At 36.7% G+C, this 144,179-nt stretch overlaps 8 protein-coding genes and 2 non-coding genes across 21 annotated transcripts in view; 5 read left to right on the top strand and 5 right to left on the bottom strand.

Moving 5' to 3' along the window:
- Positions 1-3,110, bottom strand: part of LOC127956456 (sister chromatid cohesion protein PDS5 homolog A) — a 22,891-nt gene extending 19,781 nt beyond the window's left edge. For 2 of the 3 annotated variants that reach the window (XM_052554407.1, XM_052554579.1), the window contains exons 1-2: positions 2,963-3,110; positions 2,132-2,275 (exon numbers count right to left, since the gene is read on the bottom strand). In XM_052554407.1, the coding sequence (XP_052410367.1) occupies positions 2,132-2,239 (108 nt within the window). In that variant the 5' untranslated portion in view covers positions 2,240-2,275; positions 2,963-3,110. The other variant, XM_052554494.1, reaches the window with a different exon arrangement.
- A 1,193-nt stretch (positions 3,111-4,303) lies between these two features.
- LOC127956257 (NEDD4-binding protein 2) lies at positions 4,304-17,528 on the top strand. The gene is made up of 15 exons (XM_052554124.1): positions 4,304-4,532; positions 6,244-6,964; positions 7,724-7,848; positions 8,270-8,358; positions 8,573-8,649; positions 8,735-8,887; positions 9,026-11,325; positions 11,871-11,956; positions 12,105-12,150; positions 13,294-13,451; positions 13,542-13,666; positions 14,727-15,039; positions 15,208-15,376; positions 15,481-15,604; positions 16,653-17,528. Exons 1-15 carry the CDS (start codon positions 4,394-4,396, stop codon positions 16,708-16,710), a joined length of 4,683 nt encoding a protein of 1,560 aa, XP_052410084.1. The 5' UTR covers positions 4,304-4,393; the 3' UTR covers positions 16,711-17,528.
- A 751-nt stretch (positions 17,529-18,279) lies between these two features.
- LOC127956346 (rho-related GTP-binding protein RhoH) lies at positions 18,280-21,037 on the top strand. 2 transcript variants are annotated; one of them, XM_052554288.1, is made up of 2 exons: positions 18,280-18,503; positions 19,817-21,037. In XM_052554288.1, exon 2 carries the CDS (start codon positions 20,042-20,044, stop codon positions 20,618-20,620), a length of 579 nt encoding a protein of 192 aa, XP_052410248.1. In that variant the 5' UTR covers positions 18,280-18,503; positions 19,817-20,041; the 3' UTR covers positions 20,621-21,037. The 2 variants fall into 2 exon arrangements, with proteins under 2 accessions (XP_052410248.1, XP_052410185.1); XM_052554225.1 differs by having other exon boundaries at positions 19,814-21,037.
- A 4,213-nt stretch (positions 21,038-25,250) lies between these two features.
- LOC127941309 (neuronal acetylcholine receptor subunit alpha-9-like) lies at positions 25,251-30,949 on the top strand. The gene is made up of 6 exons (XM_052536275.1): positions 25,251-25,296; positions 25,913-26,058; positions 27,572-27,726; positions 27,874-28,057; positions 28,983-29,334; positions 30,096-30,949. The coding sequence occupies exons 1-6, from the start codon at positions 25,251-25,253 to the stop codon at positions 30,947-30,949; spliced, it is 1,737 nt and encodes a 578-aa protein (XP_052392235.1).
- Positions 30,950-33,495: 2,546 nt separating this feature from the next.
- On the bottom strand, positions 33,496-33,568 carry trnar-ccg (transfer RNA arginine (anticodon CCG)). Its single transcript has one exon. It is a non-coding gene; the product is annotated as a tRNA-Arg (tRNA).
- A 172-nt stretch (positions 33,569-33,740) lies between these two features.
- On the bottom strand, positions 33,741-33,813 carry trnar-ccg (transfer RNA arginine (anticodon CCG)). The gene has a single exon. It is a non-coding gene; the product is annotated as a tRNA-Arg (tRNA).
- Positions 33,814-35,230: 1,417 nt separating this feature from the next.
- LOC127956148 (uncharacterized) lies at positions 35,231-45,284 on the top strand. 2 transcript variants are annotated; one of them, XM_052554001.1, is made up of 18 exons: positions 35,231-35,361; positions 36,336-36,514; positions 36,612-36,707; positions 36,917-37,060; positions 37,143-37,230; positions 37,307-37,803; positions 38,741-39,458; positions 39,838-40,012; positions 40,268-40,425; positions 41,562-41,747; positions 41,823-41,908; positions 41,990-42,052; positions 42,164-42,255; positions 42,333-42,412; positions 42,577-42,665; positions 42,750-42,892; positions 43,657-43,759; positions 43,854-45,284. In XM_052554001.1, exons 2-18 carry the CDS (start codon positions 36,348-36,350, stop codon positions 44,056-44,058), a joined length of 3,090 nt encoding a protein of 1,029 aa, XP_052409961.1. In that variant the 5' UTR covers positions 35,231-35,361; positions 36,336-36,347; the 3' UTR covers positions 44,059-45,284. The 2 variants fall into 2 exon arrangements, with proteins under 2 accessions (XP_052409961.1, XP_052409884.1); XM_052553924.1 differs by having other exon boundaries at positions 35,299-35,445.
- Positions 44,192-62,769, bottom strand: LOC127956057 (protein FAM184B-like). The gene is made up of 19 exons (XM_052553857.1): positions 62,411-62,769; positions 57,852-57,974; positions 57,119-57,751; positions 55,372-55,507; positions 54,622-54,773; positions 53,450-53,722; positions 51,988-52,083; positions 50,381-50,551; positions 50,163-50,269; positions 49,261-49,378; positions 49,009-49,191; positions 47,967-48,123; positions 47,635-47,765; positions 47,391-47,542; positions 46,889-46,999; positions 45,853-45,961; positions 45,662-45,766; positions 45,323-45,561; positions 44,192-44,629 (listed from the first exon to the last, which is right to left on the bottom strand). Exons 1-19 carry the CDS (start codon positions 62,546-62,548, stop codon positions 44,554-44,556), a joined length of 3,210 nt encoding a protein of 1,069 aa, XP_052409817.1. The 5' UTR covers positions 62,549-62,769; the 3' UTR covers positions 44,192-44,553.
- A 1,225-nt stretch (positions 62,770-63,994) lies between these two features.
- On the top strand, positions 63,995-91,652 carry LOC127955729 (condensin complex subunit 3-like). 5 transcript variants are annotated; one of them, XM_052553495.1, is made up of 24 exons: positions 64,121-64,460; positions 64,660-64,777; positions 65,673-65,888; positions 65,969-66,197; positions 66,332-66,477; positions 66,959-67,043; positions 67,413-67,608; positions 68,706-68,855; positions 69,000-69,140; positions 69,324-69,447; positions 69,731-69,820; positions 69,913-70,098; positions 70,636-70,671; positions 71,181-71,291; positions 71,486-71,605; positions 71,691-71,897; positions 73,464-73,645; positions 74,060-74,222; positions 74,329-74,499; positions 74,655-74,781; positions 76,618-76,659; positions 76,736-76,805; positions 76,909-77,064; positions 89,975-90,122. In XM_052553495.1, exons 1-23 carry the CDS (start codon positions 64,411-64,413, stop codon positions 77,033-77,035), a joined length of 3,087 nt encoding a protein of 1,028 aa, XP_052409455.1. In that variant the 5' UTR covers positions 64,121-64,410; the 3' UTR covers positions 77,036-77,064; positions 89,975-90,122. The 5 variants fall into 5 exon arrangements, with proteins under 5 accessions (XP_052409702.1, XP_052409620.1, XP_052409534.1 ...); XM_052553742.1 differs by lacking the exons at positions 64,121-64,460; positions 89,975-90,122 and adding an exon at positions 63,995-64,104 and having other exon boundaries at positions 76,909-77,231; XM_052553660.1 differs by lacking the exon at positions 70,636-70,671 and having other exon boundaries at positions 64,027-64,460; positions 89,975-91,652.
- On the bottom strand, positions 77,232-94,663 carry LOC127955258 (ligand-dependent nuclear receptor corepressor-like protein). 4 transcript variants are annotated; one of them, XM_052553449.1, is made up of 8 exons: positions 94,511-94,663; positions 92,611-92,676; positions 92,433-92,512; positions 91,621-91,750; positions 89,968-90,180; positions 89,607-89,679; positions 80,023-84,461; positions 77,232-78,917 (listed from the first exon to the last, which is right to left on the bottom strand). In XM_052553449.1, the coding sequence occupies exons 1-8, from the start codon at positions 94,605-94,607 to the stop codon at positions 78,904-78,906; spliced, it is 5,112 nt and encodes a 1,703-aa protein (XP_052409409.1). In that variant the 5' UTR covers positions 94,608-94,663; the 3' UTR covers positions 77,232-78,903. The 4 variants fall into 4 exon arrangements, with proteins under 4 accessions (XP_052409409.1, XP_052409415.1, XP_052409425.1 ...); XM_052553455.1 differs by having other exon boundaries at positions 89,607-89,676; XM_052553465.1 differs by lacking the exons at positions 77,232-78,917; positions 80,023-84,461 and adding an exon at positions 84,824-88,945.
- Between the last annotated feature and the right edge of the window lie 49,516 nt (positions 94,664-144,179).

Raw genomic sequence — 144,179 nt, 5'->3', positions numbered from 1 at the left:
TGTAATTTAATTTTAAAAAGCAAACTTTCTTATATTCTAGATATTCATTTGACACAAACTTTATACACATAAAAATGCAAGAGACTGGAAATGTAAGCACATGCAAAAAGCTTTGCATTACACTACATTCAAAAGTTCAATTTGGTGAACTCTGCCCAGCAAATTTGCATCACATGAAAGACTGATACCTTGCAGTGTAACCTCTTACATGAAAACAACAACGCAAACATCAATTACACATTGAAAAATAGAGAAATTAATTACTTATTGCCCCAAATCAAAAGTCTCAATTCACTAGATACAGCTTTACTCTCTCTTTCAATGCAAGACTAAGACATTTTTGCTAACACTTTATTTTAAGGTCCAATTATCACTATTAACTAGACTTTTGCCTCAATAAAATTACTTTGCAACTTATAAGGTAGTTGTTAGTAAGGTAGTTGTTAAGTTTAGGTATGGAGTAAGATTAAGGGATCCAAAATATAACCGTGCATGTGTTCTATTATACAGGCAATGTTCTAGTAATATGCATGCAATTAGTTAATAGTGAGACTTAGTTCCTAAACTAAAGTGTTACCAAATGTATTTGTCGCTATTTTATCATCCGTCAAATGAGAAAATCTCCAAGGTGCAGATCCGATCACAATAAGCTTATTAAAGGTGCTCACCCTCAGGTCATTAAGATGTAGATGAGTTTGTTTCTTCATCAGGTTTAGAGAAGTTTAACATTACATCATTTGTTCACCAATGGATCATCAGCAGTGAATGGGTGCCGCCAGAATGAGTACTAACAGCTGATAAAAACATCGCAATAATCCACAACACTACTCTAGTACCTCACTTAGTGTCTTTTGAAATCATAAGCTTGTAATAAATTAATCATTAAAGACTTTTTAAATAAATCCACATTAATGGACATAACTGTTTTGGCTTGTAAACGGTGCTTGATCCGTGCATATTTCTCTGCTGATTCAGACGAGATTATTTTTTTTTCACTGGAAAAAGCAGTTTAGCCATAAGCCAGGGTTTGGAATAAAAAAAAAACTCTTCCTGATTGATTTGTTTCTTACAAACACGCAGATTTTCACGTCAAAACATGTTACTTGATGAACTGGAGTTGTGTTGTGGATTGTGATCCTCTTGTTCTGCCGGCACCCATTCACTTCAGAGGAACCATTATGTAATGCTAAATTGCAACTCATCTTGGACGTAATTGGAAGTAATCAGTACCTTTACATTTTTTAATGGAACCAATGATTTATTTTCAAGTCTCCATGTTCAAGGCCTAACTCAAAGCATGAGCAATAGCAATATGAAGGTTGCAATTTGCAAAAATTATTATTGGACTATTAGTGGACTATTACTGGTCCACGTACACTCACCAACTCAGTGGATTTAGAACTAAACAAGACTCACCATCAACAGCAACCAAAAAAAACAAAAAAGTCATTTTAAATGTATTTTCTGATGTGAGTTTTATTTTGAAAGATGTGCACGACAGCTCAAAGACTACAGATGCAGTTTAAATCCAAAGAGCCTGAAAAAATGCACAATCCCGATTAATGTGAGTGTCACTATTCTATCGTTATTTTCTTAAATTGTTCTTTTTAACTTTATTCATCAAAATCTTGAAAAAAGTATCAAGTTCCAAAACAACATTAATCAGCACAACCGTTTCCAACACTGATAATAAATCAGCATATTAGACTGATTTCTGAATGATCACGAGACACTGAAGTATAGAGTAATGATGCTGAAAATTCAACTTTGCATCAAGAAAATAAATTACATTTTAAAGCATATTAAAATGGAAAACCATTATTTTAAATGGTAATTATATTTTACAGTATTACTGTTTTTTCAGTTTTGTTGATTAAATAAATGCAGGCTTGATGAGGAAAAGACACTTCTTTAAAAAGTAATAAAATCTTAATGATCACAAACTTTTGAAAGGCAGTCAGTGTATATATCCTAAAATACTCAGTGGCTTGAAAATATAGGTATCAAGACCAAACCAGTTGAGACATAAATGAGACTTAGATCAACAGTTTAAGCATGTGCTAGTGTTTTACAATACTCAATAGTTTTTTTTTAGCTCAATATATTAGTTAGTCTCCACTCTGGCTCTTACCTTAAGTCGTTTGACGACTTCATCGTTGCTGATTTTCTCTGTGATCTCCTTGACCCCCAGTGGGTAGGTGATGGGTCTCTGCTGCTGAGGCTGCTGCGGGAACTCCATCCTTCTTCAGACAGACAGACGGTCCTCTACTGGCCTCTATAGGCGACAACACTACAGTTCAACACGAGCCCAGCACACGCTTACAGAAACACTCAAATAAACACCGTATGCGCTTCAGTCTCAGGCTCTCTGACCGTGTAACTAACCCACATAAACCCGCAGAGTTACCCTGAAACCTCACACATGACATTTAGAGGAAAAATCTCGAATAAAATCACGAAGCTTACTAGCTTGAGTGCTAACGACACCCGCGCTTTTACTCTAAAACGTACTGCTTTATGTATTCAAAACTCTCCTGACATGGTTGTCCACATATTATGCATGTTCCGACATTATCGCACTACTTGGATAATATAAAAACATTTAAAAGTCGTTTTAATCGTTTCTGACGCTCTCTGAGGGGCTAACGGCTTAGCCGTTAGCTACCGTTACAGGCCTCAAACTATGAAGCCAAAACTCACATTTATCTAATAAAATCCCAACCAGACACTTCCTGCTGCACAAAAAGCACTGATTCAATATATCTCACTCCACCGCGCCCGTTATCCTAACTTTACACGGTAAGAAATCTGAATTGTTTACTTGTTTTCTCTGTATAAGTTCAGTCAGCGACGCAAACAGCTATCACTAACTTGATCATCCCTCAGAAACTGTGTGAATTAAACTCTGTCGAGCGAATCCAGTCGCCTCGCAACCGCGTATAAACCATTCCCCGGTCATTACCTCACAGACAAATCGTTGTTTTAACTCATGAGTCGGGTTCGGGTTCGGGTGTTTTTTTAGTTTTGGGCACAAAGCTCCGTCTCTTTCATTCAGGGCTGTGTGAACGTCCTCGCGTGGAAAGTGGAGGCGCAGCGCCCCCTCTGGCCCAGAGACGGTACTGCAGCGTTCCGACGGAGGGAGAAACGTGACCGTACAGTTTAGAAAAGCAACGGCGTTACATTTTTGTACCGTAAATATCAGAGATACACAATTGTTTTTTTAACTTGCTGTGAAACCTTTTGAAAATTAGTGAGGTCTGGGCTAGGGTTAGGAATTGTGCTATTATAACACCTACATATACTACTCATACAACTACTCATACAACTAAAAACATTAAAAGAGACAAATCTGTGGATGTTCGTGAAAGATGGTTTCTCTATTTGAGGGGGTGGAAGTTTTTCAATTAGACCATATTGCATCAAAATTTGTTAACATTTTGGGGTGGATAAATGTTTGTTTATTATTCATGCATTAATACTTATTACTGTTATAGATTTCATTAATAAGCATTGCTATATAGATGAAAACTTTGTCTAGTGCTCTTATGAACATTTTTAGCATGACTTTTTATTTAACTTGAAGAATATAATTAATATTCATGGCCAGTGTTTGCATATTTAATTTCATTCTGTAACCATTCTGTGTTCTAGTGTTAAATACTACTGTTTTTGATAGTGCTGTAAATGTTTCAGATGGATAATATCATGATTGTTTTCCCTTTTTTCCCTTTCCTATTGGCCTTTCCACTAAATATTGCTGTATTCATTCTCTGTAAAGAATAAGTAATTTTGTAATTTATACATAAATACAACTATAGCCTACTAAAAACTTGCAGTCTTATTATTGATGCTATTACCTATACAAATTCACAATGGGGAAATACACTCAATAAAAAAGAATACAATATTGCAACTGCCTTTTTTAATTCGCATGGTGCAAAAAAATTTCAGTATAACAAATAAATTAGTCAAAATTATTTCTAGTCATATGGCAACTCCGTACCATAGAGGGTTATATAAAATGTAAGTATACTTATATGTATGTACTTACTTAATTATTGTAAATGTTTTGTTTTTGTATTATATAATCGTTTATTCCTTATTCATCTACTGTACAATGACTTGATAATACTGTGCAAGTCATTTCAATAAAGCTAATTTGAACTCAATTAAAAAAAGTATATTATCTAGTTTATGTTTTGCTTGGATTGATGTATTTTTTTCATCAAACAAATATCCTCCAGTCCAGTGGATGGCGGTAGTGCACCAACATATTACGTTAGCAACCGCCAATAAACACCAGAAGTTGTTGTTTTTCTTTTGGTTTACTTACACTTTTACTTCCTGTGGTTTAACTTCTAAACAGTGGATTCGCGGTCGGTGTCACAGCAGAATGCCAAAGAAAAGGAAGAATGAGATTCCTCAGCTGGAATCTCAAAACCGTGACGAAATCGTCCAGAGCATGCAGGAGATGTTCTCACATCTGGACCCGGATGTCATTTACATGCTGCTTTCAGAGGCTGATTTTAAAGGTAGGACACTGGCTGTGATTTTAGCAAGTGTCTGACATTGCAAGACACAGTCCAATAAGACATTTATGATAAGCTGTTATTGTTTGGGGACATGCATAAGGTTTCTATAACTAACCCAAAGCCAGCTTTCCCACCTTTACCTAGCAGAAGGTTTATTCCTGGTAAGAGATCATCTTGGGTCTTCTAATGGTCTTCCTAAACCAGCTACATGTACCAAAAGCTATTATGCACCTACTTGATCCTATTATATTTTCTATATAAGTTACACTGGTAAAAATTATGTTTTGGTAAAGTAAATACTACAGAAAGCATTTGTAATTCTAAATGCAAAAAGTAAGTTCAGACTATAAATTCAATATTAGTAATCTATTTAAAGCTTAAATAGCATTTTTTATAAAATGAAGTAAAACCTCTGCATTTCTGATACTGGTGTTTTCATCATGCACTGTGCCATGAAAGATTAATAAGGTTGATTTTTTTTCTTTCCCCACACTGTTTTATCATTGCTTTTGTTGTTAGGTTTAGTAACTTGCAATTTTGTTACATCTGGAGTTCAAGTTCTACTCTAAAAATCAACCTGTCGTTGTGTATTTTTGTACCAAGTACTGAATGAAGTCTCTTTGTTGGGATGAGTGCTGCTTTACCAATTATGTAGATATTGTGTCTACATGATATCTGTTGTATTATTTACTTAAATGTGTATTTAGTAACATACACATTAAAAGCATGGTTTAATTAGGTGGTAAAATGAGAAAAAATTAAAGTATTGCCAAGTTAGCTTTGACTAAGTAAAAATTATGCCAATTTTAACTGGCCAAGCTAAAAAAAAATTTTTCTTTGTTTTATTTACTTAAGTTAATTAAGTAGATTTGACTTAATTCTGATTGTGAAATTAAATATAATTATTGTAATATTAGCTTATATTTTCTTTATGAGTGTTAAGTACAATAGTAAGTATATTGTACAGAGCAGTAGCAGTTAAAATAACTTAAAATGTGTTAGTGTAAAATTGCTAAGAAGTATTTTGTTTCAGTGTGTTAGAATTATATTGAGTATGAACGTACATTCTTAAAATGAAAAATTACCCACTAAAAGAGTGTTATAATGAAGTTTTTTTATGTTATTGAAATGCATGTCAATCTCACCACGCTACATTTATATAATCAGGAATACAGCACAAACAGTAATACTGTGAAATATCATTGCAATCTAAAATAGCTGTTTATCATTGCAATCTTATTTTCAGTTTAATTGAATCTTGATGTTATAGAAGCCATTATTTCAGTCTTCAGAAATCATCCTGATATGGTGCTCAATTAATAAAAATGACTTTTATTGGATAGTTTCTGCTGCATACTATTTTAAATAAATTGTTTCAGGATTATTTGATTAATTAAAAGCTTAAAAACAACATAATTGAAATATTTAGTACCATTATAATTGCCTTAACTAACAACTGAATGCATCCTTGCTGAAAGTATTCATTATTTTATTTATTAGTTTTAAATCTTACTCATCCCAAACTTCTGAAGTTGAATGAAAAATGGTTCATGTGTCACTAAAGAGCAATGGCTACTGAAAATTAAGTTTTGCCATCACAAAAAAAAAAATTTCTATTATTATTTAAATGGTAATAATATTTCACAATGTCCTTAAATAGTGCACACATTTTAATATATGTATATTTTTCTTTTTCATCTTTCTGTATTAGTGGACAATGCAATGGATTCTCTTTTGGAGCTTTCAGACGCTGCTGAGGACCGAGCCCCATCACAGAGCTTCGTCTTTTCAAACCAGCCTGCATTACATCCGGAGCTCAATCCTACTGAAACCCTCCTGACAGAAGAGTTCGATGCTCTCTTAGATCAGGAACTTCAAACGTTGACGGCACAGCAGACTCAACCCAGCTCGCATCCTCTGATGTTCCCACTCTCCTCATCCCAGCTTCCAGCTCCTCAGACTGCACCAGATCCCGGGCTCAGTGAGGCCTGCAGTGGTAGTTCACCAGTGAATGAATTAAGTTTTGGTGTGGATCATATCCCGGAGACCAAAGCCATATCTCTTGACTTCAGTCACCTGACACTGGAAGCCAGCTCTACTGAACCGAGACCCTCAGCCTTTCAGGTGTACTGTAGACCAGAACAAGAAGAAGCTCTCAGCACACCTGCCATGTTCTGGAACACTCATGCTGCCGAGTTTCATCCCCGTGCTGTGAGGCCGGCGTTCATTACACCTGTTATTCCTAACTCCACAGCATGGGGCTCTAATGCCCTCCCTGCTGCTCAATGGTTGGCTCATGCACCTATCAGACAAGCTCCTCCAGCTGTACCGAAATCATGGACTCTGCCCTCCAGGAACAGGCTCAGATTAGAAGGGCAGGTGTTGGTGTTACTCCGAGGGGCTCCTGGATCTGGCAAAACCACCCTTGCCAAGTATGTGGAAATCTGGGATGTGTGTTATTCTGTTGAAAAGAGATGGAATAGCATAGGAGATCCTTTCTTTTTTTGGTGTCTTAAGAAAATCTTAGATGGATTGTTCTTTGGTAACGCTTCATGGGTGGGACGTTTGCCATGTGGTGGTGTCAAATTTTCTTATTTTGATGATTTTGATAAAGCTTTTTTAATTATAAGTGACTCTGGAGCACAAAAGCAGTCTTGAGTCGCTGGGGGGATATTTGTAGCAATAGCCAACAACACTTTGTATGGGTCAAAATGATAGATTTTTCTTTTATGCCAAAAATCATTAGGATATTATGTAAAGATCATGTTCCATGAAGATATTTTGTAAATTTCCTACTGTAAATATATAAAAACTTAATTTTTTATTAGTAACATGCATCGCTAAGAACTTCATGTAGACAACTTTAAAGATGATTTTCTCAATATTTAGATTTTTTTGCACACTCAGATTCCAGGTTTTCATATCTCTGTCAAATAATATCCTGTCATAACGAACCAAACATTAATGGAAAGCCTATGTATTCAGCTTTCAGAAATACAAACCTACATTTTAAAAACAAATTACCCTTAGGACTGGTTTTGTGGTCCATGGTCAAATATGGTATTGTATTGTATTGCATTACAAAACCAAAGAAACCATGTTGAAGCTTTTTTTAGTGAAGTTTCAGAATTACTCTGACCACTCTGTAGGGTAACTTCGTAGATATATATTTGTCTATCTCTGTTGTCCAGTGCTATGTTGGCGCAGAACCCTGGAGGGGTTGTTTTAAGCACTGATGCTTATTTTACTCGAAATGGAGAGTACCATTATGAGCCCCATTTACTAGGAGATGCCCATGAGTGGAATCACCAGAGAGGTGAGTATTACAGGCCTGTTAAGCTCAAACCAAAGCAAAATGTCTGGTGTGTACAATTAATAGCAGTTATTGCACTTTGTGTTAAATTATTAAAAGCTGCAATGAGTGATTTCTAATAAACACTGTTGAAAGGGGAACAGACAGAGCATTGGAACACTCATGTAGCCAATCATCAATAAGGGGCGTGTCCACTCGTGATGGGGGAGGTGCCTGTGCTGCATAAATGTGTTTGGGGGCGGGGCTATCAAGATAGTCATGTGATCCTTTTGGTTAAGGGTTTGTTTTGGTGAAATATAGTACTACTAATACAAACAGACATTATTATTTAAGCTATTCGACTGATAGCACGTTAAATTACACACTTCATCTTTAGTCTTTATATAATCATTCTGCAATTTCTTTGTGGTGATCAACATTTCAGCAAAAGAGGCTTTTGAAAAAGGCCAGTCACCCATCATAATAGACAACACCAATATGCAATGTTGGGAGATGAAACCATATGTTTCTATGGTAAGCAAGTTATTAATGTTTCATATCAAACCGTGTCTATATTGTACGTGTTGTATTGTTATGAATACGTATGTCATACCACACAATTATACATTGCTATATATATTATTCATTGGTTTAACTTTAAAATATTCCACACTTGACTGTGTGCACACAAACAGATTCATAAAAAGGCCATTGTGCTGATTGTTGGTCTTCTTTTATTTTCTTCTAGGCACAAAAACACAGATATAGGGTGTTGTTTCGTGAGCCAGATACCTGGTGGAAAACTAAACCCAGAGAGCTGGAGAAGTATGTCAAACATAACCACAAACTAGAAATAACTATTCTTTGTTGCAGATTCATAAACTGTTTCTGTTTTGCCCTCTTTATGAAGGCGCACAAGGCATCAAGTATCAAAAGAAAAGATCCGACGCATATTAGAAAGGTACGACAGATTTGTCTCTGTCCAGAGCATCATGAATTCACAAAGACCGGAAAAGGTGCCAAGTGTTGTGGATTTGACCCAAACAGAGACTGAGCAACCCCAGTGAGTATATGCATTATAAACACTTTACAGTATTTGTGTTGTGCTTTAAACACAAGCAGCAGGACATGGTGGTCACAAACTGTAGAGGAGAATTTGAGTGTTAATACATTTTTTTTGTATTTCTCTTATTCCCTTCAGGCGATCTTTACCCCCTTGTCTCAGCCATCCTGATCTTGTTGGTGACTCTGGGTTGAGCAAACTAAACACAAACCTTTCCTCATCTTTCCCCGATGTGTCCTCTGTTAGCCAGACTTACAGTACAATATCTGCAGGTGAGGACGAAAGTGAAATAAGCTCCTACAGTTCCAAGGAAACCCTTCTGGAAGGGTCTGGAACACCTCTGTCAGATCTGCTTGATGCCGAAGCGTTAGACTTAGAGCTAGATGCCTGCCTTGTGGACACGGAAAAAGAATTGGGAAATTTGAGTTGCGGGACAACTGAAGAATTTGTAGCGTCAGCACATGAAACGTTTCGGGAGTTGCCCGTGGCATTTTCAGAGTCCATTGCTCAGCGTGTGAGAAGGGACAGAGGAAGAGACAGAAATGCCCTTGGAGCTAGTGCCGTGGACCAACCTGTGAACTTTGACCCCAGGATTGATTCCTCAGGGCAAGATAAGGAGGAGGGATGTGAAGTCGAGTCTCTTTCTGAAGAGAAAGGAGTAAGACCAGAGCTGTTGGATTTTGTAGGGGACTGGCCAATGGAGTCTCAAGGACAACGTCAAGGAAGACGTAAAAATTCAAGAAATAACACTGTTCTGGAATCCAGTGTTGTTGAACACAAAGATAACGCTTCTGCTGATGAAGACAAGCAGTCCGATACCGAGAAGCTGAAGATAGTTGAATTTCAAAAACTTGTTGATCTACTGCAAGGTGGAATGAACTCTGCAAGTAAACAGGCTACTCTGCATTCCCCTTCCTTTGGTGGAAAAGAGGGTACCTTGAACTTGGAGACTGTGGTTTGGCCTGAGCTCCCTGACTGTGTGCTGGAGAGAACGTTCTCAGAGTGCACTGACCCAAGCAAGGATTCTTCAAGTCCTTCGAAATCGAGAGCAGACCCAACTGAGCAGGCCCCCCCAGTGTGTGTTGAGAAGGGCACACAGGATGAGGTTCAGCAGGAGGACAGTGTGTTGTCAGAAGAGAAATGCAGATTGAGCCCAAATGTCCCAGAATCTCTGTGTTCAAAGGTTGTCGGAGATTCAGAAAGCAGTCTGGAGAGACGGAGAGGGATTAGTCGGAGAGTTGGGAAATCTTGTAAACTGGCACTTACCTTTACAAATCAAAGTCCTACATCGCCTAGCTCAGAATCTCCAGTTATTTTGCATGTTCCCACTGATCTCGCACTTACAGGAGAACCTCCTTCATTACCTGTGCTGTTATGTTCCTGTGCCTCGACCCAAACACAACCTCAGGACTTTGCCTTGCTTTGGAGAATTGACCAGCAGACGTGTTCAGAGTTAGACTCTGACTTCTCTAGTAGCGGTGTGTTTGTTTTGGAGGGAAACTCTTTGCGTTTCAACCCAAAAACAAATGAAGACCAGTCTGCCTTCCAACGGGGAGTGCCGTATCGTGTGGTCCATGAGAAGGGTTCTCAGGTGGAAGAGAACGACTTTAGAGAAACTAACTCTAAAAAGGAAAACCTGGAGATTCTGAGTCGCCATTTCAGAAGTGTCTCGATGGATATTCTGCAGGACCTTTATGAGAAGTGCCATCGAGATATTGAGTTTACAACTAACATGTTACTAGATTCTGGAGAGCGACTGTATAAAGTAGATGAGGAAGATGGCGAGGGCAATGACATGGGGTCTTTGGTTCCTGAGGAAGAGTCATGTGAACCATCTATAAACCCATTAGAAACCGTGATGGGCTCAGAAATTGACTCTAGCAACATTTCAGCAAATAGCATCAGTCCCAAGTTTCAGGAATCTATCTTTAGTGATGTTAGCCAAGCTGATGATGATTGGAGTCCAGGTCTGAGTTCACAAAGCAAAGCTGAAGGATCGGATGAAGCGAGCATGACCATGAAAAAATGTGAGCCCGAAACGTCCTTTGCGATCGAAGGCACTAAAGTACAACTGGAGGTTACAGCAGCAAATGAGGAACAGCCAGATAAAACAGGTCCTGGGCTGGAAGAGGCATTAGAGACGCAATGTGAGAATGTTGTCCAGTGCCCGGAGGGAGTATTGAAGGAAGGGAGCGAAGAGGAGGAAGAAGAAGAGCATGAGGAGACAAGAGCAGAGGTGAATGCCATAACTCATTTACTGCTGTGTCAGGTTGATGAAATGGAGCGAAAAGAGGAGGAGGAGGAGAGGAAGGAACGAGAAAGAGAGAGAAAGGGAAGAGAGCCAAATTCAATGGATATCCAAACCTTGGAGCTGAAACTTCCGACTGAACTTGCATTGCAGCTTTCTGAGCTTTTTGGACCCGTTGGGGTCAGTCCAGGTAATAAAACATTGAATCAATAAGTCAAATAAATGATTCAGTCATTCATTCCAGTGACATGAAGTGTCAATACAAAGCCAAAAACATTGTTTTTTTCAATATTCAATATGGACAAAACCATGGAGTTTTGTCCATGGTTTTTACATGACCTACCCTTGATGAAATTTCCCCAATTTTGCTTCCTTCTGCCAAATGACAGATGAATTTGCTACAAAATACTGTAAAATTTGATCAGACCCACAGTCTGTGGTTAGTTTCATTTTATAATTTTCCAGTAGGCATTGTTTTTTCCTATACTATTAGAGCAAAACTGCCATCAGGACCAATTGAGAACAACTGCACTAAACTATTGTGTTCCCATTAAAAGCCCATTAAAAAGTAATATTTCAGCTTGAAGGTAGTCTAATTACAGTATATGAATATCACTAATACAGTGATATGAAAAGCTCTTACTTTGAAATAAAATGAAAAAAACACTTTGATCCTCATTCACACTCATAAAATTGTTGTAAAATCTTTATTTAAAAAAATCCATATTGTTGCAGGTGCGTTTTCTTCAGATGACTGTGCCGTGCAGATAGACCTGAACTTGGCCAAACTGCTGCACCAGAAATGGAAGGAAACTATCCAAGTGTGATATTTTGATAATATGTTTTACAGTAACCTCCGAAAAGCTGCACATGTTTTTATTTCAATTTTTTCATTATTTGATTATATTGTGATTTATTTTGTTATCTGAATTGGTGTAAAACTTACCTGGGGTCTGTTGTCTTTGGCAGGAGAAGCAAAGACAAGCAGCTCTGTCCTATCAACTAATGCAAGAGAGTAAGAGCGCTTATTCTCTCAATACACACAAACACTGAGGAAATACTGATTTACAGCGGGTATTACATCCAAGTGAAAGATATAACACCAAAAAAATAAATAAAAATACAGTCACTGAGTTGGAAAAGGGATCAGCCCCTCGGGGTCAGTATTCTGTTGAAGCATCTTTTGCTTTAATTACAGCCTTCAGTCTGTTGGGATTTATCTCTACAATCTTTACACATCAGACTTTGCAGTTTTTGCCCACTCTTCTTTGCAGAACTGCTCTAGTTCAGTTCAATTTGATTGTGAGACGTTTTCAGGTCATTCCACAGATTTTCAGTGGGGTTTAAGTCTGGGCTCTGATGAGGCCATGCAAGGACATTCACCAGTGTTTGTCAGTTTTGCTGTGTTCTTTGGGTCATTGGCAACTTTCTGGCAGATTTCCCTCAGTATTTTGACTCATGCTCCAGTCCCCAGAACAGGACATCACCAGCTGCAGGAATCCTGTTATTTGGATGTTGAGTTGGATTGGATTTCAGACAGATATATCGATCGGTGTTGAGGCCAAATAATGCATCATTAATCTTCAAGGTGTGTTTTGCCAAAGCTCAGTCTGACTGCATGTAGTCTTACTTGAGGATTTTCCATTTTTCTTGCAACCCTCCAAAACAAGCCACATTTGTGGAGAATTAATGATTTTGTTGTAACATGCACACAATGACCTCTCTTTGTCAAATGCTCCAGTAAAAGCTCTTTTCATGCAGAGCTAATCAAAATAAGCACAGCTGATCGCAGTTGAAAGTCGAACGGCTTTGTGTGCCTTTGAGAAAGTAATTAGCTGCATCTGATTAATTTTTAGGAGGGGGCTGATTCTTTTTCCAATTCAGTGATTCTGTGTTTTTCTTTCTGACATGCTGGTGTTTGATCTTTCCCTTGGATTTTAAAAGCTGCACTGAGTACATACAGATGGATAATATATACATATTTTTATATATACAGTACATATAGTATAGTACATATAGTGCACAAGATTGCTTTTAACATTGTAATGAGAAACCAAAGTGTACCCAATTTGTGAAAACCACTCCATGCTATGAATAATTTTTCACTGTTTCTCATCTTGGCTGATTTATCTCTCTTTGTGTCTCCATTGTAATCAAGGTCCTGTCCACTGGGGTGAATCACAGAGCAGGCTGAGGGACCAATTAGGTTTGCATGAAGAAATCCCTTTTATGGATCACTGGAGTGCATCCCGTGCTCCTGTCTCACTGAGGGACATCATGATTGAAGAGCAGGTGAAGCAAGACAGCATGGAGAAGGTAACTGTCACACACGGGCACACACAATGCATAATCACTGCCAAGAAGTGTGAAAGTAAGCAGTGAGAATGAGCTGCATTTGGGTTTTAGTTCAGGTCAAGTCGGAGGGAACTGGATAAGAAAGATGGTGCAGACACACTGAAGGAGAACCAGCTGTTTTCAACGTTCCCCACCATAGACCGACTTTTCCTCAGGGATATCTTCAGAGATCACAAGTGAGAATATTATACATAGTGATATTAGCAATAGTTTTATATTTGTTCAGATCAGATTTCACCTGTAGGTCACTGGGCTTATCAGTGATGGCTCTGGACATTGAAAAGCCCATTGGAAAAACAAAACCCGATTCTTAAAGGGACAGTTCACCCAAAAATTCTGTCACCTTCAAGTTGTTTAAAACCTGTATGAGTTTCTTTCTTTTTCATTTTGTATAATGTTGGTTACCAAACAGTTGACGGCAGCCATTGACTTCCATGGTATTATTTTTCCATAAATATAAATGGTTCTTCAAAATATCTTCTTTAGTGCTCAACGGAAGAAAGATTATTCATACCAGTTTGGGACAGCATGACGGTGAGTAAATGATTACAGAAATGTAATTTTTGGGTGAACTGTCCCTTTAACCCTGTGCCTGTGATAACTGTGCTGCTAAAATTAAATGACTGCAGCATGAAATGGCATTCACAATGCATTTAAAGATCATAATGTCAAACTAAATATTCAGTTAAGAAATAATGCAGAATAAGGTTTTATTTATAGAAAGTAGACAATCTAATGTGTGGAGTTTTTGCGATAATGTTTTTTTTTTTTTTTTTTTTTTTCTCTCATGTGGCCTTGGTTTCTTGGTTCAGGCATTTTTAGTTTATTCTTTGTTTGGTCACACTTTATTTTAAGGTCCAGCTCACACTATTAACTCTTACTTGTGCCTCAATAAACTCTTAATTTGCTGCTTATATATAATAGTTAGTAAGGTAGTTATTAAATTTAGGTATGAATTAAGAGTTACTTAATCATAGTTTAGAGTTTTTAATGAGTTTTTAAAGCATCATATCTGGTGGCGAGCTATATGTCTGTCCACACTGAACAATTGCTGCACAACCATTAATCTAAAATATTGTCATGCATAATAAGACATTAATATATGCTTTATAATACTGATTGAAGGTCAGTATGCAAGTAATATGCATGCTGCAATTTTTTTTTTTTTTTTTAAATGTGTGCTGAGGAATTGTGCACAATAAGACGAGCTGAAAGGTTGTGCTTGTGTTTGTGTAGCTACTCTCTGGAGCACACCGAACAGTTTTTGCATGCTCTGTTGGATGAAGGGCCGGTCAGAAACGCAGTGGCTCCTGAACCTGTCCCTCAGCGTAACGCCACGCACAGAACTCAGAGCAAAGAGCGGGTGAGATGGAAGAAGAGAGATGGAGAGGAGGAAGCTGCACACTTCCAGGATTCGGAGGATCCAGAATATGAGGACTTCCGCACAGAGGCAACACTGCAGAGACAACAGCAGATCGAGTGTTTTAACAAGGCAGCTGAAGCCCATCATCAGGGACGCAAGGATGTGGCTAGTTTCTACACACAACAGGTTAAAGAGATGAAGATTATAATGTATGCTGGGGATTTCAAACATTCTCCTAAATGAGCTATTGTTATTGTTATTGTTTTTTAAAATGCATGAGGAGTGCAGTGCTTATCTTGGATTTATAGCTCTTATTTATAAAGATTCTATGCACAATTTTGTGTAAATGTTTAGGGTCGCATGCACGGGGAGAAGATGCGTGAAGCGAACCACCGAGCAGCCATGCAGATATTCCAGCGAGTGAATGCTTCACTCCTGCCTCAGAATATTCTAGATCTCCACGGACTGCATGTGGATGAGGCCCTCCATCATCTTAGTCAGGTTCTCGCCGACAAAAATTTAGGTATGTGATCCACTAACCGTTTTTGTAGTGTATGCATCACATGGATGTGTATGGGTTTTGATTTCAGATTCTGGTGTTCTCTTTAATGCATGTGTCTTTTGTAGAGTTCAGTCAGGGTTTGTGTCCGCCTCAGCTGTCAGTCATCACTGGACGAGGCAATCACAGCCAAGGAGGAGTGGCACGCATCCGGCCTGCTGTACTGGACTACCTCCAAAAGCACCACTACAGGTTTACTGACTGCTTCCAGCGCCCTCTTTCTGAATGCTGCATTGATACACTACATGCAACAGTCATGCCATCGCATGAAAATGAAATTAGACGCATTCTAGGTCTTGCCAAGTATTAAGAATATCTGGAAACGCTCTTAAGTCACACATAAAAATCTAAACGTGCTTGTGTATTTAGCTGGGTATGGCTTAGAAACAATTCTCACTATTATGTAGCTACTAACTGTGAATGTTACCTAAATAGCAGCTTATTGATAGTTAGTAAAGTAGTTGTTAAGTTTAGGATATCTAAAATATCCTCATGCAGAATAAGGCATTAATATGTGCTTTATAAACAGCCAATGTGCTAGTAATATGCATGCTATTAAGCAATGAGAATTGGTCTTTTATTTAAAATATTAACAAAAATGCACAATTGTCTCAGTGGGTCTGTTTTTCTAAATGAGGTTATTTCATCAGCATAAAGTGATCAGCAAGCCAAAGTTGATACACATAGTTTTGATTATTTCTAAGGTTCTTCATCTTTTAAGATTTAAAGTTGATTTAAAAATCCTTTTTTGAAATCTTAATTTATTTATATGCATTTTAAAACAATTAAAATTGTGCAAGGCAAGGCCAGTTTATTTATAAAGCACATTTCATACACAGTGGTAATTCAAAGTGCTTTACATAAAAAAAAGTAAGATAATCATGAAGAAAAATAATCTCAAAAATAAAACTTTGTTTTAAAAACTTAGTTTTTAAAAGCAATTTAAAAACTTTGAAAATTATTTAAAAAAATACTTATTTAAAATAAATGTAAAACATTTAAAAATATAAAATGATTTGACTTAAAATACAGTGAATACGTAAAATACAGTGCAATCAGTTCGGACATTGCACAGTGCTCATTCAGTAAATGCACAGCTAAACAGATGAGTTATAAGTGAATGCTAAGAAGCCAGCAGCGTTATAGGGACTTGGCATATTTTGATATTGTATTTTGCAGAACCAGTTGTCTTTAAATGTGCATTTTGTGATTTCTTCATTTCTGTGTGTCTTTCTCACAGTTACACCGAGCCTAAGACCGGATTGGTGCTGGTCACGTTTCACAAAGAGCTGCTTTAATGAAGCTTTTAGCCTTCAGTTTCTCTCTTTCCACTGCCTCAATGTTTTCTCTGAGGACTAAAAGTGCCAGTATTTACACTTCTTTTGTCTTTTTACTACATGCATATTTTCACGTCTTTCTGAAAGAGTGCATCAAAGTCACAAAAATCAAGGTATTTCATATTTACAGTGGTTTTTTTTAAAGCATTGAGCTGTATATACAGATTATACTTTCTTGAATGCTGTATGTTGATGCTCCCTTCCAAGGTCACTAGTCACAATAGATAGTGGCCCCACATTTTTCCTAATCAGACCATATAGAGGAAAAAAAGTGGATTGTTATTCAGGTACTTGTTTGATTTTGTACATTGTTTCAATCCATGCTTTCGGCTTGTAAATGCAATGCAATGTCAGTTTTACAAGATCTAGGATGTGGTTTTCAGAGATTTAGTGGCAAATGGGGACATCACTTTGCGTTGGTATATTATATAAAATATATTTAATAGTGTTTCTGGAAATATAAATGCTGATCCTCAGTCAGCTTTGCATTTTAGTTTGTTTGTGAGCAGCTTGGACTGATCCTAGATCAGAATGATAGATTTTATATAGTTTTAGCTCCGCTTTGTTTTTTATATTTCCAGTTTAAAATGTTGATGCCACAGTATTTTTAAAGACATCTTAACGCTGCTATGCAAATCACAATTCTTATGTGTCAGAATTTATTCTTGAAAAATGTTTTTGTGAAATTGTATATTTGGAACCTTGAAAGATTTTATATGTATAATTTTGTTATTGGGGGAAAAAAATGAAGGGGAACAATAAAGTCTTAAAATGTGCAAGCTTTGATTTTTTTTGGGCGGGTGAAATTATAATGGAGTTGAATCAGCACAGCTCTATAGGGCTTCATGTAGCATGTGCTTGGAGCTCAAAAACACAGCTGAACGTTTTCTACATCCTCGTTTCTCTTTCTCTGCATTTCCCCTTGAATCAGTAGAAACCGTTGGCGGGGGAAAATATAGCTCAGCTTGTTGAACGCTCAGAAGCTGACGTTTCTTTTAATGAGTAAAGGTCAGATTCCTCCATGATGAAAGCGGCAGCTGTGGATGTGAATGCAGTGCACTTCCTCTCCATCAGAGGGCGACGCGCTCAATGACTTTCTTTCTTTATTAAATGTTTGATGCTATAGCACATGCACTAAGGTTTGGATGCTTTGAATCATTCCTTCAGCTGATCTAAAAACAGCAAAGACAAAACTATCATGCTTTAATTACATGCACTTTCATAACTTAAGTCTGGTAGTTATTCTACTTCCCAATGCTGTTTTAGAGACCTTTCTAAAAGGTGTGTCTGATTTATGATCAAATCAGTTAAACTGGAAATAAGGATTCCTATCAAAGTGATTAAAATGCATTCACACAGCACTGTGGTCTCAGGGACCCCAAACAAAGAGCAAAGGGCTAAATCTTTCTTGTTTTGCTGCATTAGACTGTTTCATGCATAATGAGTTCTTGACTGCATACTGTAGATGTTGAGAACGTCACAGCGGAAGCTTTGAAGGAATTTGATTTTACAGAGAAAAGAGCCTAGCCTCGCACTTCACTTCCCTCTGCTAGAGGATGCAACGTATGCTCTGTCTGTGAAGGCATGTATTATCTCTCTGTGCTCAAAGGTGCTCGAGTTTCCTGAGTTTAACAGTTGAAGTTTGGAAAAAATCAGCAGCATTGGACTGAGCTCGGATCTCTTTCTGATGTTTCATTAAATTAAAAGAGCTAAACTCTATGCAGGTGAATCTCACGGTTGAAGAGTTCAAAGAGGTGAGTTGTTTTATTCTATATAAAACATCTTTTAATTATACTGCGCATCAGTTTTAAACTGTGAATCCGTTTTTTATATATATAATTTTACTTGCGTACATTAATCACCAATCCGAACTGATGTGTATAGTGTTCATTATCTATAAGGTTCTTAACCAGCTTAAATCTAAATTAATTATTTTGTAAATTGTAAATATACATTTTCACGTCTTTAAAAAAAATGTAAAATGAAACTTGTAATATTCTGGTTTCGGATTAATATAATGTGGTTAACAAGGACTTCAATAAATTGTTCGACATTTTGATGAACAAAAATCTGTATTTTAATAATACCTTGCAATGCTTCAGAGTCTGTGAACAGCGTGTGTGTTTGTGTGTGTGTGTGTGTGAAGGGAGTTTTCTCCATCGTCCTCAAAATTTAGATTAGGTTTTTTAATATTAATAGTATTTCTTTAATGAAACACACAAGACTTTATAAATCCTGATGTCAATAAGGATATACAGTAATTGTTTATAATCACACATTTTCTATGTTAGGAAAGAAATAGGGTATGAAATACTATAGGCCTGCTTATCAAGAATGTTCTGTCTGACAATGTTTCCAGTATTTTTTGTTTTTGTACCGAAAAGTGTTTTCTGACTGTATATCACTACCATTTGGTGTTTTGTGGTATTAACTGGAGCAGCTGTTTGAATCATCAGTGTACTTTCCTCTCATGACAGCCATGTTGCTATTTGGAGATCCATCTTTGAGGTTGTGTTTTGTCAAAAACGCTCTTTGCAGCATTGGCCAGTAGAGTTATAAAACACAGAAACAAGTGAGCTATCGCTTTGGTGTTAAACAGCATTTTTTACAATACTATAGCCAAAAATGTAATCGACTTTAGCTGATAACAGGGATGTTGTCAAACGGAAAAGCGATGTCTGAGGCCTGTGCTCTGTTGCATAGCAGGATATTGTGTTGATTTCACACCTTAGAATGGCGTTGTATTATTGCTTTGGTATTTTAAAGATGTTAATTAACACAAAAATCAGGATGAGAAAAATACGGAATTCTCATGTCATTCCAAACCTGTCTTTATTCTAATTAACACACGGAATGTTTTTAGAAAGAACAAATGACATCTGACTCCATAGACTATCACTGTATGGAGCAGAATAAAAATTATTGAGAAAAAAGTCAGGTTTGCAACGACATGAGAGTGAGTAAAAAAAAATGAATTAATGTCTTTTTTTTAAATATATGGCATATAAATCAGTGTTTTTGGATTGCATAATAGTAACTGTGTTTCTTTGTTCTTTTAATGAAGCAGGTAAAGATACAGCTGGGCGACTTCAGTCTTGAATATCATAATGAACTCCGTTCCTAAACCTTCCCTGGATTACAGAGCCGAGGAGTAACTCCACGAGACTTCAGAATGCTGTGTAGCTTGCAGTGTTTTATTCTTAGTGATTAGAAGGATGTCTTCATCGTCTGTTGGACACCACTGATATTTGTTTTCACACTCATTATTATTATCAATAACTACGACAGAAGGATGGAAGAGACCTCGGTGAAATGCGTCCTGGTCGGGGACTGTGCGGTGGGTAAAACAGCACTTCTTGTACGATTCACGTCTGAAACGTTTCCAGACAGCTACAGACCTACGATCTATGAAAACACTGGCGTCGATGTATTCATGGATGGAGTCCAGATCAGCTTGGGATTGTGGGATACAGCAGGCCATGAGACATTCCGACAAATCCGGCCCATGTCCTATCAGCAGGCGGATGTGGTTTTGCTCTGCTATTCTGTGGCAAATGCGAATTCGTTAAATAATTTGCGGCACAAGTGGATCGCTGAAGTGAGGGAACATCTCCCGAAGGTTCCTGTGCTGGTTGTTGCCACACAGACGGACCATCGTGAGATAGGCCCATATCGTGTCAACTGCACCGCGGCATCGGAGGGCAAACAGGTGGCACAGGAGATCCGTGCCAAGGGATACCTGGAATGCTCGGCTCTCAGCAATCGTGGCGTGCAACAGGTTTTTGAGTGTGCCGTTCGGACGGCTGTTAATCGTGCACGAAGACGGACACGGTGGAGACTGATGGACCTTAACCCCTGTAAAGTCTCCTGATGCTTTTAAGAGAGCGATGTCGCTTGCTTCTCATGCATCACTAAGACACAATTGTTTCTCACACACAACACCAACTATTTCTTAACTTCTTAACACTGATATCTTGATAATGTTTACTAAAAAGACTGATTGATTGATTTTGAGTCCTCTAGAAAGGCTCTGAAATCTGACTATACATTAGACACATTACAGATATTTATTCATTACAAAGATGTGTCCTTGTAAAATGTAAAAAGACATGTGCATCTTTTATTGCTACTGTAGATTGTGGCTCTTCAACTTCAGGTTCATATTTCATTCTTGTGAATTGAAACGGAGCCTATCAATCTGCCAAGGATTCACATTAGCTCATAATAATCAGATCACATTCTGTAATCTTAATTTTAGATGCCGATTAAATTGGTTACGAATTTCTGATTTGCTGTCATTGCTTTTTGTCTGTGTTTTGTTGTCTTATTCTTAAAAGATTGATAGTCTTCACGAGGTCACTTAAAAAAAGTAGTTGTTTAAATAAAAATTAAAAAAGAGTTTAGCTCTGTGTGCACAGCGAACCATCGGAAAATGTGTTTCAATACGTAAAAACAAAAAAATTTGTGTTACTTAAAATAAACATTTCATTTTCTTTTTTTAAAAAAAAGGGACTTTCAGACATATTAATGCTAAGAATAAATATAACAGTCCCTTTGAGAAAGACCTCCTTCATATAATAAAGTTATTTACTGTAATATTTACTGTGTTACTAAAGCCCAAAAGAAACATTAGATGAAACATATTATTATTCAAGATGTATATTGATGAGCTAAATTTATTACTACGATAACACTTTTACAATAAATTCTGTTCCAAAACAATTCTGTTCTTTCTTTCTTTTCTTTTTTTAACTGCTGAAATTTCCTGCGGACAGTGTGGGCCCTTCTGGAGGCCCCCTGGGGGTCCCCAGACCTCAATTTGAATACGCCTTGTTAAAAAATTTTTTGCTAGAGGTTATTCCATAATGTTCCATAGCAAAAACACAGTCTTTGACAAACAATCGATTTTTGAAGATACCTTATACACTGCAAAATCCTTAACATTAACTGCACAGAAAAAAATACAGAGAGAACCGAGCTGTTTCTTACCTCAAACGTTCTGTTTAAATACAAAAGCATGATCGTATATGTGCATAATCTCTTCTGTCGATATGCAATGAATGCATCTGCTATCTGAGATAGTCAGCAGGTGTACGAGCGGTTTCAGAGATGTAGATTTAGGAAAGTATAGATATTACAAAATGACAAACTACTTTGAAAATTCTATAAGCATCAGATAATATGTAACACGTGATACATAATGTCTTTATTTTGACAGTACATAGGTGCAGGATGTGAAGCGAGGATGTTATATAAAGCCATTCTGAAACACTTTATTCTGAGGTTGCAGGTTGGGTTGTCAGTGAACGTGTGATGATTATGTAGACAACAGAAAAAGAGTTCACCTTGCTTGAGCTATCAGGTTTGGACATAATATAAAAGTCATATGGCTTGATGCATAGAAGACATCAGAGGGAAATGCACAGAATAGAGTTATTTCTAATATCCCTAACATGCAGCCTCTGGCATTTTGAGCCTTTGTGCTAAACGTTTCTTTGCAGCTGAATGTATTTGTAAATTGTTCTCAAACGAACACTCAGGCGAGATGTAAAAACAAAGGAGATGTGCTCTACTACTCGCTTTATATGAAAGGAAGAGGAGAAGAAGACGTGGTTTATGGAGATGGGGTGATGTAGGCCGTGCTTTAGGAGAACTGAAGAGTTTCAGACCCCGAAACCACATCCCAACAGGAGAACATCTCACTGTGCTTCGTGGCTCCACAGAAAAGTGCTCTATCTGCGTTGTGAAATACTGTGAGAATCTTGTAATAAATGTTTTGCAAACTAAGGTATTCCTGCGCTATGCAAAAATATGTTGTACTGATTCTAGAAGTCATGAGAAGAATGAAAATGAACTACATTTATACATATAGTTTTAATCAAATAAAGGTTGAGAGTAGGTGATATAGTCAACAGGACTGTACTCAAACTGCAATATGTATAAACCACAAAAGAGGAAGTGAAAGAATGATTTTATTTACTCCTCTCTTTTAATACACTGAATGTGCAAGTGAAGCAAACATGCTTAATGATTTTTTTTGTTGTTGTTGAAAAACATTTCAGTGTTTTTTGTCCATGCAATAAAAAACAAAGGGGTCCAGTGTTACTTTGGACTTCAATAACTTAAACTGTACAGACAAAAGCTTCTTTAATAGTCTTTAACTTATTCTTTAATAGTCCGCTTTTGAAATGACATGGAAATGATGACAGGATTGTAATATTTGGGTGAACTCTACCTTTAAAGAACTAGGTTTTAAACTATAACGTGTGAACGAGAGACTGCCGAGAGATGCCTTAGTCCAAATTTGGCCAATTTACAGAGTGCTGTGGTCTGCACAACACACAAAATCAATACATGCATGCATATACACATTCGTCGTATGCGACCCTACCACATGTTCTCTTTTTTACAACAGGAAACACCTGCACTGTTCTCTTACCACACGAGCGCTCTGATACACATAGACACACAATCCTCCCTTAAAGCATCAAAGCCTTGCACAATCACCTCTTTATGACAGTTAAGCCAAAACTTAAGAGATTGTGCATCATCAGATAAGCCACATGTGCATTTAAGCACCTCAGGATGCTGAAATGAGCAAAAAACATTGGCAAAAATAAGCAGAGGTGTAAAAGAAACCATCACTTGAACCTCTAGGATTTTTCCACACTTTGTGTCATCTGCCCAACAGTGAGTCAGAGAGGAAGGATTGTGTGGGACAGGGAAGATACCTCTGAAAATGATACTGAAAGAATCACCTTGATTTCAGAAAATACAAAGAGAATACCCAACCTGAGTCATTTTGAGTCATTTGATTGTGTGGTTTTATCTCTAAAGATAGTTACCTGCTCTGCCGCAGTGTAACATGAACGGAAGAATGGAAGAAGAAATGGCAATTTTCTAAAACGGCTTCCTTTTGAAGATCTAGCCAATATAGTCATCCCTGAGAATGATTGTCTTGACTGGAGCATTATAGGTAATGTAGTTCTGCAGCGTAATATGTCAAAGTGCACTACAGGATATGAAACGCTCCTACGCTTGAGAAAGAAAGAGAAAGATATAGACAGACGCCTCGAGAAGAACCACTTCCTGTCTTATTCCTCTCATCTCTCGTCATTTCAGACCCTACAGTCCTTGTGTGTGTGTGTGTGTGTGTGTGTGTGAGCTTGTATTCCTGCGTAGGCGCTGGGAAATATGAGGGGGCTGTCTGACACAATCTAAAGAAATTCGTTAGAAACATCCATAGGTGCATAGAAATATACATTATATATACTGATTCTTTACACATGGGACAAAACATATCCCATGATTTGGCATGCTATTAAACATCTACGTGCCAAATTGACTTTCAAATAAATAAATAGAGATAGAGAAATTTTTAGGCATTTATGAAGTGTTCAAAATATGTTGATTCAGCTTTGTCACACAAATGCATTTTTAATAAGTAATATTGGTATCTTGCAACACCAGGACTGCTTTAAAGATTGCAAAATATGATTTTTCAGCACAACTGGAATGTTATTGTATCAATATGTAACAAATATGTTCATGAATTCATTCATTTAGTTTTGTCTTGTATTATTTTCTCTTGTCTTTGTATTTTGTCTTGTTTTTCAGTAAAATAACTAAATCTTTTAAAACAAGATTAATATGTTTGATAAGCAAAAGAGATATTCAGAGAATATATTGTGTTTTATATAGTCGCAGGTGGATTAACTAAAATAATTCCTTGGTACATAAACTAAATCTAATGTAAAATATATTTTAAAAAAAATAGTGCACTACTTTCAATGTAGTCTGATTAAATGTGTCACGTATTAGTTTATATAATTTTAATTCCTGTGCCGTATAGCCACTGAAAAAGCTCTCCAGTAAACTAATACAGGAACAATATTATTCATTCTCACTCTTTAATGAGTTTCATTTCAATGCCTGCAAAATGTATATGTGTTGGATTTTATACCTCATGTTAATTTCTCCGTCGTCTTGATATTCATTATGTTCTTGTGTCAGCGACAGACCTTTCTTTCTTTAAACTTCATTGTGTGTCACATTCAACCCACATGACCTGTCTGCACTTCAGATCGCTCTCTCTGTGACGGAGAGGACAAACACATTCAATCACACACAGTCACAACAAACAATCCATAACCAGCATGCAGAAGATGACACATAACAAGTCTCAGCTTTTGAAAGAACAGAAGAACCCCAATATTAAACACACACTTGAATATTTCCACAGTTTCAAGAAGTGTGTGTGTGTGTGTGTGTGTGTTATGTGATACCTCAGCTCTTGTTCCAGAGAAACAGTCAGAATGACATTCAGGCCTTCGGTGTTGTACCTGACACACTGCTCTCAACATTCACCTCGCTATGGGACTCCTAACAACTTCTCTTTCCTCCTCTGCAGCAAGTCTCTTATGACCATGGACCGCAAATGAGCAGCAACGGCACACAATAACTGGCAGATTTTATTAGATTTTTTGCCTTTCTTCTAAAAAATGAAGATCATATTTCTTGTGATTCACATTAGCATGTTGCTAAATGGTAAGTCCATGCTCCTTTTAATGTTGATGCTAAAAGAATTTACTTAATCTGAATTTTGCCTAGTTTTTCTGTAAAATAGATGAACAATTAATTTGTTTGATAAGCAAAATTGTGTCAGATAAGAGATTTTCTGATAATATATCTTGAACTAACTATACACATACATGCATATATATATATATATATATACATGCATATATATATATATATATATATATATATATATATATATTCTGGAAAAACTCTTTTCTCATAAACCACATGAAAAACTGATTAAGAAATACTTTTATAATCAGATTTTAATGTATTTTGTTTATACACACACACACACACACGCACACACACACACATATATACTTTTATAATCAGATTTTAATGTATTTTGTTTATTAACACACACACACACACACACACACATATATGTATAGTACCCATACATAGTATATATATATATATATATATATATATATATATATATATATATATATATATATATATATATATATATATATACTACATAAGGATTATTGTTTGTATTTCTACATATGCATTATTTTAAAGCTGTATCTCTATAATTTTATTTTAAACAACTACATAATTCTATTTTCCTCTGTAGTTGTTTTCTCTGCTCAGGGTCGTTTTGCCCAAAAACTGCTGAACGACCTGATGGAGAACTATTCTAACGCTTTACGGCCTGTGGAGGACACAGACAAAACCCTTAATGTGACTCTACAGATCACACTGTCACAGATCAAAGACATGGTGAGCACTAAACACGCACCTATTTAACCTCATGCTTTCACTGAATGAAAACAGCTACATGCATCAGAGCTACTGCAGAAACAGTGGGTTTGAGATCACTTCTGTTGGTTGGGCATACAGTATATCTCACCAGCAATACACCCACACACTGTCCGACTGGCCTTGATGTGGCATTGCACATATATGTTCTGATCATACTTCGGCGACTTAATGCTGAAACCACAAAGATTGCACAATTGCCCCGAACTTTTAATCTTTGAAAATGCATGCCTAGTTTAAATTCACACTCATTCAGGGTGCAGAGTGCTTAAATAGCAACAGTGAACTACTAATGAATGTATCGGAAGCATTTGCTAATGGTGCCTAGCCTTTTAAAAAGCATGTTCTCACTGGTGAAGCATGCATTGCATGTTTTTGCTTTAGCACAGATTTTACATTGGACATTTTCTGCTGTTTACATAAACAATGAATTAATCAAAATGAATACACAGCCACTTTGAAGAATGCATCAGTGGAGAAAAATGATTTCTGTACAAATAAATGCGGGTTATCCATTGCAGCTATTAACTCTAGGTGTCTAGGTTGTGTGGATCCTCTTCTCATTAACCCTCTGTATCCTGTAACACTGTAAACATTATATGTGTATGTATAGTGTGACTAATGTATAACACTATCTACAAAGTGTGCCACTGCTGATCATGTTTATCCTCCCTTCAAAGTGTTTATTCAGTGCATGTATGATGAAGTAACCTACTAATAAGATTTGTGTTACTCATAATAGTTTTTAGATATTTTCTACTTATTAAAATAAGCAGAATAAGAATGTGTGTGTGTGTGTGTCTGTGTGTGCATAGTGTAGCAATTTAAGTAAATCACTGGTTTAGCAAATTTTAACACAGTAACATCTGACTTTACACACAATGTCACAAGTTAGATTATTTGACTATTTGACTAAAACTAATGCAGAATCTTTTTTCATCTTATGCCATACCATTTATTTGCTTTACATTTTCAAACTCTTAAAATATGTGTTTATTTCCAGAAGATTTTCAGCATGGTTTCAGACACACATTCACTGTTATGCACTATTGTAATACTTAAGAAAACAATAACATTGTTTAAAAAACATTGTTTAACTGCGGTTACTGCACTCGTGTGGTTTTATGTCCAGTGTCTGTGGATGATGGTTATATAAGACATTGTTTATCTGCGTTCCAGAAAGATTTCCACCCTGATCAAACCCAATCAAATATTAATTTACTGAACCCGAGGAGTACTTTTAACCAATGAGATGTGATATGTAGAAGGCATTAAGTGCAGCCTAAGGGTTCAGACTTTCTTCGCTCTCATTCTTCATTGTTGTGAGAAAGTGTTTCATGTACAACGACAACAGAGCAAGACCCCGTGCGACTGAATACATGTTCTTAACAAACCATATTAGATTTTATAGTTTGGTATGATTTGGCTGGTGTGTGTCTGTAAATGACTGTTTGTGCTCGACTCTTTGTGCCAGGATGAAAGGAACCAGGTGCTGACCACATACCTCTGGGTGCGTCAGATCTGGCATGATGCTTATCTGAGCTGGGATAAAGACGAGTATGACGGACTTGAGGTCATCCGAATACCTGGCAACCTCGTTTGGAGACCAGACATCGTTCTGTATAACAAGTGAATACATATACATACAATACCGTGCATAAAACAGGAAAAAATAATGTGGAATTTAAACATTCTCATCTAGACAGCATGCTCAGATTCGATTGATAGACACAAAGAAGACTGAATTATTGCTCTCTATGTTCATTTTTTGCTCAGTGCGGATGAGGAGGACTCCTCGGGACCCCCAGACACGAATGTGGTGTTGAGGTATGATGGTGAGATCACTTGGGACTCCCCTGCCATCACCAAGAGTTCCTGTAGGGTGGACGTCTCTTATTTCCCCTTTGATAGTCAGGAGTGCAACCTGACCTTTGGCTCCTGGACCTACAATGGCAACCAGGTATATGCACTGGACAGGTGTACTGCAACTATATGCATTCTTGTTTTGCCTAAATAATAGCTTTTTATATCTGAATACACACTGTTATGTCACAATGTATCAATGTACAGTAACTCACAATCTGAAGGTATGAACAGGTGCATTTGTAACACATTTGAATTCAATTAGTCAACTGTTGTTCACCCAAAAACGAAACTTCTGTCATTATTAGAAAAAACAAAACATGGATGAATATCTTTCAGCTGTTGAACGCTATCTTTAGATATTTTGAAGGATGTTGGTTAAAAAAAAAAGTATGCATCTATTTCAGACACAGAATGAAAAATAAAATTGCAAATTTTCCCCTTAACAAGTCTGACTTTTTTTCTCACAACTGTCTTTTTTCTCAGAATTGTGAGACATGAACTCACTCATATATTTTCCCCTTCAGAATTGGATTCATAACTTGCAAGTTCATATCTCAAAATTCTGAGAAAAGAAGTCAAATTTGAGATATAAACTTGCACGTGCAAGATAAATATGTGTTTATATCACTAAATTCTGACATTTTCTCACAACTGAGAGTTTATATCACCCAATTCTGAGAAATAAAAGTCTGAATTGTGAGGAAAAATCACAATTAAATTATTTTTGTTCGGTGGCTTCCATAAGGGTGAATTACTAATGGCAGAAATGTAATTTGTGGGTGAACTACAGAAACCCAACATCAACAGATTATGAAGTGAAATCAGAATATATACAAACACAAAGCAAGGAAGAATATTAACAATTGTATAAAACAAGTCTTCATGCATGGGAACCTCATTTCAACTGCTCATAAAAAGCATACAAAGAAATTGAACCTTTAAAGAAGAAAAATATATTTGCATATAAAAGAGAGAGTTTTCCCGTACTTAAAGTCCCATCATGTCCACTGTAACCTCAGGTGGACATCGCTATGGGCATGGAGGGTGGAGACCTTTCAGACTTTGTGGAAAATGTGGAATGGGAGTGTCATGGCATGCCGGCCGTTAAGAACGTCATAATGTACGGCTGCTGCTCGGACCCATACCCTGACATAACATACACAGTCCTGCTCAAGCGGCGTTCTTCCTTCTACATCTTCAACCTCCTCCTGCCGTGTTTCCTCATCTCTTTCCTGGCTCCGCTGGGCTTCTACCTGCCAGCTGATTCTGGGGAGAAGGTCTCGCTGGGGGTGACGGTGCTGCTGGCTCTGACTGTGTTTCAGCTGATGGTGGCTGAGAGTATGCCGCCTTCAGAAAGCGTTCCTCTAATTGGTGAGTTTACAGTAGAGCAGAACAGTTCATTTTAATTGCTCTCTGGCTGTAGACACAAAAGTGATAACCATATGTCACTATAGTGGCTCTGTTGGCCCTCTAGTGGAAGTTGCAATAACTATCAACTCGACTGTGAAGTGAAACAAGAGTATTTAGTAAGTGCTACTAGGTAGCAACTAATAACATGTAATCTGGATTACGTAATCAGATTCAAAAAATTAAGTGCTTGTGATTAGATCATATTACATTGTAAAACACTCACAATGCAACTACAGTTACCTTGTATTACATATTACAATTGCATTACATTACAAACACATTAAACTGCTCAAATTCACGTTATTTCTAAATGTTGGTTAGACTTTTTGCATTGTTATGATTTGATTTATAAGCATTTCTTTAAAAAAAAAAAAACAATATTATCATATTTAAAACAATGTTATAAGCAAGTAAGGTCAAAAGTAATTTAAAAGTAATCGGATTATATCACAAAAGGAACAAAAAAATGTTTCATGTAATCTGCTCAGCACTATCAATATGATTTAATATGACTCTCTATTGGAAATTGATTATATGATTATATTTATATATATATTTATATAAATATATATAAATATAATCATGCAAAAAAAAAAAACATTTTATATTGTCATTGAAAAGTGGATATACAGACAGTACTTTTCGAGTGCATATGATTGTCAGGCCCAACCTCTGATCGTATAGCCTCTTTACTATTTATCCCTTCTTTGTCTTTCCTGTAGGAAAATACTACATTGCAACTATGACCATGATAACAGCCTCTACCTCTTTGACTATCTTTATCATGAATATACACTTCTGTGGAGCGGAAGCCAAACCTGTGCCCCATTGGGCCAAAGTCCTGATAATAGACTACATGTCAAAGATCTTCTTTGTGTATGAGGTAGGAGAGAACTGCACCACAGCTGAAAGCGACCAAGGCCCGTTGTTCCCTGAAGACCCACTGACTAGCTTGGAGAGAGACGGGTATTTAGACAAAGGATTTTATAGAGACTGTCACCATGATGAGAGCAACCAAAGGCAGTTTAACGGCTTCAGCCAAAGAGATCACCGGCGTGGGAATGGGTACCGTCAAAACAACAGTGCCCATCGGCATCATAGGCATGACCAGCAAAGGAGGACCCGCTCATCTTCAAATTCCCCTGTCCGACATCCAAAATACACACACTACATTGATCGAGATGGAAGCGAAAAGCTCCCGCTAACAAGCCAGGAGAAACTCAAAGATAGCGAAATCTCTATTCCGGAAAAACTTAATGGATACACCTATGATCCCGGGAATGGCTATCTCAGTGGAGTCGCCTATCAACACGATAATAGCTACGGCAAACCCTTTGGAGCAGATGGTTACAATAAGACCACCAGTGGCCCAGGATCTGTATGCGCCTGTGGCCAACATCAGAAAGTGGTGCGAAACATTGAGTACATAGCTAACTGTTTCAGAGAGCAGAGGGGACACCAGGCCAAAGGGGCCGAGTGGAAGAAGGTAGCCAAGGTGATGGACAGATTCTTCATGTGGGTGTTTTTCATCATGGTCTTCCTCATGAGTATCCTTGTCATGGCCAAGGCAACCTAGAGCCGTTTACACCTTAACTCTTTCCCCACCAGCGTTTTTTTTTTTTTTTTTTAGTTGTCAGCCACCCACATCAATTTTGATCATTTTTGCAAAAATGTCATGGCCCCCAGAATATTTTACTGTTTGAATATCTGAACATGCAAAATGTCACAAGAAAGAATAGAGCCTTTGCTTTGAACAATCAAAAAAAAGTTTAATTGTAGCTTCATGCATCCTTTTTTTTTCAGCACCTTTCATCAAAAAGCAACTTTTTTTTTTTTTTTACAAAAAGCTGATTATTAAAATTTTTTATTTCTTTATTTTTTATTTTTTGTCAGGAATTCAGATAGATGTTTAAAACATAGATGGAGCAGAAAGCTTCCATCAACACACAACCAAAGCTTCACAGCCGTGAAACACTTCCTAGATTAACATTTAATTCGGTAACGTTAGGCAGTTTTGATTTAAACGCCGTTTAATGATTGATGATCATGTTTTTTACATATGCAATCGTTGTTTCTGGTTCTTCTTCACCATGTTTTGATTCAGGGATTTTTTCAGAAGATGTGTAATAGCGCCTCCTACTGTATAACAGTGGAAACATGGCAAGCCAGAAAATTCCATCAATGGCGGGGAAAGAGTTAAAGAAGCATTCAATCGATTATATATTTGCTAACACTATATGTGTCAAAAGAACAGTTAGTTACTGATTCTTACATATTTTTTCAAACAGTAATTCCTATAATCCTGTATTTGTTGGCAAATTGGTTCATGTTCTACATTCAGCTTAATATGTGGTCTACAGTTACTGCACGACTCTCTCACTTTCTTCATTGTTTAATTTGTTCTTTCCACTGAAGAAGATTCCCTGGTTGTAACAGTTAAATAAATGGCATTAATATTTCAGGCGTAGACTTGTTCCCACATGTGTATGTGTAGAGTAACACAATCTTTGTCTGGTACGGACACACATTAATAATGCACAATTAACCCTGCACATGCACATGGACAGACATCCACACTAATGCACATTAAAAATGCATAAATAGACCAGTCTAGAATGTCGACCACACATAAATACAGTGCAAAACTTGAACAGTGCTAACATATTATCTCATCACAGAAATATATTTTCTTGTGTTAACTTTGATGTGCTGTGCTCGTTTCTCATTCTCTGCTTACAACTTTCTTTTACAAATGGTGCTACACCAATACAAAAATACAGAGTCTTAAAACAACTGATCATAAAAGGAGAATGAGAATGAAAAGAAAGTGAGTAAAACACTGTCACCTCAGACTGCCTACTAAAACCTGATTATATGGAGACATATCAATTAATTCACATGGGTAAGTACTAAACCAAGCCTTGTATGAAAACGAACAGCTAAAATCTTGATTGATGCAAAGACTTGAATAGGTGCTGGCCTAGACCAATGTCTTCTTATTACGCCGTAACATAAGGAAAATAGTTTTTCTGGGTCAAAGACATACCTGTTTCAACTGAGAGTATCTCAACAGCCATTTATGAGCACTTTATTTATTCTAATCACACACTGATCTAAACTCACAGTGTGTGTAGTCTCCAGACTAACAGCATCCCAGACACCAATATTTGAACAAATCCTAAATAATGAATCAATGTCTTGCCATCTGAGATTGCAGTGTGGAGATAAATGTTAGAATCATTACATTTCTGTAATATTACAGCACACTTTGAGTGTATATTACTGTTAATTGTTTGCTTGAAAAACATTTTAGAATACTAATTTATTGATCTAAAGACTATTTATATATTATCTATATTTATTTTAGCATTTTTCATGAACGAGGCATTGATTTGAAATAATCACCCTGGAATTTCTTGCACAGTCAGTGCAGCCCGGCAATGACAAACCATTTACAATTTTAGCAAGTTGTGATGTAAGTTTTATATAGTTTTTTTTTTTGCCAATATACTCTGAGCATGGTAGTAGTCAGCTATCGATACAAAAGCAGAAAAGTTGGTGTAGATAGGATTGGAATAAATGCACGTGCAGGTAAGTTCTTGATCATTTCAACTGGTGCTCTGAGAAAACCTGCAATAAATAAATAAATAGAAAAGTTCAAAAACAGGCGTACCCATTACAAAATATCTCATCTGGTATCAGGTATTACAATGTGTCAGTCCAGGTTCAATTTAAGTTGACTCAGTCAACAGCATTTGTGGCATATTATTGCCAAAAAAAAAAAAGATTTCCAATTGCTTCTATGACTATATATTTAATATGGCATTTCATGAGAAATCCAGTGACTTTGTCATATTTTCATTTCATTGTTATTTTATTGGAAGATAAATGAAATAAATAAATAAAATATGAAATACCTGTGCATTTCAATAACAGTTTATGCTTTGTATATATTCTCAGCCTGAGTACATGCACATTCAGGACAGATGTGCTTACTGACAGTATAACGCACACAAAACTGTCAGAGCTTATATGCAAACTATATCTCCACTTGCCATGGCTGTGCGCTGCTGCTTTGAAAAAGCATTCTGGAATTTCTTCTTAAAAGTAGCCCACCATGGATGACCCAGATGGGACTTGAACCCACAATCTCCAGCTTCGGAGGCTGACACCTTATCCATTAGGCCACTGGGCCACTTGTTTGTTGGGTTTTCGCAGCCTGAAAGGGCAGGCCAGAGGTGTTCTTTGACAGTGAGATGCACACAAAACTGCCAGAGCTACACAAAATTCAGTTTCAAGTTGCCATTGATAGAAGCATTCTGGAATTTCTATCACATGCAGCCATCTTAAAGGTAAACCACCAAAGACGACCCAGGTGGGACTTGAACCCACAATCCCCAGCTCCGGAGGCTGATGCCTTATCCATTAGGCCACTGGGCCACATGTAAGGAGAGATTAATGCAAGAAATATGGTAATTCCACCTTTCTGTACCTATGGCTATGCTGTTTTGAAAGAAGCATCCTGGAATTTTTTCCCAAAAGCAAAGCAAGTGGGACTTGAACCCACAACACCAAACACTGAAAAATGACATCTTACTCATAAGTCAAAATCCCAAGTATAGGAGGTTGACACCTTATCCATTAGGCCACTGTTCCACTTCAAAGAGTGCTTTGTGATTCTTCATGGCTGTGCTGCATTGACAGAATCATCCTGGGATTTCTTTCACAGCCAACTTAAAGATAACTCACCAAAGACAACACACAGTAGCCAACTCCAGAGGATAAAGCACTGTCTTTGCGCGTCCATGCACGGTCAGGCCAAATGTGTATTCTGACAGTCTGATGCACACAAAACTACCAGAGTTAAACAAACTTACATTTCCAATTGCAATGCCGCATTGATAGAAGCATACAGGAATTTCTTGCAAAGCCAAGTAACCAAAGGAAACGAGATGGGATCTGAAACCCTAACCCTAGCTCTGAAGACTAACATCTTATCCATTAGGCCACTCTAATAGTCTTAACATGAGAAAGCACATGCACCATCAGTGTGTGTGCACTTTGGATGGGTTAAACGCAGAGCACGAATTCAGCCATTCTTGGCTGTATGTCATGTCACTTTGTCTTCCAGTAGAATTCATCATGGCTATGCTAAAGTGATAGAATCATCCTGCATTTTCTTTCAAAGCCATCTTGAAGATAAATCACCAAATATGATCCAGGTGGGAATTTAACCCACAAACCCCAGCTCTGAGAGCTGATGCCTTATCCATTAGGCCAAATGTGAATACAACTTTGCGTTATCTTAGCCTGAGAGAGAGCACATGCGCCATCAGGTCTGAAGGATTCTTAATGGCTAAGCTGCATTAATAACACATTCCAAACATATTATCTGAAAAATCTGCATTGTGCCCATAAAGATTTTTTTTTATGTGCTTTTACATTTTCAGCTTATGAGCACATGTACTCTTTGGGAAAAAGTAAGTGTCAAGCATTATTGTTTGCCCAGTTTTTTATTTTTAATGTAGGCCTATCTCTACAGTATTTTTTTATTTTTATTGAAGGGGTATGGTTAGGGTTAGGTTGTGTAGTTATAATTACAATACAATAGGTCTGTCTTTGATGTTAAATTAATTTATTACATATTTTTGATATTTCATATTTCAAAAGGTTTTAAAACATTATGGGTTTTCCTCAAAAAATGCATGTTTGCTCTACTGTTACTGCAATGCCTTACTCTTTAAATAGGCGGAAACAACTGTTAAATCGATTTTTTTTTTCAAGGAATTACAGTTCCTACAGTTACTAAATTACGACAGAAATAAAAAGAGTAGATGTCACTACGACCCAACAGTGGAAGAGTTGCTGGTGTTCAGTAGGTGGCGGTAATGACCCAAAGTTGTGAGCGGCCGTTAAACACGAAGAAGAAGAATCTCCAATCAGCGAGCGACTCTTCTTAGTTTGAACGCGAAGCGGTTTGTTATAATGGTGATCCGTTCTGTTCATATTTGACATCATACAGTTATTAATGATCCCGAGAAGAGCTCTGCATGTCAATAACACGCTGTAGAGGTACAATCAGTTGGCATCATATTAACGCTTTTCATTTTTTAAAACATGCGCATCGTAGTGCAGATGTTTCCTGTAACGTTACAAAAGTTAGCGGTTAGCTTTAGCTTTTAGCGTTTTATCTCGATAATGAAGCTATCATTTCGACTTTTAAAATTTCACTAACATTTTTTTAAATTTAATTTACATTGCTATTTTCAGTAACCGAAAACAGTTTGTTCTCCAAATGTGTATATTTGAAACCGTTTGGTGTTTAGTTCAAGTTCATCGTTAGCTCGTGTTGATTTTTAGCGCCTGGGGTTAGGTTTAGGATGTTTGTTTTGGTATTAGCATACAAACTTTTTCAGGGGATCCTGAATTAATGATCACTTTCAGCTACACTCATCTAGAAGATTAATATTACGAATAAGCCTAAACCATCTAGGCATCTCAGTTAAATAATGCCACTTTATTTTTGTTTACATGAAGAGATTTTTAGATTATCTCCTCTTTTTTTTTTTTATTACATGGACAATGCATATTAATAAAAAATTCTGTCAATATGCCAGGTTTAATTTGTTAACATTAGTTTTACAGCCTTTGTTTAATAAACTTTTCATGTTTATATTAGTTTACAGTGCATTGATTATTCTGAACTGATCTTTAAGTATTAGTAAATATTGAAATTAATAGTATCTAAAGTATTGTTCGTTATTAGTACGTGCTAACTTAAAAATGAAACCTTGTTGTAAAGTGTAACTAACATTAGAAATGAACTGTTACTAATAAAACAAAGGAATTATACTTATTTCACAACATTGCATTTTGAAGTTCCTTTTTTTTCCACATTTGAAAACATGATCTTGCCTTTACGTTTATTTTATAATAATTGTTTAATTCTACTCTGTCTGTAGTAAAGCTCCAAGATGAATGCAAGAGGAAGAAATGGGCCGTTGTTTATCAAGACGTACAGTAAAAGAATGCGAAAGGTGGAGCCGTGGTTCTCTCCTGACCTGAAGAAAGCAGCTTTCTCGTTTTCAAGCACACTTTCATCAGATCAGTCCATAACAGAGACCACACAACCAAAGAAACGGTAAAACACACATGCATGCATTTAATCCTTAACTGTGGTTTAAAATTTCTATAGGGAAGCTGATATTATCAATGACAGTTCCTTTGTCTGTGAATAGGAGAATAAGAGAAAGAGCCTCCCGTCCTGCCAAGAGCAAAGGGATGACTGCTATCAAGGAGAACGAGGAAAACTATGCACCGTCCTCATTGTTCAGGTCTGGACTGTGGCAAAACATTTTGGCCGTGTATTAGTGGCTTATTCTGCATGAGCATATTTTAGATCCTTTAATCCATCCCATACCGAAATTTAACAACTACCTTACTAACTATAAATAAGCAGTAATTACAAATTTGAGTCTAAAGTCATAGATGACAGTTAGTTAAGTGTTTACCTTCACTGTACCGTATGGCTTTGTTTCTGCAGAAAGAAGACAAATGCAAAACCATCAGTAAGGACTACAGCTGTGAGGAAGACTCGAACGGCTAAAACAAATAAACCGATCATTCTCAGCAGCAGTGAAAATGAGGATGACTCCTGTATGAAAACGTCTGCTGGTGAATGTGCTGGGTGAGGCTTGTTATACATTTAGTTTAAAAAATCACTGCTACTTGATTTCGCATGAGTGAAATATTGTTTTGTATCTGTGTAGTGCTGAGAAAGTGTTCGGCGCTCAATGTTTGCCTAAGTTCGTCACACATCGCAGAAGACCACCGGCACCCATCCAAACCAAGCCGATCGTAAGTAACAGTCTGCTAGGGGGGTTCTTGGTTTCTATTGGATTGTCATTAAAACTGTTTTTTTCTTTCCCTCTAGTCTGTTGATGATTCCTTAGAAGACTTCCTTCCTCAATTCCCCCAAAACAAGCGGAAGACGCTTCACATGGGCTCCAATAATCACGCTGCTCTCAAGAACCGCGTGGCTCTGGCTGAGGTCTCGTTCAATGACAGCGATGACCAGCAGCTCCCAAGTAAACGTCCTCTGCTGTCGAGCACACCTTCTCTGGTCTGCAGACGGCTCCAAACCTTACCAGAGCCCTCCATCAGTGAGATCTCCTCCCTCAGCTTTGATGAACTTCACCAGCCTGCAGAAAACAACTACAGCCTTCATAATCTGAAGAATATGAAAGCGTGTGACCACACAAGTCACCAGCTCACAAACCCAGGCATCTCCTCCGGAGAGAGAGTGATGGAGCAGAGGGATGCCGTTGTGGAAGAGAGAGCTGGGGATGGAGAGAGGGATAAAAAAGGAAATCCTGGATGCGTTTCAAGACAGTCACATCTAGAATCTTTAGCAGATGAGTTAAAGAAGAGGTGAGTAATGCCTCTTTATTCACAAAGTGAAAACTCTTACACTTGTGATTTATGATTATTAATTTTTTATTATTATTAGAAGAGATTTTTTTTGGCCGCAAACGTTTACATGACCAGTCAAAAGTTTGGAAACCTGTGTGTAATGACATTTCCAGCTTGAATGGTTATAAACAGTGCCACAGACTTAAGGTTGGTCTTTTTTCAAAACAGACTCTTGGCAGGTTATTGTAGAAGTGAAAAAGTTATAATGATTATATAACAAAAAAGTTATGTTTACGAAAATATTTTAAAAAAATTATTTTATATAAAATTCATATTTTACAAAACATGTTTTACTCTAAAACTGCTAGAAAAACTTAATTCTGAACAAGTTATATTCCAGATTTGAGGTTGATATCTCAAAAAATGAGCTTTCAGTGAGTGTGTTTGGGCGCAGTACCAATGTTCTCCACTAGATGAGCATCCAACCCCATTACTGACCATTTAAGGGCGCCTTTATTTGCATAAATGGTTTAAGTGACCCGAAACATGTTTTTACATAATTTTCTCAATATTTATAAAGTAGACATCACATTCAGAAGTATTAAGGCTCAGTATGGCAGTATTTGATTTCAATTCAACCTCAAAAACACATGCTACGAGAACCCTGGTTAATGCATCCAAAAAGGATAATCTATTGTTTTTTTTATATATCCAAAACACTTTTAGACCCTTTTTAAAAAAAAAAAATAGAATGGATGTTATCTTTTGAACAATCTTCTTGAAAATGAATAAAGATTTTTCATGATTTTCCATGATTTCAGGTCAGAAGGTCAGAACGCACTCTCTGACTTTGATGAGATCTCTTCTTGCATATTAATAAATTACAGTTGGTCTTTAAAATATTTAAAAAGAATGAATATTTAAATAAGTTCCCGTTGTTTTGTTTGATATATAGGTGTCGCACTGTGGATGTAGCCGTAAATCTAAAAAAAATAGACGTCTCGGATCATCTGTTGGTGCAAAGCTGCGTCAGGGAACGAGAAGAGAAAATCTCCTCTGATTGTTTGCAGTCGTCTGTGGCAGCAAACAGCCAAACCTATATAACTGTATCATCCAGCTGCTCCTCTCTATCCAAACCATCACTCTACCTCTCCTCAAAGTCTCCGTCCACTTCCCCTTTTGCTGGAGCTGTTTGTTCAAAGCAGTCTCTTATTGGGCGTCTTAAGGCTGAATGTCTGTTATCTTCCCTCGCTGTCAGCGTTCCCCGTCTGGACTTGGATGCGTATCCTTCTGTCCACCAGAGGGCAGCAGAAGCGCCCTGCCACAGGGACAGTGCATCCTCTCCACCTCTCAAAGAGACGGGGAACGTCATCCCAACCAGCTCCCAGACTCCCAGAAACCCTGAAGGAGATGTTCAACACTCGTCTGCATCATCCCGACCCCCTCCGGTCTCTCCGTCTGCCTCTGCAGCTTATAGCAAAACACGTCCTCCTGCTGTGCCTAAAGAACGCACTGGGTCTGGTACTGGCACCGGCCGCAAAGTTTGTGTGAGTGGACTTAATGTCAGCCGCTGGTCAAAGAGGGGCGCTGGAGAATTCAATGAAAAGCGGAGGAAAAAGGACGGACGGATAAAGACGGTGTCAGGAGACTGGGGCAGCATGTCTTCTGCAGGGGTCAGTTGTCACTGTCATACACTCCTGTGCTCATTTTACTGTAGCTAATAGTCATTTACACTCTTTGACAAGTAGATGAAGTTTTTTTTTACATTTTATATATGGTTTTTACGTTTTATAATTTGTTTTTTTGAGTTGCACATTTCAGATATCTATTACGAAATGTATGCATGGGTCCATTCACATTTATTATTAGTTAAGCAGGTAATATATTATATATTTTTGTTTACTTTAGGCGATATCCGAACTAAAATTCTGAGGATTTATTTATTTATTTTTTGCTAAATGCCACTTAGTTGTTGTAACTGATTGAATTGGAGTTAAATGGAAGGATTGAATGTTTAATCCGCTTGCTTGTCTTCTCTGTGTGTTCATGCAGGACTCCGCATGTGGCTGGATGCAGGGCACCAGTGGGATCGGTCTGGCTGTGACGCCTCTCAGGATGGAGCAAATGAATCTGTCTTCCATTCTGACCAACTTTACTCCCGACACACTCACGACACACTCCTGGGGCCGACTAAAGGCAGCACTGTCCCTGCATAAGAAGAAGACTGGTATGTGTCTGCAGCAGACCGGATAAGCCAGTAGTCTACGATTCATACACCAAACTACTCTTAGTTTGCATATCTAAGAGCTAAAGCGGCATTTGACATGTTAAATGACAGCTGGCCAGCATTTAGTGCCACCTTTGTTTTGATAGCGCTCTCCTTTTGACAACTTAAAAGCATGTAAAATGGTCTTAAGTGCTTGTCACTTTTCCTAAAAGCTCTCGTTATGTATAAACACCTGAATGTGTGTGTGTCCGACAGCATTTGCCACCCCTCGCCGCTTGGCTCAGGCTCATCTGAAGTCCCCAGGTGCTGTATTTCCACCTGACCACAGTCTAGACCTGTTTGCTTCCCCTTTCTGTACACCGTCCAGATTCCCAGCTTCACGCTTGCTCCGCTCCACCATCAACACCCCCATGGTAAAGACAACACTCAACACTAATGAACAGGTTTTTTGCTAAAGGTCTAGTTTAACTCGAGGAGGTTTGGGATCAGTAAGATTTATAATGTTTTTCTCTCTCTCTTATGGTCATCAAATCAGGAAAAAAAAATACAGAAAAAACAGTAATATTGTGAAAATATTATTTCAATTTAAAATATAGTTTTTGTATTTTAATGCACTTTAAAAAATAATTTATTTCTGTCTTGTGTCACATGATCTTCAGAAATCATTCTGATTTATTATCAGTGTTGGAAACAGATGTGCTGCTTAATATACATACACATACAGACATACTTTTGGAACCTTTGATGCTTTTTTCTGGATTCTAATATAAATAAAAAATAAAAAAAGAACAGCATTTATTCAGAATAGAAATATTTAGTAACAATATAAGTCTGCACTGACTTTTTATTTATTTATTTTTATCAATTTAACACCTTTTTGCTGAATAAAAATATTTTCCCCAAACGTTTGAAAAGTAGTTTATATTGTTACAAAAGATTTCTATTTGATATAAATAGTGTTCTTTTTAAATTAATGTCTTCAATAAAATGTTATTGTAATATGTGACCCTGGAGCACAAAAGCAGTCTTGAATCTCTGGGGTGTATTTGTAGCAATAGCCAAAAATACATTTTAAGGGTCAAAATTATCGACCCATTCTTTTATGCAGAAAATCATTAGGATATTAAGTAAAGATCATGTTCCATGAAGATAGTTTATAAATGTTCTACTGTTTATATATCAGAACTTAATTTTTGATTAGTAATTTGCTTTTTTTAAGAACTTCATTTGGACAACTTTAAAGATGATTTTCTCAATATTTAGATTTTTTTTGTTTTTGCTCTCTCAGATTCCAGATTTTCAAATAGTTGTATCTCAGACAAATATTGTCCTCCCAACAAACCACACATCAATGAAAAGATGATTTATTCCGCTTTAAGTTGATGTATACATCTCAATCTAAAGGTCAAGGGTCACATGTGGTAATATCTAACAGAACTAGAGATAATTCTTATCTCTTTGTTCCAGATTTCATTACAGATCATCTCAATGATTTCTCTTTGTCTCTATTCTCCTTTTTTTTGACCGTCCTCCCTTGTCTGTGGTCTAGGCTTCGTATGATGAAGATATCAGTGATGCAGAAAAAGTGTATCAGGAATGCCATCAGAGCGGCCCACTTTCCTTCAGTGACTGCATCCCTCCGGCTCGCATGAAGCTCTGCAGCAAGATCGGAGAAGGGACGTTTGGAGAGGTCTTCTCCACCATCAACGATTCCAACAAGACCGTTGCTCTCAAAGTATGTGCACGTGATAACTGCTGTCGGACACATCCCAGACACTCGTAGTATTTACCTGTTTATCTTTATCTATAGATCATCCCAGTAGAAGGCAGTCAGCAGGTCAATGGTGAACAACAGAAAACCTTCGGCGAAATCCTCCATGAAATCATCATTTCCAAGTAGGATGTCTTGCATAGTTTTGGAAAATCTGAACGTAATGGTGTGTAGATATTCAAACGCATCTTTAAATGTTATTACAGAGAGCTGAGCTGTCTTAACATGAAGGAGATCAACAAGACAGACGGTTTCATTGGGCTAAACAAGTATGCCTTCTTTACTTCTCTGCTAGCTTGAATATAAAATGAGGAGATTTGTGTGGGGTAGAGTTATAAGTGATTTTTCTTTTGTGAGTGAACTATTCCTTTATCTTTTAGTCTTCATTGTGTTCGTGGATGTTATCCGGACGCTCTGCTCAAAGCCTGGGACAAGTTTGACCGTCAGAAGGGATCTGAGAACGACAGACCTGGTAAAAACTATGATATGCCTTTTAATTGTATTATGATATTTAATGTCTATAAATGTAGTACTCATTCTATGGCACAGATTTCTTTGATGACGAGCAGCTGTTTTTAATCCTGGAGTTTGAGTTTGGAGGGAGTGATCTAGAGAACATGAACGGAAAGGTACCTCGAGCGCACTTTTAATTTGTGAACCGTTTGGACTTTTTTTTTAGGTGAACTGTTCCTTTAGAAGTCACTGTAATATCTAAAGCTGTTTATTAGAAGTTTGGTTTTCTTACACTTTGAGCTCTAGCGTTTAAAGAGTTTATGTGTGTGTACCGTCGCAGCTGTCTTCCCTGGTCCAGGCCAAGAGCGTTCTTCATCAAGTCACTGCCGCTTTGGCTGTAGCCGAGCAAGCGCTGAGCTTTGAACACAGGTGAGGTGTTGTAAATGTACCTCGTGTGTAAACCCTCTGTCTGTCAGTGTAAGCTGATGTTAGCGTTGTGTGCTGGGGTTTCAGAGATCTTCACTGGGGAAACATCCTGGTGAAGGACGTCAAGCACAAGCACAATGAGTTCATCCTAAATGGAACGGTCCATTCCATCGAGACACGGGGGGTTCACGTCAACATCATCGACTACTCGCTCTCACGCCTGGAGATCGGTCAGTCTCGGCAAACTCCAACTCATTTTGCTGCAACTAGTTTGTTGTCCCATGTTCCCACGTTTAATAATTATATTAGAGATTATTTTCAGGTCCTTCCTTGACTTTCTCAGTTGAGATCTAACAACTCAAGTCCTGGTTTCACAGACAGGGCTTTGACTAAGCCAGGATTAGACCATCCTTTAAGTAGTTTTTCTTAAACATGCCTTAGAAAACAAACCACTGGTGTGCATCTTGAGCGAAAATAAAGCCACTGATGTAATTTAAGATCAATCAGTGCAAGTTTCTTTCAGATTGACACAGCTCAGACTTTTCAGCATTTTAGTCTGAGACCACGCTTAAGCCTCGTCTGTGAAACTACATTCACAGACATTACAGTACTGACAGTGTGTAGAATTAATTATAGCAAACTTTAATTTCTTGAATTACTTATAAAAGTTGTTGATTTGGATTTGTGAAGCTTCACTGTGTAAGGAAAAAAAAAACTACTTATCAATATTTGGTCCCAAACTAGCTAAGCTCACTCATTTTCATCCAGCTTTTCTATTCTTACAATGAACTGTGTGAACTTTTTTTTCCCCTTCATGTTTACAAATGTTAAAAATTGACAGTTGTCCTTTCAAAAGTTTATTTTAGGTTAAATTTGCAACCTTGTTTCCATTATTTGTTCAAATTAATGTTACTTTTACATCAATCACAGTGATACAAATGAATAGGATAATTTTGAGAATGTTTGAAACCTCTTGTCTGTGTCTCTCTCTCAGATGGACTGACGGTGTCATGTGATATCTCTAATGATGAGGAGCTGTTTATGGGTCAGGGAGATTATCAGTTTGAAATCTACCGTCTAATGAAGAAAGAAAACAAGTATGTCCTTCAGCCTCAGACAATGTTATTTAAAGTCTTTCATTCTAAACCATTGATTCTCATCTCTCTCTCTCTCTCTCTCTCTCTCTCTTAGTAACTGTTGGTCCACATATAATCCTCATTCCAACGTGTTGTGGCTACACTATCTAGCTGAGAAGCTGTTAAACATGAAATACAAGAACAAAGGCCAGACCAGCCAGCAGAAGACGCTGAAGAACGCCCTCACATCTTTCCAGTCGGAGATTCTTCGTTTTCCGTCGGCTACAGAAGCTCTTATGAACTGCAGGCTCTTTCAGTGAAAGATTTTTTTATTTAAATTTTTTTTATTAACACAAACGATAGACCTGTATTAGAATTACCAGTCCAGGGCAAGGAGCGATATTCTAAAGTTCTGTAAAAAAAAAAAAGAAATAAAAAAATAAAATCATGCCATTTAAAAAAAAATAATTGTAATTTATTGACATACGTTAATTATCTTGAGATAGTTACAGGTTCGGCATTGCATGGCAAAACCAGCTTTTCTTGCAATAATTTTTTTTTTTTTTTGAAGAAAAGTCTTAGTATTTCACACCACATGAAGTCACCTCCATGCTCAGCAACTCGTCATCCTTTCTTCATGGTTTAATGCATAATCTCATGACATTTTAAGACACTGGGTCTGTGTGCTGCCGCTCGTTCGACAGAATAAAACTGAGATGCATGCTATAGGAAAGCTTATTTGGTGTTAGCTTGTAGTTGAGTGTAATAATGCAGAAAAAGTAGACTTTGGTGAGCTTGTTTGGGGCCGGAGGACCTCAGAAAGAAAAGTATTTGGTGAACCACTCCTGTTTTTGAGGCTCTTGTCCATCAGAGCCTGTCTCAGCAGGAGTCCTGGAACAAAACACAACAGGAAATGTAGATATGGGAGAAAAAGAGTTAAGAAAAGAAAACACTGAATCAGGAAAAGGGGGGTTATTGTTCGCATAAAAAGTATTTGAATAAGTATTTCACACAAAATGTCTGGATTTTATTTTTTATATCAAGGTTAGAATGTATGCATGCACCTAATTTTTTATGTATTTTTTATCTTGAATATGCAAGGCTTCAGGTGTCAGCTGCCTCATATGTGTTATAGTGTGTGCCGTTACTGCACATTTTGACAAATATAGTTGGTCATCTGACTAATCTAGATTTTTTTCCCCAACCCCCTTTTGCAAATATTCAGTGCTGCTACTTGCATTAAACAAAAAGGTGTAGAGATAAAATAATAGGGACTCTAAATAAGATCTTTATTAGTCTTTGGAGTAGTTATGAAGAGTTATTTAAGTATTTTTTTTAAATACTATTATAGTGTTGTATTTGCATGTTTTCATTTTAATTTAAATCTTTTGTTTACATTTCAATTAAAATATGCATTTTTTTCATGCATTTTTCAGATAAATATAAATTGTATATTGAGTTTTTCTCAGAACAGAAACAGCACCACATACATAGTTTGGATAAAGCATCTGTTTAAAATAAAATATGCATTGATGCATTATTAATTCTCAGTATGGAGATATTCTCAATGCATTGCGTGATTACCTGATGATGTGTTGGCTGTAGTTGATCTGATCTTGTGAAGGTGGATGTTTGTGTCTGATGGAGGCTCTGTGTTCAGCATTAGGGGGCGTGGGTGTGTGTGTTCTTGTTAGGGTGGTGTCTCGCCCGCCCTGTTCCAGACTGGATAATCCACGCTCCATAACCGCTGAGCATTTGGCCTCGGGTGACCCCACGGCGTATGAGCAGAGGTTCAGGATGCTAGTTTCCTCAACCCTCTTTTTCTATATACAGAAGACGGATTCATTCTGAGCTTCAGTGAATATGATCCTGGATGAATGGAATTCTGACGTGATGTGGGATTCTGTAAAGTGTGTATGCTACCTTCATAGTAGGCGTGAGGGTCCCTGCTTGTGTCCTAGAGTCATAAGGCTTCAATATTTCATCACTGCACAGAGGAGGATGCTGGGACAGCTGGTGGAGGTCCTCCTGAAATAGAGAAATGTGATGAGCTGAGCATCCAGTGTCTGTTACGTGTCTCTGTGTGTGTGTGTGTGTGTGTGTGTGTGTCTTACCACTAGACTTCTGATGAGTTGGTCTCTCTCGCTCAGCTTGTCCTGTAGTTTAGCAATGTTGTGTAAGTCTTCTACTCTCCTCTTTCCCCTTTCTTCCCTTTCTCTCAACCTGCAAACATAAGAATCAAGCACACAAAGCAGACATACAAATATTAATTAAATGCAACTTTAATCAATTTAATGTATACCTAATATAACTAAAAAAAATTCAGTTTAATATTATATATATATATATATATATATATGAGTGTGTGTGTGTAAATGTTATATAAAGCAGTCTTAAGTCTCTGGGGTATAGTTGTAGCAATGATTGTATGAAAATACATTGTATGGTTCAAAATTATATTTAGCTTTTATGCCAAAAATTAGGATATTATGTTCCATGAAGATATTTAGCAAATTTCCTACTGTAAATATATCAAACCTTAATTTTTGATTAGTAACATGCATTGCTAAGAACTTCATTTGGACAACTTTAAAGAAGATTTATTAAATATTTAGATTTTTTGCACCCTCAGATTTTCAAATAGTATCTCGGTCAAATAAAGGGATAGCATTATCTTTACTTTATGCAATACTATGTCTTTATTCTTATATATATATATATATATATATATATATATATATATATATATATATATACATATATATATATATATATATATATATATATATATATTATAACTTTATTTACTTACTAATTGTTTTAACTTGATTCTTGAAATCTTATTTTAGATTTGAATGTTGCATTAAAATACTATCAAACTTCAGATTAAGACTTGTATAACATGATTTTCTAATATATACAATAATGAGTAAATTCTAGTACCGCTGGTTTCACATTAGCAATAAGGGAGTCTGTTTATATGATGCAATAAAATGCAAAGTGGTAGTAAAATACAGTTAAATAGAATGTTACGTACTGCATTTTTATAGCTACAGTTATTGTCAAATTAGCTATTATATGCATGCATTGTGTCGAGGAATGTGGAATTTGGTTTGCGTTGTGCATTATTGATGTGGGAGGAGTAGGTACTCTGTTTCCAAGGCAACTATGCGGGCCTGTAGTCGTGTTTGGGCTGATATTATGGTCTGGATCTCCATTGTGTGCTCTCTCTTCACACACTCATCTGGTTCCTCCGAGAAACTGCACATCAGATACAAATAAATCAGTCTCAGACATGTATATATAGCAGATATCAGATTTACTTCTAAATCTGCACATTAATGTGAAAGCCGTTTCTACCATTGAATACAAAATAAAAAGCTAATTGAGACTTTTAATCTCAGAATTTTGAATCTTTTAGTTGCATGTTTCATGTTCTGAATTTTATCAGAATTGCATGATATAAAATTTTCAACGTATTAGAAGATATGCTCGGTTGTGTTCCTTTAAGGGGCTGATTTTCTATAGCTGAAACTGATTTGAATGGGAATAAATAAGCAGTTCTTGACCAGAATAAGCAGCATAGTTTGCCAATGAGTGTGTGTGTGGTCATCTTGTTATTGACCTCCTGTCTGTGTGTGTGACCTCTGACCTCTTGTGTTTGTGCTCCTCTGTTTGTTCTCTCTGTGTTGCACTCATGCGATCTTTCAGATCTCCGTTCTCTCTCTTTAGCTCCTGGACCTCGCTGCTCTTCTCATCCAGCTGTCTCTCTAGAGACTGTAAGCGGTTCTGCTGCTTCAGATCCTGAGAAGGGGATGAGAGAGAGACATAGATGTGGGGTAATGAACCAATGTGTGTAATATGTGTGTGTGTCCCCGTGTGGCTTGTATGTGTACCTGCTGCAAAGCCATCATTTGTGTGTGTGTGTGTATTTCGTTCTGAAGGTCTTCGATCTGCTGAATGTGTCTCTGGGTGACCTGTCTCACCCACTCCGTGTGCTGCTGGGTCAGCTCTGCCTTCTGCTTGTCTGTACACACACACACACACACACACACACACACACACATTAGATCAGACATGCTTACAAAGGTTGACATCTTCAGTCCTGCTCTTGCTCTGCTTTAGTCAGTGGCACTAGATGATGCATTTGTGCAAAATAAGTAAGTATTATAGAAAACATGCAGCTTTGAAGCATGCACAAACATTCTGTGTGAGGCGTGATGGTTACCCAGCTGGAGTTTGTGCTGTGTGAGCAAGCGCTGTCTTTCTGACTGAAGTTCCTCATGGGCTTGTGCTTCGAGGATCTGAAGAGCACGCTGGTGATTTAACCTTTCCTCACGCAACACGCTTCTGTCCTCCTCGTCTTCATCTTCCTCTTTAACCACCTACAGCACAACACCAAATCACTAACACACAGAGTTCTTGTGTGTGCTCTGTCATCATCTGAACTGTTTCTGTCAACACAGTCAAAGTAAATGGGCTCCAACACATCATTTTTCTAAATAACTTCTTTTGTATCCCAAATGAATGAAGAAATACACAGGTTTGGAATGACTTGACAGAATGTTGTTTATCCCTTTAACGGCACAAAAGCAGTCTTAAGTCTCTGGGGTATATTTATAGCAATAGCCAAAAAACATTGTATGGGTCAAAATTATAGATTTTGTTTATTTATTTCAAAAATCATTAGGAAATTAAGATCATGTTCCATGAAGATAATTAGTAAATTTCCTATAATAAACATATAAAAACGTACTTTTTGATTAGTTATATGCATTCCTAAGAATTTCATTTAGACAACTCTAAAGGTGATTTTCTCAATATCTAGATTTTTTTTGCATCCTCAGATTCCAGATTTTCAAATAGTTGTATCTCAGACAAATATTGTACTCCTAACAAAAAAACTGACCCTTATGACTGGTTTTATGGTCCAGGGTCATATAACAGAAATGTGTTAAATGTATTTTCACATAGCATCAATATTTTTGTTAATATTTAGGTCAGGTAATTTTTTTAGAACATCTATCATTAATTATGAAACATTTATAATTTACACATTTGTACTTTTTTTTTTTTTTTCTAAAGATATTTTGCTTTTGCAAGGACTGGAACATTCTAGGAGCGTCTGTAATGTTCTGTGATATTCTAGTGCTTTCTGGAACATTTAAGTCATAACACAGAAAACAATTGTCATCCAGCAATTACCTTGTTGTTATAACTGTTGTTATTAGCTCAGTATCATATTGATGCACACGAGTAATAACACTCACCTGTAGCTGCTGCTTCATCAGTCTGTCTTTCTCCTCAATGATGGAGTGAAGCTGAGATCTGAGCGAGCTGTTCATATCTCTCGTCTTCTGGATCTCCTGCTTCATTCGCTCCATCTCTCCATCACCATAACGTCTCTCTCTCTCTCCTTCCATCTTCTCTGAGAGCGCTCTCCTCTCCTCCAACTACAAACACAGATGTGTATGTGATGGGTCTAAGGAGACTGTGTTTGTGTGTGTGTGTGTGTGTGTTACCTGTGTCTGCAGTTCTTCTACTCTGTGTTGCCACTGTTGGTTCGTCTTTCTGATCTCTTCCTCTCTTTCTCTCTTCAGTTCCACGATCTGATCAGAGAACTGCTTCTCAAACTGTAGCCTACACAAACACACACACACACACACACACACGCATTTTTTTAAATTAATAAAATTGCACTTTATACCCATTTTACACTTCAAAGTCAAAGTTAGCACATTATTGCATCTGACGTGTTTCCGCTTGAGTTCTGGTTTAATTGACCAACATGTGTTTAAAGACTGCGTAATATTATTATAACATTACTGTTTTGTTAAGTTGCACACTGTTAGGTAAAAGCATTGTGTGCTGTTGCAGAAATACACAAAAACTACATCCATCCGGTTTGGGCAAACTATATTCACTATATTCACTACCGTTCAAATGTTTGTGGCCAGTAAGATGTTTTTCTTTTTTTTGTCGAAGGAAATTAATCTTTTATTCAGCAAAAATGCATTTAATTGCTAAATACGTTTGGTAAATTGATAAATGCATTAGATAAGTTTTCATAAAAATATGAAGCAGCACAAACTTTTCAGCATTGATAATAATCAGAAATGTTTCTTGAGCCTCAAATCAGCATATTAAAATGATTTCTGAAGATCATGTGACACTGAATACTGGAGTAACGATGGTTTACAATCACAAAAATGATTTTTATGCATTTTATTAAAATCTAAAACAATGGTCAAACATTATTTGCATTTAAAAGAAGTTGATTTTTGACCTAATAAATGCACTTTTGGTGAGCATAAGATAAATTAAACATTAAAAAAAAATCCTAAAACTCATTAATGAATCACATATTTAAAATGCCTCCAAATGAAACATGCAATGTGAGCCAGCTTCTCTCTGTCCGGCGCACCTGATCCTCTCCTCGATTCGGTGATTGCACTGTTGTAGAAGGTCTCGCTCTTGCTGTAGAGCAGAAATCTCTGCCTGTAACACTTCCTTCTTTGCAGTGAACTCCTCCTGTGGGAGACATTAAAGAAGAAAGGAGGACAAGGATGAATGGAAGGACAGATCCATGGATTAAGGAATGCATGGTGTGCAGTAATGCGTAGGGACTGAAACAGGACTGACCTGTGTTTGCTGCATGCTGCTGCGTGTGTTTTCCAGTTCTTCTCTCACTCGAACACACTCCGAGCCGCATGTTGTCTGCCGCTTCACCTCCTGCTCTCTCTCTTTTGCTCTTTCCTTCTCCTCTTCTCGTTCTCTCTCCAGCGTCTGAATCATCTCCTTCAATTTGGACATCTGCAAGCCAAGAAGACTCAGATCAACAAAAACCTTCTACAGAATCTTAATTTAAAGCAACCAGAGGTTAAGGTTGTTTCTCATGGAGATACAATGGGTCTCAATCTATTCTTTAGTTCAGGAGTAAAGTAATTGCATATTACAAACGTAATCTTGTCAAAAGTGAAATTTTTTAGAGCAATAAACTTTTAGGAATAAATTGAGGGGAACACAATACGTCAAAATGCAAATGTCTAGGAAGCACACACTTCAAATTTCAAATACAATCCCCATTGTACGATTTAATTCATTTTACAGAAACTTGAATAGCTCTACTCTCAACCACTAGAATATGGAAATAACTGTTATTGTACCTCTTAATCAAATAGCAAAAAAAATAAAAAATAAATAAATGATGATGACGTTCTTCCTCAAGTGTTTTCGTCTTGTTCTCTGGTGCAAATATCTAGAGACTTCAATCAAGATCCATTTACTGGAGATGCAAAATGACACATGAGAAACTGTGTAAATCAAAATGAAGTGAGTTTATGAGAACAAATCATGCCAATCTTCATTTTCTTTCACAGGTGAATGTATCTTGATTTAAGCATGTTTAGACATTTGAATTAGAAATGCACACGATATTTAAAGCTAACATCTTTTTGTTACACTGGTTGAAAATCTCTTCAAGTCCTGATAGCAATCAATCAACAATTAAAGTGAGTTGTGAAAGTTATAATATTACACTGTGCATTTACGTCTAAATGCCATTATGTTTAATGCATGCACACAATTTATAATAACTTTGTATTTTGTTACTTTGTGACATCTACAACAAAGAAGCCTGGTGGCATGTTCAAAGATGTTGTTTATAAATAACTAACTAAATATTAATGCACTTAAAATAGGAAATTGAGTCACCTGTGTCCTGATATTTAAAGGAGGTTTTCAAAGGTTTGGTCATGAACTATTGGTTGTGCAACAAAATAGCGCTGCCAGATAATTACAGCAATGCTGAAGTGATTGAAATATGAGGACATGAACTGAGAGATCTGCATTGTGCAGTGTAAGTTCACTTATGCTTTCTATTCTAAATATAGCTTTAAATAAAACAATTGCTCATGAGGATATTTTAATCTCAGCAATTCAGCAGCACTGTCACACTGTGAATTAGATAACCTTCCTTTCAGCCCTGTTCATTTCCTAAAACACTTTGCAGGTGCTATGTAACCCATCTGCATTATTTTGCAAATCTGTAAAGAAACACTATCATACATCGCCTGAGTCTTTAACCACTTAGAAAGAGTTGTGTGTATATAGCTCAGGTTATTTGTGGTGACCTGATTCAGTAGTAGCTCAACAATCCTATGCAAACATATTCAAGATTGTTCAGGTTTTTAAGAGGAAAAGCAAAGGACAGGTGTGTTTTTCTTCTTCTCTTGTCTGGTATTCTTTACCTCTCTGTGGGACAGCTGTAGTTTGTTGTGTAGCTCTTCTCTCTCATTCTCTAAAGCCTTTCTCTCTTTTTCTGTGGTTTTCATCTGCTCCTCAATCTGTAGACAAACCAACATTATAATGTCAAGTCACCATTATTTGGACAGCGCTTTATACAATCCTGGATGTTTCAATGCAGCTTTACCATGTCAAACAGCAAATAACCTTCATTTTTCAGCTTTTAATGCAAGTGTATCTTAATATATATAAAAAAATTCAGATTATATTACTCATAATCCTGCATTTGCTATTGCTTAACTTGTTTTAAAGAGGGTCCACATCTTTGAGGCTGCTTTTTTTCCATTACCATTTTAGTATTTTATGCATTTGGCATAAAATTCCATCCATAAAAAAAAAAAAAAAAAAAAAAAAAAAACTTTCATTCATTTAGTATTTATATTGCATTTAAGTTATATATTGTTCTTGCATTTCCAGGCAGTTAACACCAAACATACTCTTTGAGCTACAGAACACTTTTGGGTTTTTTCATGTTTTTTATTCTGTATTCTCCTGTCAAAGTTCTCGTCATTGTCATGTGATTCCCTGTTCCTTCATGTGTTCCTTTAATTCAAGTGTCATGTTTTCATTGGTTCATTTTCTTGTCACATGGTCTTTTTTAGTTCTAAATTCTGATTGGTTCATTTTTCTCAGCTCTACTCTGTCATTGGCTGTTCTTGTCATGTGTCTCTCGTATAGTTTTAACAAAATTTGATACAAAAATTTCATTCTAAACCTTCTTTATTTGGTGGAATACGTAAGAAAACATTCCGAGCGTAATACTTCAAATATAGAACATGTCTTGTATGGATTTTATTGTGCTACTTTGTTCTTTTGGGAGCGTGAAACCCTCTGGTTCTCATTTGCTACTCATTCATTGCATGAAAAAGGCTGAACATTTTCATGGAAATGAGAAAAGTCATGCGGGAATGACATGAGGAAGAAGTTTTTATCTTTGGGTTTTTAGCTCACGTAGCTTTAAGAGTTTTTCTACAGCTGACGGCTAATCTCTGCATGTTCATAAAGTTGAGTCAAGTTTCTGAATGCAGAATATTCATCATATGTTAATGTTGCTCTGATTTCAAAATGACCCATTTTTGCAGCTTAGTTTCCATTATTGGTCCAAATGGACTGGGGTTGGAGCACTGCATTGTGAATAATGATGTATGTCTAAGCAGCTGTAACAGTAAAGCCATACTAGTATAGATGGGTCTTTGGAATCTCTTAAACTTAAAAAAACTTCCCAAATGAAGCAATATCAAGATCAAATTGAGAGAGAAATCAAATCAGACAGTCAGTGCCCATAACCAGCCCTAGTATTAACAGGAGCAAATGAGAAGTTATGAAATTATTAGCCAAAAAAAGTGCATCATATGTCAAGAGGACAAAAGTTTGCATGAGAAGAGCAGCTGTAACTTGTCGTGATACCTGCTGCGTCGTCTTCTTCTCTGCGTCCAGCATTGCCTGTGTACACCGCAGCTCACTGGCGTGTTTGCGTATCACTTCTTCCAGTGCTTTCCCAAGCTGTTCTTTCAGCCTGAGTTTCTCTTCTTCCATCTTCTGCTGCACCTGTTTCTTCTCTTCTTCCAGCTCCTGTCTGTCATTCTCTCTTTCGTTGTCCACTTCCTGTTGAAGGCGCCTGATCTCCTCAGTGTGAGCACGCTGCAGCTCCAGGCGCATAGAGGATAGAGCATCTGCATGCTAAAACACACACACACACACACACACACGACTCTTAATGATATAAAACTGTAATCCTTTAGTTCTGAAAGAATGACACAACGTCTTTTAAGCTTCTGATGTGTCAGCCGTGATGTTGTAAGGGCTTGGTTGACCATTAAAATAAATGTTATAGTGTGCTTTACTCATGTGTGTGTGTGTGTGTGTGTGTGAGAGAGAGAGAGTGTGCATGACTTTCATGTCAGAGATTTCACCATTCGGTTTATGTCAGATGCTGTAGAGAATAGAAGAGGTGTTTAAAAGCACGTCGTACAATTCTTGTACAATTTTTCCATTGGAGACAAATTTCGGGCACTGTAAAATATTTTTTTCATTCAGTTATCGGACAATATTAGTAATTCTTTTATCAGTATGTGGACGATGTTGAATATTTGTGCATGCTCCTATTTTTACTTTTTAGATTACCTTTGCTCTCAGCTAATACTCACATATCTTCTTGAATCTATAAAACACCAATAATTGAATAAAAAAAAAAAAAAATACAAAATAAACAAAAAATTACAAAAAAAAAAGTTTAGAGTTTTAAACATGCAATTCAACATATTTTGAATTAGTTTTAGATTTTATTTTTATGAAAACGAAAACTATACGTTTACTTTGTAAACGTGCCTTTGTCATTTTTATTAGTTTTAAGATTTCTATTTAACTTTTATTTTTCATTCAGCTTTTTTCAATTACCGAAAACAATATTTTATCATTTTAATTAACAATATTAGCACTGCTGACACACCCGACTCAGAAACTCAGAACTAACATAAAACCCTCAGTTTTGCGCTTGTAGTTATGACATTGCGGTGCAGTAACTCATAAACACAATCCTTCATCCGTGACGTGAATGCATGTTTGTGGGCGGGGCTTGCCTGTTTGAGCATGCGTGCGTGGTCATTGGATCGGCTGCTGTTCTGAAACTCCAGCTCTTTGTTTCTAATGTTGAGACGACTGAGTTGAGACCTCAGCTCTTCTACTTCAGCAGAGACCCTCACCTGAGACCAACTCTGACTCATTAACTCCTCTGCAGAAATGATGAAGATGATGATTAGATCAAAGGAAGCCAAATATTCAGTGAACAAGCTGGTGATCACAACTCTTACCTGGCAAAAGCAGTCATTTATTTTAACAGAAATGAAATAATAATTATCAAACGGACTATAAACGACAATGGATGATATTAAACTTATTTACCGCTGAAATTATGCAACTATTTTTTATTAAACGTTACATTAGTACAATTAATTATATAATAAAGAATGCATAAAAATATTACGCATTTAATCATGCCATGCAATCCCATGTTTAAATTCTGTAAAATGGGATTTTTCTTACATTCAGAGCATTTTAAGGTTTAAGTAACACAATTACACTTCAGCTTTGTTTCCTGAGATGCAGACAGATGTGGTGCAATGCAATGGAACAGAATGCTTAGATCTCGAGACACATTTTGCAAACTGTCTGACAGCAAAAACAGGGCACTTATGATGGGAGGCTGAAAAAAGAGGTGTGATGCAAAAGGCATAGATGTCCATCATAGATATAGACCAACAATTATAAAAACAGTACTGACGAAACATTGAAAATGCTTCTTGTGTGAGTGTGTGTGTGTGTGTGTGTACCTGACTTGCTCTGTATCTCATTTTCTTGCAGTAATAATCGCTCTTTGGCTACAGCTAACTCCTCGTCTGCCTTCTTCGCCACATCCTCAGCCTCGGCCACCTGGTGACGCCCGTCCTCCAACTGCTCCTCCAGCTCCTGGAGAGAGGAAAAACATCAATAAGCATAACTATTACAATTACTTATACTGCTGTCCCTTTCACACTGCACATTATGTGACAGATCGGCATACATAGGAATAAGTGATGCATGTAATGGCATAAGACTTCGATTCCTCCCCTTGAAATTTCCCTTGCATTGTATCTTGTTCTGTCAAAAACATGCATCCGATGACTTGCATTATATGAATCACCCAGGGTTTCAGCTAAAAATCTTCTGCACTGTTCTACTGAAGACAAAAAAAGTCACCTACATCTCGGATGGTCTGAGGGTGAGTACATTCACACCACATTTTAATTTAAGGGTGAACTGCCCCTTTAAGAAAATATTCCATCACAGCAGCTGCTCTGAGTTGCAGATCTGATTAATTTTCTGTGAAGTATGATGAGCTAAAGAAGGGAGGGTGTTACTCATCTTTAGGCACATTTAAAGCACATTATGTGAAAAGCTACATCGGAGACGGAGGAGTCAATGCTGCATGACTAGCAACTCTTACTGATCTAATCGCTTGGTTTTATCCTGATCTAAATACTAAGTGTAACGGCTTACTTTTGTTTCCCACTTAAAAAAGCCTATGTTATTTTTATTTTCGGCAAGTTCTGTGCAGACTTTGCTGTTGAAACCCTGATTACAGATCTGTGGGGTGTTATCACAGATGGTTTAGTGATTCGTGTGTGCCATCTGTTTCCACACAGCTGTGTGTCTGAGTGACGGGAATTGTGGGTGTTTTTCTGATCCTCTAATCGCTGTCTCAGTGAGATACAGAAGTGTCAGTCACAGCAGTGATTACTGCCCCCTGACACTGAGATGAACACCCCACTGAAAGATTAGGTACACTTCTGGTTTATATTTTATGTATATAAATGCATAAATAGAAAAATGTATATTCACCATATAAATCTCCATGAATTACAAATTCCAGTTTTTCATGATCATGGGAAAATATGATGATAAGGCGAGCTTGTGTTTGAAATTTAAAAAAGTAAAAAAAAAATGTATTCAGTTGATCTATTATTTCTATTTAATTAAACAAGAAAATGTCACTAACATAGTGAGAGCAGTTTACAGCCTAATAATAAACCTAATAACTCTCATTAACAGCTGCTCCACACCTGATCATATTTTCTGTATGTTACATGCCATAAGTGCTAAAAAACTATGTCCAGTATTGTACAGATATTTATTTAAAAGAATTTTGCTCTAAAAAAATCGGTCATAAATTGACACCTGACAAAAAACGAAATTGGTCAGAATTAATTAAAATTAAAATGTTTAATATATTATTAATAATATAAATCAGTAATGAAATATTTTATGAATGAAATATTGAAACTATAATAACCGGGCCATGACTGATACTGATGTTTCCTATAGAAAAAACAACATAAATAATTGTTAAATCTGTCTGTAGAGAAAATATCTGTATCCCCCGAACCACCAATATTATATCAATATTTATATATGTTTATTAAAGTAGAGAGGAATCATACACAATAGTGTCTCATGGAATAACTATTTAAGGATGTTATATTGTCAGGATTCACCTGGAATGAGCAGAAGTGTCAAAAAGTTCATTTTGGAGTTAATTACCTCTACTGTCTCCTGCAGTTCGCTGCAGCGTCTGTTGCTCTCATTCAGCCTCTGTTCCTGAACCTCCAAGTCAGTCTCCGCTTTTCTCAGCCTCTGCTGAAGTGTTGCATTCTGGGACTTGCGGTTTTCTTGCTCTCTCAGGTGCCACTGGTTGATGTGTTCATTGAGGCTCTTTTGTAGCGTCTTCTCAGCTGTCTTTTGCTCCTCCCTCTTCTCTTCCTCCATCTCCTTCATTCTCTTCTTCCACTCCTCCACATCTCTCTTGCATTCCTTCTCCGCTCTCTCCTTCTCCTCCCTGAAAGCCTGAAGCTCCTTTCTCACGGTTTTCAGCTTTTCTTCACACTCCTCCTCTAGTCTCTTTCTCTCCTCCATCTCTCTCTTCCTCTCCTCCTCCAGTCTGTGCATCTTCTCCTCTTCCTCTCGCTTCCTCTCTTCATCTCTGGCTCTGCGTAGCTCTTGGCACTCGTTCTCTAAGCGCTGGTTTTCTTCCAGTGTTTGTTGCAGTAGCTTGTGTTGCTTGTCTCTCTCCGTCTGCAGATTCTGGTAGTCTCTGCGCAGATCTGACGTCTCTTGGTTTAACACAGCTATGCGCTCCACATACTCTATTTCAGCCCTCTGTCCACGCTCCTCCACCTGAAACGGACACACATCCACACATCCTAAGAAGTGATTCTATCCATCTAATATGCTTTTAATGAACACATGTGTATGTGTGAGCACTTATGGGTTTTACTTCCTCTACAGTGGCCTGCAGCTCTAGAAGGCGTGTCCTCAGAATAGATGCTGACTCCTCCTCTTCCTCATCCTGATCTGCTTCCTCTTGCTCCTCATTCTTAGTGTTTAAGGAATATATCACCTATGCATAAAACAAAAACACACACACACACATTATTTATCTGCACTGTGGATTGAAGTAAAGGTGTGTATGTTAACACCACACTCTTAAAAATGAAGAATCTTTACTGGCATCTATGGATGCATGAAGAACCATAAACATACATGAACCTTTTTAATGTACAAAAAAACAAAACAGGTTCTATAGATATAGATTATTAAAAAAATGTTCTTTGGGAACCATAAATGGTTCTTCTATTGCATCACTGCAAAACCCCCTTTTGGAAGCTTTAATTAATTGTAATTTCACGCATATAGCATCTTGTTCTTAGTGATGAAATCTTTCACCTCTAGTACATGTGTGTGTGTGTGTTCTACAGATGTCTGTTTTAACCTTCTGTGAGTGTGTGTGATTTCTTGTGCACAGCTGTGTTTGGCACTTTCAGATCAGTGTCCAGTTTCAAGCATTAGAGGCACTAATCCCAAGCTTCTGTTGTTTGAATGTGTTCGATAAACTATTTATATGAACATGTAATATGTTTTAAACTCCTGGTCCCGTATAAGTGGATGAAAGTGGATGGATGGACACTTTGGATTTCTATATCACCTCCTAAAATAAAGGTTTAAGGTCTGTCCAACTTCAGAGGAACAACTTTGACATAATCTTTTGAAATGATATTTAAGAAATTGAAGTAAGAAACGTGTTCCCATGTCCTACCATAACCCTTTTATCCGTTATCTATCTAGATTTATTCTCCATTACAAAAAAAAGTTCCTAAGAAATAATTAATTGACAGCTAAGCATTAATTGAACCCTTTTGGAAATATATAATGTAATTGTTTAGAAAAGTCTTACAAATACAGTGTAATGATGACTGCATTTTAAGTGAAATCATTCAATCCGTTATTGAAAGAAAAAAAAATTATTACAGTTATCAAATTTCCACGGTATTGTTAAAATGTGCTGGAAATTAATAAAAAGTACTGATACACACACACACCGAAATCATTTCACCAAGCTTTTTCTCAAAACCAACAAGCAACAAATAAAATTAGCAGCATGATGTGCGTTTTGTTTGCAAAAAAAATATTACTTATAGATGACTTACAGCATAACGCTATCTAATTAATGTGTACTGCATCTTCAAATAAAGTTCTGACAAATTTTTTTTTATAAAATTATAAGACTTTCATTTCAAACATTAAATTATTCTAAGAAAGAAACGAATCGAAATGATAAATTATAGGCATTTTATCTTCTCCATGAATAATTCTGCATAAGCTACTTTATTATCCAAAGTGTTTGGGCTTATTTTCCATCTACTAGTTAAGATTTACAACAAAAGTTTGGTCTAATTTTTCCATCAGTCTGAATAAAAATTGCAGACAGGCTGAATGAAAATTTTATTCAATTTAACTTTGATGCTTATTTAATGATTATTGTTGTAAAAATACAAGAAATACATCAGAAAGATTCTGAAATGGTCTATTATTTAATTTTTTAGTAACAGGGTTTAAACAATTGCAAATGAACAGAAAATAAAACAGCTATATTATTTACGGTAGTTGTTCATACACAGTGTTCCTGTAAGCCGACCACCTTCTCTCTTTTTTTCTCTCTCTACTCTTTATAATGTTCAACCTTTTTTTATATTCCTGCCTCTCTGTCACCCTTTCATTCCTTAAACATTAACTCTCATGTTTTACAGTGCATCTAATAAAAGTGAACGCAATGTCATATATCTGTAAGACTGAAATGTCTGCTAGCTTTAAAACGAGCAATAACTTTCCTAGCAGATGAAGAGCAGATAAAAGGAACTGTTTTTGTTTTGTTTACATGAATTATTATTTTAAATGGGAAGTGCCGAAATCCCTGTCTCTCTCAATCTATGTGTCCTTGTTTTCATTTTCTGCAAATATGGCACCTTGCCTCACTACGATCCATACTAATGAAATCTAAGACACGCTGTCTTACTTTCCTTCTTCCTCTTTAACACTCTTTGTGTGTGTGTGTGTGTGAAGGCCTGTTCACACCATTAATGATAACTTTATTAGCATGCATTCCAACATATGCTAAGATTCAGTTTGCAGTTTAAATGCTCAAGCTATTGATTGTGATTTTTGAACTGATTAACTAGCAAAAGTATTTACTCCTCCACCAAGTCATTAATGACAGCCCTATATCGGTGAGCGATCATGGTTTAAATGATAATTACTGTGGTTTTGGGTTTTGACTAGTTAATTTCTCAGCGGTTAAGCAGTGAGTTACGATGTTGTACAGGAAACAAGCGCCGGATTGGAGCTTTTTTAACATTTTCATTTCACACCACCAATAACATTCCCATCATGCTCTTATATCAATACGAGACTGAAGTAGATCAAATCTCATATGCTCCTTCTTGGTAAAAAATAGTGTGGCTTGGTGTGTAGCATTACTAAGCGTCACAAAGCTAAGCTGAATGTAGGGAGGGTATGATTCACACATCTGTTCTTATAGACACACACACACACACACACACACACAGCTAAAGATAACTATTAGGAGTATGTTTACATGATGAAAGAGAGAGGGATTCCACACAGCTGTGACATTCAAGCTCACCCACACAGGTTTGAATTTAAGCCCTGACCTATTTTGTTTAGGAACAGTGTTGCTTTTCCATGTTCCTAACTGCAGAGGACCTTTTTTTTTTTTTTTTGACAAGAATGAAAACGAGGCTTTGAGGGACATGCGTACAGTCCGTTCAATAGCTTTCACCTGGATATCAAACTTAAGAAAAGAAAATAATAACTCCTTTCCAAAATCAACTCCAAGGGAAAAGGCTTACATCTCTCAGCCTTGTTTTCATTCTCAGTAAATATGCATCTTCCCTGACTAGGGGTCATACTAATAAAACCTGATACACACTCTCTCACTTCTGACGGTGTATACATTAGCCATTAATACCAAATAGATTTTATAGCATTTAACCTCTATGTATTAGTTGCACTTCATAACTGGCCAAGAGGATAATAATTTTTCACACAGAGACAGATGTGGTTATGGCTATTGATTTTATCATACATCCTCAAGGTGCAGTTTAACCAAAAACACATCATTCAAACTGAAACTCCCAGTATATAGGGTTTGTTTGATGTGTTTGATTCTATTATTATTGTTGGTGAGTAAATGTATATTTAATTTCACGTGCTGTGAAGAGTATGCAGGTTGTTAGTTGCTTGATATTTTAACAGTTTTTTTATTTATTTATCCAAAATGACAAATAGTATTGCAAATAAATATTGAAGTTCTCTATTTCAGGGACATTATGAGTTTTTAACCCTTATTTTAAGCCATTTTTCCTTTTGCAATTCAAGGGTTATCATTTGTTCATGTAGTGTCAGACATAATTATGGCTATTGATTTTATCATACAACATCAAGGTACAGTTTAATAAAAAAATGCATCATTCACGCTGAGACTCCAGAGGACGGCAATATAAGGCGACTTTTGTGCAAAAGTGTTTGTTTCTAGGAAGTTGCATTTTATTTATAAAATTATATCTCGGTGTATTTCCCGAATGCATCGTTAGCTATCTAGGTCCATAGTTGTAAGGTTACATTTTTATATTACAGTCCTAAAGATGAATAAATAAGAAATGATAAGTACTAAGGCCATCAGAAAAAAAATACTAAGGTACCATGAGAATACACCTCAGTACTGAAAGATTACAAGAATAATGTAATGTTAATAGCCTATTGATTATTTCCTTGGCACTATATTCAAACATACGACTATTGCAGTATGTCTACATTATATCCTAACAAACATAAATCAAGGGTGCTCTATTGCTAGTGGAACAAACACAAAACTGTATCAAATATGGCTTAAATAAACTGAAATGTATTGGAGGACTGTTTATTTATTTGTTTATTTTGCCACGCTGAACTAGTCTGCCACTTTAATAACCTGATAAGGTGACAAGCTTCTTCTGGTCTTAACAACTGGATGCTGCTTGCTCATGAAGTTCTCCACACCAATCTAAACCTGATGATAATAACCCACATCTCTGTTGCCAGTGATCACTCAGGGGTCAGATTATTTTAGATGAGCCCTTTAAAGCGTGGACTTCACTAGCATTCCCTCACCTAGCTATATAAACTCCACGAAAGTACATTTGCTACCACACATGATATCTACAGAAGTCGTGACTTGTCTTGGATCACCTGCATCCCCTGTATTGAAAAGACAGTGATGCGACACTGAGTCCATTAAAACCTTGTTGCATTCCATGAAAAAACACCAATGGCTCAGACAGCATATATACTGATACGTGTCAAAGATTTATATTATGCACTGTCTTCAACCCTGCCTTAAAGTAGCCTACATTTAAATGATGCAGCCTATATTTTGCGCAATAGCAAAAAGGGTAATTCGCGCGCGCACACACATATAGGCTGGTAAAATAACGCGCTTACCTTTGTCAGCTGAGCTATTTTCTTGCACATACTCGTGTGCATTTGATAATCATACAGTTCCTGCTCTACATTCACTTTGGGGATATCCGCGACAGCGGTCCCGTTACATGCACCGCTCTTCCCGCAGCTTGAAGCCATAGGAACCTCTTTGTTCAATCACAAGCTGGGCTGCGCAACACCCTGCTCGCCTCTGCGTGATCCTGAAGGTAACTTTAGAGTCCTTACGACAGCCTAGAACATCGTGCATGCTGCAGCGACCGGAGAACACCCTCCACAGCTCACGAGACAATGCCATCGGTGCCCCCGGACACCTGTCTCACCCGGGGTGTGACTACAGTCTTACATTACTGCAGTGTAATCATAACCCCTCCTACAGGAACACCCGCGCGCCCGGCAACACCATAAACATAAGCACGCGCGGCTTTGATATACAGGCTACTGTTAATATTCATACTCACTCGTGCCATTCTACATGCAGTTTTAAACCAAGAGTTATTAAATAATAAAAATATTGCTTTCAAAGGAGCTGAACTAGCTAAAATCTGGCCCACCTGTTTATAGTGAAAAATCAACCCACAGCCAGTGCTGGCTAGTAATCGATTACCTGTAATAATCTGGATTATGTAATCAAATTTAGAAAATGTGTAATACAAAAAATGTTCGCAATTATGAATGTAATCAATCAACTTAGTAAGTTTTTTGACCCTATTCACCTGCAGTGTCTCGCCTTAATTAAAGGATTTTTAACCATCTTTGGAAGGCTTTTATGTCTTTCAAACACTAATTCATGTTATTTTGTATTCCCAATTTTTTTTTTTTTTTTTTTCCCAGCTAAACCTCTTTCACCTAATATATTTACTTGAGATTAAAATTCTTTTTTTTTAAAAATTAAGTATCACATTTGTGGTTAATGGTCAAGTGACATGTAGGTAAATATATATATATTTTTTGTAAGCATTTTGTTTTGATTATTGTTTTTAAATGTTTAAGGCTATGATTTACTAAAAAAAAATATCTATGGTTTATTAATAGGTATTAAAAATATTTATTTTGATTTTTTTTTTTTTTTATGATTTAATTAGGCTAACTGTTAACTTATCACTAAACCCCCTGCAGTTCCTTTATGAAGCCCAGTTTGGAAAACATTGAAATATAATGTTTAATTCACGTTATAATGTTTATAACAAATGTTGGAAATTATTGTCTTCCTCTTCATACTTTCATATCAATATGGTTCATCATATTCAAATCAATGTGAAAAGTATTCTTAAAGTAGCAATCTGATTCTATTACCTAAAATGTGTGCAGAAATTGATTAATTTAATACCTACAATTTTTGTCATGTAATTTGGAATCAGTGTCTATTCTAGATATTCTGTTCTATTATTTCTCAGCGTTTAAAGGGGTTGGGATTACAGGATAAAGAGTTTTATTAAATCATTATAGAGATATTTCTATGTTAGTCTCTACTACTTAATAAAGTTAAAATAATTACAATTTTAACGCGGCTCTTACTAATAGACTCAGAACGCCCCCTGGAGGTATAGTATTGGATTACTACGAACGTAGCTTGCTATGATTGACAGCCCGAAGCGGAAGGAGGCGGTCCTACGATTCTCTCGCGAGAGGATAGTTTGAAAAAGTGGCGCTTCAACGTCTTTCCAGACAGAAGTTTCAAAAGCGATTTCTTGCAGGTACGACTAAGATTAAACCATTTTCCCGAAACGCGTTGATCAGAAATTAAGTATTATACAGAGAAACTAACAAGGATGAATGTTCTGGTAAACTTTAAGTAGTTGAAAACTATAATTATGAGTTAGTCCTTCGTGTTTTTGGATCAATGCTAATGCTAAGTGTCGATGCGAACAGTTCCTAAACATAAACAAACGCTCTCACAGAGGGAAAACTATATTTTATTCAGCTGTTTCACATGTTTACTTATTTTATTTAGTATGGGACGTCATCTAGTTGTGTAGTATGTGCTAACGTTAGGTCATTTAATGAATCACTCTTTATTTATATCATTAAAAGTGGTTCGAGGAAAGATCAGGTAACGATTCTGAGGTATCTCTGTTTGTCGAATTAACTTTAACCTGTCAAGTGTGCTATTAACAGCTAAAGACAAAATAACGTTACATGTTCAAGTAGGTGTCTTTCATTTGCTATCTTTCTGAAATGAATGGATGTGTTGGTTTTATATAATATAATGTATATATCATTCACACATGTGTTTTGTATGTGTGTTTCAGTAACATCAACATGTCTGGAGACAGTGATCTAGAGATTGAAGAGGCTTTCCGGAGAGCACAGAAAGCTCATAATAACAAGGCCAAACTTGTTGCCAGTTTGAAGAACAGATATAATAAGGTACAGCAGCAGATGTAACGTTACATTAAACAGTTCACATTATGATATACCACCTTTTTTGGGTTAGGGTTAGGAAATGTGTTTTTGGGAGATGCATTTAGTTTATAAATGACTTCTGTTTGTCATAATGATTGATTCTGTTGATTCATTAGTTTGTACAAAAAGCTCAACTGTTTTCAACTTCGATAATAATAATGTGAAGAAATGTTTTTCGAGCCCTAAATCTGCATATTGGTTTGATTTCTTATGGTTCATATGACACTAAAAACTATGCTTGAACGTTTGCATAACAAAAGCATATAGTAAAAGCAATCATTGTCATTTAGAAATATAGAAATCTCCCAACATAAACTCTTTGTATATTGCAAAAGCCAGGAAATATGGCGGCTGAAATCAACATTTTAAATGGAAAACATTTTTCACAATATTTTTTTACTATGTTTGGTGAAATAGATGCAGTTGAATGGAACAGGTGCATCTCAATAAATTAGAATGTCGTGGAAAAGTTAATTTCAGTCATTTAACTCAAATTGTGAAACTCGGGTATTAAATAAATTCAGTGCACACAGACTGAAGTAAATTCTTTTAATTGTGATGATTTAGGCTAGGCTCACATTGCACAAAAACCCACCAATTCACGGTCTCAACAAATTAGAATACTTCATAAAACCAATAATAAAAAAAATATTTTAGTGAATTGTTGGCCTTCTGCAAAGTATGTTAATTTACTGTACATGTACTCAATACTTGGTAGGGGCTCCTTTTGCTGAATTACTGAAAATAACTTTTCCACGACATTCTAATTCAAGACACACCTGTAGAAGCATATGATATTGTCTGATACATAAAAAAAAAAAGGAATAAGAGATCGATTTTAATTCTGTTCTCTGTGTAGTTGGAAGATAAGACTGAATTCCACGAAGAGTTCATCCGCTGCCTGAAGTATGCCATGATCATTTACACCCGAGAGCCGGCGGTGGAGAACGTCATTGAGTTTGTCACAAGGTTTGCTGCTAGTTTCGAAACTCCTGTTAATGAGAACGCTGAAGAGGAGGAGGAGGAGGGGGACGAAAATGAGTTTTTGAACGTCCTGCTCAACTTCCTGTTAGAGGTAATTCCACTCAAATGCTGCATAAGCATTACTTCTTTACATTAGATTTCTAATCTTTACTGTCTTTTCCTCTCTCTCAGTCTCATGGTGCAAACAGCCACGCGGTGAGGTTTCGTTCTTGTCAGCTGGTGAATAAGCTGCTGGGCAGTCTGAGTGAGAATGCTCAGATTGATGATGATCTGTGGGATAGGATCCACGAGGCCATGCTGATCCGAGTCACAGACAAATACCCTAATGTCAGGATTCAGGCAGCACTGGCCATGTCCAGACTCCAGGACCCCAGCAACTTGGACTGCCCCACTATTAAAGGTACTCAGAATGCTCAAACTTCATGCTAAAGCACATTGAGCTACAGTCCCTAGTTAACATGTTTATAACTGATCCTTGATTTTTCAAGAATATGAACTAAAACAAGGTAAAAGTGATTTATTCTGTGTTTTTAGCTTATATGCTGCTTTTGGAAAATGACTCAAACCCTGAAGTTAGACGCGCTGTGCTGTCTTGCATCGCTCCCTCGGCCACTACACTTTCTAAAATCTACAAACGCACCCGGGACGTCAAAGAGAAAGTCAGGAAACTTGCTTATCAGGTAAAATTGTTTAAATAGGTTTAGTCCAGATGTGTTTAAAGGTCCACTACCGTTTAAATGTTTGGGGTTAGTGTGATTTTTCTCTCATGCTCAGCAAGGTTGCATATATTTAAACACCAATAAATGCAACCTTGTGAAATGTATTACAACTTAAAAGATGATTTTTCTATTTTAATATATTTTAAAATATAATTTGCTCCTGTGATGACAAAACTGAAATTTCAATAGCCTCTAGTATTCAGAAATCATTCTTATATACTGATTTGGTGCTAATGGAACAGGAACATGATGAAAACAGTTGTGCTTCTTATTTTAATTTTTTTGTGGGAACTGCATAAAAGAAAAGTTGCTGTAAATTTATTGCATCCTTTCTGAATAGAAGTGTTAATTTCTTTCAAAAGAAAAGTTTACTTACCCCAGTCTTTTGAATGGTAGTGTATGCTATAAGTTCAAATATAATGTGTGTATGTTTGTGGCTCAGGTGCTGGCAGAGAAAGTGCATATTCGAGCACTGAGCATTGCTCAGAGAGTCAGTCTATTGCATGAAGGTCTCAGTGATTCTGCAGGTAAGGAAATTCAGCGTTTGTTGATCAAACAGTCAAAGAATCCATTTGTACTCGTATTACAGTTCACATCAATCTCATATCAACAGTGTTTTAGACATAAACAAGGTATTTACAAGATGGGTCATTTAAGACTTAAATGTGGGTTTTTACCAATAAGGGAAATGCCTAAATATTTCTTTCATTTTAAAATCTCTGAGATGAGAACTTTTTTTCCTCTTTAAAAGTGTCACCTGAATGCATCTTAGAAATGTCGTCTTGTGAAGTTTTGTAAGTTGCATATCTTGTAATTCTCTGCGCTCGTCATGAAATAGCCTTGTTGCTGTCAGGATAGTACAAGTCAATAAAACAAATCATACGTATTTCCTTTAGACTCAGTGAAGGAGGTCGTCAAGACCCATTTGCTGCCTGCTTGGCTTCGCATGCAGCAGGGAGATGTTTTGCAGTTGCTTCACAGATTGGATGTAGAGAATTGTGCAGAAACTGCGATGACTACTTTACAAGCCATCTTCTCCATGGCATCAAGCCCCGATGACCTCCTGCAGAACGGGGTCAGGCTGAATGAGAGGTCAGTTACTTGAATCTAAACACTGCAACAGGCATATGGCATAAATCAAACCATCTATACCCTTCATGTATTCATTTGGGATGTTGAGAAAGGATTCATGTAAAATCTAAAATAGAATGTGAAAATAGGAATAATTTGAGGTTTATTTGATCATTCTTTGCTTTTAGCTATTAATAGAAGCATTGCATTGAATGCCATCGTCTATCGCCACTGGCTGACAGATGTCATGATGTTGAGCCGGCATCGGCAAAATCAATGAAGATGAAATATTAGGGGTGTGCACGAGTAGTCTAATATATTATATCTGCAATAATTGAAATCGAAAAAATAAGACTATTTGAATTTCACTAAAATTTTACTTTGCTGGCAGTAAATCCAGAGCACGCAAACTTTGTCATGTGAAACTGAATTCTTAAAACAGAATATTTTTTCAACAGTTTTCAAATGGTATTTTAAGATGCCAGCAGCACAACAAAGCCCTAATAAATGTTTAACTCTGGGCAAAATCACTTTCACAAAGATCACTGTCAGTTTTCAGTCAGCCATCCAATCACAGTGGAGACTGGGCGGGGCAAATACCATACTGAGAGGTTAATATTGATATGACACAGCATAAGGAGACGACTTCACTCGATCATTTAGATGTATTTTATTTTATTTCAGCAAGAACATTTGAAACACCGCAAACACAATAACCATCGAACCGACTTAATATGTGCTTTACAACAATTTTTTGCATTTGCACATGTTGTTTAATGTTTTCAAATGAAAACAAAAAAACAGGATAGTCTTATTTAATTGTAAGTTTATTGTGAAAAGGCTATAGCCTGATAAGATTGTTCAGAAATGGTGACAAAATAATGTTTGATTAAAACGATAACGTCTTTCTAATTAAGCGTAATTTAAATAAACAAATATTCAGGTTATTTTTTAAATAAGATTCAATATTTTCAAAAAATGTCCATCCCTAAAAAAAAAAATCTAGTGGAAAATGACAATGTTATGTTTTTAATAATATAATTGTTTTCAATGTTTTGGCAGATGTCGTGACAATTTTTAGCTTTGGTCTTCTTAAAGGTGCATATCTCTCTGTGCAGGAAACTAATCCCCGTGGACTCCCTAACATGTGAAAATGTGTTGTACTGGAGAGCGTTGTGTGAGTTTGTCAAGAATAAAGGAAACGAAGGTGAGGAATTACTGGAGCAGTTACTCCCAGAGACGGCCATCTTTGCTGAGTACCTGTACAGGTGATTGCACTGTTTCTTTTAATCCTTTTAAATGAGCTTTACATGTCTACATGTCTGTTTTTTTTTTCCCCTGCTCGAATTCACCTTAACATGAAACCTTTGCAAATGATAGCCCAGTTATTTAAGGAAGCCTTTTTGTTTCAGTTATCTAAAGAGCATCACTCAGCTGTCTGAGGAGCAGAGAGCAGATATGACACAGCTTGAGATGGTGATGACCCAAGAGTTCATTGGACAGCAGCTGATTCTTCTTGTCGGGTGTCTGGACACCTCTGAAGAAGGCGGCAGGTTAGAATTATGCAAACGTTTAATCTCTTACTGATCAGTGTAGAACGAACATGATTTAGAGAACTAGTGTCTTAAGCTATTGAGGGTCTGGTTTCTCGATTACTAAAACACCCTTATTTTTAAACTGCACATTTATTTTACATTGAGAATGTGGCATGTTAAACTTCTCGTGAACCACTCTAGGAAGCGAATGGTTGCAGTGCTGCAGGAAGTTCTTCTGATGTCCAACACGCCCAGCTCTCTGATTGGTCTGCTAGTGGAGAAACTGATTGGAATTCTACGAGACGACGCACAGAAAATTCAGATGGTCAGTCTTTGTGAGACCATCATACTTTTGGAAAAACCTGCTTGATATTTAACCAATGTAGTCCTCTCAGATTAGAGTATGTACTTTTCTTTGACTGTGGGTCAGATATGTATCAAAAACAGCTTGCACCAAAAATTCAAGTGTTTTTTTTTTCCACACATGCTACAAGGTGGTTGCAATGGCTGAAAAAAATGATTTGTGGTCTTTGAGATCTGCTCCAATCTCTCTTCAGCAATTAGCCAACAGTTTCATTGTTTTGCTCGTCTCTGGTTATTTTAATCAGATCGCTGAAATAATATCTGACGTGAGAGAGCCCATTTTGCCCGTCTCTGAACCTGTGGATGAGAATGAGAAACGCAGAAAACAAGTCAAAGTGAGTGACTCTTCATACACCGCTGGTGATTAGTCGCATCGCCCTCTTGCATTAGACAGGCTTCAATAAAATCTTAAAATACTTTTCTCTAGCTGGCTGAGGTTCGAGTGCAGATAATGGAGGCGAAGCAGACTCTAGAAGAATGCATCAGCTGTCAGGACTTCAGTCGCGCAGCTGAGCTGAAAGAATCCATCTCTGAGCTCGAGGAGCTGAAGAACCAGCTCGTCCTGGAGGCGTCACAGTCTGCTGACAACATCAAGGAGCAGCGTGTGGAAAAGGTACAAATCACTTGCATACAAACACTCAAATACATAAAAAAAAAAACTGTTACCGTATTTTCCGGACTATAAGTCGCACCTGAGTATAAGTCGCATAAGTCCAAAAATACGTCATGACGAGAAAAAACATATATAAGTGGCACTGGACTATAAGTCGCATTTATTTAGAACCAAGCACCAAGAGAAAACATTACCATCTACAGCCACGAGAGGGCGCTCTATGCCTTCAGTGTAGACTACAGGAGCAGTGAGCAGCACAGAGCGCCCTCTCGTGGCTGTAGATGGTAATGTTTTCTCTTAGTTCATTTCTCTTGGTTCATGTCAAATTAATTTTGATAAGTCGCACCTGACTATAAGTCGCAGGACCAGCCAAACTATGAAAAAAAAGTGCAACTTATAGTCCGGAAAATACGGTACTTTATTTAGTCAGCACTGATGCTGATCAACAGTGAAAACTAAAAACTACATTGTTACGAAAGATTTTAAATGCACTGTTTCTTGGGCTTTCTAATAAATAAAAAAAATTGAATGTTTCAGTTTCCACAAAAATATGAAGCAGCACAACTGATAATGGTAAGAAATGTTTCTTAAGCAGCGAATCAGCATCTTAGAATGATTTCTGAAGATCATGTGACACTGAAGACTGGAGCAATGATGCTGAAAATACAGCTGTGCATCACTGGAATAAATCACATTTTACAATAATACTAAAATGGAAAATTTATTCTGAGTGGTAACATCAGCAACGGGAACCATGATTGGTTTATGTTGCATACGCAGCGAATGCGCTTGTTGCTTTATATTTATATGGCTGATTAGCATTCGCTTTAGCATTGCAGCGAACTTTGAGTTCCTCTGAAACCCTCCACCGTCCCCAGCTCCACCTGTATAGATCTGCTATGGGTTATTTGATATGCTATTTGTGCAGCAGCTTTGTCTTAAATAATCACCGCTTCATATCAGCTTATATTGGCAGTAGCAAGTTCCTGGACTCGCTTGCAGCAGCAAGCCAGACATGAAGTGCCGAATTTAAATATAATCCCACATAATGTAGTCTTCTGTCATGTGTTTGTTTCCCCCAGAGCGATCCAACCACCTTGCTGAAATGTCTGACAATGTGTGCCGAGCTGTTCAAGCAAATGAACATCAAGAGAGGAATCTGCCCTACAATGAATGCTCTGATTGAGTCACTGGTACAATGCACATTCATAAAAGCACTCACATCAGTACACATTTCCTGCTATTCTGCATTCTAGGTTCCTAAGTGTATAACACTTTTATCACAAGCCAATTTGGTTTCTGTATTCTCAACCCATAATCAGTGGAGTGCTTAATTAGAGCTGCAGTTATGGGAATACAACTTAAAAAAGTGATCTCTTTATTCTAGATACTGCCAGGTGTGTCTAACCCTAACCCTGCTGTTCGCAACATGGCTGTCACCTGTTTGGGAACCGCTGCCCTCCACAGTAAAGACCTTGCCAACACACACCTTGTGCTGCTCTTGCAGGTATTTATGATACACTTGCTATAAAGATGAATGAATTCACTTTGTCCTGGTGGCTCAGAGGTTTGTTTTTTATTTCTGTGTTTAGATCACACAGCTAGACGAGCCTAAAATCAGGATCAGTGCTCTCCGCGCTCTCATCGACCAGCTCCTGCTCAATGGCCTCAACATCCTGCAAGACAAGCCTGCTCCTGTCTCCCAAGACGACAGTAACGAGCAGCCTGAACATCAAGCTGAGGAGGAGAGTACCATTCAGAGCATCCTGAAGATGCTCTCAGACTTCCTTGATAGTGAGGTACTGCATGTCCATTATATTATTGGTTATACTATATTGGAGCGTTGTTATCACTAGTAAACCTGCTAGTTCCTGCCTATACCCTACAGCTATATAAATCATCTCTGTATGCCTATTGTAATAAATTTACTTAAAGGCATGAAAGAGAACGTTTACCTTTAGTTTAAATGGTTAGTTGCACCATTTCAAGTGAACCTGATATGAACGTTGCAGTCGGTTTCTTCCTTTATCTCTGTGATCAAAGCTGTATTTTCAGCATCTTTACTCCAGTCTTCAGTGTCACATTATCCTTCAGAAGTTATTCTAATTAGCTGATTTTATTGAAATATAAGTATTTTGTAACAGTTCACACTATTGTTCAAAATAGGGGTGTAAGGAAATATCGATACATGTGAGTATCGCAATATTTTGTTTGGTGATACTGTATCGATTCTCAAAAATGGAATATTGATATTTATAAAAAAACAACAATAATAATACAAGATTCATGGCAGTTGTTTCTTTTTGAGTTTATATCCAGACCGCTAGATGGCAGTCTTCATTTCTGAACTTAAACAGTGACAGGAAATACTAGCATTAAGGCACAACACTAGTTCGCTGGAGGATGAGAGAATTTTTCCAGATCCCGCCTCGGTGTACAAAGCTGAAGTGTGCCGTCTTTACTTGGGGCTTTTGTGCCAATGGCTGCAGCTTTCTCTCGTGATTTGCGTTTTGTGCAGATGGGGCGCTACTCGCGTCGCGCTCTCTGTAATTCCATGCGGAACATAAATACAAACTGAAAAACATTCTGAGAATGTTAAAACATCTGTATTTATTTAATTTTTTTTTTTTTTATAGGAATCCTGCAAGAACTTTATTTTTCATTTATATTAAGCAGATGTAATTTTTTGTTCAGATCAAAATGTTACATTGTCACAATTGTAAACTTAAACTGTGAACCTTTAAAAGCAGGGTCTTAAAATATATTTGGTCTTTTTATAAAATAAATGTATACATTAAAGAATCCTGCAAGCACTTGAACCCCCCCCCCCCCCATTTTACTCATACTGCACAAAAAATTGGTTCTATAATGTTGAATGTTACAGGGACTGATTATTGCAAATGCAGATGCCAGTGTGTTCTGGTTAGACAATTATTTAATTTATTAATTTTTTGCTACGGTTTACATATGGTGGTGTTTTCTTAATGTCAGCTTTATTTAAAAAAAAAAAAAACCCTATTCCTAAATTATGAAATATCCCAATATATCGCCTTACTTACAGTATCGCAGTGTATCGCAATATATTGTATCGCGATACGTATTGTATGGCTAAATTCTTGCCGATACTCAGCCCTAGTTCAAAAGCTTGGGGTCAGTGGTTTTTTTTTAATTATTATTTATTTATTTCTAATTTATTTAGCAATGATTTGTTGAATTGGTAATGTGATAGTATTTTGATTTTTGTTCATCAAAGAATCCTGGAAAAAATATCTCTGGTTCCAACAAAAAAAGTATTAAGCAAGGATACTTGTTTCCAATGTAGTGCAAATGCTGGACCAAATAAAACATTAATTTCCATTTCTTAGATCTGTGAGCTCCGCACAGAGACCGCAGAAGGTCTGGCAAAGTTGATGTACTGTGGGAGAATCCTGAGTCCAAAGCTGTTGTCCCGTCTGGTGCTGCTGTGGTACAACCCTGTGACCGAGGATGACCAAAGACTGCGCCACTGCCTGGGGGTGTTCTTACAGCTGTATGCCCGCGCCAGCAGGTGCACATCTCTACAAACTCATGCGGTTCCAGACTCATAAGTCTTTTATTCAACTTTGAAATAGTATTTAATTTCAGTCATGTTTTATGCACTAAGGCGGTTTCATTTTATTAACCTTTGGATTTAAAAGTAAGAAATAATTTTTTTTTCACTAAGAAATGTACACCATTTTGTCTGAGAAATAATAAGAGCACCTTTTCATTTGTCTTAAAATAATTTTGTTTAAAAAAAAAAGTGAGAATCCTATCATGAAATCAGAATCATAAATCGTATCACATTGTGACTTGAGTGAACCGTTACATCCCTAGTCTCTCTTAAATGAATTCGGTGTTTGTTCATTCTGCCATTAACATTAATGACTTGTAATTGCAAAGACGGATGTTTACAGTTGTCCCTGTAATTGTTGTACACTAGAACAAATCAAGAGTGTGTGGAGGAGAGTTTTCTTCCAACCATGAGAACTCTGTTCAATGCTCCTGTGACATCTCCATTGTCTGAGGTAGACACATCCAACGTGGCTGAACTGTTTGTTGAACTAACTCGACCCAGCACTCTTGTGAAGCCTGCAGCCGTACAGGTACACTTGAATACACATGCATGCTTAAAAAAAACTAAACGGGGATGGGTTTTGTTCAAAGCACTTTAAAGTGTCGATATTTTGTGAATGATTACATTTTTTGCAGGCTGTGTCTGTGCATGACTCTCTGGCAGTGCGTGTCTGTAATGAAATCTTGCGAGACATTTCTGCTCCCGAGGTGCGTCTCTTCTGTAAAACTCTCAGCTGGCTGGAGATTAACACTGAACCTGGACCAGCTAACAGTGAATTGCAACTCCTGTTAAAAGACATTTTACAGGTACTCTTTTGTGGTTGGAGAGTCACACTGGATGAACGCAAAGTACAGCAGATTAAGCAGAAAAAGAAAATAAATATTCTGTCAAATTACAACAGCATTAGTAAGCAGTTATGATCATCAAGTGACTCGCTCTTGTGTGTGCATGTGTGTTACAGGAAGTAAAAGATAAGCACTGTATAAGGATTATTGAGAAGCTTTGTAACCAGCTAAATGGAGATCGTTGTTCCAAATCAGCTGGTGCCCAGGACACAACTTTGCAGAACTTGGATGACAACAATGGAGGTACTAGCTAGTAATAAACTAACCTTAATTACCAGGCTGAGAAATGTATCGAGGGTTAAAGATCAAAAACTTGTTCCCTTGGTGAATAATATATGAAACATTCATTATATGAGTTTTGTTCCAAAAATTTAATTTTTTCAATTGAGTTTCAGCCAAAATCTGTATTGTTTCTGGTCGGTATTGAAAAGTACATTTTAAATTTTACACAAAATGTGATATTCGTTATTGGTTATTAGGCAACCTCCTCTACATCTGCAACTAAATATTAACTCTGGTGACTAAATGATGTATAATATTAGCCAATGTCTGATAAATGCTCAGATTTTACTCATCAGTGTGTGAGTTGGAGACTAAGTATAAGTTTAGCACAGATAGATTTTAACTCACCGAACAATCCCGACTGAGCGCTTCAGAGTTTTCTCTTCATCAGGCGATCTGTGCTGTTTTTCAGTTCATCTGAATGGATGTGCAATGCACCTGTATTTGACGTACCATAAACTCTAGTGTGAAGTGTGTGACTCACCGTCGCTTTCTCACACACACACACAGAGATAATTGATGCGCTACATGTAAACGATATTCTTGTATTTTCCTTTCAAAATAATGGCGTTCCTTTGTAATTCTTCAGCTTTTAAAAACTGCTGTTTCACCTTTTCTGGTCGTGGGCGGAGCTAATACGCAAACCGCAATCTCATTGGCTGGCGCTCACCTATTATCGTCTCGATTTTGAGTTCTTATCTGTTCGAGTGAATGCACACAACCTGATTAATATTCATTAAACCTTAGTGTGTTTTTTATAGTTCTTATTAGTAGAATGCGTAACATTATTATCGTATCGGTATTTTTGTTTAGTTTTTTTTATACAGAAACACTGAATTAACAAAAAAGCACCACCATCAGTCCAGTTAAAATGACTAATATGCATTCAAACATGGTTATCAAGTTTATTTCTAATTACTAAGGTTCTATCATTAAATTAATTACCGATGTTAAGAGTGTACTTTTCACATATTTAAAAAAACTATGCCAATTTACAAACATGTAAATAATAAGTCTGGCCAGTAAACAACAACAAAAAATGTACTAGCTAATGGCGATTCAATTGCAAAGGTGTCCGTAGAGGGTTGTTAGGTCATGTTTTCTCCCTTTTTTCCCAAACTGCGACAAACGCCTATCTCCCTCTTTTGCTGAATGCAATATATCCGCTCAACCAATCACAGTGCACCATTACACGCACTCTAGACAATAATGTCGGCGCTTTAAATACAGCCGGCATCCCAGTTTTCCTCACCTACTTTTTGATCAACAAACAAGGGCTCCATGATAAATTCCCTGTGATTGTCATGCGCATCTCGTCAGAAAAATTTCCACGTGATTTTAGATGAAAATTATTCAATGCTTTTAACACACAGATACATAGATTACTGACAAACTACACTATATTGCATTCATTAGATGAATCGCATTCGATAACGAACACTATATTGCGTAGCTTGTCAGTGTTAAGTGTTTTTTTATTAATGCCATTTATGTTTTCGTAATACAGCACATGTAGTGGCTAGTAGAAGTTTAGGAACCCCTTGCAGAATCTGTAAAAATGTGAGATCATACTAAATGCATGTTATTTGTTTTATTTAGTACTGTCCTGAGTAAGATATTTTACATCTTGTTTCCTTCTGAAGCATCAGTGAACGTTTGAACCTTTTTTAATAGTTGTGTTTGAGTCCGTCAATTGTCCTTAGTGTGAAAAGATGTATCTTATAAAATCATACTTCAATGAAAGTATTTGACATAAGTATCTGTTACATTAACAAACCTATCTGTGCATTCTTGCAGAGGTGAACAAAGATGAAACTAAAGCTAAACGTGCAAAAAGAGGTACAGTTATATTCATTGTAATAAAATACAACGAGGATTAATGATTGTTGTTAACTTCCACACTGTTGTGTTTCAGGCCAGAAAAAAGCTTCCACGGCAAAGAATGGCAAGAAAGCCAGTAAAGCAGAGTTGTCCTCTGAGGAAAGGTTGGCTTGTTCCACATCCTAACTAATGGATTTGTTTTTCATTTCAAATGTAAATGTTTCCTTTTGTGGGTTGCTTATCTTTTGCTTGCATCCTAATCTATAGTGATGAAGAGAATGTTCCTGAAGAGCCTTCATCAGTAAGACCAAGTCGCCGTGCAAAGATGGCTGCAATAGATAAAACAAAGCAGGATCTGACTGCACTAATGAACCAGGAGGCCAACGGTTCTTAAGAAGGTCCACTTTCGGAGCTAGTATGCATGTGAGCTTGTATGACAAACTGTTCCCTTATTTTTGCAATTTTAAGATTCTAGTATGACCAGTTGGCTTAGGTCAATAATAGCTAATATTTGAAAGTTAGAAAAAATACTATGTGCATTTTTCAGTCTAAATAAAAGTTTAAAGCTGTAACACAGTTACTCTTAAAAATGTCTGCAAGAGCTTTTATTGTTCTAATGATTGAGACAGCTTCTTTGAAGGCAAGTATAAAAACAGAAAATACAACGTGTACATAATTTGTATGTTTATGTACAACATATAGCACCAGATAACAAGGTTACAGTGGCCAAAACTTCAAAATGGCAAGACAATATACAGAAGGCCTCCTGATGATTCTCATAACAAGCTTCATCTCCAGCATTTGGTTGGCATAGGTTTAAAGATATAATGCACCATTTTTGTCTGTACTTTTGCCATTTTATGTTGGCAATGGGTATGTAGATGATGTAGCTGAAGTTTTTTTTAAGCAGTTTCAGAACAAATCCTCTAGCTGACAAGTACCCATACACAATGGTTTAAATCTAATAGAATAAAATAGGTGGGAAATGAACATACACTTTCTCAAAAAAAGATGCCTCTAAGGTGGTTCTTAACTTGAATTGCACAGACGCAAGCCAGTCTTGTTACAGAGAACCTAAATGAACTAAGATGACATGGACAGAGCCACAGATTGGTAACACGCACATCAGATGGGAACTAGAGCTAACATCACAGTATTTAAATAGATAACTAAACATGCATGCTGTAGAACCAGTTTTAATGTTTTGGTAGGGGCTTAAATGAATGACATGGTTTCAACAATGGGTTAATCAGTTTAGACCATGCCTTGCCAGTAGATTTCAGGAGGTAGGCGTCACATACTGCAATAGATCAGAAATTAAAGTTTGCACAACAAAAGTTTTTGTATTGAAGAAACAATATGTGAAACATTGGCCTCTTGATCATCTTAAAACATTTTAATAAAAAAAAAGAAAGAAAATAGAATCTTACATCTTTGTGAGTAAAACATTGCACCAAAAAAATACACTGTACATTACAACAATGGTTTAAGTCAGAAATGAGAAAATGTAACTGGTAGCTAGTCTGGGTTTGGTAGTGCAAAGAGAACATAAAGCTGGATGTAAATTAATGCTTAAATGATTTAGAAACAACTTGGCAAAGAGTAAATTCACAGGAGTTGTTTCAATAAATACAGGACTAGAGGATTTTTTTGTTTTGTTTTGGAGGACATTACACATTTTCAAATTTCAGAATGCTTTTCTAGTACTTTTTCAACTCTGGGCAGTTTCTGTATGGAACATTAACAGTACGTAAAACTTGATTTAAAACAAATTCCCAACTTAAAAAGAGTGACATGGTTTAAAAAAAAAAAACATTCACCAAAAATAAAATAATCCTATTTAAAGAGCTCTTACAACGCCAAAAATTATAAAATGTAAAGAAATGAACTTGTCTTTTCCAGAATTATATAAGTTGCCTTCAACTTGAACTCTTGAGACTCCAAAGTCACAGGTTAGGCAAATCAAACCATATACTGCTCTTGTGACCTTCGGTACTCCTTCATGTAACTACTAGAATTTCTCTTGCTCCGCACCAAAAGTAAAATTTAAGGGAGATTTTAAAGCTACATAAAACATAAAAACACAAAATTAAGTTTAAATAGTGCAAAAAGTGTCAAAGTTGTATTTTTTTTGTTTGTTTTTGCTACATGACGCTTGCCGAGGTCGTGTGTCAAAATGCTTGTGATACTCAGCCAGACCCCTTATGAAAGGCACCTTATGTTAGAGTTCAAGAAAATGCCTTGCCCAAAACTGGTTCCATGTTATTTCAATGACCCTGTAAAGCACAAATTGGAGACAAATTTGAGTTCCCAAAGAAAAGTACGGTCTAAAAAACATGGCATATTCTGTTTTTAAATCTCTATCGGATAAATAAAAAAACCTTTTGATATAATATCAAATTTAAAAAATTCTTTACGGAAGCCAGAAACATACTTTATGCCAGTTTGCAGATAGGAGTGCATGGTCAACACAACAATCAGGTTGAACATATTTGACGTGCACAGTTGCATCGGTCTGGAAGTAACAATCCTCAGTACTACTGTGTCAGAATGAGTTACATTCAAATATGTTGACGTTAAAGGAATGCACTTTTTTTTGGTGAAAATGGGCTCATTTTCCAATTCGCCTAGAGTTAAACGGTTGAGTTTGACTATTTTCAAATCCATTCAGGCGATCTCCGGGTCTGTTGGTAGCACTTAGCTTAGCATAGATCATTGAATCGGATTAGACCATTAGCATTTCGGTCAAAAATGACCAAAGAGTTTTTATATTTTTCCTATTTGAAACTTGACTCTTCTGTAGTTAATTTTTGTGTACTAAGTCCAACGGAAAATGAAAAGTTGTGATTTTCTAGACTGATATGGCTACGAACTATACTCAAGGGTGCAGCAGGCGCGGTGATATTACCGGCCTAGCAAAAAAAAAAACTTCTTATTTTCAGTCAGTCTTGGTACACAAAGATTAACTACAGAAGAGTCAAGTTTCAAATAGGAAAAATATAGAAACTCTTTGGGTCATTTTTGACCGAGATGCTAATGGTCTAATCAGATTCAATGATCTATGCTAAGCTAAGCTAAAAGTGCTACCACCAGACCCGGAGATCGCCTGAATGGATTCGAAAACGATAAACCTCACCTTTTTAACTCTAGGGGAGTTGGAAAATTAGCTTAATTTATAAAATAAAAAAAAAATAAAAAAAGTGGAGTGTTACTTTTAACCGGATTGGTGATTATGCATTTATGCATGTATATTTTGGAAAATTTCCCTTTAAACTTTCTCTGCTATCTTATAACAGAGCTGTTATTGCTAGAACATGTTTGCGTACTTGCATAGACTATGTTTCCGGCATAACAAAAAAATTATGCTAAAAGAAGACTTACCGAGCACAAAGTCACACCACCTCGCTCCCAGGACACCCCTGCTGCGCCTTGATTGTCTGATGATCTTTGTTGGAGGGGATGGACTTGTGCTGGCACTTTTCCGTTTGCCTCTTTTTCTACCTTTCTTGCTCAGGCTTTTTGGGGATTTGGGAAGCTGTACTGGAGAGTTACCTGTACTTGGAGGCGACACTCCCAATGTAACATCCTCATTCTCTTCTTGCTCATCATATAGCTTTACTGTGCAATTGTTACATTCCTCTGTCATTGACTTTGTGTTTGGGGAGTTGATCTTTTTCAGAAACACCCTGCACTCCTTTAGGGACTCTGGACTCCAAGCTTGGGAGCTGATTCTGTTCTGCTTTGAAATATTGGCAATCATTTTCTGAGGAGTTTTGACTAGAAGCTTTAATGCATTTTGAACCTTCATGACTGGTCTGGATGTCTTGTCTACCAAGTTGGGCATTTCTTTCAATAATTCTAGAGTCTTAGCACCTGAAGTCATTGTCCTCATCTGGTCACGAGAATATTTGTGCGCTCCTAATTTTATCCTAGGCCCGGTTTTAAACTTTAGCTTTGCTTTTAGCAGAGCTTTTCTGTAGACAACCCATGTGCTTCTAGACATAGGCATTTGCTGCCTATCTTCATGCCTTGGTTTAAATGATGAGGTGTTAAAAAGTTTTCTCTTGGCTTGTGACATTGTTGACTTTGACAGTATTTCTTGTGCTTGCTTGAGCATTGACGGACTCTTTGGGACAACTTTAGCAAATTTCTTGACATGTTTCCTGAGTCTCTCTGCTTGTGGACTTGGGCAAATATTCACTTTGCAATTGGGTCTGCTCATGTTGTAGTGAAAGACGTCCTTGGGATTTCTTGCAGTTGCTTTCTTTACAATCGCAAGGGATTGAGTTTCTGTGGACTGCATAAACCAAGTGCAGAGCTTCTCCATATTATAGTTTTTCTCAAAAAGCATTTTGATGGCAGAAGCAGACTTCTCAGCAGAACCATCAAGCTTCTCACAAGGTTTCGGTTTAAGATCAGTTTTAACCTCTCCTGACTTGTTAGCCTCCGGGACATCTGATACCCAAGTGCTGGACATTAGCCTGATCCTCCTAGCCAACTCTTCATTTAAAGTTTCAGGTGATGCAGAGGTGGGCCACCACCTGAAGTCCTCATTCAGTGAAAAAATAGAGTCCATCGAAACAGCAGAAAAACGGACAATGTCTTGTACGCGACTGACATACTTGGTCTTTATGGAAAGTGCATTTTTTGGGAGCTCCTCTTGTGCGTTCTTTGTATTCTGGCTGGCCTCACAGCTAACCTTATTCAGCAGTAGTTTTCGTGACCTGCGAACCAATGCACAGGATCTGGCAGTAGCTACAGAGTGGAGCAAATGAATGGAGGGTTTCCGCTCTCTAACCGAATGCCTCACTGGTATGACCTGCCCTCTGGTATTCTGGTTATGTTCTTTTGGTGCAGCCCCTGTATCCTTGCGAATTTTATTAGGAATGCCAATTGTCCCCTGATCTTTAGAAAGTTGAAATTCATCACAAAGTGTCTTTCTGAGAATTTGTATATCTTTTGTGTCCCTTTTTAAATGTATCTTTCTTTGCCTTGGCGACCCTGTGGTGACAGTGACCGAGATCCCAGAAATTTTGACTTTTGGAGGTCTTCCTGGTTTTCTTGAAACTGCTGTGTCACTCAGTCTTTGACATTTGATGTTGCTGCTAGAATAGATGCATTTCCTCTCTTCAATAGGCATGACAAAATGGAGATCTTTGGTAATTTGATCATTACTACTCATGTTTCCAAAACATGTTTTACTGTCCGTTCCACCATTTAATACTTCAGAAACATGCTGCTCTGTTGGGAAATTACTCAAATCTTCAGAAACGACTCTTTTTGCCCTTCTTGATCTTCCATACATTATAGTGATTTTTAGATTTTTGTTTTCATCATCCTTGCAAGTCATTTCTGTTGTTCTTTGACTCACTCCACTGGAACCACTTGTACCAGTGGAAGAACTTACATCAGTTGTTTTGGGTTTCGGAGGTCTGCCAATGGGGCGTTTCACAGATTTCTCAATATGTGGTCCTATTTTTTTGGGGCGCCCAGGACGCCTTTTTACTGGAGTTGTTTGATGTACACTTGGTAGTGTTTCTTGGATTCCACCTTCTTTGCTTGAACAACCGGGCAATAATGCATTGAGTGAAAGCACTTTCGGTGAAGTGCACTTGTTCCCACTGCGCTCAACTGTTCTCCGTGGAGGAGATTCAAAGACAGATTTGTGGAAATGTTTGTCTATGGCACTGCCTGCCCATGAGGATTCCATACATGGATCAAACATCTCTCCATGGGAATTTGAGCCAGAGGCAGCTGCTTTGAGAGTATATTTTACACCATCTTCACCGGTCACAGAGGAAACAAACATGAGCTTTATTGGACTTTCATATTTCATTCCAGACAGGCTTGCTTTAGCCTGCTGTGCACTCTCAATGGTAGTAAAGTTAGACATAGTTTCAGTAGGACTGTGTGGGTCAGTGTTTAGACTGTTGGTTCTATGGCGTTTAGATCTTTTTGATGGCAAGGTGGATGGCCTTTTTCTTGCACTCTCTTTATCGGGGTTCCTACCATTACTCTTGAGCTCACATGGTGACTCTTTTATGGATAGAATCTCATCTTTCGATGAAGTTGTGTTCTGTGGTAGATCACAATCTTCTTGTTCATCCTTAGTTTGAGAAGGCTGCTTGTCACATACATGACTTGGCCAGGAGATTTCTTCTGAAGAGCCAAGTGCTGTTAAGGTGCTTTCCTTAGGGGAATGCTTGAATAAACTTTCTGAAAAACAGGCTGCAAAATACATCTTTCGTGGCTCAGTAACATAGGAAGAGAAACGCTGAGGTGGTACTATATTTCGTCTGGCTCTACCAACTTGAAGAGTCTGATTTTTCTTTTTGCGGGTTTTCGCTTTTACCTTCTGGTCACTACCTGTTGTTTGTAATTGTGGCCTTTCATCTGGAGGCAGTGGTTCTTCAAGACGTACAGTATTTGGTTTAGTTTCTTGGCTCTCTTGATTTTTCAGTGTCTCATTTTGTGCATGTGTTTTCAGATTTTCTAAGGTATTTTTTACAGGTTCTGTGTACACAGTCTTGGATTTTCCGATTTTTCTTGGATTGAACTTTATGCATTCAGATTTTTCAACAAGAGAGTATGTTACCTGTGCAGGTTTAACCGTTTTTAAGGACCTCTCTCTCTCAAACCACCTATTCCTCTTGAAATATGATGGACTAAGACTGGCCAGATCTCTTTTGATTTGTAAGCTTCGTCTTCGTGATGATGGAAGGTCAGGGGACTTGCTCATGGCAACTAACGTTTCCAGTCTCTTACGGGAACGTGTCTGAGGGGATCGTTGCTCTGTGTTCTGTACATGCTGTTCTAAAAGCTCATTAAGGTTGTAATCTTTGTCGCTACTATTGTGTAGCACCGTTGTTATAATCTCTGTCAAATGTGTGTCATCTTGTGTCTTGGAGATTTGACTGGCATGGTTCGTGAGATTTTGTTCCTTCTCTGAAGGTTGGATACTCCTGAGCTTCTCAGTGACTCTATCCATTAGATCTCCTATAAAAGATCCACACTGGTGGTCATTCTCTGCTTGTGCATGCAACATTACACCCTTTTCAGGACATGCATCAGGAGATCCCATATGTAGAAGAGTGTTAGAGTACAAAGCTGTATCTTCATCCTCAGTTCTGTGAGGTAGGAGAGAAGGAGGGGTCATGTTCATGGACTTGCAGTCCTGAATGTGGAAGAGACTGGACTTCACCGCTATTTTACAGTCCAGGTCCATTGGCTTTGGTGATAGTGGTGGTGGGGAGGGGCTACGGCTTCCTTTACATCTACAATCACCCCGATGGGTGATAAGAGCTTCTCTTACGTGAGAAATGTAAGTATGATCACCATTGTGCTGATGCTGGTGTGAGGGTAGTTTTGAGTGAGTACAACAAACAGTGGGGTTGGAACCGATGTCTTGGCCAACACACGCCATAGATGTATTTTGGCAGGAATGGCCATGAATGTTCCTCAGACAGACGCATAGAGGAGAAAATGCACACGTTGGATGCCTACAAGCTGTTCTGCAACAAATGCCAACATTTACTGAGCAGTCACTTAATGAAAGCATTGGGGCCTCATTAAGTGTTTTTTTATCAGCATGGGAACAGAGGGATCCAGCCTTAAGTTCTCTTCTTTGAGCATCCAGCAGAGTTACAGAGGTGTTATAATCTTCTTGCACGTCCTTTAAAATATGATAGAGCAGCAGTCTGTGATGAGAACAAAGTGAAGACAGGACCTTCTCCAACACAGTGACCCTATAGACTGCTGGAGCATTAGAGCCATCTTCCTTCTCCGATCTCGACTGGTCTTCCATGCATGGCCCTAAGGAACTACATAAATAAATTGGGTTAAGTCATTACTCAATCACTGGCATAATCAGCTTTTCATGAATGTGAGCTGAGCTACGACACTCATTTATTTTTCACTCCGTTATAACCTGTAATACATTAAAGGATTTATAAAATCCTACTATAAAAGACATACTGAAGAATTATAAAGTTTGCACAGCTGTATTTAAATGAGCAATGCTCATTTGTTAAAGGCACTAAATGACATTGCATTGCAAAGGTGTTAGATCCTTACACAATGTATAAACTGAATTAAATGTGTAAACGCCACAGATAAAGCATTATTCCACCTCTGTCAGTTTATGCGTGGATTAGAAATGAGCAAAAAAGTACAAACAACTCAGTACATGGAACAATTTTTTTATTGGTAACTTGAAGGCAAAGGATGGCGATTGTAGTAACGCTTACACTCAGGAAAACTATACAGAATATTTTCATCAAACCTGAATCATTTTGTTTCCTGATTAATTTACGTGTTTCCTGACAAAACCGATTACAAACCAACAACATTGGCAGGCAATAAGTTATCTATTTTGAAATTAAAATACAACTACCCCAAAAGGGTAACACAGAGAATGTTTGAAAAAGTATATAAAAAAAATCACATTTTTAAATGCAGGGTAGTTAAAACAGACTGGAATTATATGCCTTCAGTATTCCATCTTATTACAATTAATTCAATTCTAGCTTTGATTAGCTTTTACCCTGAAATGTTAAAAAGAGACCACATCAAATATATTTCAGACACAAATGCATGCTTAAAAGACCAATTAACTTCTAGTTGACAAAAAACATCATAAAGATCAAATATATTAACCTGTCTAGGATTAAAAAGAAAAAAAGGTGGGCATGTAGTAGAGGAACATTACAGGACAAGAAACTCACTGAGGCATGCAAGTGCAGTATAGCATTTCACATAACAATGTGCAAGAGAACAGAAGTGCTTCAACAGAAAACTAACACATTTAAACTTCATATTCTGATTACATCGAAAGAAATAACTCACAACACAAATACAATTAGATGATCAAATTAGAGGGAATAATACAAAATCAATTTTAGTGCAACAAATATATGCATAAATAACTGATTGCAAAATGACTTATATCCTGCACCTGTTATGAATATGAAATTACACATACTTCGAAAGGCCTACACTGGTGATCCATTTAATGATCCATCTATAATATTAAGCCAAACTATTCTCAGTGAGAAGTGAAAAACAATAATCGTATGCGTCTCTGATCTATAACTACTCCTGAACAAACTGTCCCCATTAAATGGGAGAAAACAAACTAGCTTTGGATGAACCATATTTGGCTCCATAACAGAATCCCAAGGAGCCTTATTTTGATATAAAAGAACAGTTCTAACTTCTCGACAATGCTCTGTTTTTATATGACTGTTGTTACCCTGAGATTAATAATGTTTTTGGACTAAAATTATACAGGACACTAATATTAATAAGAACAGCAATGTGAAATAAGAGATCAACATTCACCAAAGGGAGCCTAAAAGTATCCCATATATGAAAATATGAGAGTGCAGCGCTGACAACACATGTATATGATTTCAATAATAATAATAATAATAATAATAAAAAATCTGCATGACCACCCTTTACATTAAAAGTGAAACTGTGACTGTGGCATAACTATCCCCGAGAGAAAAAAGCAAAACTTTAACAGTAATTATGGTAACAGTATATAAATCCACAATACCGATTTTAGTAGTATACAAATATTTTTTGATTTATGTAAAACTGCTAGAGTAACCGAGCAGTAGCTGTAAGAGCAGGCACGGTGCTGTTAATTTTAAGAGCTGTGAAGAACATTCAGGGTGGTTGGATAAATGTTTCTAAATTAAATTAAGAGTATCTCAGTTCTTTTAGGGGAGGGGAATTTAACATCTGAGGAACAATAAGAGGTAAACCATTTACAGAACATTTTTACAACACAAAGATAAAACACATTAACAATGCATTTGGAAATGTTCATATTTCCAAAGCTTCAATCACAAAATTCACAATGCTTCAGCTACACTTTGCAAAGCTCTACAAGTATACTTGTGAATCAGATATCTGAACGATGCTAAAAAGATGCCATTCAAAGTCAGTATATGGCATTTTCTCACCGCAAGTTTGAAATAATAACGTGTATCACAAGTATGTGTGCATCTTTTGTAAAGTGCAACTGAATCTTATATTCCAACCTCCCGAACTCTGCTTTAAAAAGTTTGATAAAGAAAGTGATTCAGTTGTATAATAGGTAATTAAAAGCTATAATAATCATTAACATGAAAGAAAAAAAACACCACAAAGCAAGAGCAGCAAAACTGTTGAAACCTGGACATAAAACAAAGCAATTCAGAGCAGCACTTGGATCAGGATTTGCAGTTCTGTCCCATAAGTGCATCATGAAATACGGACCAGGCGAAATTCTGATCCAAGTTCAGCAGAACCCAACTCTAAACTGCTTCGCTCAAGGAGTGTGTGAATGGAGTGGCAAAATGACCCTGAACGGTTTCGTTTCAGCAGGCAGTTTAATTTAGAGTAGAACTCAAATCTGCAACGTTGAGAATTTCAGTAGTTCTGATTGCTGAAAAAGCAATCTATTATTCAGTGTAAAACAGACATTCGCTGAGACTGCCGTCCAACACTTTTTTCCCCTCTGTGCATCATTCTGACATGCATTACGTTGCAACTTACCCCGTATGATTTGCAGAGTAGATTTGCAGGCAAAAAAAAGATACAAAGGGCAGGACATAAAATAAGAAAGCAATTAAATCAAAATAAAATCACTATCAGAGCAGAATGTGGGAAATCTCATCCACAGAAAGCCTGAGATGGTCCAAGCTTTCACTCCAATCATCTAACAACAGTCCTAATTAATATACTTCATAAAACTGATTACCTGCCAATAAGCATCAATAGCCCAAAATTTGCGGGAGTGGAAACTCGTACCCATATCTCCCCATTGCATATAAGGATGGACATCTCCCACCGATGAGTTAAGAGAGACGTTACAGTCATACCGTCACATAAAAATACTGCTGATAGACTTCAAATGAAACGACCAGTCGCTACAAAGACTAATTAGTGTGAAAGCTTCGTAGAACAATCATTAAGCTGAGGTTAGCTTATGTATGAACAAAACCTGAATATTATCTCTCTTCCTTTTAAGAGCAGTTAACTTAGAAATCAACAGTGCTTTACAATATTTTAAATATATATATATATATATATTCATATAGATATCCACAGTGAAACCCCTGAATAGATTTTTTGAAGGCATGTTTTGTAACTTGATAAAATGTACCATTTAAGCTGTGGCTGAGGATTCAAGTGTAACTTCCTAGTCTGAATGAGGTCCTGACTGCATGTTAAAAACAAAACCGGAAATAAAATCCTTGTTGGTTGAAGTTTAGGCGATGTTTTCGGTAAAACCATCATCTCTCTCTTTCTCTAGGAAATTGTGGAGGTTTTGGTTTTGAGTTAAGACTGGTTGTAGGCAGTAGATGAGGCGTTGGTTGTTGTCCCTGACTTTCCAGAGCCTGAGGTTGCCGCTTCAGCAAGGCGGAGCTTCTTTTTTGGTGGGGTCTTGAGCGTGCCGGTGCGCTCTTTGACTTTGTACTCAAGTGTGCTGTGTGGAATCCCATAGACGCTCTGAGCTTTCGACACGCTCATCTTCCCACTCATCACCATGGCTATGGCCTCCTCTAGGATATCGTGGTCATATTGGCGATAACGGCCCCGCTTTTTCCGTGGCTGCTTGTCTCCACAGTCAAGCATGCTTCCGGTGACGCTCCCGTTCTTCACGTTCAGACACAGTGGAGGCAGGTCGCCCTGGAGGAGACGTGACTCAAGGCCCGAGTGGCTTTCCATCAAGCCCTGTTTAGGGAGAATGGTCTTCAGCTTGTGGAAAGCAGCGGAGCCGTCGGAGGTTTTGTTGGCTTGATACACAGCATCCACCAGGCCGGCCAGATCCAGCTGGGCTTTGGGCTGAGCACTGAAGCGTACCTGAGGGATTCGGATGTGTACAGCTGGCCCAGCGGCAGGACTCTGAGGAGATGTGGCTGGCGAGATGCTGTTGTTCTGCTCCTGGAGCTGCGAGACCATCCTCTGCAAGGTTAACTGTTTAAGGTATGACGAGGCGGTCACGGTTGCTGGGAACTTCAGCTCGGTGTGCTCTGGTGATGCTAATGTAATTTTTCTTACTTCGGATTGCTCGAGTCGAGAGTCGTTGCTTGGGCTCACCGCCTCCGAGCCAAAACCGGGTGGCTCCCCTGCCCTCCGCTCTGGTGATAAGGCCTCTGTCTGGAGCTGTAAGGTTTTCTGAGGTATCCCGTATAGTATGGCTGCTTTGTGAATGTCCAGTGATCCGGACCGAATATCTTTCAAAGCTTTCGAGAGCAAACCTTCTGCAAACTCAGAGCTGCGATCCAAATAGTCCTCTCTGATTGGTCTCCTAAGGGGAGGTGGGTGGGAGGATGAGAAACGAATGGGGTGAGCGGACCAATGACAGGACGCACTCAGGGTCCACTCCTTTACTGCCTTGTCTTTTGGTAACATCACTCGCTTCTCAATTGTCTGTATAACACAAAGCCTTTGAGTTGTTTGGGGATAAACGCTTTTTGTTTTTGGCTTTAGGTTGCAAACGATACTTCTTGGAAGGACAGTCTCTCGTCAATTGTGTGGAGAAAGACAAGCGTCTATGGAAGTACTTCCAGTATCTTTGCAATGCGGATGCATTTTGTAAGACTCATGTGAAAGTAATACTGCATGAATCAACGAATAGATCAATAAACAGATGAATAAATACAGGCGGCACAAAGGAACAAGTAAAGCCCCTGACTGCTGGCAAATGTGACGTTACCTTCCAACAAGTTAGAAAAGAGTCAACCCTTTGGCAGTGCAACAAAACAACCACTGAATTATATATAAAACATCAAATGTATGAGAAGTAGAATTTGTTCACACAAAATTATCAGATAGGATAAAAAAAAACATTTTCTGATCGATATTACGGTTAAAATGTTAGCATTTTGATACCCAGCTTTTCTCTGGCTTCGTTAGGATGACGTTCAACAGTCAAGCACACAACTTGGTAAACAAGAACAAGTACTCACCCTGAAACCTTTCGTTGAGGAGTTTCATTTTCCGACGATGCGTTTTTCTTAGAGAGGTCAAGTGCTCCATCTACTATGAAACGCAATCCATAAAAAAACAAACAAAAAAAAAACAGCAATTAATATTTAGTCTGAGAGCAAATGCACAAGATCATTGCAAATAATGAAGTATTCGCTCACTCTGTAAATTCACCCTGTTTATTCAGAGTTGCGTACCTTTCAGAGACAAGCATAATTAATGAAAATCAATCGACTAGATTTTCTTGAAAAAAGTGACACTTTTGAGACTGAGCTACAAACTCCTGAATCTGACTGTGTGTTGGTCTCCTGAAGTGTAAAAGGATTTGTTTGTGGTGCTTACCTTTCAGGGCCTGAGAAGCTCGGCTGATGGTGAGGTCCAGAGGCCCGTCAGGATCTGGTTGATGAGGGAGAAGCTCAGAGCTGTCGCTCAGGCCATTCAGGCCCTCGTGAGCCTGGCTTTTACATGCATACTCGAAGGCGAATCTCCGAATCATCTTGCGCATCAACTCCTGCGCCACCAACGGTATACTGGAATCACAGCTCTGAGGGAATTCTGAGACATTGAAAAATACAGAACTAGTTAAAGATCTCATTGCATGCATTAGGTTCCTTATGTAAAAGCTATTTTTTTTACTTTTACTAATATTTGACTTTAAGGATCTTAAGAATCTGGAGCTGATAAACTGAGCTCCATGGATGCATTGTGTGTAAGACAACAACTGAAATGATTCTGAAAGCTTGCTCTCTAGATTTCTGTTTTATAAAAATACTAATATTTAAAATCACTTCTGTCCAATTGTCCATAAGTTCACGCCTGATTCTGCAAACTTTCTATCAAGTGACAGTTTACAATGTGGTACCGTAGACTAAGGGTGAGCGATCTGACTATTTTTGATGATATCCACAATCTATTTTTCAAAAGAAATGTAGAGATTGTGACCAAATGTGACCTATTTCTGTTTTATTTAGTTATTAACACGTTAGAGTAATAAAGAAACATGCACAGTATATTTTTAGTTTTAGGTGCGGGCTTAACTGGTCAAATACACAAAAAAAGGCAAGAAATTGAAAATCCTCCAATTACCACGACGCATAAATGGTCTACATGTGACAAAAAACATAAGTGTAATTTTTAACAATATTTTTATTTATTTAAATTAATTTTAATTGCTATACTACTACTATAAAATGTAATTACATACTCATTATGCATGGTAAATTATGTAAATTACAGCATTTAAATGGTAGAGTTCTCCTTGCTTTGTCACATAATGTCTCAGTGGCTGGGTAAAATAGTGAATATTTGTACAATCTATACATTCAGTAATGTGTCAAATAATGTTCTTTGACTTTTCTTCCAGTGGGGAAGCATCCAGAAACTACAATAGTTTACTATGCATTAAATTGAAATTAAATTAAATACAATTTATAGTTTAGCAAAATACCAATAAGAAAGAAATGCACCGGGACTCTTATTTTGAAATTTCTTAAGTATTGCGGGCTGATCCTTCAGATAAGAGCTAAAACATGCAGTCTTGCAACAATATAAAACACATTATATGAAGGCCATAAAGCAGACATTTTCATAATTCATCAACTCGAGCTCATAAGCAATCGCTTGGTATAAATGTGCACTATTCATTGATTGAGAATCACTTTGAAGCAGTTCTTTTTTAAATGAAATCACAGCCTTCTAAAGCTTAATAATCAATAGGATGTTTCGAGATTTATGTATTAACATCCCTAAAATATAACATCAAACCTAAAATGATCATTAAGACATTTGTTTTACCATGCATTTCATGCATTGAAGACTTTATGACATTCAATTTAAGAAAACTCTAATGCTTCGCAAATGCGAGGCTTAGTAAAAAATTCAATTTTTTAAAGAAATGCAAAGGTTGTAATGGATGGTAGCACTGGTAATGCATGTAACAGCTGTAATAAAAACTTCACTCCCTATGGATAATTAGAATAAAAATGTACTCCTCACCCTTCTTACGAAATAAAGCATTGAGGAATCGGTCTGCTTGGCACTGGAGTTTATCAGAGGTGGACGGGCCCTGAGGTGGGGGGGTTTCAGCAGGGGGTGGCGAGCCAGGAACAGCCACTGCAGGATGGTCCTATGTCACGAAAGATCACATACACCCCAAACAAGCACTGATTATAGTCTCACAGCATTGAGTTCTGCTCAATTATAATTATGCTGAATGCACTTACAATGTGTTTAACCATACATTACAAAGATTAAAACACAGACAACTATTTGTTATATACAAACAGAGCTCTACAGTGCAACCATTCAGTCGCATTTAATAAAACACACTGAAGATAAAATAAAAAAATTAAAAAAACACTGTGCAAACACAAAAATACAGCAGTTAGAATTATAAAAGATTTTTTAAATATGAAAAGAATTGGTAAAATCTTACTAAACATTATTTACTGGTGGATTAATTTTCTGTTTTAAAGCATCAATGTAATTATTTTAATATTTCTATACACAAACTAACATACATTTGACATAAAAATTACACATTTGATAAGGTTAGGGAAAAAAAATCCCTTGTAAATCAATTTAAGGAGGCAAATATCACCAGTAATGTACTTTTTTTTTCTTTTTAGAGCTGCTTTACAGCAGAATTGACTTCTGTTGGCATCATTGAATCATTCTTTTTCTGTTTGTCACTGCTTTGAAACGATATGTATTGTATAAAACACGAAGTTAAAAAGTTAATTTCTGTCTTACCAGCTAACACCCCATAATAAGCACATCTTTTCTGTGGTTTCTGAGGGTTGACTTACATTCAGTTTCTCTAGCTGCAGGTTGCAAAAGGAGCAGTTTGCATTCACGGACCAATCATCCACCGCCTCTGGTTCACACTCTGAGCGAGAATCATATGAATAACCATCAGGTAAGCTGAAGCATTGATACCATGAGAGAGAAAGACCGAGCACAGTCAGAACACAACATAAAACTCACCATCAAATATATTGAGATCTTGCAGCAGCCTTGGTCCATATATGCCCTCCAGAATACTTTCAAACCCTGCAAACAAATACAATATAGTCTTACCTGTGTGAAATCCTAAATGCATTCATATTTTGAATCTGTCACAACCCCTGCTGGCCAGGTTTTGTGAAATGATCGATGCTTTATTTGAACATATATAAATTTAAAACAGTTTCCCGTTTACAATACTGGCTAATAAAAACCAATTTAACATGCAATGTATTATTCTATCAAATAGACCAACAAGCAAAAGAAAATCATTAACTGCAAGACAAGGCCTAATTAACCAAATGTCAGGTGGTCCTAATGCTATGATATGTGTAAATATTATCATTTAGAAATACTTTCTTTATACAGAAGTGAGAAAAACTCATATTTCCAGCGCTACTGCCCTTCACTGCAGCTGAATTCACATTATGTCTTTACAAAAGCACAAACAAAAGTTCACCCAAGAATGTCACGTCCTGCAAATATGGTGCATTTTGGTATTGCATGAATTTCTGTATTCATGCTTAAAAACCTCAGAGGCCTTGACCTTCTCGACTGCATCCGGCCCTCAAAACCATACAACAAATCACGATCTATTAAACTGAGATTCAACGGATTAATTCCACTACTCTATTGAAATAAAAAACTATTTTAACAACCTAGTTGTGCCCACATTTTGCTCGTAATGTTAGAAACAGAATTGCCAATAGGCATTTCTAATCAAAACATTAACGTGCATTTTTCTTATCCATGCAAAGTAGCGTTTAAAACAACTAAGTATTAAATACATGTCAACAGTTTCACATAAACCCAGAGGTTATTTAGTCAACGGTTTATGCAGTAAACATTGTGTGTGATGTGTTTTTTAATTATCATTGAAATCTGGCTCATTTTCAAATCGTTTGTTGTAAATAAACATCTCAGAAAACATGGTATGTGGCTTATGGTTACGAAACTGGGCATCATTTTCATCCATGTCTTCTGTAGAGGACGCCAGGACAAAGGGTTAATCACTAATCAGGCGTTATGGAGAAACACAATAAAAATTATAGATATAATTCTATAAAATTTGATATTCTTATGAAAAAGTTGCAAAGTTTTTAATTTTACTCCCATTATTACACTTCTGTTTTCATTATGGTTTGTCCCAGAAACACACGGATATGCAAATAAGATGCAATGGTATTAAATAGGAATACCTATTTATGGACATTTCATATCTATTTATTATTCCTTTTTTAATAACTCAGTCCCGACGTCCACTGAATAAAATGTTTTTCTACATTTATGTTTTATCCTCCAACCCTTGTAATGACTAAAAAATAAAAGAATAAATTCAAGTAAACTTATTTTTTCGTCTGGTTCCCAAGAGGATATTTTAAAAGATTAAACCGGGGTTCTAGTTAACTAACTTTACCCGCTTTCCAAACATTAAAAAAATCTCTAATGACTTATCAAAACAGTAACGTTACTACTGTAGGACATCATCGCAAAAATGACTGACGTTAACGTTAAATAATTCACGCAGGAGCCTCAGAAAGCTGGACGCTCTTGTTATTATAATTCAATCACACGGTCGTTCGTACATCGGTATTCGGTGCAGAAAGGGTCAGTGAGTGCAAAGCTAACTCGGTTATCGAGGAATCAAGAAGTAGGGACAAAGAAAATGGATCCGGTAGAGCCCGCTCGGCCCTTGTCCGTTTTTTCTGTTAGCCACAAAAGCTTCGCGCGGACGACGGTTCTACACTAACGATATTTTTGAACTTGACACACGCTCGCTTAGCAACTCCGAAAGCTAACAGCGGCTGAGGGAGACTCGGGCGAGAAAAACCCGAGCGGACCGTGCGATAGGTCCGCTCACGGAGCGGTGGTTTAATCTTACCGACACAGTGGATGAGTTTGTGCCGCCATGAGTCGAGTTCCCTCCGGAATCCTTTTCTTTCGACCGTGCATTTGGAGCTCCGGCACTGGGTCGCCATTCTTTCCGTCCTCCTTCCCCCAGGCTCTGAGCGTGACGTCACCGCGCGTCATCCTTATCAGGGTTCCGATTGATTGACACGTGTCAGAACAAGCAAGGGGCGGGGCTTAGCGATGTAAACAGCCTTCTCTTAGTATGCGCATTTATTTAGTAGAATCGCTGGATGAGTACTCTTTTGAGTACAGTAGCTAGTTGTGTACTTGAATACCAGTGTTTAATTTAATTAAGGTTATTAAGCTGAAATGCCTGCACCTGTCAACTCAGGTTAAATAACATCGTATCACTAATAAATTAAATAATAGTTTCTTGTTTTCTTCCTATCAACCTCACTTGTGATAATCATCAATCACATATGCTTATTGTGAGCATAAACTATCAGATCTTATGTAAAAGCTTGGTTGGTTTAATCATCAACGACAAGCAGATAATAATGGCAATTCAGTGCTAAAATGGCAGCTTGTTCAATAATACTGCAGGAGTGGCACAGAAATGCAGCTTTACCAGACAGGAGAATCAATCAGATACTGCATTATGTCAACCAAAACGTAATTCAAAATGTACAATTTCCCATTAAACTATGGCGAATCATGAATTATAAATCTACATGTGTCCTTTTGTCTTTACATTTCAATATCAACATCAAACACAATGTGTGCCCCTCCCCCATTTTACTAAAGTGACACACACACACACACACACACACACTTCTAATGAATGTATATGAAGTCCAACTGTCCAGAAAGAGGAAGGCACTCAGAGAGAACAGATGGAGTTAATGCCAAGCTGAGCATCTGTCACACACGCACACGCACACACACACACACACGCACGCACACACACACACACACACACACACACACACACTGAGTGAGTGAGAGAGTGTGTGTGTGAGAGAGAATATATCTGTTTTACAATTTAGTATGTTGCTTTTAATTCAGATGCACATTAAAATGATTTCATATTCTCTTTCTCCATTTTAGATCAATATTACAGGTCACATATCAAAGTACTGATCAACCTGTTTAAATTTTATACAACGTGTCCATGTGTGTACAAGACATGCAGACATCAGTATAATCGGAGATCATTTTGATCTGATTTTTGATTTGAACTGGAAAAGCAATAAACATTCCAGGTCTCTAATAATTTCCGAGCTTTGCTGTTTGAGTAACAGCTTTGTTAGGATGACTACTTGCATGTATTCAGTCATAAACTAACAGTGCAGAATTTAATAATGTGCATTCATTTATTGCACACATGTATTTTGCTGATGACTACATCCATTTCTGCTTTTGAAGTCTCTCTGAGGAGGTCTAACATTAAATTAGCTTACTTTGAAGGATTCAGACATATGAAGTTATTTTATTCAGCTAGGTCTTGTTGCTATACACACACTGCTGACTCCCTGTAACTAAATATATATTCTTCAATTGCTCATGTGAGTCCCTGATGGAAAGAGCTCATGCATTGGTGGAAAGCGTGCCCCTCCTCCACAGCTAACACTGCTAAAGGTCTATATGTGTTTATGTGAGGGGGAGGTAAGGATAGCATTGTTCCACTGACGGGCACATTCATTGTCAGAAAGGATTGTGTCTGTGTAAAACTTGTCCAAAAATGGGATTGCGACAACCAACACACACAGCCCAACTCAATGAAAAAACATGCACATCTTACACAGAGGCAATAAAACTCCACCCCTGAACCTAACCACAGATTTATACGAATTAACCACCAAAATTAGTCACCAAAATGTACAATAGAAATATATTAGAATGGAAATCTCACATATTAGATGCTTTACTAAAAATGCCAAGGGATAAAGTGTGGAAGCTCATATTATACAGTTGACTATAATTATACAGACTAACTGCATGACTATACTTTACATTCGAGGTAAGAGGAGGGGAAAAGAGAGAGGACAAACGAGATTAAGTGAGTGTGTGTGTGAGAGAAAGAATACTGTATGGTTAGATATTTCCAAACTAAATTTAATTTTGAACAACGAGACTCTATCAGAGCTGGGATTTATACAACATGCATGAGCTGTTGGCTCTTTATTGTCCTTTAAAAGAAAAAGAAAAAAGCTCAGTAATGGCATCATGCAACGAAACAAAGAGAAGCAGAATTAAAAGACAGCTAATGCTTCACTTACTATTTTTGTGAAAATTCTGGATTTGGAAAGCAGTTTAGGTCAAAGAGGATTCTCCTGAACTCCGGGTTCATGGTTGTCCTCAGTTGCTTTAGGATTGAAGAGCTGATTTGTAGAGACATGCTGTGGTTGATTGATGCGTTTTTTTCTGTAGATGGCATTTTTGCATCCAGGCCTTGATGTCAAAAAGACACGTATCATCTTGGTAGCACTGGTAGGAGAAACCAGTCCAGAAGGATGAGGACAGATGATTTGGAAGTAACTCCTGCCAGCCGTTTCATCAACAGACAAAAAGGCATTCTCTGTGAAGAATCTGCTTTTGAAGCCAGATTGGTTTTTTATGGAAAAGGTTGTTTTGTTCGAAAAAAGCATGGAATTGATGGAACAACTTTTTGGAGTATTTTGGACATGAAAAGTAGGAGAGAAACGGGTCTGTAGTTTAGTTTTGAGTTTTTTTTTTAATGTGGAGGACAGGAGGAAGGCCTCAGTCTCCATAAGGCAGAGAAAAGAAGGAAAGCGTTCTGAATGTTGACGATTTCTAATAGTCTCCACATTATTAGTGAAAAAGTGGCAAGGTCGCAATGAAAGAGGTGATGGCAGGAGAAGTATGTTGTGAATAGTAGGCATGTGCGTCTGTAGAGATGCTGATCTTGTTGTGATAGAAAGTGACCTTGACAGCATAGAAAGAGGAGAGAAGATATGGTAACACTTTAGATTAGAGAACACTAATTCACTAATTAATTAAACTCCTGATTTGCTGCTTATTTAGAGTTAGTGGTAGTTGTTACGTTTAGGTTTGGGGTCGGATAAAGGGATCTAGAATAAAGTCATGCAGAATAAGGCTTTAATATGGGCTTTATAAATCCTCATACTGTATGCATGCTAATGAACAAAGAGTTAATAGCGAGAATAGATCCTTAGAATGCTCTTTTTGGTTTGTGGATGTCTTCTCAGCAGCCGTGAGTTTTGACACGAAATTGTCAGAATTGCTGAAATCTGAGGAGAACTGGATCAGAAGGAAGTCTTCAAACATTTGGTAAACATTTCTTTAAAAGTGGTATAGTCTATAAAATGAGGTCACTCTTAACAAGTACTAGAACCTAAACATATTCATCTTACACTGGTTTGCTTTTTTTCTTCCTGAGTCTTTCTGCAAGACGTAATGCTCAGATCTATTTTGTTGAGCACAAGATGCTCAGAAATTACTTTATAACCCTCTAAAAAGTGCATTCTCTACTAAAAAGGTTCATATATGCAATATGCAAGGGCGTCGTTTTGGTTTGAACATTGTGGGGTTTGAAGTGCAAACTGTTTTAGTGGAGTCCCAGGTGAGGTTTATTTATTTGTTTGCTTGCTTAAGTGTTTATTTTTGTAAAGCAGTCTGTTGTGCAATCATCCACACATGCAAAGTTGGTTAATAACGGCAATAAAGTAACAGCTTAGTTTACAATTACTTGTTTACATCGGATATATAATGTATTTTATATTATTTAGACACTTAGGATGTTTTAATTCAACATGCCATGGGAAGTCAATCTAACTTAACATTTAATATTGTTTGTCTCTTACTCATTTCACTTAATGATTTAATGCATGCCATCTCTTGGAACAGGCCAGGGTTTTAAATATGGAGACAAATCCTGGAATGTTTGCCTTTAAAAACCAATCTTGGATGACATGGGGGTGAGTAAATTATTAGGACGTTTTTATTCTGGAAGTGAACTAATCCTTTAAGTAATTTTATGCATTTAAAGATTTTAGTGTGTGATTTTGTTTGCCATTTAATGGGAAGCATTGGTTCATTGTACCTGAACACTGGCGAAACAGCAAGGGAGAGATAGCGAGGTTGCATCTTTTTATATTATATATTGATGATATGGATGAGCTTTTCATTGTGCGTGCATGTACTCAAATTTTTTTTTTTTTTTACTAAAATAGATAAATTAATGCAGCATTTACAACAAAAGGAATTTGCCCTGCTAAGATAAGGGTACCGGAGGATAAAAAAGAAATAGACATTGAGAGAAATACACTGCAGGAAAGCTTGAGATGGGAGCAAAGCAAAAGATGCTATGCTATAACCTTGAATGGCATCTTTCTGTCTCTTCATCTTTCTATGTCCGCTCGCTCTCTGATATCTTCAGAGATAAAAACTGATTCTCCCTCTGGATGGGTTCTTTTGATCTCCAGTGCCTTATCTCCTAGGTAACCACATCTACAGCAATTAAAAGGTCTCGTTAGAGTTGCCCCCGTGTGTGTTATTAATTTAAGATTACTGGGGTATGCAAATGAGCTAGATCCTCTAACCACTCCTTTTCTGCATTTAAGAAGAAAGGCTTTAAGTGATAGTAAACAGAAAATAAAGAGACAAGTGGGATTTGGACAGACAATTTAATAAGTCATATCAGAGCAACAACTTGAGAAATCTTTTGTCTGACTGGGTACACAAAACAAAGCAGAGATCCTACCTCTCGTATTTTAATACTCGCACCTTGATGCATCCATAAGTGTTATGACATTCTGAAGTAGTCTTATGCAAAGTCATACACACAGACCCTATAAGCTGGGTTTCGTGTGTAATCAATATTCATGTGGCTTGACACAGGTTACCCTGATTTGAATAGAACCATTATTTGTAGAGTATAAGTTGTGAGTGTGCATAAATACATGTATGATTGTGTGTGGGTGTCCCTGAGTTTATCAGCAGTAAAAGCCACCCTCTCCAACCAAGGAGATTTTTAACAAGCTACTATAAATCATTTCATGAAAATAAATTGCCATATACTTGGCATTTAAAAAAAACCGCACAGTTTTATGGAAGTGCATTTATAGAATCAGTAAATAGCAGTGTGAAATCAAGAGAAAAATAGATCTTTTTAGTAAAGCTCACATTCTTATTTCTGAAACAAATGTCAAACCATTGCAATACCAGGAATATTGAAGTGTATGTATAAGAGCTAATTCCAGAGGGATGGTGGCATTGAATGATGTGTTCATTGTGGCGGGTCACTGCTGCGCCATCTGCTGGCGAGCGCATGCATCTACAGGATTTCTAAAGGACAAAAGCTAGAACAATAAATGTATTGCAGCCGTGATGTGCTGTGCTTGCAGTGTTGGATGAAATGGTTGTTAAAGTTACTTAATCGCATTCAGAACACAGGTAGTTACTGTAAAACTGTTTTAAACAGACTCATAAGACAGATATACAGAGTGTTATTTCATAAAATATGAAATGTAAGTGGTTTTACAAGGGATTTTCTTTTATTTCAAGGATTTTTTTTTTCTGTTACTTGATGCTGCATAGGCCATAAAGACAGTTTTAGAACTCAGAATAATCTTGTGGATGTCCATGGATTAAAGTATAATCCAGTAGGGAATAAAAATATCTGTAATATTCACAATTATAAGCCCCTTTTTTTCAGCTTTCTCTGTCATCTGATCTCTAGCCCATTGGATCTTATTTTATCTTTTTTCAAAGCTTGTTTCAGAATCCCAAAGCAGAGTTTGAAATATATATAAGCCATATGTATGATTATTATCTGGGTGGCTAATGTTATCAGTATAAGGATGAAACAATTTACTTAACTTTTCACTATGTGTTTTTTTTCCACTTTTTTTTTCATTTTATAAATAAATAAAAAAATAGATTTAATACAAATTATAAATACATTTTTTTTAATTGAAATTGAATTGAATATATTTTATGTCAAATAACAAAACTAAATAGGATTTTAAAATACAGTAAATCTCAGATTAACCTTTTAACTGTCACCCCCATTTTTGAACATAGACGTGGAAGTACACTATTCACACTTAAATTGTTATAAATCATAAACGCTTTTGAATACAGACCAAAGGTTGGTCTCTTTTTAAAGAAGACAATCTGCAGATTATTGCAGAAGTGAAATCATTTAAAAAAATGAAAGCATAAAAAAGTTATAGAAGTTTAAATTTACTGTAAATACGTTTATTATTTTATTTTTATTATATTTTATATAAAATAAATATTTAATAAAATATGTTTTAATCCAAAATTGCTATAAAATTAAAGCCATATGTCTAAATAAGTTGTGTTCCAAATTTGAAGTTGATATGAAAAAAATGTAGGTTCATATGCAATTTTGTTTAGGCGTTATACCACAAAAAGCCACCGGGGGCCATTGAAACTGCATTGAATTTTTTGGATGCATTTGTTTGTCACAAATGTATCAATTTCTCTCTCAATATTATGTCTATGACAAAATAACCACCAAATATGGAATCTTGAGACTCAGACCTTTCCAACGATATGTATTTTGTCAAGATTATGAAAAGTGTTGATTCTAAAAGACCGTAATATATTTGGAATATGACCCCTCCCACTAAGGGGGAGGACCACGCTAAAAGATTTTAAAGTACGATTTCCATGGTAACGCAATGTTCGATTTCAAAATGGTTTTCATAAGATGAATTTGGAGTATATAAGCTTTCAAATGATATATAATTTATGATGATTACTAAAATATGTGATAGGGAAAAAGGAAGCGGAATAGATTGTTTGTAACAAAGGTCAGAACTCCAGTTATGATGTATATGTTTTGAGGTGCACTCTTTTTATAAATTAATCTTTTACTGTTCCTTCATAATTTCTTAACAACAAAACGTGGTCAAATATCTATTTAGGAGTCTTAGACCTTTCCAACGATATATAGTTTGTCATGATTAGATTAGGATATAATTGTAATATATTGAAGTAAATTTAGGCGTCCCGTATACGGGACGGTGACATTTATCAGGTTAAATAATAGACACAATTAATACAAATGCAATGAAAATAAATTTCTTCATTCAAACAAAGGCTTTGCCTGTGCTCTTTCCTAGCCTGGATTTTATTTTATTTTATTTTAAAAAGAAAGAAAGAAATATCAGCATGTTTACATTTTCCAGCAGAAAATAAACCTTGTACATAAAATGCATTTGAAGCAAAAACAGAATGGTCTGACTTAAGCTTTGTGAAATTATGCACAGCTGTAAACAAAGCAGTGCTGCGCTAATAAACAATGCATTATACAAGGCAAGATGAAACGCAACAATCAACAAAACTTTCCTGAAGACAATCAGTTCCCCTCAGAAATACATTCATATAAATCCCCACCAATGGATTTGCAATTTGTTTAACAACTGACTTAAATAGTTAATCATTAAATGCCCAGTTAACAGCTAAAAACCAACAAAAATGTATATCTCAAAGGTTTCAATGCACAATCTCAATCTCAGACAGTTTTGCCTTACTGGAGAGAGATGTATATGCTAAAGCACATATATACCTGACCTATGACAAGACATGCAATGCACCTTATTCAAGTTTAATAGCAAGTTTATTAGTGCTTGTTGAATTTAGTAAGATTTGGGGTTTCTGATAGCTGTTAATTTTATTTTTTTTAGCTAAAGGACTGTGTTGAATGTGTTTTTTTTTTATCATGCAATTTTATTAACTGTTCGGCTTTAAAATAAAAGACCTCTTGCAACATAATTAAATAATAAAAAATAAAAAAAGCAAAATGAATGAGACCCACATCAGCCCTCAACATTTAAAATACATATCTAATTATTGCTGATAATTGATAAATTGCAAAATGATTGATTACTGAAAATACACAACAGTATAACAACATGAAATATGGTGCAACGACAACAACATCATAAATAAAACCAGCTAAAAATGAAACAAGAACCAGTAACCATATACTGTGTCTGGTAAAATATCATTGGAGTAATATAAATGTGCATGTAGATTCAATGTCATTCACGTTTCTCTTCTTTCGAGAGATTAGGGATTTGCAGATATGCAAGTGCATAAAACACTTTTGATAATAAGATGCATGTCTGAATATAACACATTATTGCTTGTTATTGCATGAAGCATTAACTCTAGTTGAATGTTGAGCTACATGGTTGTTTTTACTCGGTTCCTGATTTATGTCAAATTAAAAGACACTTGCTAATAGGTTTTAGGCTCAGTCTCTGGAAGTGAATCCATTAACAGTTTAATTTTTCCAGTGCTAAGTGGTTTTTAAAGAATTGTCTCATTTCCACAAAGGGCTTTGATAGCTCTCACTATCCTCATTCCTACACGTTCTTGCAAAAAAATACAACAACAATAACAAGAAAGAGTTTCAAAATGGAAGACGTTTGCACTACATCATGTCTGTTGTTGGATTTTCTAATAGTAATAATTTGCTGTGGTTGTATTTGGCGACGTGGTGGGGTGGTTCGGTTCACCGCTGTAAATCATTCAACGGCTCTCCTGATGATAGATAAAATGTTTGGCAGTGGAGAAGAACTTTGTGGTGTGTTAAGGAACGTGCAAATATCGCTGGTGGAATAAACCATTTAATATCCTCCTTTCCATTTCCTGAAGAAAATCAATGTTTTCTCATTAGGACCCCCGCTTGCTGGCACCGCGCTTTCCAGATATTTCAGGAAAATGGGGGACAACAGTGAAATAAAACTCTTAAGACTGTCTAATAGTTTATCTCTTGATTTTTATGCTTAGATTTTTTATTCATTTATAACTGACTGCAGTTTAAGCCTTATAAAATGAGAGCAAACCGATGTTTTGGGTTAAAGGTGCCAGTGGAAGAGCGAGTGATCGAGAGAAAGAGAGAGAGAGAGAGAGAGAGAGAGAGAGAGAGAGAGACAGGCACCTTTGTGTTATGTTGTTTGAAAAACCAGTAGCATTGTGTGTGTTTTCATTATTTCTCTTCAGTAAAGGTTTTGTTTAAATGACAAATACACAAACATTCACACATATTTAAACACAGAAACCTGATTAAACAGCCGTCTGTCTTTAACTCTTATGTGTTGGATTGTCCTCCTTCTCTCTCTCTCTCTTTCTCACTCACTCAGCGCTGGATCTTGAATGGACCTTCAATGATTAATGCATGATTTGTGTCCTGTCCTGTCCTGTCTTGACCTAGTGAAAGTAACTGAGTTGTTTGAGGAAAAGCTTTCTGAATAAATTCTGCTCTTCATATTGGGCCGGACTCTGTAAACTAGGGGCCTCTGTTTACACACTAATTTACAAATTCCATAAAGTAAACAAGCCATACTGGTTTCAGGAACATGATCCAAGTCTGTTCACACACACACGCACACGCACACACACACACACATGCACACAAACACACGCATACACATATGCACACACTCACACACACACACGCACAAACACACACACACTCATGCACACACACGCACAAATACACACACACACACACACACACACACACACAGTAGCATGCCAAATATTTTGGTAAAGTTTTATTAGTTCAAGGACATTTTTTTCTGTTTTAGTGTTTCATTTGATATCAATAATCATCATAGTAAGCTGTTTTCAGAGACAGACATTGAATGCATGTTCAGATTAAAGACTAAAATATATTTAATTTATTTTTTTTTTGTTTTTTTTTTTTGGTTTTATTTTACTTTTTTTATGTATTTGAACATTTAGGGTGAACTATGCATATTGGATAGATTTGTGATAGATGTTTACACTCATGGGGATTTTTTGTGATCCCTTAAATGTAAATTCGACTACAGAGTGTTTGTCAGTGTGATAATAGACATCTAAATGCACAAAGTCTCTGCATTTCACCTGAACGGTGTTCTGGCTTTCAGTAAAATTTGATAGCGATTTAAAGTGTTGCTGCAGTGACATTTAAGAATATTTCCCCCCCCTATGAAATGTAAAATAATTGTTCATATACAATCCCACATTTGAGCTATAACACAGTCTCATTCATTAAAATATCTAATCATCTTATGAGACATGTTAGCTCTTTATAGCATAAAAGATTACGGACCGTAAACCATCAGAGCACCTTTAAACAGTTTTAAATCACACTTTGTCTAACATGTTAAAATAAAGAGGCCTGAAAAAGTCAATTTGAAAAAACCTTGGTATGACTGATATGAGCTCTGAATATCCATTAGATGGCGACAATGATCTAAACTCCTCAGTTCAGCCAAAGCAGTTCAGCTTCTCTTAAAAAATAGTCTCCTAACAAGATCTGTGTGCATGGCCCTGACCCTCACTTCTGATCAACTTCATTTAAGCTCATAAAGACAGGACACAGGAGACACATGTACACATCACTGTAAAGATCATTGTTTAAAAAAACAACAACTCTTTGAGCTAAAGATGAATGTGCATGTGCGTGTTATTTGCTTTGAGCTACAGATCCAACATTCAGAACCATTTGTGTATCTCATTAATCAAAATTAGACCTCTATAGCATCCAAGCACTGCAGGTGTGTATCAAAAACTCTCTCCACTTCTCTCTTCCTTTGTTTCTTCTTCAGTAATTGCTGAAACTAAGCAGACAAGCTGCAACGATTTTGTGCCTGTGGTTTTCAAAACCGCCTGTTTTTATTTCAGGAGTAAAGAAAGAGAGACAGAAAGAAACCAGGTCCGGTTCAAAACTCTTTAAGGAATAAAAATGGAAATGTTGATCACTAGTATTAGTTGGTTTCATAATTTAGATCTTCGTGAGTGAGACAGAGACAGAATAATTACTGAAGATGGAATTTGATGAAAGCTATATATGTTATCTATATAATATACATTATATTTGTAATGACGTATGTGTGTATTGTTTGTAGGGTGATCAATAAGAAACAATAATGCATGGGAATATACTGGAAAATATTATGTGAGATATTAAACAATACAATTCCATATGAGGATACTAGTTGTAATATTTTTCGGGATTTATGCAATGTATGTAAAAACGCTCAATTAATTTCCCTTTCATGACTTAATGCACAGGTTTACATCAAGCTGAACACATTCATAAGCTTCTATCTGACTCTATTGTTTGCATATAGTCACACATATCATATATGACGGTATATAAGAAAAAAGTGTTTTTGAAAACAAAGTTTTGGACGATTAGATGTCTTTTTTAAAGTAAGGCAGCATGGTAAGTAGATATATATTGTGATATCCATATATTTATCTATATTTTCCTCATAATTGTCTATATACGTGTTCTCAAATGAATGTATTTTATCACATACATTGTTATAAAAAAAAAAATATTGTATATTTTTCAATATACTGTATGAAAAACAGCAATTCCTAAAGTATTATTCAATATATTGTTATGCATTTGGCTAATCGCAGCATGCCAAAGTCATAATAAATAGCATTAATTTATTAATTTATTAAATAACATGCAAACTACGGAAGACCCTTTCCACCACTGAACAAAAAAATATGATTCTGCTGATTTTGTGCATGGCTTTAAATTATATTATGAATGGCTTCTGTACAAAAACAGTAAAGATGCAATGGAATTTTTTTTTTTTTTTTTTATACACGTTTTTGACTAAATGAACATCAGGTAGCATTATAATTTTCATGAATATTCTTGTATATGTCAGTGATTTTTGTCTGTTAAATGAATAAGTGCTAATGTAATAAATGTAAATATTCACCAGCAAATGGAAATACTTACTCAACTACCACATATTTCTGAAAGCTTTATGAATAATATATTTTTTGAGTGACAACATTTTGAATGGATTCATACAGTTTTAATTGATTCTCATAATTTGAACTCTAACAACTAATAATCCCCAAACCGTGTGTGTGTGTGTGTGTGTGTGAACAGAGAGAAATCAGATGCTTCCAATAAAGCTGCCAACTTCAATTATTTCAGTTATTTTCATCCTACTTATCACAAATCAGTGTCTATCAAATTCAATTGATTTATTTTGCCATCTGATATTATATATTTCACTTTCATTTTCCATAGATGTTTGCTCTATAAATACTCAGACCCCACCAGAGGGAATATTGAACTAATAAGCTGATTGGCTGAAAACAGGGGGCATGGACTTGAATGTTAAAGCGTGAATAATTAATGAGGGCTGATGGATAATGAAAAGAGTTTAAGAGTAATTAGTGCAATGAGAGAGAAACAAAGCTCAGCATTCCAGAATCTTAAGGAATAAAACTATGGACACCTGACAGGTCAGTGTGTGTGTGTGTGTGCGCGTGTGTGTGTGTGTGTGTATGTGTGAGGAAGAATGAGGACAGAGAGATAGGAGCCGATGGAGAGATTGGTGATGGTGAGATAAATGTATGTTGATTATTAGACTAAATACAGTCATTTAGTTTAGCATGTAATGATGTGTAGCCTTGTAAACATTCTCTGCTTTGCTTTCAACTTAGTTTTCCGGAAAACTCACAGCTTGACTTCCTATTATTTATATGTTCTCACACACACAAATACACAAACAGGCTTTGAAATACTGAGAACTTGAAAGATTGTGAGCTACACCACAAGCAAAAGTGTGTGTGTGTGTGTGTGTGTGCATTTATTCACCATCTGTAATTCCAGCAGAACACATCATATTCCTGCTAAATCACATTTAACATAATAACAAATGTATTTCAGTGCAATGTGACACCATTAAATAGATTATAATCCAGATCTCTTTAGTTTTAAGTTTACTAGTCCTCTAGTCGTCCCCGAAAACAGATTTATTGAGTAAATCCAAAACTGAAATTCAAGGAGATATATACAGTTTACTGAATTTGTTTCATGGATGTTATATTAAACACGTTTTATTGTATTTGAGAAATTGTTTGCCTGCTTTATACTGAAATGAATGGTGTTATAGATACAAAGGTACCGGAAGTGCTCTCATTTCAGGACAATTTACCATCTTATGTAATTTTTATAGATTTAGATCCAGGTCTGTGGTAAATATTACTTATACATACTTTAAAATGTTCATTCTGTATCATAAATTCCACACAGTCATAACTCAAATATGTATTTTAAAATGAGTATTTTCTTTTTAAATGTAAGTTCTAATAAGTAAACTCATTAAATTCCTTAGGGAATCCATTCTCATCAATTGCAAATTTTCTTCCAGGTTTTAAAAACGTGGAATTTCTTGATTGCATCTGTATTATAGCTGCACTTTTGTTTTTAATAGAAGAAAGAGAGACTGAGGTATTCCCTTGTCATCTGTCCAACTCTCTCAGACATTACTATAATTGTATGTGTATGTATAACTGTTACAAAGATGGATGAAGGTGGTCTTTATGATATATCGCTGATCTACATTGCTACTCTGATCTGTCTGAAACACTCACATATCCTAACATTATTTACTTCTTATAGTCACTCTCGTGTGACCTGTAACTTTAGGGGTTTTTTCTAAGTTGCGTTGTAAGCTTACAACAGCATAGTGGATCCAACCCAAACCCTGAGGATGTGTGTGTGTGTGTTTATGGGCTATTCATTCCTGATAAATGCCTCAGAGGGCTCATTCCTTTGAAAATAAAACACTGTTTCCATCTCTCCCTCCAAGATCACCTCATTCTTCCTTCCTCTTTTTCCCCCTTTCACACATACTCTCTCTTTCGAGCTTATTCTGAAATCATTGGGACTGGATATGGTAAATGTAATGGTTTTCTGTTATTAGGGCACGGGGACCTGCAATTCTGTTCCCAGACACACACACGTAAACATATACTCACACTCACATACTCTCAACTCTTTTGTCAAACAACTAATAAAAGAGCTTTAAAAACACTTTAACGCTGACATGTAATTTATGCACCAAAATTGATTATTTCACATTTACACTTAATCATTTAGCAGACGCTTTTATCCAAAGCTTTTATCCATTTTTATGAAAACAATAGAAGCAATCGGATGTGACAAGTACAAATAGCAAATAATAATAAATAAAAAAGAGAAAATACGAATAGAATAGAATTAATTGGACAGGTGCTGCTGAAAAAGATGTCTATTGACATCAAAACATCAAAAGACACTAGAACTTACCTATTCTATTCTATTCTATTCTTGTCATATCACACAAACTCACATCCACACCACTGAACGCTCCCCTAAAGTTAGTATTTAACTTCCCCTTTTAGTTATTTTTTGAGGAACCAAAGTATTCTTTTTAGCTTTTTTTTTTCAGACTATAAAATAACATGCTCAGAAGTTTTTCGAGACAACCTAAAAATAACTTATACAGAATGTTCCCTAATGGATATTTTTTTAGGGGAGCTTTCTGCAAAACTAGAAAAATCATTCTACTTCTGTAAAGACAACTTCCTTTGCTGAAATTAATATTTAAAAGTATACTGTGGGAACATTCTAGAAATATCGTTTTTGGTTCCCAGTGGCACTGGCTTTGCCCCAAATGGCAGACTCACTTGTGGACTTTCAGTGGCTGTTGTTTGTGTAAATCATGGTCAACACATTTGTAGGATGACCGATTTGGCCTTTTGGGTTTTAGATGGGTGTGCTCACGAGTGCCCTTTATTTGGGTCTTATTGTGAACATGCAAATATGCCTGCAGAGTTTGGATGGTAGTTGCATCTGAGTGAAAAAAGTCGCTAAAATGTAGCCAGTGAATGCATTGTGTGCCAAACCAATTCTAAAAGATTAGTTTAACTCACGTATACTGCTGTTGTGCTCGCTTTACGAAGAGCTATATGCATTGACAATGCATTGAGACATGAGTCTCTGTGTTTGCTAACTGGTGAAGTGGATGGTGCTGCTTGTCTCTGGTTATTGATTGTGATCGTTTGTGTTTGTGTAAGACCGTGTGTCCTTGAAATCAAGATGACGACAGTGATATGAAATAGCAGGTGTGAGGAACATCTGACACACATTTTCTGGGCTGAATGAGAACATTAGACATAGACTCCTCCAGCTTTCATTCAAACAGGTCATTATGAATACAACACACTAAACCTTTTGTAGAAGCAACAACAATCGAGTACAATTTTGTCCCTAAACCTCACTTGGTGTGTGAATGGCTGACTCATTTCATCCATATCACACCCTGTGTCTGCCTGGAAAGTGTGTATGTGGCTTTGTGTGTATGAGTGTATGTGTGCGGCAGCGGGAAAGGAAGACTGGGCAACAGGAACACACAAAAAATTCTAACACTTCCTGACACACCCTTCCCAACCGGTCAGTCATCTGAAGGAATAGAAATCCTTTCAGCACATCGTAAGTTGTGTGTATGTGTCTGTGTGTGTTGCAGTTGTGTTTGGGTGTGTATGTGAGAGAAAGAGCCGTCATCAAGGATAAGAATACATGTTTTATGATAATGGAAAGGCTATTGTGTGTCTCCGTGTTCCTTGTTAGGGGAAATAGAAAACAGAATATTTTCACATCATATCATTATATCACTACTTAAACCCTTGGCTTTTGTATTTGGTGCATGAAATATATTATAAAGCAGAGAGAAAATGAGTTTCCACCATCATAATACACTTATTTCCATGTGTATACTCCTGGTTATGTGTAGACATAGACAGACAGATAAACATATAGACAGACAGACAGATAAACATATAGATAGATAGATAGATAGACTGTTAGCAATTGATGTCATTTTTACAATAAATTTTACAACAATGCATTGTATTCATGTTTTTATTTTAAATCCAAATGCATGATGGGAAATACTGTAAATACACAGTAGAAGCATTATTTTACAGCTACCGCATGGCATTGTGGGATATGTATTTTTTTAGATCGCCGTCATGGAGATCAGTGTTTCAGTTTGGCTCTTGACCCTCACATTTTGCTGAGTTACTTCTTTTACAACAATTGCAGTTGTTTTCAGAAAACATTTCTGCATTGATAAAAGTAGATCAACTTGTCTGCATTAATAACAGGTGAATAACTGCATTAAAGTAGTTTAAATAACTTGACATATAATCACGGTAGCGCTGTTGAATAAACACAGTACTTTATTGTATTAAAAAAAACAATATATTACTTGTACATTATTACATTTTTGTTGGTGTGTGTGGATTGTTTTCAATCCCAAATCAGTGTTGAAATCTCTTCCGTTCATCTCCAGTCCCTATACACGTCACACATACACATATATATGTATACATGTATACATATACTCCTACATGCATCCCCTCTTTACAGATGACTCTCCATCTTTACCTTGCATTCAAGAAGACATTTCCTGGAAAAAATGAAACGACTCTGATGACTTCCTTGTCTCAAGCCCTCCATCTTTTCCTCTTTTATCATGTCAGTGTGTCTGTGTGATCTATTGTGTCTTCTCCTCTCGGACCGCTTTGTGCTGTTTATTTATTGATTGTGACTGTCTCTGGATGAATTGTACGGATTGGCCGGAGCACTGGTGATTTGATTCCGGCACGTGGATTTCGGGGTAGTGCATTGGCCCTAAATTCACACACAAAGCATTACTCATTTCCACTTTTGCTTAACACTATCAACTCTTGGTTCAGATAATCACATTTAGATCTATGACTGCAGGTCTAATGGTTCTTTTAAAACTAACATTTATAGATGTTTATAAACACACAATGGAAGAATGATCCCGGGGCAGTGTATTGTTTTTCACCTCGATTTGAATATGTTATATTGCAGGTGCTAAAACCTGATCAAATGTTTTTGAGTTTTCAGCTCCTTTGAGGCTCTTTTCTTACCTGAGCTCGTAAGCTGGAGGGTCATGACCTTCTAACACTTCCTGTCACAGGAGGATGTGACCGACAGCTTGTCAAAAATGCAGTCTTACGGATGTGAAGAGGTCAAGCATCTCCTTTTTGCTCCAGGTTTCTATTCATCACTCATTCAGGAACAGACTTGCTCTCCAAAATCAGAGCCCTCAAAATGTGAACAACTGCTATCAAATCAATTTAAAACAGCAATCATAACCTAAGCCCTGCCCTTCAATCCAGGCGAATATTTCTCACTACTTTCCCGATCTAAAGGTCAACATTAGCTTAAAGGATTACTGTGTGTGGCTTAAAATGTGTGTGAATACACACATACACACACATTTCTATTATGATGGGGACTAATGATATTTTCAATCCCTTAATGTCACCACAACACGTAATTCTCATACAAACTTTTTACACTATTTATTAAAGCTTGATTTAGTGGGTTAATTAAGCGGTTTCCCTTGAAGGCTCTGGTCTCTACAATGTAGGTGATTTCAGTTTTTACTATCTTTGTTAACATTTGGCCCACAATCTAGTCATTTACACAGCTTAAGGCTGTTCTGTTCCTGCACTTTATTCTGTGTGAAGATGTAATACTGAATAAAATCTGGACTGTATTGTGGCTGAATTCCAGTGTGACACTTCAGTAAACATTCATCAGGTCATCAAATGTGAAATAAGATGCAAGAAGCTAAATAGCTCAATAGCTGTTTTACTATAGAAATCTTCATTCACTAATACACCGTCTAATTTTGCATTTTTAAATTGAATTTAAAGGGGGGGTGAAATGCTGGTTTTCACTCAATATCCTGTTAATCTTGAGTACCTATAGAGTAGAACTGCATCCTTCATAACTCCAAAAAGTATTTAGTTTTATTATATTCATAAGAGAAAGATAGTCTGTACCGATTTTTCCCAGAAAAACACGAGTGGCTGGAGGCGCGACGTGTGGGCGGAGCTAAAGAATCACGAGCGCGAATAGGCTTTTGCGTTGAGAGCATGTGGAAGCTGTGACACCTTGAGGAAAAAACCAACTAAAACAAACCATGGCTAACAGTCAGATTCAGCCGTTTATTTATGATCCAGAATCAGATCCAGAGGCTGAAATTGAACAAGAGCAGCATCAGCAACAATGTCTCTATGTGGTATGTACTGAAACTGTATATATTTGCTTAGCGGTTTTGGAAAATGACTAAGTTCCACTTTGTCGTCTTTTTTTTTTTTTAAGCTGTACATGTGGAAAGTGCAGTTTGATGACAACATCGCATGTTGTTTACTTGATGTGCTTACGCGCCGATAGCTAAGTTAACAACACAGAGATATCTGAAGCAGTTTTACTCACCGCATGTGGTTCCAACACACGATCGTGACCCTTTTTCGTTGGGACTGCATTATCCTTAAGAAATAAACGATGAGCAAATCTGGCGTCAAACTGGGCCTTGTTTGTAAAACAAGCATCTTCGAAATGCAGGGAACAAACACAAACACTTGCACAACTCCGGTGATGCTCTGTAAAAATAAACTCCATCCACTGGTCCCTTAATGCTGTTTCTCTTTTGGTAATCTGTGCAGGGTTGTCTAGCCCTGGCAATCAAAAACACACTTCTTTTGTGACATTTGGCAACGCTCTCGCTCTGATCAGTGAAGTCTGTTGTGCTCTCAGTGCTCTGCTATACGGGAGCGCGCGCTCTTCCGGCAGAAGTGCCTCAGGACCCATAGAAGGAAATTCCGGAACAAAAATACTCCTTCAAACAAACAAACTTCATTTTTGAAACTTTGTCCATGTTTAGCATGGGAATCCAACTCTTTCCCAGTGTAAAAAACTCACCCCCACTTTAAGCTATAATTTACATGATTCACTTTACATTTACAGGACATTTTGAAACAGTGAAATAGTATCTTCTTGTCAAATTTAAAGCATGAGTTGTTTTATTACAATGTAAAATGTTTATTTATTTATTTCTCTATATATTTTTTAAAGTGCATGTTTCAGACAGACCGATAATCTAAATAGTTTTTTTTCAAAGACTTTTCAGAGCAACTTGCATCGTTAAGGAAGAAGGTGGCGACATATGACAATTTTTATGAGGGAGCAATTTAACCATTCATGATTATTAATTAAAGAAACAACTTTATGAGACAAAACCTCATTTAAAACACATTTTGAAAATGTTATCACATCTAACAACCACTTTAGAACCACCTTATCAGTGTAAATTTGATATATATATATCATTAAACTAGTTGGGAATTTGACTTTTCAATCAAAGCCCTAGTTTTCTAAGTTTGCTGGATCACTCTGATTATTTGATTCTTGCTATGTGGCAGTCTGTCCTGCCCTGATAACTTGTGTGAAAGTGTGTGGATTCAGATCAATCACTTCCTCTGCGTTTCCCACGGCCCTCGGTCCACAGGTGTTAAAGTCTTTTAGCTGCCCGAGAGTCCTTTCATTCATTGCTTTGAGAGATGGGCCAGTGCTGTTATTAAAACAATTGCTGTCATGCAGAGAGGGGGGAAAGTAATTACATATTTATTCATTAATCATACGCACATGCTCACATGCACACAACACACGCTGGGATCTCAGAAAACAACACACAGATTTGATTAAAAAAAATAGCCTTCCAAGCTAAATTGAGCAAAGAATTTCCTGATTTCTCAATCCAGATCTGTAATATGTATGTTGAGCCATTAGTGCATGTGCTGGGTTTCTATGACAGCATAATGTTGAAGGTGTGTGTGTGTGTGTGTGTGTGTGTCTGGCAGGTGGCCAGACACTCTCATCACCACGGCAACATCCCAGACAGCAGCCATTACCACAGCAACAGTGCCTTTGATCTTTAGGAGCCCTGTGAACACAACCTTTAACCTAATAGCAAAAACACACACATGCACACAGTGTGATTTGTGAAGTGCATAACTGTGGCACAGTGGCGCATATAATTATAAACAGTGTTGGAGTTTATATTTCAGATCTAATAAGCATGCCGTATCAGATTTCATCCCTTGAAAACAGAGTCTCACAAATCGAATACACACAAAAATACACTAGTGAGTCATGCTGTGGTATAAGATGATTAACACGAATACTTCTCTTCTCTTCTCTTCTCTATTGTTATGTTCTGCACTGTCTCAAGTTCCAATCCTGTATTCACAGTAACGTGTTCAATTAATGAAATGTTGATAATTCAAATCCAATAAATGCAGAATTAACCCATTGATTATGGATGGAATCTACAATGATCCAGGTAATCAAAGTAATGATCAATCTACAGGTTATTTAGTGCTTTTTTTATATATATAAAATTAAATCGAGTTTAAATGTCAGGAGTTCCTGTCGGGACGAAAGTAACAGTTATTACTTTTGTCCCGCTACAGTCACACAAATTATTTATTTTGTTCCAGTCCAAGCTATATTGTGAATTTCTGTGTCTTGCATCATTTCTTACAAATGTTTATGTCATATTATACCAAAAAAAACATGTCTGAGTGAGGGTCAGAAAGACAGACAGAGGTCTGGTTTTATCCAGATGTTTTTGAGAGGGTGTTTCTGGACATAGAGGAACATCTCTCTCTGGGCAGCTGCTACGTCACATTTATATTTAGTTTTTAGCCATATCTTAGCCTTTACACCTCCACCTGTGAATTTGCAGTGTTTCCAGATGTTTTAATGCACATTTTTAATTCATGTATAAAAACAACTGGATGGAAACATAAATAGGCCTACTGTTACATTATGTTTAGAGTTTTTTTATTATGCTAATGTGGTTAAATTTTCATATTGTGCATTCTGTAGAATTTTGTATTATTATATAAAAATACATTGAAATTTAAAATAAAAAATACAGTCAGGTTTTAAGACATCTGATGAAACTTAAACTTAAATTTAAAATGAAAATATGAAAATGTAATTTAATAATTTTTTTGAAAAGATAAAGGACAAAATATGTTTGCAGTTATTTATTAACAAGGTCACAATCAGGTATACTTAAGAAAAATAAGACTAACAGAAAAAAATCTAGCTTATATTGTTGTGTTACTTTTTTAATCCACTTGTGTGTTACTTTTGACCCAACCGATGGGGTCGAAATAACAATGTGCAACTTATGTTCAAAGTGAAATTATACTGAAGTCTTTCTACATTTCTACAAAACACCACCTGGTATTGTTAGACCACACTTCTGAGTTACTGACCACAGCAGAAATATATCCGTATACAACATTATCTTTTAAAATGAAGTTTTTCTGATAAATTGTTCTTTCGCCCCTGCTCTCCCCTATACTATAGTATAGATTCATCCATTTATTCATCACATGCTCATTCATTCACTCTAATGTGTTGAACATTGCACTGACGTTATGTTGTTAGAACAGGTTGGGGAGCTATTTTATCCTGGCTAAGGTTCCCTCTATTTCTCTCCTTTGTCCCGAAGCCAGTTCCTCTCCAACAATAATAAGAGCGAAGGTTAAGACACTTTGAAGCGACTCAGATTTCTCCTTCACCAGAAGAACTCACCACATGGATCCAGGGGGTAATGACTTTTTCCAGTGGAGTGATTAATGAAAGCAGAAGGAGATATACTCGATTAGTTGTAGGGCTTGTTTGTCTCTCCTGTGTTTTTTCTTTTTTAATTCAAAGAAGGCTTAATCACAGGTATCATACTGCTGAATACAAAGAGCCGCACACATTTACACAGACACATGGAAGGGAAAAGACGAATCCTTCTTGTTTTATTACAGTCAAACTCTTCCACAGGTCCATGTGGAAAATCTTTTGTAATGTGTTTCCCTAGAGAAACATCATCATTTCTGTGGGGGGGAAACAAAGCTGTGAACTCCAAGGATGGACTGTGAATCTCATCTCATTGTTCGGCAGATGTCCTCCTTGGGTAACATCACACTGGAAATGTGAAATAATGCATGATTTTTCAAAAGATTTGAAGTGTGGTGTACCTCGTGTTCACTACAGATGAACGGAATAAGATGATCATTTAGCCATCAGATGAAGTTAAGAGCAGACAAATGCTATCTTACACACACTGTAGGTTTGAAAATGTCAAAATAACTCACACCTGAAATGTAGCCAGGATCACAACCTCTTCAGTCTTCTCAATCAGATGCTATTCTCTCAATCAAGGGCTGTTTGTCATCATCTGATACATCGGACAGGGACACTCTGCGGACAATCTTGAGACAATAAAAGCGGTGAGGCAGGTTTAACGTGTCAGCTTTTAAACATGACGGATGGTGTGCCCATGCATACTGAGCCCAGTGATGTTTTTTATTCATCTAGACTGCGCCATCTACTCAGTCCTGCTAAGATTTTCACGTAGCATTTTACAATTAATTGACTGGTGACGCAGCAACCACACAGGGATTTTACAAGTAAATTAAAACTCTGTGTTCTTTAACAGAGACTCAGCGTTGAAGGTCGCAAGACTATAAAGTTTGAGCATGTATTGATGTGTCAGCTCAGCGGTAAAAATGAATAAATAAAGGTTGATCCTCTTAACTGACAAGTAGCAGAAGAGCTGGTGTTGTCAGAATATATTACGGAGTAGCTTCATCTGCGTTTAGCATTAATGTGATGTCACAAGAGACTCCGCTGACTCAGTTTGGTACAGTTGGAAGGGTGGAAAATGTAAAGTAGGCTCGTATTCAAACAGGTTCTGCAGTGGAAGCAAAGCAGGAACATTAATAGTTTGGTTATAGTGTGCGCTGCTAAATTTCTGTAATGAGATCATTGCCCATAATGACAGCTTGAATTAGCAGAGCTGTCTGTGAATAAGCTACACACACCCCTGTCTTTTCCCTCTCGATGTGTGAAATGTTGACTCAGTTACTGAAGGCTCCAGATATCAGCTGTAGTGTGCGTGTGTGTGTGTGTGTGTGTCACCTTTATTTATTTATATAGCGCTTTAAACAAAATACATTGCATCAAAGCAACTGAACAACATTCATTAGGAAAACAGTGTCTCAATAATGCAAAATGATAGTTAAAGTCAGTTCATCATTGAATTCAGTGATGTCATCTCTCTTCAGTTTAAATAGTGTCTGTGCATTTATTTGCAATCAAGTCAACGATATCACTGTAGATGAAGTGACCCCAACTAAGCAAGCCAGAGGCGACAGCGCCAAGGAACCAAAACTCCATCGGTGACAGAATGGAGAAAAAAACCTTGGGAGAAACCAGGCTCAGTTGGGGTCAGTTCTTCTCTGACCAGACGAAACCAGTAGTTCAATTCCAGGCTGCAGCAAAGTCAGATTGTGCAGAAGAATCATCTGTTTCCTGTGGTCTTTTCCTGGTGGTCCTCTGAGACAAGGTCTTTACAGGGGATCTGTATCTGGGGCTCTAGTTGTCCTGGTCTCCGCTGTCTTTCAGGGCAGTAGAGGTCCTTTCTAGGTGCTGATACACCATCTGGTCTGGATACGTACTGGATCCGGGTGACTGCAGTGACCCTCTGATCTGGACACAGACTGGATCTGGTGGCTACGGTGACCTCGGAACAAGAGAGAAACAGACTAATATTAGCGTAGATGCCATTCTTCTAATGATGTAGCAAGTACATCAGGTGTTATGGGAAGTGTTTCCGGTTCCGGTTTACCTAATTAATGCAGCCTAAAAATCCTTTAACGGATTTGGATATTAAAAGCATATTAGTATGTTATGTGTAAGCCAGGTTAAAGAGATGGGTCTTTAATCTAGATTTAAACTGCAAGAGTGTGTCTGCCTCCCGAACAATGTTAGGTAGGTTATTCCAGAGTTTAGGCGCCAAATAGGAAAAGGATCTGCCGTCCGCAGTTGATTTTGATATTCTAGGTATCATCAAATTGCCTGAGTTTTGAGAACGTAGTGGACGTAGAGGAGTATAATGTAAAAGGAGCTCATTCAAATATTGAGGTGCTAAACCATTCAGGGCTTTATAATAAGCAATATTTTAAAATCTATACAATGTTTGATAGGGAGCCAGTGCAGTGTTGTCAGGACCGGGCTAATATGGTCATACTTCCTGGTTCTAGTAAGAACTATTGCTGCTGCATTTTGGACTAGCTGTAGTCTGATAACTAAGAATGCAGAACAACCACCCAATAAATCATTACAATAATCTAACCTTGAGGTCATAAACGCATGGATTAACATTTCTGCATTTGACATTGAGAGCATAGGCTGTAATTTAGATATATTTTTGAGATGGAAAAATGCCGTTTTACAAATGCTAGAAACGTGGCTTTCTAAGGAAAGATTGCGATCAAATAGCACACCTAGGTTCCTAACTGATGACGAAGAATTGACAGAGCAACCATCAAGTCTTAGACAGTGTTCTAGGTTGTTACAAGCGGAGTTTTTAGGTCCTATAATTAACACCTCTGTTTTTTCAGAATATAGCATTAAGAAATGACTCGTTATCCAGTTTTTTATATCGACTATGCATTCCATTAGTTTTTCAAATTGGTGTGTTTCACCGGGCCGCAAAGAAATATAGAGCTGAGTATCATCAGCAAAACAGTGAAGCTAACACCATGTTTCCTGATGATATCTCCCAAGGGTAACATATAAAGCGTGAAGAGTAGCGGCCCTAGTACTGAGCCTTGAGGTACTCCATACTGCACTTGTGATCGATATGATACATCTTCATTCACTGCTACGAACTGATGGTGGTCATATGCTATGAACTGATGGTGGTGTGTGTGTTTGTGTGCTCTTGTTTTTGTGTCATATCAGGACACAACTCTCATGTATAATGACATGGGTATGACACAAATATTACACGGAGATGGTGACTTAACCCATGTCCCCATTTTTCAAAACGCTTATAAATCATACAGAATGTTTTTTTTTTTTTGAGAAAGTAAAAATGCACAAAGTTTCCTGTGAGGGTTAGGTGTAGGGTTGGTGTAGGGTCATAGAATATACAGTTAGTACAGAATAAATACCATTACACCTATGGGATGAACACACTTTTCACTTTTTTTGATTTAATTGTAAAACTTTTTTTTTTAATATGTGCTTCATAAAAAAAAGCATTTTTAGATTATTTGAGCTAAACTGGAAGTCGTTTTGCACATTCCATGCCTCTTTTGTATGTGCGTGTTTTCTGTATCCAATATATTTGTGATTCAAAAGCCTCAGGTCGACATGTCTTTGGAAAACTCACTCTTAGAGGCAACATTATTGTTTTTGACTTGTCTTTTACTGAAGGTGAGCCTGTTTGTGTAACTCTAGCACATCTGTCATATACTATCATTGTATTGCTCTGGGCTTTGCTTAAGAACTTGTCATTTTATTGGAAGCACAGTGTCCTTGATCAAACAGTTAGGGCAAAAATAAAGTCTTAATTAGAAGCATATTTCCAGATATAGTCCAAAGAAGCAATGCATTTTAATTGGCTGTCTGGCATTAATTTAGCTCATAATGTTACATGCCATTTGTACAAAAAAATAATATGATTACAGTTAAAAGCAAATAGAAATCGGTTTCCTTTTTCACAGTCAGTGGATGGCTCCAAATTCAAAGAGCTCAGATTTCTTCTGCCTGCATTTACAGTGTCTTTCCCCAACAGCATTGATAAGTGATAAATGAGATGGCTTTGGTGTCCTGCCCTCACTAAATAAAAATAATTTGATAAATCAAAAATCTTGCTTGATGCTAGACCAGGGCTGTTCCCAGATTAAACTTTAATCATCTGGAAAAAGAGGCCTATCAAAACCCAGTGATTAAATAATTGTAAAACACTTCACTCAACATGCTGTTTAATTTAAGAGTTGGTTCAAGTGGTAAAATGCACTGACTCTCTCTGTCTTTCTCTCACTGGATTGCTAACGTTGTGGTCTGCCACATTGTCTGGAGTCATTTGTGTTTGAGGTTTCGAAGCTGTGATGTGGTGTGTGTGACTGCATGTGTGTGTGATGTGATTATAGAACATACTCTTTAAAGCAAACTGCATCAAAACCAATGATAAACAGAATCTGTGTCGCCTTTTATGCATTATATCACTTCGGGATGCCAAAACCAGCATGTTTTTGTTAGCGTACATGTCTGTGTGTGTGCGTATCGGTCTGTCTGTGAGTATTTTTCTAGTTGAAAGCACTTAAGAACACTTCACTGCTGGCTCTTCAAAGATGGAATACTAAATATGATGTGTGTGTGTGTGTGTGTGTGTGTGTGTGTGAGTGTGTTTCTGTACGCTGAGATTTGTCATGGTTTCACAATCATCCATTTATTCATACATCATAGAGCACATGGCCTGTGATCGCAATGTGTGTTCCCTGACAGAATGTGTGTTCACATGTGCAGATTTACTAAGTGCTTTTGATGACTAAGGGAGTTTTGCTGTGTGTGTGTGTGTGTGTGTGTGTGTGTGTGTGTATAAGAAAGAAAGATGAAAACAAAAGGCGAACGACATTATCGGATTTCAGGAAAAAGCACCTGATTCCTATTCTCCACACATTCCTGCCAGAGTCTTTGGCAAATCCCTCTCTTCTCCTCCTTTGCTACCTCTCTCTCTCTCTCTCTCTCTCTCACTTTCTGGAGTGGCAGTAATTGATTCAGCTTTGTGATGAAGGGTTGAAAGACAAAGAGAGAGAGCCGCTCTACTTTTCCTTTGATTTTTAATTCCCCTTTTCTCTTCTCCTCTTTGATTATCGTTTTTATTCTTTGCCTGCTGATGTCTGAATTGATTTTCAAAGCAGATTAAAGGTTTCTTTGCATATGTTTCTATGTTTGGTTTATATGAGAGAATGTATGCATGGATTACATGTTATAAACTTTTAATATACAGTACTTAAATTTCAAACAATGATAAAAACCTAAATAACAGGACACAGAAACACAAAGGAGATGGTAAACAACAGCAAATAATGTGTAGTTGATCAAGACAAATGTATTTGCACTAGTATATAAACAAGTCCAGAATTGATACATAGTAAAAAGATGATGCTTTCACGCAGCAGTCAACTACTCTTGGGCTTCAGGCGCATTCAGGTCACTTTGGTTGGAGAAATTACCAAAGTACATTTTTTACCGAAAATGTTTTATTCAAGTGATGAATAAATAAATTAAAAATGCAAATCGAGTTTATGCAGTTGCTGTGAATTGATTGAATAGTCAGAATTTGTACATGCAACAACTAGTTTTTTTATTGTGAATAATTTTTTTTTTTTACTGTGCATACAACATTAATTGCATATCCAATGTTTTTTAACTGACATGCCCCCAATTCTAAAAACTCTGAGTTTCAGGATAGTTCAACCAAAAATGACAACTTGATGTTAATAATGATCAGTTTCTTGCACAGACTGATTGTTTCGCTTCATAAGACCTCAGTATATTGTCTTAATTTTGTGTTCCTTCGTATGCTTTTTTTATTCTTACATTTTTATTCTTTTATCCAAAGCGACTTTCAGTGCATTCAGGCTATGCATTTTTTTTTTTTTTTTTACCATGCAGTTCTTAAAAACTAGTAACCGCTGACTTGCATTTTATGAATCACCTACAACCACGGTTTCAGCTAGAAATCTACTTTTCTTTTTTACTGAAGAAGAATTTTTTTTATTGTCAGTTCAACATCTAATGTAAGTGTTTATTTGATTTAATTAACCAAATCCAATGTTATCCCAATGTTAAAACAACATCAAACTGACTTTCATTGTTATTCTCAACGTCAAACTGGCTTTATATTGACATCCGCCTGCTGGGTCCCTTTAAAGAAAGTTGTGAGTTTCCCCACTTGTAATTATGATTCTGTGGTGGCTTTCACGTTTATGAAACTCATAAATATGATCTTGAATTCTCTAAAGCCCCATTATTTCCCACCTCTGTTTCTGTCAATATATGCAGTGGATATATTAAGAATGTTATTATAGTCTGACATCTGTGAAATGCAATAATTGTTTGTTTTCTGATGCAGTCTTTACAGACTCTGTTGATATTTCCAGTCTCTCTCTCTCTCTCTCTCTCTGTGTGTGTGTGTATTGTAGACACTGATGGTTTGTGATATTTCTGTAGGGCAGATTCACCAGGCCACACGTCTGTCTGGTAATGTGTGAAAACCAGTGAGATGTTCACATTTACAAACCAAACGCACACACACTTAATGAGTGCTGATTATTGCTGTCATTAACAGCTGCTTGGAATCCTTACACTCAAAACAAACAGCCTAGGGGTGATTTTTTTTTCTTTCCAGTTTAAGTAATTACCGGTCACAAGAAAATACAGATTTGAATTGACAGAGGAGGTTTGAGGAGGTTTGCATGTGTAGTGTGATGCACACAGACGTGACATGTCTTGAGGTGAACCGAAATGTCATTTATATCAAAGGACGGTGTGACCAGCAGGAGACAGGGATGAAAAACTGGAGCTGTGTGTCAGGATGTGTTGAGGTTTATGTCTGTGTTTGTATGGTACATAAGTCGAGTTTCGTTGTCACTATTTTCATCACAGACTAAGTGTACAAAAAACTGAACCAGACTGAAACCAGAGCAAGACTGTGATGTTTCAAGGCACATGTATATTATTTATTTTGTAGATTCTGAAATGCATATTACTGATGTGTTGATATCTGAAAAGTTCATTTGTTTGCATATTAGCAAATTTACAGACTAACGGTTGTTTAAGAAATACTTTGACATCCATAGAGTTTTCAAGGTTCACTTTGAGGACCGTTGGAATTTCATGAAATTGATGTGTTGGTTTTTATTGTAATACTTTTGTAAGTAATATTTTTAAAATATAATGAAATAAAAAATGTATTCAGTGTAATATATTTAAAATCATCACAGTAACAAATGTTTCATAGAATTTCCTGACATTTATATGACTTTAAATATAATTGTTTTGTAAGTTACATTTTCGAAAAATGTTTAATAAATATTTAAACGTAAGACCATCTCAGTTAACCAATGTTTAATATAAAATATACACATATTTACCTGAGTTTTTGCACACATATCAGTAAATCTTTAAAACACACATTGCTGTTTAAAAATAAATAAATAAATAAATCAGTGGTGTTTTAACTATTTATTTCTTAATTCTTATACTTTTCATATTTCAGTTTGATGATAGTTGTTCATATATAGTTTTAAATTTTATAAGCTTTCGATTCAATTATATTTTTTAGAAATCCTACATACACATTTTCTTTGCGAATTTGCAAAAGAAGGAATTTATGTTCTGGATTAAAAAATGAAATGGAATTGATTGACCAATAAACTGCCAGTAATTGTTTTTGTTTTATTTAGTTTTTACAATTAAAATTGCACGGATGCCATTCAAGGTTGTTTGTGTCCAATTTAACATCTAGAAGCAAAGAGTAATAAAATGCAGACTCCTTGGTGCAGAAACAGTATAAAAAATGAGAGAACTAGATGATAGATAGATAAGTACCTCTGTAAGTTCTGAGTGGAGCCAGAGAATAACTTACAGGGTTATTTGTTAGCTTGACATAAACTGTCATAAAACTCAACACTGTGATTTCCAATGAAAGCTGACATCATCCATTACGTCAACTGTGTGAACAGTTTCTCTGATCCAGTGCTACAGATCTCACCAGGTCTTAGAGTGCTAAGATTATAAAATATGGAATGAATCAGGGCGTAAATAATGTATGCTAAGATCCTATAGTGAGCATGAACCTGTGGTAGTGCAACTTAGATTTATGGCCTGACTGTGTCTGATTGGCTTACAGGTGAAGGTCAAAGATCATCATCTGGTGCATGTTACACCGCATCGAGGTGAGAACCGCATCATTTCATGTCAAACTAATAATCTTGTCATTTGTCAGACACCTTTTTTTCTTCTCATGAAACGCTGCAATGCATCTTCATTGCAGATATCTCGCTGTGTTTATTTCTCCGATGCTCACAGACAGAGAAAAACGCTCATACATCTGTTCCAAAGGAAAGCAGCCAGGGTGCATGTGTGTGCATGTTTGACATTGGTTACTCTTCCATCGGCACTGTTTTGTCTTAACTTTGCTTGTCTTTCTCTCTGTTTTCACAGTGCTTTCTCTGGGTGTCACCTTGCTCCAGGGCTGTAGGGGGTAGCGATGGAGTGCTACCCCCAGATCAAAGGCTCCTGGCTGGGTCAGTGCTCTCGCTGTCCCCTCTCTAAACTCTGGAGGTGCTGGGACTCACAGCTGGTGCTGACTTCAGGCTACTGATGATGTCTGCCACAATCGGCACTGTCAACTACAATCAGGGACAGAGACGTAAACACAGACATGCACAGACTTTTTATATTACCTCTTATAGACATCATGGTCTGATTTTTACCATGCCCTACCTCTAAACCTAACTCTCAAAGAAAGCTGTGGAAATGATTAGATTTGACATGATTTGCCAGATGTATGAGCCTTGCAATTGTGAGGTCGATTTCAGAAGTATTTGCTTTATTTGTGGGGACGTTTTGGCATTTTTGTCAGTGAATAGAAAACAAGATGTAAATGTGTGGGAGGGATGATTTGGGAAGAGATCCTGTCAGAACGAATCTCCTGCACGGATCAAGTTTAGATAAAATGGTTAACTTGGTAAAACATGAATTAGCATATTTTCTGCAGGTCTCATAAAATGTCTCTACCTGGTATAAGACCAAGTTGGATGGATTATATGTTCTACTCATGGCATGGTAAATATTTTAGACAAATTCTGGACAGATGAGACCGCAAGCAACTTGAAGGCTACATTTGTCACATTTCAGTCTAAATTGTTTAAATCCAGCAGGGGCTTTTAATATTAACAGTTATCATGTGATAAATGCATCTGCTGGAATTCATGCAGGTGGATAGATGAAAAATGCAAACTAATATGAAGTGACACTATGCATATAAGCAAGATGTTTACATGTAATTTACTGCAACTGGGTGTCTTTTTAACATGCATTGCAGTAAATTGCATGGAAACATCTTGAATGTGTCCATGCAAAAAATTACAAAAGCTAAAAGTAAATGCTGAGTTTTGTGTGTGGATAAAATTTGCCACCACAGGTTTTGCATCGGGTTTAAGATGGTCAAGCAAAATCAGTGAATGTATGATTTTAAAGTGAATTCTGTGTGAGCTGTGCTTCATACACTATATTGAGACAGATAACATGTTATAAAATGGGATATTAATGAAAACAGTCTTTGGTGGACCTAAAAGCGGCAGGATTTTAAACTACAGTACAAGTCTTATCAAAAGTTAAACCCACTATAAAAGGCAATGGTTCTCCAAGGTGGAACTAACAGCTTTGAGCACTGAGAACACAGGGATTTTCTTTCCAAGCACAGAAAGCCTCAGTTGCCTGCCAGCATGGAACTTCTGGCTGAAAATGTTTCAGCAAACACGAAAATGAAGTCACAACTACAGCATGTCCTAAAAGAGATCTGGAGTGGATAATTGACTAATCTACATGTGTTGGGTCGTGACATTACAACTACACCTGAAAAAAAAAAAACAGGTCTTGTTTGAAGACAGGAAACAGTTAAGATGGTGCGCTGGAACTGATTTTCCTGAATGTTTTGAAAAAAGCCCAAACTTGTGAGTCACACACCAAAAATGAGTCACAGGTTTGTTCTTATAAGATCAGAGACAGCAAGGGGAAAAAAAGGTAAATGCATTAAAAGTATAACTAACCTAAGATATTTTGCATTTTAAAGGATTCCAAAATACATTTTTTTAATGCATAAGAATATTCCTTCTCATACCTTTTATTTTTGATGAAAAAAAAACAAGTTTGCAATCAAAGACACTATTTTGTATAAGCTAGCCAAACTAGGTCTAAGAAACTAAGAAACTACGAAAAATGTTGTCATAAAACGAGTTGAGAATTGTCATTTTAGACATATGACAATAATACAATATGCATTCGTAAAGCACATTTAAAAACAACCAAGGCCGTCCAAAGTGCTGTACAGAAAAGAAAAATAAAGAAAAATAAATTATATGAAATAATATGACCTTCAGCAGAATACAAACAAATCTCAAAACCAGGATTTCATCAGTGCATTTTCATTTTACTTAAATAAAAACAACATTATCGACAGTAAAACCTTTTAATGACCTCGCAATAACAATCATTTACATTTCCCATAAGTTAAAGAGGACTTATCCAGACCAATCGGTAATTTGCATGTCTGTACATATGAATTTCAAATCACTATTATACTGTTTCAAATATTACTTTATAACTTATATCATTACTATGGAGTAAGGTTTAGCTAGTTTTGAAGAGGTTTAGTTTTTTGTGCATGATCCCACTCACAGCTACTTGGCAAATAAATGCATGCTTAAAAAATAACACACACTATTGCTTTCAGTTGAAAAGAAGAGTGATAAGAGAGAACTTTAAATATAGAACAGATATGGAAAATTATTGCATGGGACAGCGGCCAATTATACATATTTTAAGGGTCATTATACACAAACATTTGACCGCAGAATGCTGTAAATGATCAAGAAGAGTCATGCATTTAGTACTTTTGAAACTACTCCTGAATGTAGGCTGAAGCTGTTTGTGAATGTCTGGGTGACAGATGCTTGTTTTATTGAATTCTTTCATGCTTGTTTATGGGAGTGGTGCATGCGTGTCAGTGCTCTTTTGCAAGTGAAAACTGGATGAGTCTCCATCCCACTCCCTCCTGTCAGATTAAACGCAGATGAGAGTGTGACGGTGTAAAATGTTGGAAGAAATCAAGTTTATCAGACTATTAGACCTTCTCAGTTGCTGTAGACTTCCAACAAAGTCTAACAGCGAGGGTTGCACAGTTTGCATTACCAAAAAGTAACTTTCAGGGAAATTGATTTATTTTGTTTCCTCTCTCTTTCTCTCTCTCTGTCTGTATCTCTCTCCATCTTTCTATTTCTAGGCCTTATTTCCACTTGGAATGAGGTATGACTTCATGATTCCACTGACATAACTTGGGCGATATGAGTACTAAATAATTTCCACATTTCTTAGAAATGGCATTATAGAGGTAATACACTCCATCAATCCATCTCCCACAAGCATGTGTGTGAGAGAGAGAAAGACAAATAGTGGGAATATAGGGAGAGTGTGTGTCATATTTAAGTATACAGTTACTAAAATAGAATAATATAATCCCTTCTTTTAATCAAATATATATAATAATTTGATTCCAAGAGCACACATACAAACACACTTCAGAGCGGGTTCATCTTAGAAAGAGCATAATGCTGCACAATGTAGTCTATATAAGTTTCAAGCATTTTTAAAAGCACACACACACACACACACAGTTTTGGCACATTATTTGGGATCAGGGTGGCCTGTGTGTGTATTTGGGAGCTCTGAGTTCGAGACGCCACTAAACTCAAACCACATGTTTGTGAGAGTGTGTGTGAGAGTGTGTGTGAGAGTGTGTGCGAGAGAGTGTGTGAGAGGCAGACAGAGGGAGGAAAAAACACCTTACGTGGCTGCTGGTGTTGCCAAATCGAATGCTCTCTCTGTTCGATCTCCTGCACTTTTGAAGCTGTCCACAGCTCATAAAGTAAGAAAAACTGCAATTCCCATAAGGCTCAGCGACAGCCAGGGCAAGATCTACAGGAGGCATATATCAACCTGAGCATCAAAAACACATATCCACACAACTACTGAGCTCATATTATTATTAATATGAGTTAATGACAAGTAAATAACAGCTGTGCTGAATAAGAAGAGGTTTAAAAAAAAAAAAATCTGTCATACAGTCATGTAAATAAATGTAATAAAAATTACAATCTATTATCATTTTGAAAATGCATACCAAATTCTGGCCATCACTGATGTTAGACGTGTGTTTGACAACAAACCAGAGATGTGAGGATTTGGGAGGAAAGATTTGAGATTCCTACTGCATTATTGTAAATTAAATCGGGAGAGCGGACCACAAATGTGTAGTCATTTTTCATTTAGCAGAATGCAAAAAAAAAAAAAAGAAAGAAAGAGTGAGAAGAGATTTGCTTTGGATATTCTTATGAATACTAGTTTCTGGAACCAAGGATCACAGTTTCAGCTAAAGATCATCTTTACAGTTCTCCTGAAGAAAAATCACCTACATGGATGCCCTGAGGGTGAATCAGTAAAAACACATTTTCATTTAATGGTGAACTGTCCCTTTAAGATTACTGTTGCTTCAAAAAAAAAAAACATTAGACAGGAGGCACAATGTGGAATAAGGGCTGTCCTGAAAACACGCCAATGTGGAATTTTCCCCCAAAAACAAGACCTTAAAGAATTCACATTTATAGTATATAATGTAAGACGCACACCTAGTGCGGAGCGGGCCGCATTGGTCTGGGAATACTGATGTCATTAGATGACATCACAGGTGTGGTTAGGATTTTAAGTTCGTTTTGGTTTTCTACTGAATTACAACCAATTACATATTTCCTTTTTCTTCAACAAACATTCACAGAGTGCAAGAAGTGTTAAATAAACACACACACACACACACACACATTTGACAGCCCAAATGCATGTATAGATGGAGACGAAATCTCCTCAATAAGACACTTGTAAATATTTGAGAAAAAGAGTTATGATGGAGGCCATTGTGTTTTAAGCAGCCAGTAAACTATATGAGTCTCATTGAAGGGCCCTGATGCTCTCTCACACACATTCACGGTTTGTGTGTGTGTGTGTGTGTGTAAGAGAGCAAAAGAGTGTGCAAGACATCATGAGACTAACCATCATCACAAATGACAAAGAATAACAAACTTCTAGCCTTCAGCACTTCAACACAAGCTCTTCTGATTTATGCTGCAGGAAGGTATTTTTAATGAACTGCTGAAAACTAGTTTCAAGTCAGTGTTGTTTTGAATTGCTATTATTGATGTAAATACTTATTTAAAATAACAAGATGAGGAAATACCGTGCCAGGAATAGGCCTACGTATTTACTCAAGATTACGTGAATGAATCAATTAAAAAAATTCACATGCATACACAGACACACACATCCAGCTCTCCAGTTGAGGTCACTGAGTGACGGTGAGGCTGTGCATGTCTGTGTATTTGTGTATCTGTCTAAGCTGTCTGCTTGGAATAAACTGCCGGTCATAAGTATACACACTCTCTCTCACCACCAAAATATTAGGAAGAGCTCATGCCGCCTCCAAAGCTGTTTTTGTAACTTCAGAATGCTAATAATGTGGTTGCTAATGATTAAACAGAGCCACTCTTGGGAGCAGTTTGTGCAATGTGAGTCTGAGAGATGTTTGTGCCTGTCAGCAGTGGCCATAAGTGATTAGGCATAACCTAAACACCATCTGAATTAAGCACCAATCAAATCTGTCCATAGCGTGTAATCATCAGAGCTATTACTGCACTCCAGAGAGCTCAAATCAACACAACAAATATATTCATTTACTAAAAGAGTCACATAGAAACTCAATGCAAGGCTGAAGAGGTGGGAAATGCAAGGTCACAGAGAGCATGTGAGGGCTAACATTTGCATTCCTTAAATGAAAAGTTCACTAAAAATACAAAATTTTGCTTTCATGTCATGCAACATCAGTATGGACTTACAAAAGATCTTAGTTTATAGTGACCAGAGGCTGTCAAATTCCAAAACTGACAAGAAAACACCAACAAAAGCTGTCCATATGAGTTGTGCGCTATATTTCTACCAAGTCTAATAAGTCTAAAATAAAACTATACCGCAGCAATATTAAATGTGTTAGACTGAAATATAAAAAGGCAGCTTGTTGTTCAAGAACTACAACTGGATTCATTTATCACCTGAGAACATGACACCGTCAACAGCATTAAGATTTCAATTAATTTAATAACTTTAGCATTTTTATTTTTAGCTTTAAAATACATTTCAGTGCATCTTTGGAACAGACCAAATTTGTGTAATTGATTTAGCGTCCTCTGAAGCTAGTTTGTAACCAGAGCTTGGAGTCTAGACACAATCTTTGGCCAAGAGAAGATTATAAATGAATAATGGCTGAAATATTTATCTGTTCGACATGAAGAATCCTTGTTTGGATTCAGAAGACTAGACTTGGAATGTAAAGTTTTATGGATGGTTATAAATATTTGTTTTCTTTTTTTAATAAATGAATAATTTTTTCCAGCAAAAATGCTGCTCTTTTCGACTTTTTATTCATCAAAGAATTAAAAAAATTGCAAGAGTCACTTCAAAGTTCCTGAACATGAAATAATGACAGAATTTTTATTTTGGAGTGAATTATTATATTATTAAACCTGTCTAAGTTGCATTAGGATACACACATATACGACTGTCATGAAAGTGAGAGACAGAGCTGGAGAAGAGAATGGAAGTCAAGTCGCCTTTATTTATATAATGTTTTGCACATCATTGAGGCATAGCTCACTTTACACATATCAAGCAAAACAGTTCTACATCATCTGTGGCCTACAGAGACAGAGAAAGAAAGAGTAAAAACAGAGCCATAGCGTTTGAACTTTAGGGGGGTGGACAGTTAAAATGTTTCAAAATCAAACATCTCTGAAACAAAAGCCACACAACAACAATCATTTCCAGACCTTCTTCTGATCAAATGCACGAACCCAAAGTACATGTGGGAGAGCCTCTAATTGACTCTTATGGCAAAGTCAATCTTGAACCACGCCATGCTGATGTCATGCTGGGGTTTTCGGAAAAGAACAATACAAAAGCCATCCAGAAGCCTCAGAGCGAAACCCTTGTACCGAAACTCAAAACTCCTGACACGTTTCAAAGCTTGAGGGTGTTTTACGAATGCACAAGTGTTAGAGGAGGGACTCACTGCATGCAACAAATCAACAGAGCAGTCCAACGGATTCAAACCAAACAGACCATGAGTTTTACAGTAGACGGAAAAGATTAAAACATCGTTTCAACATTTAAAACATTAGGCTGAAATTGCCGTTTCTCAATATTTAAGTGATTTTTATATCCTTGTGTTCTTGTACTACGTCCTCATCAGTCATCAAAGTTCAATTCCAAAACTCAAGAGCAAGTGCAGAGGACGCAAGATGTGTTCTTGATGCCGAGGATGCATCCAATGCAGACTTGAGAGAATTGAGCAGTTAGAAACGGGGGACGTGCTCTGAGTCCTCAAATCCTTTCAAGTTAATTAAATATAAAACATTAACTGGTAAAACCGGTCTCCAAGAGAAAGCAAGTTGCATTCGAAGAATTAAGAAAATGCCTTCGATGAGTTGCTTCATTGCCATTTAGAATGCACTGGAATTTTGCTGGAATAGTAGGTATTCTGATACTTTTAGACTTTTTTTTTTTTTTAATACTGCAAAGTTTTAACACTATGTTTGCCTTCTATACAATATTCGGATGAAGCATATTTCAATGCAGAAGTACGCTATTTCCAGTGAAGGTGCAAGTCTTGCAGTAAACAATAAAACTATTTGCACTACAAACTAATGTGTATAATTGCATCAATAATGAATAAAAGGTAATAAGTGCAACCTGTTATCTCACAATTCTGACTTTTTTCTGACACAATTACGAGTTTTGTAAAGTCCAATTCTGAGCTGGGGGAGAAAAGACTATTTGTTTTTAGTAAGCTACTGCTAAAATATTTGACAGGTGCTGAAAATTAGCACATGTGCTATAACACTTTACACAATGCATCTGGTTTGTCCAATGTTATTGCTATGTCCATATTAAATAATTAAATAAATTACAATAAAATACTCTGGAAGCCTTGCACATTCATGTGCATTAGCAGTGCACACTTTTGGGATGTATTTCCGAAAGCAGGGTTTATGTACAATGACATTAACCTTAAACCCAGAGTTGATTAAACAAAATATTACTTATGCTGGTTTATTGTTTCCAGAAAATTTGTCATGAACAGTTTGGGCACTTAAATGGTGACTGAGAAATACATTCCCAACAAAGCACCAATTTCAGGAGTCACCAGTGAAACAGATGGAAATAAAAAATGCACTATACTACATCTTATTACTTTGATTAAATGGCATGCTGATGCAAATTGACAGCAACTGTGCTTTTATCTTTCCCCATCTAAGAATGTAATGCTTTAATGTCTGTCAGGTTAAGCTTTTTTGCACACATGAGATGCATTGTTTTTTATTGTAGAAAAAAAAATCACATTGTTGAACCTGGGTACAGAATATAGAAAACAATAAAGCAATATGGCAAGCTTAAATGAAAATCAGCATGTATTCCCCTGCAGGATAATTATGTATTGTAGCCTGAATCCTTAGGCAACTCTTTGTTCAAGGTAAAAGTCACCATCGACTACATGATATTTCAATACATCACAAAAAATTAAAATGATGATTGTAATATTTCCACACGGAATAGAGACAGGAAACCTCTCAGATGTGCTTCTCTTGACAGATGTTTTAATGGTTTATTGGCTGACATTTGAGAGCGTTGATGTTGTTGTGATCTGCAGTTTATAACTGCAGGGGAAGATAAATTAAAAACTCAATTGGAGACTGACTCATCGTGCCAAAGCTTGATTGGAGTGACATTTCAAACGCATTTCGAGTCACAAGCTATCGAAGGAGGTTAGGAGAGAGGAGGAACTACACAGAGGAAATGAGAGAGTTAGATAACAACTAACCATTTTCAAGCCCCCAACGAATGTTTATCTATTGTCATTTTTAAACACAGTTGCAGGATGAATGATTAGATTCCTACAATGTGAGAAAATACTTAAAACTAATTTAGTGGAACTAATAGTAAAGTAACAAAACATAAAAACGTACCCCTGATCAAACTACCTTTATTATTATTATAATAATATAATTTTAGGATAAAAACTGTAACATGCCTTTACAACCAAGGTACTGATTCGTGATAAACAAGGAATATTACAGCTAATTTAAATTGTTAAGTTAAATTGTCAGTAGTGGACAGCATTTGTTGCATAATTGATTACCGCAAGGAAAATAAAGACATCTTCTTTTTTCTTTTCTAAAAAAACGCCATTGATATTTGAAAACACCAAAACAAACTTGCCCCCACCCAAAAGGATCACACCCCTTTCTTGATAGCCCCACCCCCTAAGTCATGAATATGCAATGCAACAGCCACCTCCCTCATTACTAGTGGACACGCCCCCTTCCTTGTAATTGGCTATAAGTGTGTATTGGCACTTAAAATCACTTACTGCACCTTTAAATCATTTATAAACTTGTTTTAGTGTTTTAAATTTACGTTGTCAGCGCAAAAGTATTAAAATCATTCAGCATACCCGAGTGGACAAGAAAGAGGAATGGAAACAAGAAGAGCAAGAAGGGATGAAGGGATGAATGAATATAGGGACAGACATATCGATTGGTTACACATGTAACCTGCATTGGAACTGATAAGAAGTAGAAACTATAATATGTAGCACATGTAACTGTTATGCGGCTCAGGTCAGTGTGAATCATAAGTCATGGTCTGCTACAGGAGTATTTATTACTCTTATGTGCTAATGATTGTAACTGTGAACAGTTTAACAGCAGAAGGCTACATTAAGCTCCGACTTACATTCTATGGTGTGTGTGTGTGTGTGTGTGTGTGTGTGCGCGTACATAGATATAGCAGGGCAGCTGGATTTAGTTTCTGAGTTTTAATGAGCTCACAGTGTGAAACTAGACTGCAAGCTTTATTAAGTATTTCTAATGAGGTCCACGCACTCCATAAACCCACATTTGCAAAAAAATAAATCTTTACAGTAACAGTAACACTAAAGCAAAAACCAGTGAATTTGATTAGGAAAACTCATACAATGTTTCTCATGACAAAAGGTGTAATTTATTGCTTAAATGGCATTAAAGTAATGTATCTTTGAATGTTTAAAGTCCTTTTTATGTTTTATTTTAGTATTAGCATACAATATGCCCAGAAATATGTGTGTGTGTGTTTGTGTGTGATCTTTGCTGTTTTTGTTATAATGTAGCCTACATCAGGATGTATTTACACTTTTTTGTTCATATTAGATTAGATTGTATTATTTTAGTGTTGTGTGTTGACTTGAAGCTTCGTTACAATGCGAGTTACAGTTTTTATTAAAAAGCAGAAATGTGCAAAAAAGCAAGAGCTGATTTGGTAATAAAGTATAACGGCATTTATTTAGTGCATAAATAACATTGCATTGCAGATGACAAGTAAAAATGCAAAAGAAAAATTTGCAAAATTGCAAGAATACACATCTAGCATCTACACATTGAGCCTCATTTCAATGTGAATTACAACTTTTTCTGAGGCATTGTAAGTGAAATGGAAAGAAGCACTTGCTGACATTGTTGTTATACGAGGACAATACTCTGAAATGGCATAGAAACACAAAGAATAAGAAAACTATAAACTGTTGCACAGGTTAATTTTGCTCTTCTGTGATTCAGGTTACTGTGTGGACTTTTGATTCAGCATGTGAGACTGGAATGATACTGGTATGTAATTTTTTGAAAATTACTTGGAAAAAAAGACTTTTTGTACAGTCACACACTCACTCAAGGTACTTGTAGCTCCTGGCAAATGAGACTGAAGCATCAAAGCAGTGTTTGCATCTAAAAAGAGAAAGGAAGTCTGTGTGTTTTCATTTGAATATGCTGTCCATCTCATCAGATATTTGAGGCTAAAACCTCCGGAATCTTTGTTTGCCATTTTCTCTTCCCACAGGAATGTTAAATAGATACACAGCTCACCGTCTGACCTCTCCAAAGGACAAAGACTGTTATCAGAGTGTGAGTGGTGAAGAAACAGGGGGTGACATTAAAAGATCTGTACACAAACGATGTGATCGCAAATACACATCAGCTGCAAATCAACAAAGAAGAGAAGGGAGAGCAAATAATAGAGCTAGAAAATGACAATATATGAGTGTATAAACAGGTACGGTATGACACAAATCCTCATTTAGTTTTAGTCATAGTCTTTTGATTTAAATGCCATTTATACGCCAGTCATATTTTAGTCATCTGAATTGCTTTAGTTTAACGGCTGTGACACATGACATGTCTTAATTAATAATTAATACTTATTTAAACTAGTAAAGTTATTCAGCCAAGTGATTTTTTCTCTTTATTTTTTTGTTTGATTAGCATTAATCACAAATACAGCAGCAACTAAATTGGGTCACTGTCCCTTTAAGACCGAATGCACAGCTCTAATATACTGTGAAAACTCACCAAAATTGACATTTTTGGAATTCATCACCACTCATTTATTTCTGATGTCGTATTTTGGAAGGTTGCACCAAGAATAGCAGTGATGCATGTAACTTTGGGATTATCTGGCTGGCAGTATTTTTTCATTTTAATAGTTGAAGAGAATTACAGTGCTTAGTTTTATTATTGTAATGGTTGTACGGTAACTTTTTTAATATTGTCATATATTAACCTCATCAGGATTCTTATTATTGGACCGGCCTTAACACTTTCCCTCTATTTCCTCAGTTTCCTGTATTTTAATGTACCATCTGCAATGATATATTGCAATACTTATCAGGGAATGTGAATACCATGCATTTATCCTGTCTGAACTGGATGCAAAGGAAAATTCATTGGATTGAATACCAATGTCTCAGTAAATTACATACATTAATTTGAGACGTAGACGTAGTTTTTTTTTTAAAGAGAGCATATAAAACATATAAGTTTCAGTCCAACCATGACAAGCCCTACTGTTGCCAGACTGCAGTTCTTATGAGGGTATTTTGTTGGACTCTTTGTGGTGTGTGTGTGTGTGTGTGTGTGTGTGAGACACCAAAAATGTTTGGTATATAAACCAGAGGTTTGACATAGAGGTTGATTTGATGTTGTCTGTGTGTGTGTGAATGTTGATCAATATTTTGATTTGATTTGAAAGTAAAAGGCTTATGTTTAACTTCTCTTCAACATACAAAGTGATTGTGTAGCTACCAGTCGAGTCACATAGATTAATTTCAGATTATATTTTCATATATTCCTCTTGGAGCTTGTACATTTTTAACCTCATTGACTTTGATAATGTGAACAAAACAATAAAATAATTCTTTAAAATATCTTATTTTGTGTTCAACAGAGTTAAGAAAGCCATAGGAGTTGATGGTGATTGGGAGTGGATGAACAAAGTGTGAATAGAGCGAGTTGTAACAATACGGTGCAGTTCAAAGGTTGGAAAATAACTTTTAATATCTGAACATCATACTCTACTAAATGGACTAAGGTTGCACAATACTAGACTTTCATGTCCTTTGTTTCTAGAAGAAAACAATGTGTTTTCTCCATGCAATGAGGGCTAGATGGAATCATAGTGTATGTGGCCATGGTTCACTATACATTTTGTTTTTTAGAAATCTGTCAACTCTGATATCCCAACATCTGGAGATTGGTTATGACTTTCTAGCGACAGCTAGTATTGACTCTTGCAGATTGCAAACTGTGGAAAAATCTGGGCAAAAGTTAGGTAGTGTGCAGAAAAAACCTGTCTATGGAATTGTTAATTCACCCTTCATTGGCAGGTGTGACAAAAAGTTACTTCTAGTTACTGCAAATATACTGAACACACATCATTTTAGCACTATTTTGACCTCAGTGCTGAGAGGTTTCCTAAGAGCTGTTCAAAGTTTGTTTTAAAGGAGAGCTCCCTGAGTCGTCGATATTTTGGTTAATATAATGGTTTTGAATGAGTTTATTTAATGGTTTTTATATAGTTTGGCTGCTCATTTGTGGTTGCTCTTTGGTTTGTGAATGGTTAGTGTTTGGTTGTGTAATGGTTTGAGCGTTTCCAGATCAGTTATCTCCCGCGAGAGGCTCATTCAGTGAAACCATCTGTTGCCTGACAACCCACTGTTGCCAGCAGTCACTGTGTGTGTGTGTGTGTGTGTGTGTGTGTGTGTGTGTGTGTGTGTGTGTGGAGAGTGGTTCAGTGGGCCAGCACAGTTTGAGTCTGGCATTAGGCCTCAGTGAGAGTGTGTGGAAGTGATAGAGAAATGCCACACTGGCAGATAACGCCCTCATATTAATCTCTCTCTCTCTCTACAGGTTGACTGTGTGTGTGTTTACATGTGTATTAATAGTTGGTGAACTGTGTGTTTATGTTTTGCTTAGTTGTATCACATGGTTTGAGTTCACACTAATATTTTATAGCATCTTCCTGCTGTTTTGACCACAGACTTTATAATAGGGAGGAGAGGGACCACCCACTTTTCAGTTCAAACAGCTAATTGTCTGTAACCGATGCTCATCTACATATGATTTTAGTTATTTGATGCATGATTCTTATAAATATATATTATTTTTGTCAGATTTTTTTTTGCTTTTATTGTTACTGAGATAACTGTTGAGTGACCTGACTTGCCTTAAATCTAGTAATAATAAACATTGTCATAATTTATTCAACCTTGTGTCATTCCAAAACCTGTACAACCTATGTGGACTATAAAAAAATATATTTTGAAGAATGTTTTCACTGTTTTTGTCCATGCAAAAAAAAAAAAAAAAAAAAAAAAGTGGTGGAATCCATTGATCTAGATAAAAAAAGAAAAGAAAAAAGAGCTGTTTTAAAAGAAGGATCACTCCGGAGCATTTGTCTTAGGATTACAGGTAATAATGTAGTAAATAATGATCAGTTTCTTGCACAGACTGGTTGTTTTGTTTCATATAACCACAAAATATCGTCAGGAGTCATGGCTATAAACACATTTTTTTTTCCATATATGGGCAGCCGCTGACATGCATTTTTGGGTGAACTATCCCTTTAAGATGAGTTTCGCTCATTCTGACTAAAATACATTGTAATATTTCAGAGGGGTCACTGCCATTATCGTAACTGTTATGGCTATGAATTGTAAGTCAGTTCACCATACCATTACCGCTCTCTCCCTTTCCCTCCTTCTGCCTTCCGCATAGGAAATGAATCTTTTGGCTACACAGCAGTCTTATTTTCAGAGCAAACACCAGGAGTGTTTGAAGTAGAAAATCAGCAGTGTGTGTGTGCTTGTGCGGTAAAAGTCAGCTTTGAAGTGTCTACTTCCTCCTGCTGAAAAACGTCAAGTTTAATCAATATTTACGCGCACACACACACACACACACACACAATGCAGTTTCTAGCCTTGTTAAACCGCTCTCAGGGACCAAAACTTATGTTTTATGACAGATCAAAAAAATCTTTTTCTCAACCATTGAGACGTCTGTTTTAGACATTTTAACATTTAATGCTCTGGAAAAATGGAAAAGGTATAACAACTGTAACAATCATGTTCAACTTGTTAAACATATCTCATTTTAATGGCTGCATATTGCGACATTTATACTATATGTCCTGTTATGAATATGGACATGTGGTATTATTATTATTGAGTGAATAAACTCTCATGACACAATGAATCTCTGTGTACTGTATATCTATCGCATGAAGATGTCTGGAAAACGTGTGTATGTGAATGAAAGGAAGGAGAGAGTGTCTGAGCTGGTTAATGAAGATGAATTTTGTCATTCACTGAATCGCTGGTCTCATTAACTCTGTCTGCTACCTTCTACAGAGAAGACAAGTGCTCTCCAACACACACACACACACAGTTTTATGGGCTATGCCTGGCATGCTAATCAATTTGAGCGTAATCGATTGGCATGCCATCTAGATTACATATTAAAGGATGTGCAGCCAAATCTGGATTGTTTAGACACTTGGATTGCAAATCGGAAATAATGTGTTAGTTATATCAGACGTCATAATGCTGAGTCTACTTAAAGTTCACGACTCTTCCTCTACAATGTATTTCTGTTTTAGTGATGCTGCGGGAAGTTTGTAAGTAGATTATGCTGCAGTGTTTACACATTTAATTCTGTGCACTAAACCAGAGATCTTAAATTCAAATTACACGAGGCCAGGTGGTGTTCTCCGTCAGGGGAAGTTGGGCATTTACAAGCAACACAAGGGGATTTATAACCATGAATTTGAACTATATGCGCTTATGTGGCACAGCTGCACAGTTACTGATGCATGGATTACACCTAGCATACTAATACAGGCTAATTATGCCTCAAATTTTATTATTACAATGCAATATTTTACTTGCAGATCAGCAGAAAGACTCTCATTAAGAGACCAGAAACATAACAAGCTTTGATGTAACGAAATTCCTTGAAATATAAAAGGAACAACAATGTAACGATACAATGATACATTCAAATCTTCACAGTTCTTTGATGTGGGTTAATAGTCTCATGACCATTTAAATAAACAAACAAACTCTCTCTAACAAACTATAAGTGTTTTACTTTGTGTGTTTTTATATATATTTGTTTGTTTATTTGTGTGTTTGCTTAATTAGCAGACCAAGTGAGATAATTATTTTTATATTTGTGAATTTCAATTACGATTGTGATTTGAACTGCGACATTTCATATGAAATGACATTGCTGCGTCCAGGCACAAAGAACAAAGACTTATTATATAACTTATTATATGGATATACTTACTTTTAAGGGTGTTCACACTTAGGTTCACTCTTTATAAGAAGCAACTAACCCAGGTTACAAGCTACGAACATTTACAAATGCAAACATTTATGTCTTCGCTTTCAAAAACTTCAAAGCTCGCTGAAAAGCTTCTGTCCACAAAATAATTGAAAGTGGTTGAATGGAACTAAAGTGATCCTAGGACACATTGCTTTCCCTAGGATAAACAATTCATGTTTAAATATTTGATTTGATAATTGTGATTTGATAAGATACATTGTTATTTCAGTTTTATTTTGATTAATTATGCAGCACCATTTGTTTAATTATTAGCTTTTCATAAATCCCCCTTAACAATTCCTTCATGATCCATCATTCGGGAAACCCTTTACATGATAATTATAAATAACTGAAACATTAGCTTAATAAAATGAGGTAACTTGTTGTTATTACACTAAAGGGAAAGTTCTTTCAAAAATAAAAATTCTGTCATCATTTACTCATCCTCAAGTTTTTCCAAACCTGTATGAGTTTCTTTCTTCTGTGTGACACAAAAGATGATATTTGAGCAATGTTTGTAGCTACAGTTTTGGTTACCATTGACTTCCATTGTATGGAAGTAAAAGAAAACACACACACACACACACACACTCACACACTGAGATATTTTTCAACATACCTTTCTTTATTTCAACACCCAAAGGATAGTAATTTATTGACACTTGAGGGGCTCAATCTCAAGGGTCAAATATGAGATCTTTAAATATTTGCTGTTGTTGTCACATAACCTGCCAAATATGCAACTTTAGTGACTAATAACCATAGGCAATCTAGTAAAGTTCAGATACGTGTGTTCATGCATTTGCACAATACTTTAAGTATTCAAACGTTAAGCATGCACTGAAGCAGGTGTGTCTTTCATTAGAGTCATACAGTATTGTGTACTGTCTTCAACATTCACTGGACACTGTCCAGCTAGCTGTTGAGAAGATCAAGTGCAACACGCATACCACAACTAAACACACTCACATTCATGCCCCCATCTACATAGACAAGCTTGATGCAGTCTTGTACAAGCATGCACACACACACACACACACACACATACACACACGTTTGTTTCTGTGTAAAGTGTGTTCATCCCATAGGTGTAATGGTTTTTATTCTGTACAAACTGTATATTCTATGTCCCTTCACCAACCCTACACCTAACCCTAACCCTCACAGGAAACTTTGTGCATTTTTACTTTCTCAAAAAAACTCATTCTGTATGATTTATAAGCGTTTTGAAAAATGGGGACATGGGTTATGTCCTCATAAGTCACCCTCTCCTTGTAATACCTGTGTCATACCCATGTCATTATACAGAGTTGTGTCCTGATATGATACAAAAACAAGAGTGCACACACACACACACACACACACACACATGCATTCCGCTTGTCTCAGTTTCAAGTGCTTTTCTTCCTCCCCTTTCTTCTTCTCTCGATGTTATTCTGTTGTTTCTTTTATGTACAGTAAAGGCGTGTGAATGGGGAGGGCGGAGGAGGCAGAGAAATTCCAGGGAGGGAAAAAACTGTCCGTTCAAATGCAGGATTATTATTGGCTATTGCTCCGGGCCTCCCTGAACAATCAGCAAACTCATTCATTCTCATCGCTCAGAGACAGATCCACACGTATATGCACACACACACACCCACAATTCCTCATTCTCACACTCATAAACACATGCATGCAAAGACAAGTGGCCTTTACTTAAAACTCTTCCTTTTATCCGCTCTATTACAATCTTTATTTTGTTTCCTTTTTCGGTCTTTCACTGTGATCCTGCTTTTGGTTGTGAAATACTCTAGGCAGCTTTCAATGAGCTGAATATAAAAGTCTGGGGTGCCCACTTCCCTTTTGCACTTTGTGTGTGTGTGTGTGTGTGTGTGTGGATGTGCTCTGATAGTAGAGAGAGAGAGAGAGAGAGAGAGAGAGAGAGAGAGAATTTAAGACACAGAGAGGTGGTTGATAGTTTCTTTTACAGACGGATTTGGAGTGGGAGTCTTATTGATTTTTCCCACACTCTTCTCTTTCTCTCTTTCCTCCTTTTTTCCTCACTCATTTTCAAACTTCTCCTCTTCTTCTTCTTCTTCTCCTTTCTTTCTTTTACCTCAGTTAGTGAGAGCACCTGACAGTCTGCCATTATGCTAATAAAACATTGTAAGAAGTTATGAGACCTCACGTTGTCTGTCTGCCACAGGTTTGGTTTCGTTTCATTAAGTTCGTCAGGATCGAAAATCAACCTCTCACTTTAAGATCCTCATGTTGTCTCTGAAACTCTGAATGCAGTTGCTTTTAAGGCAAGTGGGAGGTAGAACGGTTCCAAAAGTAGGATTTAGTTTCATTTCACATTGTTTAAGGAATATTCCAGGTTTAATACAAAAGTTCAGTCGACAGCATTTGTAGCATAATGTTGATTACCATTAAAATAAAAATATGGAGGATTTAAATGCTAAAGCTTCAAAGTGTATTAAAACACAAATTCCTCAGTTAAAATATATGTATTATATATCTATTTTTATTATTTATCTGTAAAGCTGTTAACCATAGGGGTTATGATGTTGCTATTTTTAACTATTTTTCACAATACAATCATATTAAGAAATATTGTTTATGTCATGTGGACATATTTTTGAAAGTATTTTTGTTTAAAAATTTGTCAATCAACTCCCATTATAAATGTCTCACAGTAACCCCAAAAAAAAATATGTATGTAAAAAAAAAAAAAAAAAAAAAAAAAATATATATATATATATATATATATATATATATATATATATATATATATATATATTTTTTTTTTTTTTTTTTTCATATATATATATGGGGTTAATGTGAGACATTTATAATGGGAGTTGATTGACAATTTTTCCTGTGTATTAATTTTCCATTATTTTCCGTAGTATTAATGTGAAGCTAATTTTTGTATCGTATAAAGCGTCATACAAAGAAATGTGATTTGACTTGAACCTGTTTAGTGTTCACGCTGATAAATATCTAAAGGCAGTAAGACATTATACTATCATAGTATCAGCAAATAATTTCAGAAATGTTGTTACTGAAGCAAGGAATGAGATAATTACGTAAAAAATTCAAGAGATGAGAGACTACATTAATAGTTAAGCTGCTCTGTGAGAGTGTGCTGAATAGGCAATGTGAGTTTAGACAAATAATTGCATTTTGTTTACAAAACGGTTCATGATATCATTATAACACTGCCATGCTGTTGAAATCGGTCGCTTTCTGATTGATTAAAGATATGTGCATTCCCTCTCTCTCTCTTTATCTCTTCATCTCTGCCTTCAGTCTGCAAGACCCCCGTCTCCAACCGTCCTTGGACAAAACTTCAGAAAAACTAGTCAATAAGGGGCATTAGTTATTGAAGCGCATGTTGCTCATTTGTTTTTTGCCACTTCTAAGATCAGGTGGAAGTTACTGCTGTTATTTTAGAGAAATGGAGACTGTGTCAACACGCTTGCATCGCCTGAAATAGTTGAGATGTTTAACTGTTTAGTTGTAGTCTGTAGCAGTGCCTGAACAAATGCACAAACCTGACAGCTTTTGTCTGAGAAGGGACTGAAGTCTAATCCTTGTATTGTGGTTCACAGTTTGGAGGAAATGAAGTGTTTTGTTTAGGTGGAAAACATCGACATGCCTTTCAAACAAACATCATGACCACTGAGCCAACATGCCTTCTCCACTGCACAATACCTGACAAAACAATTAACAGGAAGACACCTGAATTTGGAATGTGGAATACTTTGTTCTGTCCTTTATTTACCTTTATTTACTTTGCTGTCTGACATCATTCGCAGACAACTGCTAATAGAGATTGAAACATCAGACATTCAGTGGGATGGGCTTCTAGTATGTCATGGGTTTTATTTTTATTCATTTGTGATGCATTTTTGACTGTCTGTCAATTAAAAGTGTGTGTGTGTGTGTGTGTGTTTGGTATTAAACCAGATGTTACTATATAATTGGGGATATTTTAAAAACCCTGTCTTGAAGGAAACTGTCACTGTTTTGATTCACAATCTCTGTGATAACATTTTTAATTGCATTTTCGTTTTCAACCTTTTGCGGGAATGAGCCTTACCCAGAATTTTAATGTATTTAATTTAACCTTTATTTAATCCGGAAAGAGCCTCACTTATACAGGAGTGTCCTATCTTGTCGATATACCTTTCACACACATAACCTACACAAATTAAGACAAACGCAACAATAAATAAACAAATAAACACACATTTACAAATCATTGACAGTGACTTTCAAATATAAAGTGATAAGTGGCGCTACATTTTACACAAAGTCTATAATTTCTCTGAAAACCCCAGATCTAATAAATTGTTAAAGGGTCAATGACTTAATGCAACTAAACAAGTAAAACAGGAAAAACTGTAAATTATATCATAGAGAAACCCCTGAAAGCCATCATGACTTACTGTCAAGGTCGGTATGAATAAGTCTTATAAAGTTCGGTCTCAGCTTTAATTATTTAAGAG

This window comes from Carassius gibelio, chromosome A1 (genome assembly GCF_023724105.1).
Source record: "Carassius gibelio isolate Cgi1373 ecotype wild population from Czech Republic chromosome A1, carGib1.2-hapl.c, whole genome shotgun sequence".
Lineage (NCBI taxonomy): Eukaryota > Metazoa > Chordata > Actinopteri > Cypriniformes > Cyprinidae > Carassius > Carassius gibelio.
This window is presented reverse-complemented; position numbering and strand designations above follow the sequence as displayed.

Bases quoted from the DNA above. Each gene is read 5' to 3' on its own strand.
- LOC127956257 (XM_052554124.1), top strand. From the start codon at position 4,394: ATGCCAAAGAAAAGGAAGAATGAGATTCCTCAGCTGGAATCTCAAAAC. The intron at 4,533-6,243 runs GTAGGACACTGG...TTTCTGTATTAG, and splicing joins TTCAGAGGCTGATTTTAAAG to TGGACAATGCAATGGATTCT. The intron at 8,359-8,572 runs GTAAGCAAGTTA...ATTTTCTTCTAG, and splicing joins TGAAACCATATGTTTCTATG to GCACAAAAACACAGATATAG.
- LOC127956346 (XM_052554288.1), top strand. From the start codon at position 20,042: ATGGAAGAGACCTCGGTGAAATGCGTCCTGGTCGGGGACTGTGCGGTG.
- LOC127941309 (XM_052536275.1), top strand. From the start codon at position 25,251: ATGAAGATCATATTTCTTGTGATTCACATTAGCATGTTGCTAAATG. The intron at 26,059-27,571 runs GTGAGCACTAAA...TCTTTGTGCCAG, and splicing joins TGTCACAGATCAAAGACATG to GATGAAAGGAACCAGGTGCT. The intron at 28,058-28,982 runs GTATATGCACTG...CTGTAACCTCAG, and splicing joins GGACCTACAATGGCAACCAG to GTGGACATCGCTATGGGCAT.
- LOC127956148 (XM_052554001.1), top strand. From the start codon at position 36,348: ATGAATGCAAGAGGAAGAAATGGGCCGTTGTTTATCAAGACGTACAGT. The intron at 36,708-36,916 runs GTCTGGACTGTG...TTGTTTCTGCAG, and splicing joins GCACCGTCCTCATTGTTCAG to AAAGAAGACAAATGCAAAAC. The intron at 40,426-41,561 runs GTAAAGACAACA...TCTGTGGTCTAG, and splicing joins CCACCATCAACACCCCCATG to GCTTCGTATGATGAAGATAT.
- LOC127956057 (XM_052553857.1), bottom strand. From the start codon at position 62,548: ATGGCTTCAAGCTGCGGGAAGAGCGGTGCATGTAACGGGACCGCTGTC. The intron at 47,766-47,966 runs GTAACCATCACG...GTGTGTGTACAG, and splicing joins ACAGCACAAACTCCAGCTGG to ACAAGCAGAAGGCAGAGCTG. The intron at 47,543-47,634 runs GTACACATACAA...TCCCCTTCTCAG, and splicing joins AAATGATGGCTTTGCAGCAG to GATCTGAAGCAGCAGAACCG.
- LOC127955729 (XM_052553495.1), top strand. From the start codon at position 64,411: ATGAATCACTCTTTATTTATATCATTAAAAGTGGTTCGAGGAAAGATC. The intron at 73,646-74,059 runs GTGCACATCTCT...GTTGTACACTAG, and splicing joins CTGTATGCCCGCGCCAGCAG to AACAAATCAAGAGTGTGTGG. The intron at 74,500-74,654 runs GTACTCTTTTGT...TGTGTGTTACAG, and splicing joins TGTTAAAAGACATTTTACAG to GAAGTAAAAGATAAGCACTG.
- LOC127955258 (XM_052553449.1), bottom strand. From the start codon at position 94,607: ATGGCGACCCAGTGCCGGAGCTCCAAATGCACGGTCGAAAGAAAAGGA. The intron at 92,513-92,610 runs GTGAGTTTTATG...ATTCTCGCTCAG, and splicing joins AGATCTCAATATATTTGATG to AGTGTGAACCAGAGGCGGTG. The intron at 89,680-89,967 runs GTAAGCACCACA...TGCGTTTCATAG, and splicing joins AGCTTCTCAGGCCCTGAAAG to TAGATGGAGCACTTGACCTC.